We start from the raw sequence: 144,179 nt of genomic DNA, 5'->3' as shown, positions 1-144,179 counted from the left end.
CACTGAGGAGTGACACTGAGGATTGACACACGGGTGACATTGAGGGGTGACACTGAGGGGTGACATTGAGGGGTGACATTGAGGGGTGACACTGAGGGGTGACAATAAGGGTGGACACTGAGGGGTGACACTGAGGGGTGACAACATGGGGTGACACTGAAGGGTGACACCGTGGGGAGACTCTGTGGGGAGACACCTAGTGGTGACTCTGTGGGGTGACACTTATTGGTGACACTGAGGGGTGACTCTGTGGTGTGACTCTTTGGGGTGACACTGAGGGGTGACACTGAGGGGTGACTCTGTGGGGTGACACTGAGAGGTGACTCTGTGGGGGTGATACTGAGGGGTGACACTGAGGGGTTACACTGAGGGGTGACTGTGAGGTGACACTGACGGGTGACACTGAGGGATGACTTTGAGGGGTGACACTGAAGGGTGACTGAGGGCTGACACTGAAAGGTGTCACTGAGGGGTGACTCTGAAGGGGTGACACTGAGGGGTGACTGTGGGGTGACTGTGGGGTGACACTGAGGTGTAACACTGTGGGGTGACACTGAGGGGTGACACTGAACGGTGACTCTTGGGGTTACTTTGAGGGGTGACTGAGGGGTGACATTCAGGGGTGACACTGGGGGTGACACTGCGGGGTGACTGATGGGTGACACTGAAGAGTGACACTGAAGGGTGACACTGTGGGGTGACTGAGAGGTGACACTGACGGGTGACTGAGAGGAGACACTAAGGTGACTGAGGGGTGGCACTGAGGTTTGACACTGAAGGGTGATACTGAGGGGGTGACACAAGGGGTGACACTGTTGGGTGACACTGTGGGGTGACACTGAGGATTGACTCTGACGGGTGACACTGAGGGGTGACACTGAGGGGTGACACTGAGGAGTGACTCTAAGGGGTGACACTGTGGGAGTGACACTGAGGAGTGAATCTGAGGGGTGACACTGAGGGGTAACTCTGTGAGGTAACACTGAGCGGGTGACACTGAGGGGTGACACCGTGGGGTGACTCCGTGGAGTGACACTGAGGGATGATTCTGACGGGTGACACTGAAGGGTGACACTGAGGGGTGACTGAGGGGGTGATGAAACACTGGGGGGGGGGAGTACCGGCTCTACCTCTGTCTTTACCCGCCCGTTTTATATTTACTTCAACCTAATTCCAAGGGACGCCAGAGTTAATCTAGCTGAGCCCCACGCCACATTTTCTTAGCCGTTCGATCGGCTAAGATTCTACTGTCCCTATGATGCCGTACTAGACTTCCAGCAAACTCATGGATCTCCTTCTGCTGCCACCACCAGACCATTAACCCGAAGCGTCAATTAATCAGGGGTGTGGACCGATTAATCAATCATTAAAACCTTGGGGCTTGATCCCCAAATTTCTCGGAAAGGAGGGATGAGTTCAGTGTGGGAATTACAGACAACAAGGGGATATATATTAGCTCTTACTTTGCTAGGCTTGCGACCCAAGTAAACTCTGACTCGTGGACACCACGTGACAAGGACATGCAAAATTATTTATGGAAACAATAAAATACAGAGAACAATCTAATTATTTATTTATGCAAAATCTAAACAGAAACTAAATAAAGTCATATCTAACTGAACACTTCCTCATGAGGCATGAAATGAACTATTCACCTATAACAACTCTTAGCACCAGTACCTTGTCTTATACGACCAGCTGTTGGAGTACTGATCTTTTGGAGAGGTGAAGATGGTTGCCCTCCCCAGTCGCTGGCCTAGTCCACACTGTCTCTACCTAGCTCCCTCACCACTAGCGGGAGCTACGGAGTATCAGTCCGCCACGTTACTAGTTTACTAAGCAGGGTTTAAATTGAACAACTAATCTCTGTTGTACTAAACATCCCAGATGGTTGAACTCTTATAAACTGATGGTAATCGCACAGGCATCTTAGGGAAAGGCTATTTCCAATTACAATATGGCTATTTGAACTTTGTGAATTACTAAATATGGTAGGCTTTGGAGACCCTTTATCCAGGGTCATCAAGATTCATCCGCATCAGAGGCTAGTCCTCTCCTTTTGACGTCACTGACGGTGACTTACTGATTATTCCGACAATTGAGAATACTCTTGATCCTTGAACAGGTATAGTATTGACTACAATTTGAATGAAAACTTAAATTTCTCTAAATTACTGAATTTTGTTAAATAATTCATTATACGTTGCTTTAAGACAAAGGCGACGGCCATCTTGTAACCTTAACCGCTAAACCCTGGAAGGATGACCTTTTCTCTGCGGAGTCAGGTCGACTACCGTCTGACTCCAAACTTTCAAAACTACGCAGTCCTCATTTCTATGAGACTCTATACTGAATAATTCCCCACAACAAACCTAGTTGGTTACAGTGACACTGAGGGGTGACTGTGGGGTGACACTGAGGGGTGACTGAGGGGTGATACTGAGGGGTGACTGAGGGGTGTCACTGAGGGGGTTACACTGTGGGGTGACACTGAAGGGTGACACGCATAATGGGGTGCCGAAAAAGTCTCCCATTCAAACTATCACTAATAGAGTAACCTCATTCATCTTTGCCAACATACAAGGACTGAAAACAAGAACAAACAACAAAGTACAGTTCATAAATGGCCTCCTCACGGAGTCAAATGCAGTATTTGGAGCTTTCACAGAAACCCATGCAGGGGAATTGTTGGACAGTGAGATCTGGATTCCAGGATATAACCTATACAGGTGTGATAGGAAAATTAGGTCACATGGAGGAGTGGGTCTGTATATTAGGGAAGACCTTGTATGCTCGGAGCTCCTAAACGTTACAAATGAGGTGGTAGAGGTACTGGGATTAAAAATAGAGAAAATAAATTTAGTGATTATTCTAATATACAAACCTCCAGATGAAACGGCTGAGGAATTCACAGAACAGATAAGCAAAATAAAGAATAGCCTTGATAATTTGGAGAACCCGATACCTGATATTATCTTCCTAGGTGGCTTCAACTTGCCTAGTCTCAGGTGGAGAACAGCAAACAATAATATTATACCAGGAAATCTATCAGGACCTAACCAACCACAGATTAGAAAACTACTTAGATTCTGTGACAAATTTTCACTCAATCAGCAGATATCGGAGCCAACGAGAAATGAAAATATTCTAGATCTGGTCTTTACGAACAATGAAGACATAATCAGAGACATTACGATATCAGATACCACATACTCAGATCACAAGCTCATTGAAGTGCAAACGACCAACAATACTCAGAATAGACCTAAAACGTTGATAAAGCGAGAGGGGCTATTCAGTAAATTCAATTTTAATAATAAAAGGATAGACTGGGAGATAATAAACAGGGAACTTACAAACATTCCATGGGGAACTGTTCTAAGTAATACAAGTCCTACAGAAGGAATAGAAAAACTGACTTCAGAATCGTATCAAGTCTGTCTGAAACATGTTCCTTTGAGGAAAGCCAGAAAGAGATCCATCGTAGAAAGAGAACGCAGACGACACTATAAACGCAGGAAAAAAATAACGGAACTGCTCATGCAGACACGAATTTCCCGTCAAAGAAGGAATAATTTAAATAGGGAGATTGAAGAAATCGAGCGGAAATTTAAACACTCATATGAAACTGAAGAAAGGCAGTTAGAACAGAAAGCAATTCAGGAAATAAAGAAAAATCCAAAATATTTCTTCTCATATGCGAAATTAAAAGCAAAAACCACTGCCAGTATTGGACCTATTCGTACAAGTGAAGGTTCATACACGGAGGATGACAAAGAAATTAGTGAAATCCTAAAAAAGCAGTATGAGGACATGTTTAGCACTCCAATAAACAACATGAAGGTAGAAGATCCAGACAATTTCTTTATGCGGGATATTCAAACCCCTGTAAATATAACTGATATATACACGAGCGCACTAAATTTTGAAAGACAAATTGAAAACATGCCCCACACATTCGGCCCCAGGTCCAGACTCATGGAATTCAATATTTATAAAGAAATGCAAAGTGCCGGTAGCACAAGCCCTCAGTATAGTGTGGAGGAAGAGCTTGGACACGGGGGAGATACCAGATGCACTTAAAGTAGCAGACATAGCCCCTCTACACAAGGGAGGGAGCAAAGCATTGGCAAAGAATTATAGACCAGTTGCACTAAGATGGCACATCATAAAAGTATTTGAGAGAGTGATTAGGAGTCAGGTAACCAATTTCATGGAGACCAATGAACTTCACAACCCAGGCCAACATGGATTTCGAGCGGGAAGATCGTGCCTCTCACAGCTACTTGAGCACTACGACAAAGTCACTGAGGCATTAGAAGAAAAACAGAATGCTGATGTGATATACACGGACTTCGCAAAGGCTTTCGATAAATGTGACCATGGCGTGATAGCACACAAAATGAAGTAAATGGGAATAACCGGTAAAGTAGGACGCTGGATACTCAGTTTTCTGTCAAACAGGACTCAGCGAGTAACGGTCAACCATATAAAATCTAGTCCAAGTGCAGTTAAAAGCTCTGTACCTCAGGGTACAGTCCTTGCACCGCTGCTTTTCCTTATTCTCATATCAGATATAGACAAAAATACAAGTCACAGCTTCGTATCATCCTTTGCAGATGACACAAAAATCAGTATGAAAATTACCTCGGCTGACGACATTGAAAAACTTCAAGCTGATATTAATAAAGTTTTCGACTGGGCATCAGAAAATAACATGTTGTTTAACTGATAAATTCCAGGCACTCAGGTACGGTAAAAATGAGGACCTTAAACATAATACAGAGTACAAAACAATCAAATGTACCCATAGTAGGAAAACAGCATGTAAAGGATTTGGGAATAATAATGTCTGACGACCTAACGTTTAAGGAGCATAACCAAGCAAATATTGCGACAGCCAGAAAAATGATATGATGGATTACGAGAACTTTCAAATCCAGGGATCCCATCACAATGGTTGTACTCTTCAAGTCACTTATGTTGTCCCGTCTTGAGTACTGCTCAGTACTCACTTCCACCTTCAGAGCAGGAGAGATTGCTGAAATAGAGGGAATACAGAGAACATATACGGCACGCATAGACGCAATAAAGCACCTAAATTATTGGGGATCGTCTCAAAGCCCTCCAAATGTACTCACTAGAAAGAAGACGAGAGAGATATCAAATAATATACACCTGGAAGATACTGGAGGGCCAAGTACCAAATCTACACAGTAAAATATCAACGTACTGGAGTGAACGATATGGAAGAAAATGCAGAATAGAACCAGTGAAGAGCAGAGGTGCCTTAGGCACAATCAGAGAACACTGTATAAACATCAGAGGTCCGCGGTTGTTCAACGTCCTCCTAGCAAGCATAAGAAATATTGCCGGAACAACCGTGGACATTTTCAAGAGGAAACTAGATTTATTCCTCCAAGGAGTGCCGGACCAACCGGGCTGTGGTGGGTATGTGGGCCTGCGGGCTGCTCCAAGCAACAGCCTAGTGGACCAAACTCTCACAAGTCAAGCCTGGCCTCGGGTCGGGCTTGGGGAGTAGAAGAACTCCCAGAACCCCATCAAGCAGGTATCAACCAGGTATGACACTGAGGGGTGACACTGAGAGAGGCAGAGGGGAGGAGTTGATTAGCTGGGGGGTCTCCCCCTTCCTCCCCTCCTGGCAAGTACCCTCTCCCCAAGGTCTCCTTTTCTAGAGAGAATTTGTATATATATATATATATATATATATATATATATATATATATATATATATATATATATATATATATATATATATATATGGCACAACTCTCCTAAACACGAGAGTTAAGTATACAACTTTAGAACACTTTCCCACCAGGAGACTCGAACCCTAGCCAGCACAGAAGCCTTCCAGCAACTGGCATAACAGGTACGCCTTAACCCTCTGCACCACCGCTCAGACCCTTAAAGAGATGGTAATTTCGGAGTATTTAAATCCCCCAAAGATCAACACCTCCCAAGAGCACCAGAGCAAGTGAGGGGTCATTTAGACGTTAATTTCATCAAGTCCCTGTTAATATGGGAAGACACAGTGTCTCTGCTTAAGGCACAACTCTCCTAAACACGAGAGTTAAGTATACAACTTTAGAACACTTTCCCACCAGGAGACTCGAACCCTAGCCAGCACAGAAGCCTTCCAGCAACTGGCATAACAGGTACGCTTTAACCCTCTGCACCACCGCTCAGACCCTTAAAGAGATGGTAATTTCGGAGTATTTAAATCCCCCAAAGATCAACACCTCCCAAGAGCACCAGAGCAAGTGAGGGGTCATTTAGACGTTAATTTCATCAAGTCCCTGTTAATATGGGAAGACACAGTGTCTCTGCTTAAGGCACAACTCTCCTAAACACGAGAGTTAAGTATACAACTTTAGAACACTTTCCCACCAGGAGACTCGAACCCTAGCCAGCACAGAAGCCTTCCAGCAACTGGCATAACAGGTACGCCTTAACCCTCTGCACCACCGCTCAGACCCTTAAAGAGATGGTAATTTCGGAGTATTTAAATCCCCCAAAGATCAACACCTCCCAAGAGCACCAGAGCAAGTGAGGGGTCATTTAGACGTTAATTTCATCAAGTCCCTGTTAATATGGGAAGACACAGTGTCTCTGCTTAAGGCACAACTCTCCTAAACACGAGAGTTAAGTATACAACTTTAGAACACTTTCCCACCAGGAGACTCGAACCCTAGCCAGCACAGAAGCCTTCCAGCAACTGGCATAACAGGTACGCCTTAACCCTCTGCACCACCGCTCAGACCCTTAAAGAGATGGTAATTTCGGAGTATTTAAATCCCCCAAAGATCAACACCTCCCAAGAGCACCAGAGCAAGTGAGGGGTCATTTAGACGTTAATTTCATCAAGTCCCTGTTAATATGGGAAGACACAGTGTCTCTGCTTAAGGCACAACTCTCCTAAACACGAGAGTTAAGTATACAACTTTAGAACACTTTCCCACCAGGAGACTCGAACCCTAGCCAGCACAGAAGCCTTCCAGCAACTGGCATAACAGGTACGCCTTAACCCTCTGCACCACCGCTCAGACCCTTAAAGAGATGGTAATTTCGGAGTATTTAAATCCCCCAAAGATCAACACCTCCCAAGAGCACCAGAGCAAGTGAGGGGTCATTTAGACGTTAATTTCATCAAGTCCCTGTTAATATGGGAAGACACAGTGTCTCTGCTTAAGGCACAACTCTCCTAAACACGAGAGTTAAGTATACAACTTTAGAACACTTTCCCACCAGGAGACTCGAACCCTAGCCAGCACAGAAGCCTTCCAGCAACTGGCATAACAGGTACGCCTTAACCCTCTGCACCACCGCTCAGACCCTTAAAGAGATGGTAATTTCGGAGTATTTAAATCCCCCAAAGATCAACACCTCCCAAGAGCACCAGAGCAAGTGAGGGGTCATTTAGACGTTAATTTCATCAAGTCCCTGTTAATATGGGAAGACACAGTGTCTCTGCTTAAGGCACAACTCTCCTAAACACGAGAGTTAAGTATACAACTTTAGAACACTTTCCCACCAGGAGACTCGAACCCTAGCCAGCACAGAAGCCTTCCAGCAACTGGCATAACAGGTACGCCTTAACCCTCTGCACCACCGCTCAGACCCTTAAAGAGATGGTAATTTCGGAGTATTTAAATCCCCCAAAGATCAACACCTCCCAAGAGCACCAGAGCAAGTGAGGGGTCATTTAGACGTTAATTTCATCAAGTCCCTGTTAATATGGGAAGACACAGTGTCTCTGCTTAAGGCACAACTCTCCTAAACACGAGAGTTAAGTATACAACTTTAGAACACTTTCCCACCAGGAGACTCGAACCCTAGCCAGCACAGAAGCCTTCCAGCAACTGGCATAACAGGTACGCTTTAACCCTCTGCACCACCGCTCAGACCCTTAAAGAGATGGTAATTTCGGAGTATTTAAATCCCCCAAAGATCAACACCTCCCAAGAGCACCAGAGCAAGTGAGGGGTCATTTAGACGTTAATTTCATCAAGTCCCTGTTAATATGGGAAGACACAGTGTCTCTGCTTAAGGCACAACTCTCCTAAACACGAGAGTTAAGTATACAACTTTAGAACACTTTCCCACCAGGAGACTCGAACCCTAGCCAGCACAGAAGCCTTCCAGCAACTGGCATAACAGGTACGCCTTAACCCTCTGCACCACCGCTCAGACCCTTAAAGAGATGGTAATTTCGGAGTATTTAAATCCCCCAAAGATCAACACCTCCCAAGAGCACCAGAGCAAGTGAGGGGTCATTTAGACGTTAATTTCATCAAGTCCCTGTTAATATGGGAAGACACAGTGTCTCTGCTTAAGGCACAACTCTCCTAAACACGAGAGTTAAGTATACAACTTTAGAACACTTTCCCACCAGGAGACTCGAACCCTAGCCAGCACAGAAGCCTTCCAGCAACTGGCATAACAGGTACGCCTTAACCCTCTGCACCACCGCTCAGACCCTTAAAGAGATGGTAATTTCGGAGTATTTAAATCCCCCAAAGATCAACACCTCCCAAGAGCACCAGAGCAAGTGAGGGGTCATTTAGACGTTAATTTCATCAAGTCCCTGTTAATATGGGAAGACACAGTGTCTCTGCTTAAGGCACAACTCTCCTAAACACGAGAGTTAAGTATACAACTTTAGAACACTTTCCCACCAGGAGACTCGAACCCTAGCCAGCACAGAAGCCTTCCAGCAACTGGCATAACAGGTACGCCTTAACCCTCTGCACCACCGCTCAGACCCTTAAAGAGATGGTAATTTCGGAGTATTTAAATCCCCCAAAGATCAACACCTCCCAAGAGCACCAGAGCAAGTGAGGGGTCATTTAGACGTTAATTTCATCAAGTCCCTGTTAATATGGGAAGACACAGTGTCTCTGCTTAAGGCACAACTCTCCTAAACACGAGAGTTAAGTATACAACTTTAGAACACTTTCCCACCAGGAGACTCGAACCCTAGCCAGCACAGAAGCCTTCCAGCAACTGGCATAACAGGTACGCCTTAACCCTCTGCACCACCGCTCAGACCCTTAAAGAGATGGTAATTTCGGAGTATTTAAATCCCCCAAAGATCAACACCTCCCAAGAGCACCAGAGCAAGTGAGGGGTCATTTAGACGTTAATTTCATCAAGTCCCTGTTAATATGGGAAGACACAGTGTCTCTGCTTAAGGCACAACTCTCCTAAACACGAGAGTTAAGTATACAACTTTAGAACACTTTCCCACCAGGAGACTCGAACCCTAGCCAGCACAGAAGCCTTCCAGCAACTGGCATAACAGGTACGCCTTAACCCTCTGCACCACCGCTCAGACCCTTAAAGAGATGGTAATTTCGGAGTATTTAAATCCCCCAAAGATCAACACCTCCCAAGAGCACCAGAGCAAGTGAGGGGTCATTTAGACGTTAATTTCATCAAGTCCCTGTTAATATGGGAAGACACAGTGTCTCTGCTTAAGGCACAACTCTCCTAAACACGAGAGTTAAGTATACAACTTTAGAACACTTTCCCACCAGGAGACTCGAACCCTAGCCAGCACAGAAGCCTTCCAGCAACTGGCATAACAGGTACGCCTTAACCCTCTGCACCACCGCTCAGACCCTTAAAGAGATGGTAATTTCGGAGTATTTAAATCCCCCAAAGATCAACACCTCCCAAGAGCACCAGAGCAAGTGAGGGGTCATTTAGACGTTAATTTCATCAAGTCCCTGTTAATATGGGAAGACACAGTGTCTCTGCTTAAGGCACAACTCTCCTAAACACGAGAGTTAAGTATACAACTTTAGAACACTTTCCCACCAGGAGACTCGAACCCTAGCCAGCACAGAAGCCTTCCAGCAACTGGCATAACAGGTACGCCTTAACCCTCTGCACCACCGCTCAGACCCTTAAAGAGATGGTAATTTCGGAGTATTTAAATCCCCCAAAGATCAACACCTCCCAAGAGCACCAGAGCAAGTGAGGGGTCATTTAGACGTTAATTTCATCAAGTCCCTGTTAATATGGGAAGACACAGTGTCTCTGCTTAAGGCACAACTCTCCTAAACACGAGAGTTAAGTATACAACTTTAGAACACTTTCCCACCAGGAGACTCGAACCCTAGCCAGCACAGAAGCCTTCCAGCAACTGGCATAACAGGTACGCCTTAACCCTCTGCACCACCGCTCAGACCCTTAAAGAGATGGTAATTTCGGAGTATTTAAATCCCCCAAAGATCAACACCTCCCAAGAGCACCAGAGCAAGTGAGGGGTCATTTAGACGTTAATTTCATCAAGTCCCTGTTAATATGGGAAGACACAGTGTCTCTGCTTAAGGCACAACTCTCCTAAACACGAGAGTTAAGTATACAACTTTAGAACACTTTCCCACCAGGAGACTCGAACCCTAGCCAGCACAGAAGCCTTCCAGCAACTGGCATAACAGGTACGCCTTAACCCTCTGCACCACCGCTCAGACCCTTAAAGAGATGGTAATTTCGGAGTATTTAAATCCCCCAAAGATCAACACCTCCCAAGAGCACCAGAGCAAGTGAGGGGTCATTTAGACGTTAATTTCATCAAGTCCCTGTTAATATGGGAAGACACAGTGTCTCTGCTTAAGGCACAACTCTCCTAAACACGAGAGTTAAGTATACAACTTTAGAACACTTTCCCACCAGGAGACTCGAACCCTAGCCAGCACAGAAGCCTTCCAGCAACTGGCATAACAGGTACGCCTTAACCCTCTGCACCACCGCTCAGACCCTTAAAGAGATGGTAATTTCGGAGTATTTAAATCCCCCAAAGATCAACACCTCCCAAGAGCACCAGAGCAAGTGAGGGGTCATTTAGACGTTAATTTCATCAAGTCCCTGTTAATATGGGAAGACACAGTGTCTCTGCTTAAGGCACAACTCTCCTAAACACGAGAGTTAAGTATACAACTTTAGAACACTTTCCCACCAGGAGACTCGAACCCTAGCCAGCACAGAAGCCTTCCAGCAACTGGCATAACAGGTACGCCTTAACCCTCTGCACCACCGCTCAGACCCTTAAAGAGATGGTAATTTCGGAGTATTTAAATCCCCCAAAGATCAACACCTCCCAAGAGCACCAGAGCAAGTGAGGGGTCATTTAGACGTTAATTTCATCAAGTCCCTGTTAATATGGGAAGACACAGTGTCTCTGCTTAAGGCACAACTCTCCTAAACACGAGAGTTAAGTATACAACTTTAGAACACTTTCCCACCAGGAGACTCGAACCCTAGCCAGCACAGAAGCCTTCCAGCAACTGGCATAACAGGTACGCCTTAACCCTCTGCACCACCGCTCAGACCCTTAAAGAGATGGTAATTTCGGAGTATTTAAATCCCCCAAAGATCAACACCTCCCAAGAGCACCAGAGCAAGTGAGGGGTCATTTAGACGTTAATTTCATCAAGTCCCTGTTAATATGGGAAGACACAGTGTCTCTGCTTAAGGCACAACTCTCCTAAACACGAGAGTTAAGTATACAACTTTAGAACGAGTTCGAGTCGAGTTTCCCACCAGGAGGGTTCGAGTCTCCTGGTGGGAAAGTGTTCTAAAGTTGTATACTTAACTCTCGTGTTTAGGAGAGTTGTGCCTTAAGCAGAGACACTGTGTCTTCCCATATTAACAGGGACTTGATGAAATTAACGTCTAAATGACCCCTCACTTGCTCTGGTGCTCTTGGGAGGTGTTGATCTTTGGGGGATTTAAATACTCCGAAATTACCATCTCTTTAAGGGTCTGAGCGGTGGTGCAGAGGGTTAAGGCGTACCTGTTATGCCAGTTGCTGGAAGGCTTCTGTGCTGGCTAGGGTTCGAGTCTCCTGGTGGGAAAGTGTTCTAAAGTTGTATACTTAACTCTCGTGTTTAGGAGAGTTGTGCCTTAAGCAGAGACACTGTGTCTTCCCATATTAACAGGGACTTGATGAAATTAACGTCTAAATGACCCCTCACTTGCTCTGGTGCTCTTGGGAGGTGTTGATCTTTGGGGGATTTAAATACTCCGAAATTACCATCTCTTTAAGGGTCTGAGCGGTGGTGCAGAGGGTTAAGGCGTACCTGTTATGCCAGTTGCTGGAAGGCTTCTGTGCTGGCTAGGGTTCGAGTCTCCTGGTGGGAAAGTGTTCTAAAGTTGTATACTTAACTCTCGTGTTTAGGAGAGTTGTGCCTTAAGCAGAGACACTGTGTCTTCCCATATTAACAGGGACTTGATGAAATTAACGTCTAAATGACCCCTCACTTGCTCTGGTGCTCTTGGGAGGTGTTGATCTTTGGGGGATTTAAATACTCCGAAATTACCATCTCTTTAAGGGTCTGAGTGGTGGTGCAGAGGGTTAAGGCGTACCTGTTATGCCAGTTGCTGGAAGGCTTCTGTGCTGGCTAGGGTTCGAGTCTCCTGGTGGGAAAGTGTTCTAAAGTTGTATACTTAACTCTCGTGTTTAGGAGAGTTGTGCCTTAAGCAGAGACACTGTGTCTTCCCATATTAACAGGGACTTGATGAAATTAACGTCTAAATGACCCCTCACTTGCTCTGGTGCTCTTGGGAGGTGTTGATCTTTGGGGGATTTAAATACTCCGAAATTACCATCTCTTTAAGGGTCTGAGCGGTGGTGCAGAGGGTTAAGGCGTACCTGTTATGCCAGTTGCTGGAAGGCTTCTGTGCTGGCTAGGGTTCGAGTCTCCTGGTGGGAAAGTGTTCTAAAGTTGTATACTTAACTCTCGTGTTTAGGAGAGTTGTGCCTTAAGCAGAGACACTGTGTCTTCCCATATTAACAGGGACTTGATGAAATTAACGTCTAAATGACCCCTCACTTGCTCTGGTGCTCTTGGGAGGTGTTGATCTTTGGGGGATTTAAATACTCCGAAATTACCATCTCTTTAAGGGTCTGAGCGGTGGTGCAGAGGGTTAAGGCGTACCTGTTATGCCAGTTGCTGGAAGGCTTCTGTGCTGGCTAGGGTTCGAGTCTCCTGGTGGGAAAGTGTTCTAAAGTTGTATACTTAACTCTCGTGTTTAGGAGAGTTGTGCCTTAAGCAGAGACACTGTGTCTTCCCATATTAACAGGGACTTGATGAAATTAACGTCTAAATGACCCCTCACTTGCTCTGGTGCTCTTGGGAGGTGTTGATCTTTGGGGGATTTAAATACTCCGAAATTACCATCTCTTTAAGGGTCTGAGCGGTGGTGCAGAGGGTTAAGGCGTACCTGTTATGCCAGTTGCTGGAAGGCTTCTGTGCTGGCTAGGGTTCGAGTCTCCTGGTGGGAAAGTGTTCTAAAGTTGTATACTTAACTCTCGTGTTTAGGAGAGTTGTGCCTTAAGCAGAGACACTGTGTCTTCCCATATTAACAGGGACTTGATGAAATTAACGTCTAAATGACCCCTCACTTGCTCTGGTGCTCTTGGGAGGTGTTGATCTTTGGGGGATTTAAATACTCCGAAATTACCATCTCTTTAAGGGTCTGAGCGGTGGTGCAGAGGGTTAAGGCGTACCTGTTATGCCAGTTGCTGGAAGGCTTCTGTGCTGGCTAGGGTTCGAGTCTCCTGGTGGGAAAGTGTTCTAAAGTTGTATACTTAACTCTCGTGTTTAGGAGAGTTGTGCCTTAAGCAGAGACACTGTGTCTTCCCATATTAACAGGGACTTGATGAAATTAACGTCTAAATGACCCCTCACTTGCTCTGGTGCTCTTGGGAGGTGTTGATCTTTGGGGGATTTAAATACTCCGAAATTACCATCTCTTTAAGGGTCTGAGCGGTGGTGCAGAGGGTTAAGGCGTACCTGTTATGCCAGTTGCTGGAAGGCTTCTGTGCTGGCTAGGGTTCGAGTCTCCTGGTGGGAAAGTGTTCTAAAGTTGTATACTTAACTCTCGTGTTTAGGAGAGTTGTGCCTTAAGCAGAGACACTGTGTCTTCCCATATTAACAGGGACTTGATGAAATTAACGTCTAAATGACCCCTCACTTGCTCTGGTGCTCTTGGGAGGTGTTGATCTTTGGGGGATTTAAATACTCCGAAATTACCATCTCTTTAAGGGTCTGAGCGGTGGTGCAGAGGGTTAAGGCGTACCTGTTATGCCAGTTGCTGGAAGGCTTCTGTGCTGGCTAGGGTTCGAGTCTCCTGGTGGGAAAGTGTTCTAAAGTTGTATACTTAACTCTCGTGTTTAGGAGAGTTGTGCCTTAAGCAGAGACACTGTGTCTTCCCATATTAACAGGGACTTGATGAAATTAACGTCTAAATGACCCCTCACTTGCTCTGGTGCTCTTGGGAGGTGTTGATCTTTGGGGGATTTAAATACTCCGAAATTACCATCTCTTTAAGGGTCTGAGCGGTGGTGCAGAGGGTTAAGGCGTACCTGTTATGCCAGTTGCTGGAAGGCTTCTGTGCTGGCTAGGGTTCGAGTCTCCTGGTGGGAAAGTGTTCTAAAGTTGTATACTTAACTCTCGTGTTTAGGAGAGTTGTGCCTTAAGCAGAGACACTGTGTCTTCCCATATTAACAGGGACTTGATGAAATTAACGTCTAAATGACCCCTCACTTGCTCTGGTGCTCTTGGGAGGTGTTGATCTTTGGGGGATTTAAATACTCCGAAATTACCATCTCTTTAAGGGTCTGAGCGGTGGTGCAGAGGGTTAAGGCGTACCTGTTATGCCAGTTGCTGGAAGGCTTCTGTGCTGGCTAGGGTTCGAGTCTCCTGGTGGGAAAGTGTTCTAAAGTTGTATACTTAACTCTCGTGTTTAGGAGAGTTGTGCCTTAAGCAGAGACACTGTGTCTTCCCATATTAACAGGGACTTGATGAAATTAACGTCTAAATGACCCCTCACTTGCTCTGGTGCTCTTGGGAGGTGTTGATCTTTGGGGGATTTAAATACTCCGAAATTACCATCTCTTTAAGGGTCTGAGCGGTGGTGCAGAGGGTTAAGGCGTACCTGTTATGCCAGTTGCTGGAAGGCTTCTGTGCTGGCTAGGGTTCGAGTCTCCTGGTGGGAAAGTGTTCTAAAGTTGTATACTTAACTCTCGTGTTTAGGAGAGTTGTGCCTTAAGCAGAGACACTGTGTCTTCCCATATTAACAGGGACTTGATGAAATTAACGTCTAAATGACCCCTCACTTGCTCTGGTGCTCTTGGGAGGTGTTGATCTTTGGGGGATTTAAATACTCCGAAATTACCATCTCTTTAAGGGTCTGAGCGGTGGTGCAGAGGGTTAAGGCGTACCTGTTATGCCAGTTGCTGGAAGGCTTCTGTGCTGGCTAGGGTTCGAGTCTCCTGGTGGGAAAGTGTTCTAAAGTTGTATACTTAACTCTCGTGTTTAGGAGAGTTGTGCCTTAAGCAGAGACACTGTGTCTTCCCATATTAACAGGGACTTGATGAAATTAACGTCTAAATGACCCCTCACTTGCTCTGGTGCTCTTGGGAGGTGTTGATCTTTGGGGGATTTAAATACTCCGAAATTACCATCTCTTTAAGGGTCTGAGCGGTGGTGCAGAGGGTTAAGGCGTACCTGTTATGCCAGTTGCTGGAAGGCTTCTGTGCTGGCTAGGGTTCGAGTCTCCTGGTGGGAAAGTGTTCTAAAGTTGTATACTTAACTCTCGTGTTTAGGAGAGTTGTGCCTTAAGCAGAGACACTGTGTCTTCCCATATTAACAGGGACTTGATGAAATTAACGTCTAAATGACCCCTCACTTGCTCTGGTGCTCTTGGGAGGTGTTGATCTTTGGGGGATTTAAATACTCCGAAATTACCATCTCTTTAAGGGTCTGAGCGGTGGTGCAGAGGGTTAAGGCGTACCTGTTATGCCAGTTGCTGGAAGGCTTCTGTGCTGGCTAGGGTTCGAGTCTCCTGGTGGGAAAGTGTTCTAAAGTTGTATACTTAACTCTCGTGTTTAGGAGAGTTGTGCCTTAAGCAGAGACACTGTGTCTTCCCATATTAACAGGGACTTGATGAAATTAACGTCTAAATGACCCCTCACTTGCTCTGGTGCTCTTGGGAGGTGTTGATCTTTGGGGGATTTAAATACTCCGAAATTACCATCTCTTTAAGGGTCTGAGCGGTGGTGCAGAGGGTTAAGGCGTACCTGTTATGCCAGTTGCTGGAAGGCTTCTGTGCTGGCTAGGGTTCGAGTCTCCTGGTGGGAAAGTGTTCTAAAGTTGTATACTTAACTCTCGTGTTTAGGAGAGTTGTGCCTTAAGCAGAGACACTGTGTCTTCCCATATTAACAGGGACTTGATGAAATTAACGTCTAAATGACCCCTCACTTGCTCTGGTGCTCTTGGGAGGTGTTGATCTTTGGGGGATTTAAATACTCCGAAATTACCATCTCTTTAAGGGTCTGAGCGGTGGTGCAGAGGGTTAAGGCGTACCTGTTATGCCAGTTGCTGGAAGGCTTCTGTGCTGGCTAGGGTTCGAGTCTCCTGGTGGGAAAGTGTTCTAAAGTTGTATACTTAACTCTCGTGTTTAGGAGAGTTGTGCCTTAAGCAGAGACACTGTGTCTTCCCATATTAACAGGGACTTGATGAAATTAACGTCTAAATGACCCCTCACTTGCTCTGGTGCTCTTGGGAGGTGTTGATCTTTGGGGGATTTAAATACTCCGAAATTACCATCTCTTTAAGGGTCTGAGCGGTGGTGCAGAGGGTTAAGGCGTACCTGTTATGCCAGTTGCTGGAAGGCTTCTGTGCTGGCTAGGGTTCGAGTCTCCTGGTGGGAAAGTGTTCTAAAGTTGTATACTTAACTCTCGTGTTTAGGAGAGTTGTGCCTTAAGCAGAGACACTGTGTCTTCCCATATTAACAGGGACTTGATGAAATTAACGTCTAAATGACCCCTCACTTGCTCTGGTGCTCTTGGGAGGTGTTGATCTTTGGGGGATTTAAATACTCCGAAATTACCATCTCTTTAAGGGTCTGAGCGGTGGTGCAGAGGGTTAAGGCGTACCTGTTATGCCAGTTGCTGGAAGGCTTCTGTGCTGGCTAGGGTTCGAGTCTCCTGGTGGGAAAGTGTTCTAAAGTTATATATATATATATATATATATATATATATATATATATATATATATATATATATATATATATATATATATGTCGTACCTAGTAGCCAGAACGCACTTATCAGCCTACTATGCAAGGCCCAATTTGCCTAATAAGCCAAGTTTTCCTGAATCAATATATTTTCTCTATTTTTTTTCTTTTGAAATGATAAAGCTACCCATTTCATTATGTATGAGGTCAATTTTATTTTTATTGGAGTTAAAATTAACGTATATGTATGACCGAACCTAACCAACCCTACCTAACCTAACCTACCCAATCTTTATATGTTAGGTTAGGTTAGGTAGCCGAAAAAGTTAGGTTAGGTTAGGTTAGGTAGGTTAGGTAGTCGAAAAACAATTAATTCATGAAAACTTGGCCTATTAGGCAAATCGGGCCTTGCATAGTAGGCTGAGAAGTGCGTTCTGGCTACTAGGTACGACATATATATATATATATATATTATTAAATATGACCGAAAAAGAAGGATTAATAATTCTAACACGAATTTTCTCTTGACAGTATATAGGCAAGACAACAACATCTCTTTCTAGGCGTTTAACGATGCATAAGCAACAGGGCTCCATTAAGGAACATATAATCTCTTCCCACAACCAAACCATCGCCAGAGAAATCCTAGTAAACAACACAGAAATCATCGATAGATACAGCGATAGCAGGCGGCTTGACGTTTGCGAGGCATTACACATCAAGAAGTCAACACCAGCAATCAACAGCCAATTAATGCACAACTATATTCTACCCACCTCAAGACTCCGCTCCAATATAGAAGCATCAAGAAATATGGGCCAATAGGCCCTCTGCAATTACTTCCATTCTTACCTTCAATACCCATTGTTTCGTGTTCTCTCCTGTGTTGAAAGTTTTGTTCACCTCATCCAAAACTGTTGCAACATATCACCTCACCCAAAATATGGGTATAAAATGAAAAATGAACTGTTTAGTGTTTGCAGGTAATAGTTGTGTGTGTGTAAACTAAAAGTCTTTGAAAATGTAATAAGTTATTACGAAACGCGTTCAAGTGTCGCGTCAGACTAGAAATCAAAATGAATTTTGGAGAATTGATTTTTCAATTACCATCAACAGTGAAAAGAAAAATAAGAAAGATCGAGAAAATTTGTGTTAAAATTATTAATCTTACTTTTTCCGTCATATTTAATAATATATATCTACAGGAAAGACTGCTACCAATATATATATATATATATATATATATATATATATATATATATATATATATATTTATTGTTGGGAAGAAAGCTTACTCTCTATTAACTGAGTGATATTTAATTAAAAGATTAATTTAAATTAATCGAAGGACCACCCTATTTCGACTGAAAAGGGAAACAGATAAAGTTAAATGATAAGGACTGAAACACCAGTGAATATGGATAAGAAACTATTGAAGATTATTCTTTAAACTTCAATGGGCTGTATAATATTAATGATCAAGAATAAACTTTCCGTCCTTCACAAAATGGGGGGTTAATACCAGAAGTAATCTACTCCCAATACGCTTCATCGAGGCTGGTTCTTCCTCGAATAAAATTAGTAATTTCTACTAAATACTATATTAAGAAACATTAGATAAATTGATTAATGGTAAAAAGATTATATGTTGAATAACCAAGAAATTATTCTCATTTGACTTTTATGAGGCTATCATATTACGTTAGATATCTCAAATCAAATAAACTAATTGTGTTCGACTGATAATCAGTTTTAGAATTTTCTCAATCAAAGAAATAATAGAAAAGGGTTCAGCTGCTTAGCTGTAATAGTGAACGGAGAGGTAGAGGTGCAATGGCGTCATCTGCTACTTACTGCAACACGTGAGCTCGAGCATGGCGTGGGAACATGAGGACCACGACCGCTTACAACACAAGCTGAAATTTCAACTGAATATACTAATTGTTTACACCTACTATATAATATCCTCACTATGCCATAGGAGGAATGAATTAATTCCTCATGGACTTACTTGTTGTTTGGGGAGGTCGCGTGGCGTAATGATGCACAGTAAAAAGATATACACAGAGATCTCATGATATAACTAATACTAGGGCACTTTACCTGCTGGTCGTCCACCGAAGCAATCATAGATTGCTACTGGAGCAAATGCACGCTCCTAGGCCGATTAACTGCAAGGGCCTAACGTAGAATTTATAGAATTTCGACTCTCCCAGGACGCACGATGTGATTGTTGGCGTCTGCACAAGGCAAATCTCGGCTGAGAATGGCGTGGTAGCCAAAGGCAAACTAATGGCATCTCTCTGCCTTCCTCCCTCAACTCGTCTCACGCATTCACAACAGAGTTTAATAATCACGGATAATTCTTTCCGCGTAATTAATATGCGGAAAAAAACACAAAGAAATGGGGAAGAGAGATGAACGTTTCGGCCTGTTAAAGCCGTTGTCAACACCAGACTGACTTTACAGGCCGACTTTAACAGGCCGAAACGTTCATCTCTCTTCCCCAATTCTTTGTGGTTATTCCGCATACAAATGATCAGTGTTTAGTGATTGTCAATTGCATATATATATATATATATATATATATATATATATATATATATTATATATATATATATATATATATATATTGTGACGGTAAAGTGTTGGAGTGTTGATGTTCGGCAGTCCTCCAATGGCAGGTGTCAATGCCTTGTCACACTTACATTAAAAAAAAGAGACTGCTTGCCTGTTTGTCTGTGGTAAGGTAATGGGAAGACACGCAAAACACAAAATATAAACAATGAAATTTTAATTACTTCAGAAAACAAGATATGAACAAAGACAATCCCTTGGCTAAGGTAAAATTCAAAACAAGTCAACAAACAAAACAACATGAATAATTAATAGATGTGAAAATTTACTCTAATATAAAATAATGTGCAAGACAATAATAATAATCAGGTGCTGAGAATATTGGCTAGAACTGCCACCTCCCTTAGTACTCGACAGCCAGGGCTTAGTCTCCTAGAGAGAGATGTCAACTTCTAAGAGCACAAAGATATTCTGATGAGGACGGCGTGAGCTGGCCCAGACGTCGACTCAGGTACGGGGCGTGAGTGCAGGTGCAGGTGTGCTGTCGGCGATACACCAGCCAATCAGGAGCAGGCAGGCAGAGAATGGGTAGTTTGCTCGTTGACGACGGAGTGTCGGGTGGTGCAAGGTACGCTTTGCTTCCTGGGCAAAACGTTTTGTGATACTGGTGGACGTATCTTTAATATAGCATCTTGTACTTGTAGAATGACGTAAATGATATAGGGAAGAGCAGGCTCAATCTCTCTTGAAAGAGATTATCGTCACAACTCTCCCCCGAAGCCTGCGGTTCCGGAAGAAGTTATGTCTTCATGTGGTAGAGAGATAGGTGGAGTTGCCTCTACTTCATAGACTCTGGAGAGGGCGTCGGCTATGATGTTGTCAGACCCCGTGATGTAGAGATCTCCAGGTTGAAATCTTGCAGATATCAAGCCCATTATAGAAACCGTCGATGGTTGAATTGGGCTTGCTGCAGGAAGTGTAGGGTGTTGTGGTCCGTGTAGATGGTGGTAGACTGAGCACTTTTCAGGTATGGAGCAAAGTGCTGTAGATTCAGGACGATGGAGAGCTCCCTGTCGATTGTGCTGTAGTTCCTTGTAGCTGTGGTCGCTAACAGGTATATTCTCCTCGCCTCGTTGTTGCATTAGGTCACCCCCGATGCCGGTACCACTGGCGTCGACATGGAGGATGAAAGGCTTGGTGATATCTGGCGAGGCGAGAATAGGATTAAAATATGGTAAAGGAGCACTATTATGGTCCTGAAAATAGTTATGAAGGTCAGTTAGGATTTCCGAATTGGAAAGCGCTGACTCAGTGTCAGTGCTTTCGGGAGGAGAAGCAGGGAAGGTCTCACTGTGGATGTATGGACCTTTAAAGGAAGAATATGCTACTAACACAGTGGGAGGAGTACCGGTATATAGCTTCAGGAGGTTGACGTGGCACAACTGGGTTTTCCGCCGCCTATCTGGAGTCTCTAGAACGTAGTTGTGGTTGTTTCTGCACTCCTTGATGCGGTAGGGTCCTGAAAACCTGTTTTGCAAGGGAGAACCTGGGATAGGGAAATAGGCCAACACGAAGTCTCCCGGTTTAAATTTCCTTACTTTGCTGTTCTGGTCGTTATGAGTCTTCATCCTCTCCTGTGCTTTCAATAGATTATCCTTAGCAAAGTTATGCACCCTCTCTAGAACGTGTTGTAGATTTTGAAGAAACTGGGGCACATTCTGATGCTCACTGAAGGTGGCATCACGTAGAGAGTCTTTAAAAGCTTTGAGAGGAGTACGGCACTTACGTCCGTAGAGCATCTCATAAGGAGATACTCCTAGAGACTCATTGGGAAGACTTCTAAATATACAAATAATGAGATCTAGTTGTTTATCCCAATCCTTAGAGGTTTCATTGCAAAACTTCTTCAGGAGTGCTTTAATAGTCTGATGACTACGCTCAAGAGAACCCTGTGAAGCAGGATGATAGGGGCTGGACAATACCTGTGTGATGTTGAACTCTTCCAGTGTCTTCTTGAAAAGATCACTGGTGAAGTTGGTGCCACAGTCGCTCTGAACCTCCCTTGGAAATCCATACTGGGTGAAGATCTTCAATAAGTGTTTCACCACAGTAGCAGCCGTAATGTTCTTTACTGGACCTGCTATGGGGAATCTGGTGGTAGGACACAGGATGGTTAGTATATAGGCGTTGCCAGAACTGGTCCGAGGTAAAGGACCAACACAGTCTGTAATAAGTCTGTGGAAAGGTTCCGCAGGCACCTGGATGGGTGTCAGTGGTGCTCTGGGGATAGAGATGTTCGGTTTACCTGCCATCTGACATGTATGACACTGTTTGACGCTATTTACCATACAGAGGTACACACCTGGGGTTTGTCCGTGATGATCAGGTTGGGAGGTTGCAGATCTTCTGCCAAGTCGTTGCCCAGGAGAAGTTGCACTCCAGACATGGGAAAAGGCTTTTCCCTGATGGCGACTTGGACTTCACCGGTCACGAAGGGACAATCCAGGTGGACTCTGGCGAGAGGATAAGGAGTGGTAGCAGTGAGGTCAGTGATAAGGACGGTTTCCCCGGTGTAGGCGATATTGGGCACAGCTGATTTCAAAAGGATTGATTGAAGAGCCGCTGTGTCCCTCAAGATCTTCTGTTTGAAACGTCCCTCCGAATCTGAACCGTTGGTAGAGACAGTTCCAGGATACTGGTGTTTACTGAAGAGAGAAAGATCAATAACATGAACACCAACATTCATCACAGGCTTACCGGACTTAGGAGGAGTCTGTTTGGGTCTAGTGGATTCAGTATTATCTTTGTATTGAGACTTACCACATTTATCTATGGTATGTCCATAGAGTCTACAATACTTACAGTACAATTGCGAGCCAACTTGATCGGTACTCACTTTCTCGTAACTGTACCACGACTTCTTACTGGAAGATGGTTCTGGTGTCAGCCGATGGATGAGGCTGTAAGTGTCAGCCGACTTAGCACATTTTAGGTAGTTGGTCTCTTCTTTATCTGCTAAATATAAACGGACAGGAGGAGGCACACGCCTCAAGAATTCTTCAACTAGCATGAGGTTGACGAGTTCTGCAAAGGTAGAGACATGTGCTGCTTCCAGCCATTTCATAAAATATCTCCTTTTGGTATTAGCAAATTCTAGAAAGGTGGTGGTACTTGCCTATAGGTGGTCACGGAATTTTCTTCGGTAGGTTTCGGTGGAGAGAAGGTAGGCGTCCAACACAGCTTGCTTCAGGGTCTGGTAGTCATTCTCAGACGCCAAAGTACTGAGTGTAACTGCAGCTCTACCTGTGAGATGTACTATGAGAAGGGTAGCCCATTGGTCGGCAGGCCAGCTAAGGTAATTAGCAAGGGTCTCAAAGGTGGTAAAAAATACGTCAACTTCTGTCTCTACAAATGGTGGCATTAACTTACTTGCATGGGAGATATTGAAACTTACTTGAAGACTGGCGGTAGCTTGCTGGCGTTGAGTGAGGTGTGTAGTTTCCAACGCGAATTCTTGTTGACGACATTCCATAGCCAGAGCTGCTTGTTGTTTGTCATGGTCGCGTTGCATCTCCAGGTGACGATGTTTTGTTTCAAGCTGTACTCGTTCACGCTCGCGGAGTATTGCAATCTCACGTTCTTGTTCCTCTTTCCTCAAGGCGGCTTCCTCTTTCCTCAGTTGTAGAGCTTCTTTTTGTTGTTCGAGGGCTTCCCTTTGCTGCTCTCGCTCGATCTTGGCAAGTTCTAGTTTGAGTTTCATAGCTCCCAAATCAGGTTTATCTGCAATAAAGTAAGTTTCGTGAGTTTCAGAGTCAATCTTACCTTCCTCTAAGAGATGATCCAGTAACAGGTTATGCTGTTCATTTTTGTTGGCTCCATGGGGAACATCTAGTCGATACTCATGTGCAAGAGTTTGTAATTCAGTCCACTTGGCACGACTTAAGTTCCCTATTTCAACTGCTGGATCTGCACGGAAAGCTTGGAGACGAAACATGGTGAAATTAGCAAATAAATGTACATCGAATATACTGTTGTGATATGGTGAATGTCAGAAACAGGACAACGTGGCAACTGGTACCTATCCTGTGGAATCGTTAACAATTAATGTTAATTTCAAGATGGTAAATGATTAATAAATCAAGATCGCAGGAAATCTTGTACCCGGAACTCAATGTAAGAGGATAAGGGCAAAAAAATCCTACAAAGTAAGCGAAACTGAGTTTCTAAAACAAATGAAACATTTAATTGCCTCAAATGTGAATTAGGTAGTCCAAGAATGTAGGCATACCTTGCCGAGTCTCTATAGGACATAAGCAAGTTTTTCCCACTGAAATGAAATATGATACTTACAGAATTAGCGACCTTTGGTGCTCTGAAAAAAGAAAGCTAATTCCCTACCTAAGTATATATCATCACCTCTGACCAACGTGTATGGGTGCAAGGTGTCAACTAGTGATGAGAAAGATATTCTGATGAGGACGGCGTGAGCTGGCCCAGACGTCGACTCAGGTAGAGGGCGTGAGTGCAGGTGCAGGTGTGCTGTCGGCGATACACCAGCCAATCAGGAGCAGGCAGGCAGAGAATGGGTAGTTTGCTCGTTGACGATGGGCGGAGCCGGCGTGTCGGGTGGTGCAAGGTACGCTTTGCTTCCTGGGCAAAACGTTTTGTGATACTGGTGGACATATCTTTAATATAGCATCTTGTAGTTGTAGAATGACGTAAATGATATAGGGAAGAGCAGGCTCAATCTCTCTTGAAAGAGATTATCGTCACAATATATATATATATATATATATATATATATATATATATATATATATATATATATATATATATATATATATATATATTAGTATATTTTGGTAGCAATCTTTCTTGTAAACATTCTCCAAAATTCATTTTTATTTCTAGTCTGATGCGACACTTGAACGCGATTCGTAATAACTTACTACATTTTCAAAGACTTTAGTTTACACACACACAACTATAACCTGCAAACACTAAACAGAGTTCTACTATGCTATAATATAAACGGCTTTCATCTTATATACCTGCATTTGCATGAGGCGATATGTTCCAACAGTTTTGGATGAGGTGAAAACAAACTTTCAACACAAGACAGAACACGAAACAATGGGTATAATATTGGGTAAATTAAAGGGAAGAATGGAAGTAACTGCAAAGGGCCTATTGGCCCATATTTCTTGATGCTTCTATATTAGTGCAGAGTCTTGAAGTGGGTAGAATATAGTTGTGCATTAATTGGCTGTTGATTGCTGGTGTTGACTTCTTGATGTGTAGTGCCTTGCAAATATCAAACCGCCTGCTATCGCTGTATCTATCGATGATTTCTGTGTTTTCTGTTAAGACTTCTCTGGTGATGGTCTGGTTGAGGGAAGAGATTATATGTTCCTTAATGGAGCCCTGTTGCTTATGCATCGTTAATCGCCTGGAAAGAGATGTTGTTGTCTCTCCTATATACTGAGTTCTTTGAGGCTTAAAGTCCTCAAGTGGGCATTTGAAGGCATAGACGACATTGGTCTCTTTTAAAGCGTTCTGCTTTGTGTCTGGAGAGTTTCTCATGAGTAGGTACTCATGGATGGGCACATGTATAAACAAGTAGATGGGGTCGCCATGGGTTCTCCCCCTAGGTGTCCTGTTTGCGAACTTCTACATGGGTAACATCGAACAAAAGGTCTTAGTCGACATGAACTTGAAACCTGCCATATACTGCAGGTATGTTGACGACATTTTTACACAGGTACCTGATGTCAGACATCTGCAGGAGCTGAAGGAGGCATTTGAGAGGAATTCTGTGTTGCGTTTCACTTATGAGTTGGAGAAGGATGGGAAGCTGCCCTTTCTAGATGTAACAGTCATGGAAAGGAGCGGAGGTTTCCACACTGCAGTCTACACTAAGGAAACAAACATAGGAATGTGCCTCAATGCCAACAGTTACTGCCTAGACAGGTACAAGAAGAGTGTTGTTAACCCCTATGTCGACCGTGCTTTCAGCCACAGCTCAGGATGGAAGCAAGTTGATGAAGAACTCTGTTGGGTAAGGCAGGTCCTAGTCAACAACGGCTTCTCCGATGGTTTCGTTGAAGACATCATAATAAGGAAGGTGAAACGCCATGCAACCTCTGAAGAGACAACTAACACAACACCTATACCCCCTATTAGACTATTTTACAGGAACTTCTTTTCCACAGCTCATAAAATGGAGGAAAGGGTCCTGAAAGATATTGTTAATAGGAACGTTATCCCTACAGACAAAAATCAGAAGATACAATTAACGATTTACTATAAAACCAAAAAAACGGCCAACTTGATTTAGGGCTTCTATCCCTCTAACTATTTTCTTAGCATCAGGGCTTAGCTGAAAGAGGAGTTCTCCAAAATTCATTTTCGTAATTTCAAGGTGAAGAAAAAAGTGAATTACTATAGAATGTATTACACTTTTTTATACAATTTGCATAACGTTTCGAACCTCCATGGTTCATTCTCAAGTGAAAAGAAGTTTCAGAACTGGTTGATTTATACCCGCACTGGGTCAGGTGATAAGACAATAGAGGTAAAAAGATGGGGGGATACATAAGGGATAAATGGGGGATGAAGCACATAAGAACATAAGAATAAAGGTAACTGCGGAAGGCCTATTGACCCATACGAGGCATCTCCTATCCAAACACAAAGATTAATCCAGTGTAATTGGCCTGTTATGTTGGACATTGTCTTCTGTGTTGGCATCGTTATGTTCTGGTCTTGTCCTTACTCTCATGGTGGGTAGAGTAAATAGTTTCGTGATTTGGGTGTTCATGGTAGGTTGTTCTATTCTTATGTGAATTGCTTCAAGAATTTGCAATCTTCTTGCATCTTGGGTTTTGTCTATTATACAGGTATTTTTGTTCAACATTTCTCTTGTTAGGGTGATGTCATGGGCTTGTCTCATGTGATTCCTAGGGGCACCGGATTGAACATGACATGTCAAACGCCTCGTCAGCTTGGTCGACGTCATACCTATGTACTTAGATTGAAGGTTACATCCTTCGTGGGGACAAGTGTACACATATACAACGCTTGACTGCTGTAGAGGGTTCTCCGTCGGCTTCGGGCTGTTTTTGATAAGGAGTTCGGAAGTCTTCTTGGTTTTGTAGAATATGATCAGGTCTATGTTTTGGTTAGGAGTAATGCTTTTTACTCCTTTACGGATTATTTCTTTCATTATTCTTTCCTCTTTTATATGTTCACTGTGTATGGATGATTTGTAATTTGATGGGAGGTATTGTGGTTTCTGTTCTAGGTTCAGGATTATACCAACGGTCCAAGTGTCTTCTTACATCAGCGTTTATTTCCGCGTTGCTATATCCGTTGTTCACCAATACCTGAGTTACTCTTTCAAACTTTCTACTCACGTTGCTCCATTCGGAGCAGTGGGTAAGCGCTCGACGATTATAAGCATTGAGAACACTGGCTTTGTATCTTTGGGGGCACTCACTTCTACCGTTCAGGCATAATCCTATGTTGGTAGGCTTAGTATATACGTTGGTGCTTAAAGAGGTTCCTGTTTTTGTTATTAGTAAATCCAGGAATGGCAGACTGTTATTTTCACTATTTTCATGTGTAAATCAGAGTACTGACTCTCACTAGATGGCATTTTAGATCAATTAGTTCATCTGAGTCTTTTACTATGACGAATATGTCATCTAAATAACGGCAATATACAGTTGGTTTTTGTATATATATATATATATATATATATATATATATATATATATATATATATATATATATATATATATATATATAAGGCACAACTCTCCTAAACACGAGAGTGAAGTATACAACTTTAGAACACTTTCCCACCAGGAGACTCGAACCCTAGCCAGCACAGAAGCCTTCCAGCAACTGGCATAACAGGTACGCCTTAACCCTCTCCACCACCTGCTCAGACCCTTAAAAGAGATGGTAATTTCGGAGTATTTAAATACACCAAAGATCACCACCTCCCAAGAGCACTAGAGCAAGTGAGGGGTCATTTAGACGTTAATTTAGTCAAGTCCCTGTTAATATGGGAAGACACAGTGTCTATGCTTAAGGCACAACTCTCCTAAACACGAGAGTGAAGTATACAACTTTAGAACACTTTCCCACCAGGAGACTCGAACCCTAGCCAGCACAGAAGCCTTCCAGCAACTGGCATAACAGGTACGCCTTAACCCTCTCCACCACCTGCTCAGACCCTTAAAAGAGATGGTAATTTCGGAGTATTTAAATACACCAAAGATCACCACCTCCCAAGAGCACTAGAGCAAGTGAGGGGTCATTTAGACGTTAATTTCATCAAGTCCCTGTTAATATGGGAAGACACAGTGTCTATGCTTAAGGCACAACTCTCCTAAACACGAGAGTGAAGTATACAACTTTAGAACACTTTCCCACCAGGAGACTCGAACCCTAGCCAGCACAGAAGCCTTCCAGCAACTGGCATAACAGGTACGCCTTAACCCTCTCCACCACCTGCTCAGACCCTTAAAAGAGATGGTAATTTCGGAGTATTTAAATACACCAAAGATCACCACCTCCCAAGAGCACTAGAGCAAGTGAGGGGTCATTTAGACGTTAATTTCATCAAGTCCCTGTTAATATGGGAAGACACAGTGTCTATGCTTAAGGCACAACTCTCCTAAACACGAGAGTGAAGTATACAACTTTAGAACACTTTCCCACCAGGAGACTCGAACCCTAGCCAGCACAGAAGCCTTCCAGCAACTGGCATAACAGTTACGCCTTAACCCTCTCCACCACCTGCTCAGACCCTTAAAAGAGATGGTAATTTCGGAGTATTTAAATACACCAAAGATCACCACCTCCCAAGAGCACTAGAGCAAGTGAGGGGTCATTTAGACGTTAATTTCATCAAGTCCCTGTTAATATGGGAAGACACAGTGTCTATGCTTAAGGCACAACTCTCCTAAACACGAGAGTGAAGTATACAACTTTAGAACACTTTCCCACCAGGAGACTCGAACCCTAGCCAGCACAGAAGCCTTCCAGCAACTGGCATAACAGGTACGCCTTAACCCTCTCCACCACCTGCTCAGACCCTTAAAAGAGATGGTAATTTCGGAGTATTTAAATACACCAAAGATCACCACCTCCCAAAAGCACTAGAGCAAGTGAGGGGTCATTTAGACGTTAATTTCATCAAGTCCCTGTTAATATGGGAAGACACAGTGTCTATGCTTAAGGCACAACTCTCCTAAACACGAGAGTGAAGTATACAACTTTAGAACACTTTCCCACCAGGAGACTCGAACCCTAGCCAGCACAGAAGCCTTCCAGCAACTGGCATAACAGGTACGCCTTAACCCTCTCCACCACCTGCTCAGACCCTTAAAAGAGATGGTAATTTCGGAGTATTTAAATACACCAAAGATCACCACCTCCCAAGAGCACTAGAGCAAGTGAGGGGTCATTTAGACGTTAATTTCATCAAGTCAAAGTAAGATTAATAATTCTAACACGAATTTTCTCGATCTTTCGAACATTTCTTTTCACTGTTGGTGGTAATTCAAAAATCAATTCTCCAAAATTCATTTTTATTTCTAGTCTGACGCGACACTTGAGCGCGTTTCGTAAAACTTATTACATTTTCAAAGACTTTAGTTTGCACATACACAACTGAATAGAACTTACACATCTCTGATTTGTTTATATCTACATTTGAGTGAGGTGGATGGGGTGAGGTGGTATTAATAGGGTATTAATTTCATCAACACAAGACAGAACACGAAACAATGGGTATTGAATGGAAGTGATTGTCGAAAGCCTATTGGTCCATATTTCTTGATGCTTCTATATTGGAGCGGAGTCTTGAGGTGGGTAGAATATAGTTGTGCATTAATTGGCTGTTGATTGCTGGTGTTGACTTTTTAATGTGTAGTGCCTCGCAAACGTCAAGCCGCCTACTATCGCTGTATCTATCGATGATTTCTGTGTTGTTTACTAGGATTTCTCTGGCGATGGTTTGGTTGTGGGAAGAGATTATATGTTCCTTAATGGAGCCCTGTTGCTTATGCATCGTTAAACGCCTAGAAAGAGATGTTGTTGTCTTGCCTATATACTGGGTTTTTTGGAGCTTACAGTCCCCAAGAGGGCATTTGAAGGCATAGACGACGTTGGTCTCTTTTAAAGCGTTCTGCTTTGTGTCTGGAGAGTTTCTCATGAGTTGGCTGGCCGTTTTTCTGGTTTTATAGTAAATCGTCAGTTGTATCCTCTGATTTTTGTCTGTAGGGATAACGTTTCTATTAATAATATCTTTCAGGACCCTTTCCTCCGTTTTATGAGCTGTGGAAAAGAAGTTCCTGTAAAATAGTCTAATAGGGGGTATAGGTGTTGTGTTAGTTGTCTCTTCAGAGGTTGCATGGCGTTTCACTTTCCTTCTTATGATGTCTTCGACGAAACCATTGGAGAAGCCGTTGTTGACTAGGACTTGCCTTACCCTACAGAGTTCTTCGTCGACTTGCTTCCATTCTGAGCTGTGGCTGAGAGCACGGTCGACATATGCGTTAACAACACTCCTCTTGTACCTGTCTGGGCATTTGCTGTTGCCATTTAGGCACATTCCTACGTTCGTTTCCTTAGTGTAGACTGCAGTGTGGAAACCTCCGCTCTTTTCCATGACTGTTACATCTAGAAAGGGCAGCTTCCCATCCTTTTCCATCTCGTAAGTGAAACGCAGCACGGAACTCTGCTCAAACGCCTCCTTCAGCTCCTGCAGATGTCTGACATCAGGTACCTGTGTAAAAATGTCGCCAACATACCTGCAGCATATGGCCAGTTTCCAGTTCATGTCGACTAAGACTTTTTGCTCAATGGTACCTATGTAGAAGTTTGCAAACAGGACACCTAGGGGAGAACCCATGGCGACCCCATCTACTTGCTTATACATGTGCCCATCCGGGCTCAAGAAGGGTGCCTCTTTAGTACAAGCTTGGAGTAGTTTCCTTAGGATATTTTCTGGTATATCAAGAGGAGTACAGGCTGGATCACAATACACTCTGTCGGCTATCATCCCGATTGTCTCGTCCACAGGTACGTTGGTGAACAGTGATTCTACGTCCAACGAGGCTCTTATCCCTGTGGCCCGTGTGCCCTGCAGTAAGTCAACAAATTCCTTTGGAGACTTCAGGCTGAAGGCGCAAGGGACATAAGGAGTCAGCAGGCCGTTGAGTCGCTTCTCCAGTCTGTACGTGGGTGTGGGTATCTGGCTAATGATTGGCCGAAGTGGGTTTCCAGGCTTGTGTGTCTTGACATTTCCATACGCATATCCAGGTTTATATTCCCCAATAATCTTTGGCAGGTGGAGTTCGGATTTCTTGGCGTTCACAGTTTCGATCAGTTTGTTGACCTTTGCTTTCAATTCGGCTGTAGTGTCCTTCGTTACCCTTTGGAATTTAGTTTGGTCAGAGAGGTTTCCACACTGCAGTCTACACTAAGGAAACGAACATAGGAATGTGCCTAAATGCCAACAGCGACTGCCCAGACAGGTACAAGATGAGTGTTGTTAATGCATATGTCGACCGTGCTCTCAGCCACAGCTCAGAATGGAAGCAAGTCGACAAAGAACTCTGTATGGTAAGGCAGGTCCTAGTCAACAATGGCTTCTCCAATGGTTTCGTCGAAGACATCATAAGAAGGAAAGTGAAACGCCATGCAACCTCTGAAGAGACAACTAACACAACACCTATACCCCCTATTAGACTATTTTACAGGAACTTCTTTTCCACAGCTCATAAAACGAAGGAAAGGGTCCTGAAAGATATTGTTAATAGAAACGTTATCCCTACAGACAAAAATCAGAGGATACAACTGACGATTTACTATAAAACCAGAAAAACGGCCAGCCTACTCATGAGAAACTCTCCAGACACAAAGCAGAACGCTTTAAAAGAGACCAACGTCGTCTATGCCTTCAAATGCCCTCTTGGGGACTGTAAGCTCCAAAAAACCCAGAATATAGGCAAGACAACAACATCTCTTTCTAGGCGTTTAACGATGCATAAGCAACAGGGCTCCATTAAGGAACATATAATCTCTTCCCACAACCAAACCATCGCCAGAGAAATCCTAGTAACAACACAGAAATCATCGATAGATACAGCGATAGCAGGTGGCTTGACGTTTGCGAGGCACTACACATTAAAAAGTCAACACCAGCAATCAACAGCCAATTAATGCACAACTATATTTTACCCACCTCAAGACTCCGCTCCAATATAGAAGCATCAAGAAATATGGACCAATAGGCTTTCTACAATCACTTCCATTCAATACCCATTGTTTCGTGTTCTGTCTTGTGTTGATGAAATTAATACCCTATTAATACCACCTCACCCCATCCACCTCACTCAAATGTAGATATAAACAAATCGGAGATGTGTAAGTTCTATTCAGTTGTGTATGTGTAAACTGAAGTCTTTGAAAATGTAATAAGTTTTACGAAACGCACTCAAGTGTCGCGTCAGACTAGAAATAAAAATGAATTTTGGAGAATTGATTTTTGAATTACCACCAACAGTGAAAAGAAATGTACGAAAGATCGAGAAAATTCGTGTTAGAATTGTTAATCTTACTTTTTCGGTCATATTTAATAATATATATATATCTATATATATATATATATATATATATATATATATATATATATATATATATATATATATATATAAATATATATTATATATATATATATATATATATATATATATATATATATATATATATATTATATATTATATATATATATATAATATATTATATATATATATATATATATATATATATATATATATATATATATATATATATATAGGTATATATATATATATATATATAGGTATATATATATATATATATATATATATATATATATATATATATATATATATATATATATATATATATATATATATATATATATATATAGTATATTTTGGTAGCAGTCTTTCCTGTAGACATATATTATTAAATATGACCGAAAAAGTAAGATTGTAACAAACTAGGCTGTTGTAAGAATTATCCAGAGTGGTTTATCGACAAAAGAGAATGGGAAGCTGAGCCGCATGGTGACCTGACCCCCAGGGGAATTCGCGGTGGAAATAACCAACGCTTTGTTCATAGCTGCGTATAATGAATCATCCTATAGTATTCAGTAATTTAGAGAAAATTAGCCTTTATTCATTTTGCATTAAAATTGTATTGTATAATAGTACTGGATACAATATCAAGAGTATTCTAATTATTGAGTTAAGTCACCATCAGTGACGTCACGAATCAGATCTAACTTTTAAGGCGGAGTGACCGGCGGTCATAGGTCAGCAGGGTTGACATGTCTAATATTTCTCAAAGTTTTAATAACCATTTTTGTGATCGGGAACAGCTTTGCCGTTAGATGTTTGTGTAATCTAATTAAAGTAAAATAATTCAACCAGTCTGGATCAATTCAGTACAAACAGAGGTTAATTGTTATAACTTAAACCTTGCTAGTAACTGGGTAGGACTTTGACTAGGCGGAAGGATACAATACTCTGTCTGGGGTAGTCCAGACAAGGAAAAAAGCAGTGTGATCTGCCGAGCAGCTGGGAGAGGTCAAAACATCTTACCTCTCCCCAAGACCAGCCCCAACACCGAGGGCTGGAAAACATAGAGGTATAGTTGCTATGGTTATGTATAGAAATAGTCTTCTCATTTGCCATTCAGGTCAAGTAGGGAGTGTTAAAGTGATAGGGAGTGAACACATTTAGATTTTGTTTTAGTTTTCTTTTAATAAATTAAATTTGTTATTAATTTGCATTTTATTGTTTCCATTTGGTTATGTGTAAACTTGTCCTGGTCACGTGGTCCACACGAGGCAGAGTTGCATTGGGCGCCGATTCTAACATCGGATCGGAATTCATCATCCCCATCTAATTAATTCCACACTCAAGTTTCCGAGGTTATAAACTACTAGTGGGGATCAAGCCCCAAGGTTGATTAATTAGCGTGATCGATCCAGACCTCGATCATTGCTCTGTAGAGCTGGTCTGGTGGTGGCAGCAGAGGCGACTCTAGGGTTTCGATCAGAGCCTAGGTCACGTCATACTGGGTGTAGAATCCTAAGTCGGTCAATCGTCTTAGGACCACGTGGCGTGGAGTTGGCTTTGGTAAAAGTTTTGGAGTCCCTTGGTAGAGAATAAAAAGTAAGAATACGGGTAGAGGGCCAAGAAGGAAGGAAGTAGAGAGAGAAACCCAAACCCGTGTTACAATGGTGCACAGCGGTGGTTTCAACAATTTTGTTTGAAATTGTTGAAAGGCTCACGCGTCTAGCCGTTCGAACACGTGCGCGGATGCTAAGGAGACAGCCGCGGGCCAGGATTTGCAGTGCGCCCCACAACAGTGCGGTTGAGTGGGGATTGGCGAATCTTGGGTCATGCGGGCTGATATGATTAAGGTTTAGTTAGTAAGATTAGGCTGTTAAACTAGATTTATTGAAAAGGAGACCGCTCCGAGTTGATTGGACTGGGTACCATACTCGACCCATTGCAATTAATTCAGAGGTGTTGGGAGCCACCATACTCTCAACAGCAGTTCCTTGAGGGCTGTCGGGGGCGGATATATCTGTGGGACGCCAATAGATAGTCCGAGGGCGTTATTAGACGACCCAAAACGCTAGGAAAAACGTAATCCGTGAAGGGCGTTGCGGCCTCCGAGGGACGGACTAGTAACCTACCTAGCAGCGATTCAACAACTAAGTGATCGCACACTTAGTGGAGGTTGAGTCGTCCCTAGTCATAATTGTTGCTGAAAGCTGCGTGTCGCGCTGTTGGAACCTAGATGGTGTGGCCTCTAGGCTAGGTGTGGTACGGCGAGCCGGTAGGAGCAATTATAAGATTAAGTCGAGTGCATTTTTGAATTAAGTATACTTAAATTTATAAAGTAATTTCCGTTTATTTGCGTTGTTCTAGATTAATTTTTTTCCCCTAAATTCAATCCCCGGTTAAAATTTTTCCCAAGTGTTTAGCGTTTCTTGCATATTGGGCTAAGTGCGTACGTTAAGTTTTGTTATTCCCTGTTCTATTAGTCTAAGTCAGAGGCGTTGTTAATCCTCTGGACTTAGGGCTATATGTCGGTCACGATAGGTAAGTGAAGGAGTTTAAGGGATAGTAAGTTGCGTGTAAATGCTTAATAGAGTCCGTGGTATATTTCTAAGTATTTTGGGATAAGTTTTCGGCTAAGTCGATGTCGGAAAGTCGTTTACTGTAATTAATTTGTATTCGTGGGTCACGTGTATGATCTGGGCGTCATTAGGATTCTCCAGTCGATGCGAGTGATAGCTTATAGTTTTTACCAGTAAGACGGTAGAATTGTGTTTGTAGACTTAGAACTCTGTTTTCAGTAGAAACGTAGGTGAAAAATTTTCTAAGTCCAGCTTGGGCTAGAATCTGACTTTTTGGCGAAAATTCGAATTTTCATGTTTTGTGTATATTCTGGGGTCAGTATTACTCTCTAGTGCGCGCAAGGGACGTAATTCTGTTCGTAAAGCATTAAACAGTGATAATTACATTTTTGCCGAATTTAGTTATTTTTCGAGAAAATCGTGTCGTAATTTTGTCAGAGTCCATTTGAGGTGAAAATCTCGGATTTTGACGAAAAATCGAATTAGTGAGTGTTGAAACCGCCCGAAGTGCCAGTATTGTTCTGCATACAACGTCAGTAGTAAATAATAACGTATTTATATCCGGGAACGAGAAACCCGAATTTTTGTGAATTAAAGGAGTTTTGTGATATTTGGGGTGATAGAATATTTTTCCCTCGGAGGCAGGAAAATTGGCAGAGTCCAGCAATTGAGTAAAAACGCAGTTTTTGATAAAAATTCAATTTTTAGTAAGCATTTATAGGTCCTGGGTGTCTATATTAATCGCTAGAGCGGTTTATTAACGTAAAACTAGTTATTTTTCCTTCAGAACAAAAATTTTGATTTTTCAGCGTTTAAGCGAAAAAGCGCGGGACTTAGTTTTTTTTCAGCGCAGCTGGTCCCGCTCCATCAGTCATCAGTGGCCACGCTGCTCACTTCAAGTGCGCTTAGTATTCAAGTACAGTAAATATTCTTTATTACTCCATCACGAGTGCTGCGCGTTAGTTGCGTTATCATTTAAATTGTTGTATATAAATTTGATTCTTTAATTTTTTTTAACGTAAAGGACGTAGGCTTCAGCAATAGAACTGCGGGATATTTCACGGTCAGACACGAGTGCGGGGCAGAGACTCATTCATTGGATTCACTTCAGCGATTCTCTCGATAAAACGTTGTATTTCCTATTTTGGGAAGTTAGTAGTTTTCTCTTAGAATAGAGTTGTGATTTTTTTTTTATTTGTGTAAGATCACGGTTGTAGTGAGTCCGGGTCGAGGGTGTACTAAAGGGTAGTTTAGAAGAGACGTGGCACACCAGGAATCACAGAAAATGTTTAACCCAGATAATGGCCAGTCAGTAGGGACCAGTGGGAATGGGAGTGTAGAGGATAGAACCTCTTCCGACACCACTGGGGACCGCTCAGGTAGCTCAACTGGCACCACAGGTGGGGCCAGTGGGACTGAAGCGACGAGTTCACGGGTTCTGCATGGGACTGGGCAGTCGAGGGTATCTTTCCATCCCTGGAGAGATACTATTATTGACATGAGTGGGGAGTCTTGCGAGGAGTCGTCCCATGAGTGGGGAGAGCCGTCTTGGGTTCCCCCACAAATAACATCGACGCCATGCCAGCAGGGTAGACAGGGGGCCTCAGTTAGTATGGCAGGACGTCCCACTTCGCTCGGTAGAGAACAGCAACCCGTTCAACGGGAACATGAACAACCACACCAACAGCAGGAACTACCCAACATAACACCAATACCACAGCACCCACAACACCTAGGTACACCTCATCCGTCACTACAACAACCCCAACCCCACCTCCCATACCTACCCCATCCTCAATTCCCATACCAACCCCATCCTCAGTTCCCATACCAACCCTTCCCCCAACCCCAGGCCACTCCATACCCATTCCAACCCCAGGCCACCCCATACCCATACCCATACCCATTCCAACCCCAGGCCACCCCATACCCATACCCATACCCATTCCAACCCCAGGCCACCCCATACCCATTCCAACCCCAGGCCACCCCATACCCATACCCATTCCAACCTCAATCCACACCCCAACCCGAGGCCACCCACACCATACCTCAGCCTCAACCCCAACCTCAATCCACACCCCAACCCGAGGCCACCCACACCATACCTCAGCCTCAACCCCAACCTCAATCCACACCCCAACCCGAGGCCACCCACACCATACCTCAGCCCAAACCCCAACCTCAACCCAGTTCCCAACCCCAGGACCCACCCACTGCCAGTAGCTCCGCGTCACATACAGAGGGACTTGTGAGTCTGATTCCCAAGTTGACTCTGCCGACACTCAGAGGTAGGGAGTTGTCGCTTATTAAGGTGGAACGCAACCGCCAGGTGGAAGACTGGCTTTGTGAAATTGGTTCGATGCTAGAAGCTGTCCCGGGGGATAGATCGAAAATTGCTCTCGCTATGGGGGCTTGCGTGCACGTAGCCGGTCCACTGGCGGGATTTACAGAGTTTCAGCACCTGACATCTTGGCCTCAGTTTGTCCAAGCGATTAGGGACAGATTCAAAGACAAGGTTTCAGAGGATGAGGCTTACTTTTATCTCGAGTCACTTAAGAGGGATGACCGAAGCACTGTCAAGGATTTCGGGTCAATATTAAAGAGAAGGGTTGACGACCTCACTAAGGAACTGGGGTTCGATTCGAGTCAGGCAGAGCAATTCGCTAAAGAGTTGTTCTGCAAAACGTTACCTTCCGATATGGGGCCATTGTTCCTTGCGGGGAGAGCGGGTGTGAGTTATAATGACCTAGTCCAACAGGCCGCCACAGCCCTAGACAGGCAGACGCGCGCAGGGACATCGGGCACTCAGTTGTCGCCATACGTAGAGGCGGTAAGTAAAGGCGAGGGAGCCAAGCCGAGTCACTGTGGCGCGGGTTCATCAGGCAGGAGGCAGCCCTCAGCGGCAAGTTCGAGCCACCCTGCGCGGGGTAACAACAGGGATCCGCGTAGGTGTTACTCCTGCGGGATGCGTGGGCACATACAGAGGGATTGCGAAGTCACTCCTACGAAAGCATGAAAGCAGGCTCCTAGTGATGGTAGGCCTACTTTTGAGGTGAAAGTGGAAGGTGTGAGATTGACAGCTTTTGTTGATACAGGCAACGGTAATTAAAAAGTCAGCCTTCAGCAATTTTAAGTATGCACGTCTTCAACGTTGCGCAAAGACATTAACAGCAGTCAATGGGGAAAAGATTGAGATCGTAGGTCAAGGTACAGTTAATTTTGAGATTGATGGGGAATTGCAGCCTCACACATGTACGATCGTAGAGAACCTTGATTTTCCTGGTCACATCTTAATGGGAACTGATTTTCTGTCGCGATTTGATTATTCCTTGTCTGCTCAAAAAGGGGCTAGGAACTGCAGGTTGCAGTTGGGACAGACTTCCTACCCAGTGGAGATGATCGACCATCCCCCGGTTGTAGCTTCAATTAAGAGGAAGCTGAAATATAATGCGCACTATCCAAAATTGATTTTTAAGTCTCTTCCAGACACAGTTAAGAGGTCATGCGCATTGCATGCATTGACTAAACAGAGTTGCCCACCACATTCTGTTAAATTTATTAAAGTAGCCGTGGGACGTCACATACAACCAGGTACCACCCTTCAGGTGGCTGGGAGATGTGATAGTTTATTAATTCCTCATCACTTAGTTGTAGTGCTCGATAAAGGTGCACTCATTCCAGTTGTCAATCTTTCACATAAGACTTTTCGCTTCAGGGCAGGTGATAGGGTATCTCAGGGAACCATGGTGGAGGACACAGAAATCTTTCACCATGAGTCAGCTGAGACGCCAGCCGTCACTGCACAATGTAGTGCACTGAATATGTTGAACACTAAAACACCATCCAAAGTACAATACCAGACGAGAAATGTTGCACAGAATGTAGAGGAAGTAGAAAAATTAATTTCAGCACTTGATTTGCAACATGTTGCACAGGCGGATAGGAAGGCACTGAGAGGAGTTTTACGAAAATTCCCGAAATTGTTTGCGACAGAGGATGACCAGATTGGTCTCCTTGATAAGATCGAGCACACCATTCCAACTGGTGATCATTTGCCTGTGTACACGAGACAGTGGAGGTTGCCGGAACAGGCAAAGAACATTATCAGGGAGGAGTGCCAGAAAATGTTGAGACAGGGCGTGATAGAGCCTAGTACGTCACCGTGGCTCTCTCCTGTTGTGCTAGTTCGGAAACCGGACGGTAGTTATCGTTTCTGTGTTGACTACCGGAAGGTGAACGAACTAACTAAGGGTGATGTGTATCCGTTGCCCCGAATACAGGAGATAATAGATCAATTTGGTGCTGCTAAGTATTTCTCAACTCTTGACGCAAAATCGGCGTATTGGGCGATTCCGGTGGCAGAACAGGATAGGGAAAAAACAGCATTCTCGGATGGTAGGCACACTTATCAATTCCGTAGGATGCCGTTTGGTTTGAAGACAGCGCCTTCGTCGTTTCAGAGGGCCATCAACTTTATCCTTAGTCCGGTACTGGGTAGGCATTCTTTAGCGTACCTGGATGATGTTGTGATATATTCCAGGACGTTTGAGGAACACCTACAGGACTTGACTGAGACTTTGAAGTTGTTAGATCAGGCAGGTTTCAGGCTGAATGTTCAGAAGTGCACCCTGGCGGCTCAGAAATTCAAATTTCTGGGGTTCCAGGTGTGCCCAGACGGTATCCGACCTGACCCAGATTCTTGCCGCGCCATTGCTGACATGCCTACTCCAAGGACAGCAAAGGACGTGCGTAGGTTTTTGGGGGCGGCCGGATATTTTCGTCGTCATATTGAAGGTTTCGCTGGCATTTCAGCACCCCTGACTGATCTGACAAAGAAAAATGCGAAGTTTGTGTGGAAATCAGAACATGACGAGGCCTATCGCAAACTGAAAGACCAACTAATCACGACACCGGTATTGGCTATTCCTGATTTTGAGAAAGAGTGGGAAGTGCACACTGACGCCAGCGGTATTGCTATTGGCGGGTGCTTAATTCAGCGAGACGCAGATAATTTACCCCATCCAGTAGCCTATTTCAGTAGGAAGGTCAAAGGACCTGAAGTTCGTTATTCAGCTACGGATCGGGAGGCACTGGCAGTAGTAGAATCAGTTAGGTATTTCGAGCCTTACCTATTTCAGCGGCATTTTGTAATCTACACAGACCATCGAGCGTTAACACACATATTTAAAAAGCGAACGAAATGCCCACGAATGTCACGCTGGTCTCACGAACTTTCGGCCCACTCATTCCAGATCTTGTACAAGCCTGGTCCAGCACATGTTGTGCCAGATACGCTAAGTAGAAATATAGCGGCAATGCAGATTAATGAAAATATTGAAACCATTCCATCAGATAAAATGAGAGAATACCAGATGAACGAGCCTAGATGGAAAGAGATTATTGAGTATTTAGAGGGAGGAAAATACCCCAAAAAGAAAAAGAATTTACCTATACATGATTTTGAAATGAAACAGGGCGTCCTGTATTATGTTAATAGCCAGAATGATAGGGCAGTATTTCAGCTAGTTATTCCGGACGCGTTGCGGTCATCAGCGTTAAAGCTTGCGCATGCTTCAAAACTTGCAGGGCATCCGGGGATCTTTAAAACGCACTTAAAAGCAAAGTCTCTATTTTATTTTCCAGGATTACTTTCTGAGGTAATCAATTTCGTGAAGTCGTGCCCTCGTTGCCAGAGGAGGAAAGGTACCCTTAAGGTACAAGCCCCACTTCAGGAATTTCCTGAAATTCGTGAACCGTTAGATCGTGTGGGGGCCGATCTGATTGATTTACACCACAGTCATGCGGGTAACAGATACGTGTTGGTGCTAGTTGACCATCTGTCTAGATACACTACACTAGTTGCATTACCTCAGAAGGATTCTCGTACGGTTGCAGATGCGTTCTTGCGTAGGTTCGTTACTGTATTCGGACCTCCTAAAGTTTTAGTCTCTGACCGGGGTCAAGAATTCAATGGGAATATATTTAGAGAAGTTTGTAAGATTTTAGAGACAACTTCGGCTTTTACAACGGCCTACCACCCACAAGCAAACGGAATGACGGAACGGACTAATCGTTCAGTCAAGGATATGCTTGCAATCCTTGCTGAACATGATGCAAACACCTGGGATGAACACCTACCCTATGTTCAGTTCGCCTTGAATACTGCCATCCACCAATCAATTAACACCCAACCACTTCATTTGTTTACTGGTAATTCATGCAATTTCCCGTCAGGTCTGCTTAACAGACATAATGTTGCATACGGGGAGGACTATCCTTCAGAGGTCCTGGGTAAAATGAGAAATGCATGGAATATTGCAGCTGAAGCGTCCAAGAAGGCACGGACTCGGTATGCTCATTTTTATGACAAGAAAGTGCGCCCTCTTGAGTTGACGGAAGGAAGCCTCGTATTGAGAGTGAATGAGGCTGCGCCCGCCAATCAGAGCAGGAAACTAGCTCCGAGGTGGCGAGGACCATATAGAGTAATTAAAAGGGCGGGGCCGGTTAATCTTGTTATAAAAGGAGTGTTCGAGGACCAGGTGGAAAGGACAATTCATGTGAATAAATTGAAACATTATCATGCTAGAGAGGAATTAGAACTGCCTTCAGCGGGTCTAGTTCCTGACTCAGCAGTGCTGACTCATGGCTTCACCGACGAGTCAGAAGATGAGGATGACCCTCTGTCATCGCTCATCAGTAGTCAGGTGCAGTCTCGCCACCCTATGGTGACGAGATCTCGCGCTATACAGTAAAGTAACTTCCTTGGTTAGTATAATTTAGTATTCATTAGATTTTCCTGTAAAGGCAATGAGATGTACTATGTCTATACTTGACTCAGGTAGCAACTTTTACCGTGCTCTTGGGTTCCACCTCCACCAAACCCAGAGTATATCTATGCTTCCGCTGTGTTGTGTCTGTCTGTTCCCAGGTCTGATTGGTACACCGACCCAGTTGTTCCAGCCACACGTGAACCCTTGTCTGTAAAGACCGAGGGGGGAGGCACGTTACACAAAGCCCTCCCCCCACCAGACCCAGTAACCCATACATCAGTTACTTTGGGGATGAGTGACTGTCCAAGAGTCACCCGGCCGACGCCTCACGTCACTAACGAGGTTGTCAGGGCCAGCGAGCTGTCCACATTATAGCAGTCACCGGAGGTGCCATACAACGCCGGGGTAGCTGTCTCGAGATCACCATTACCCACCTGCTGCGTCATCAAGACTGCAGCCATTCCAGCAGTGTTGGAGGAGAGGTCAAGAAATGGAAAGCACGTAGCAGTACTCAAGAATTTCGCCGGAAGATTAATGATTACGTCATCTGAAGTAACAAGAAAGCGGAAATAAGGCGGTCACAGGTGGAAGGCACGGTTTCCCTACAGAGTACCGGGACTCGCCAATAGAAGGTCGCAAAATTGTCTCCTTTGGCCTAAAGTCGGCGGTACGAGGGTATACACAGTTGGTGTTTACGGCCTAGTAACCTGGGGACATCAAGAAACGCCTGAGATGACGTGAGCAATGATGGAAGACGAGATTCACCTGTTCTGCAAACAAGCAACCCGCCTCTACGACCTTCTGACACCACTACTGCTAAGAGACACCGTTGGTACATCCAGTCTTGCTCTGCTGTGGTCATCTGCGACGTCAAGTTTAACATCAAGACTGCCGTGTAAACTGTGATTGATATGAAGGCGTGTGGACTGTCGAGAGCAAGATTAATGGCCGAAGTAACAGTATTCTACAGCTGTCACTTGGCACTCAGCTCTACTACACTCTGTCGTCATTCAGGAGTACCGGATGGGAGTACAAGAGGACCAGGTATTGATGTCTACACATGAGAAGAAGCAAGATCGACACCGTCATCGTCAGCGACTACATTCAGCATCCAGCAGCATCGATTTTTTTTTTCTCGTTTACTCAATATGAACAATTGATACAAACAACAAAGTTGGCTCTGAACATCTGTGTAAAGAACATCTGGACACTTTTGTTTAAATGTTGAAAAACAGATTTAAAATAATAATTGGTATAATATGAAAATTTAACTCTATAAATTGGTCAGTAATCAAAATCGAAGCCCCTGTGTAATTGTCTCAGCCCAGAACAAACGGTTATGGAAAATTATGTTGTGCTATTTTTGCAGAATGTTTGAACACAGGAGAGGCGGACCAATATAAACATTGACACTTCTAGTGAGTGAGAACACTTGGCTGTACAGTCAGCTGAAACCTGTGATATAGTATAGGATTTTTTTTTTTTATTTTTTAGATAGATGTAATAAACGTTAGGTGTGTTCCTTAACATGTCAAGGTTGACATTGATGGGGAGTGGTTAGTACACGGATGTGTACCTGATAGTTCCGTAGTACGCTCCCGGATGACTGAAAGTTCAGTCTGATGATATAACTTTAATGTTTGGTTGAGCACGGTGTGGCCGGCTCTAGAGGACACATGGACTTGGCTAGTGAAGAGCCAAGAGAGTTTAGTAGCTAGTCTTTGATGGTAGAGTAGGGACATGTTATTTAGCTGTGTCAGTAAGGATAGGATGTATGTTTCCTGATATTGGAGGATTGCTGTCAGTTGACAGCTGAGAAATTTATGAAATATGAACATGTTCATTATGATGTTGGACTATTATTTGTCAAATTTTATTAGTTAGGTTAGCTTTTGTTTGTGGCATGAGTTGAATTGTGGGTTTGGATACTAAACCTCGTGAATTTTAACAAATTAACAAGGTTTACTAAGTGCTTGTGCGGGGGGGGTTGTAACAAACTAGGCTGTTGTAAGAATTATCCAGAGTGGTTTATCGACAAAAGAGAATGGGAAGCTGAGCCGCATGGTGACCTGACCCCCAGGGGAATTCGCGGTGGAAATAACCAACGCTTTGTTCATAGCTGCGTATAATGAATCATCCTATAGTATTCAGTAATTTAGAGAAAATTAGCCTTTATTCATTTTGCATTAAAATTGTATTGTATAATAGTACTGGATACAATATCAAGAGTATTCTAATTATTGAGTTAAGTCACCATCAGTGACGTCACGAATCAGATCTAACTTTTAAGGCGGAGTGACCGGCGGTCATAGGTCAGCAGGGTTGACATGTCTAATATTTCTCAAAGTTTTAATAACCATTTTTGTGATCGGGAACAGCTTTGCCGTTAGATGTTTGTGTAATCTAATTAAAGTAAAATAATTCAACCAGTCTGGATCAATTCAGTACAAACAGAGGTTAATTGTTATAACTTAAACCTTGCTAGTAACTGGGTAGGACTTTGACTAGGCGGAAGGATACAATACTCTGTCTGGGGTAGTCCAGACAAGGAAAAAAGCAGTGTGATCTGCCGAGCAGCTGGGAGAGGTCAAAACATCTTACCTCTCCCCAAGACCAGCCCCAACACCGAGGGCTGGAAAACATAGAGGTATAGTTGCTATGGTTATGTATAGAAATAGTCTTCTCATTTGCCATTCAGGTCAAGTAGGGAGTGTTAAAGTGATAGGGAGTGAACACATTTAGATTTTGTTTTAGTTTTCTTTTAATAAATTAAATTTGTTATTAATTTGCATTTTATTGTTTCCATTTGGTTATGTGTAAACTTGTCCTGGTCACGTGGTCCACACGAGGCAGAGTTGCATTGGGCGCCGATTCTAACATCGGATCGGAATTCATCATCCCCATCTAATTAATTCCACACTCAAGTTTCCGAGGTTATAAACTACTAGTGGGGATCAAGCCCCAAGGTTGATTAATTAGCGTGATCGATCCAGACCTCGATCATTGCTCTGTAGAGCTGGTCTGGTGGTGGCAGCAGAGGCGACTCTAGGGTTTCGATCAGAGCCTAGGTCACGTCATACTGGGTGTAGAATCCTAAGTCGGTCAATCGTCTTAGGACCACGTGGCGTGGAGTTGGCTTTGGTAAAAGTTTTGGAGTCCCTTGGTAGAGAATAAAAAGTAAGAATACGGGTAGAGGGCCAAGAAGGAAGGAAGTAGAGAGAGAAACCCAAACCCGTGTTACAAGATAAATAATTCTAACACGAATTTTCTCTATCTTTCTTACGTTTTTTTCACTGTTGATGGTAATTCAAAGATCAATCTCCAAAATTCATTTTTATTTCTAGTCTGACGCGACACTTGAGCGCGTTTCGTAAAACTTATTACATTTTCAAAGACTTTAGTTTACAAACACACAACTGAAACTGAATAGAGCTTTACACATCTTCGAGTTTTTATCAACATGTGGGTGAGGTGGATGAGGTGAAAACAAACTTTCAACAAAGGGTATTGAATGGGTATTAAATTCAAACACAAGACAGAACACGAAACAATGGGTATTGAATGGAAGTAATTGTAGAAAGCTTATTGGTCCATATTTCTTGATGCTTCTATATTGTAGCGGAGTCTTGAAGTGGGTAGAATATAGTTGTGCATATGCACAACTATATTCTACCCACTTCAACTGAAAACTCACACCCCAAAAGGGACTCGAACCCATACTGCCAGTAGCAACGCAACTGGTATGTACAGGACGGATTAATCCACTTGACCATCTCGACCAGACATAAGGAGGTGGTAGCCGAAGCTATTTGAACCCCTCTCCCTTTGAGCAGGCGTCACCCTCCCTTGGTGCTACACAACGAGCATTCGTCACCCTCCCAAGGTGCTTCACAGCAGGCGACACCCTCCCTAGGTGCTTCACAGCAGGCGTCACCCTCCCTAAGTGCTTCACAGGAGACGTCACAGTCCCTTGGTACTTCACAGCAGGCGACACCCTCTCTAAGTGCTTCACAGCAGGCGTCACCTCTCCCTAGGTGCTTCACAGCAGGCGTCACCCTCCCTTATCGCTTCACAGCAGGCGTCACCCTCCCTAGGTGCTTCAAAACGAGCATGCGTCACCCTCCCTAGGTGTTTCACAGCAGACGTCACCCGCCCTAGGTGCTTCACAGCAGGCGTCACCCTCTCTAGGTGCTTCACAGCAGGCGTCACCCTACCTTGGTGCTTAACAACGAACAGGCGTCACCCTCAATAGTTGCTTCACCGTAGGCGTCACCCTCCCTAGGTGTTTCACCGTAGGAGTCACCCTCCGTAGGTGCTTCAAAACGAGCAGGTGTCACCCTCCATTGGTGCTTCACAACGAGCAGGCGTCACCCTCTCCAGGTGGTTCACAGAAGGCGTCACTCTCCCTTTGTGCTTCACAGCAGGCGTCACCCTCCCTTGTTGCTCTGCAGCAGGCGTCACCCGCCCTAGGTGCTTCACAGCAGACGTCACCCTCCCTAAGTGCTTCACAGCAGGCGTCACCTTCCCAAGGTGCTTCACAGCAGACATCACCCTCCCTAGGTGCTTCACAGCAGGCCTCACCCTTCCTAGGTGTTTCGCAGCAGGCGTCACCTTCCCTAAGTGCTCCACAGCAGACGTCACCCGCCCTAGGTGCTTCACCGCAGGATTCACCGTCCCTAAGTGCTTCCCAGAATTGTCACTCTTCCTAAGTGCTTTACAGCAGGCGTCACCCTTCCTAGGTGCTTCACAACGAGCAGGCGTCACCCTCTCTAGGTGCTTCACAGCAGGGGTCACCCTCCCTAGGTGTTTCACCGTAAGAGTCACCCTCCCTAGGTGCTTCACAACGAACAGGCGTCACCCTTCCTAGGTGCTTCACAACGAGCAGGCGTCACCCTCTCTAGGTGCTTCACAGCAGGCGTCACCCTCCCTAGGTGCTTCACAGCAGGCGTCACCCTCCCTAGGTGCTTCACAGCAGGGGTCACCCTCCCTAGGTGTTTCACCGTAAGAGTCACCCTCCCTAGGTGCTTCACAATGAGCAGGCGTCACCCTCCCTAGGTGCTTCACAATGAGCAGGCGTCACCCTCCCTAGGTGCTTCACAGCAGGCGTCACCCTCTCCAGGTGGTTCACAGAAGGCGTCACTCTCCCTTGGTGCTTCACAGCAGGCGTCACCCTCCCTTGTTGCTCTGCAGCAGGCGTCACCCGCCCTAGGTGCTTCACAACAGGCGTCACCCTCCCTAGGTGCTTCACAGAAGGCGTCACTCTCCCTTGGTGCTTCACAGCAGGCGTCACCCTCCCTAGGTGCTTCACAACAGGCGTCACCCTCCCTAGGTGCTTCACAGAAGGCGTCACCCTCCCTAGATGCTTTACAGCAGGCGTCACCCTCCCTAGGTGCTTCACAACAGGCGTCACCCTCCCTGGGTGCTTCACAGAAGGCGTCACTCTCCCTTGGTGCTTCACAGCAGGCGTCACCCTCCCTAGGTGCTTCACAGAAGGCGTCACTCTCCCTTGGTGCTTCACAGCAGGCGTCACCCTTTCTAGGTGCTTTAAAGCAGGCGAAACCCTCCCTAGGTGCTTCAAAGCAGGCGTCTCCCTCCATAGGTGCTTCACAGCAGGCGTCACCCTTTCTAGGTGCTTTAAAGCAGGCGAAACCCTCCCTAGGTGCTTCACAGCAGGCGTCTCCCTCCATAGGTGCTTCACAGCAGGCGTCACGCTCCATAGTTGCTTCACAGCAGGCGTCACCCTCCCTAGGTTCTTCACAGCCGGCGTTACCCTATCTTGGTGCTTCACAACGAATAGGCGTCACCCTCCCTAGTTGCTTCACCGTAGGCGTCACCCTCCCTAGGTGTTTCACCATAGGCGTCACCCTCCCTAGATGCTTCACAGCAGGTGTCACCCTCCCTAGGTGCTTCACAGCAGGTGTCACCCTCCCTAGGTGCTTCACAGCAGGCGTCACCCTCCCTTGTTGCTCTGCAGCAGACGTCACCCTCCCTTGTTGCTCCTCCCTAGATGCTTCACAGCAGGTGTCACCCTCCCTTGGTGCTTCACAGCAGGTGTCACCCTCCCTTGGTGCTTAACAGCAGGCGTCACCCTCCCTTGTTGCTCTGCAGCAGACGTCACCCTCCCTAGGTGCTCCTCCCTAGATGCTTCACAGCAGGTGTCACCCTCCCTAGGTGCTTCACAGCACACGTCACCCTCCCTAAGTGCTTCACAGCAGGCCTCACCCTTCCTAGGTGCTTCGCAGCAGGCGTCACCTTCCCTAAGTGCTTCACAGCAGACGTCACCCGCCCTAGGTGCTTCACCGCAGGAGTCACCGTTCCTAAGTGCTTCCCAGAATTGTCACTCTTCCTAAGTGCTTTACAGCAGGCGTCACCCTCCCTAGGTGCTTCACAACGAGCAGGCGCCACCCTCTCTAGGTGCTGCACAGCAGGCGTCATCCTTCCTAGGTGCTTCACTGATGGCGTCACCCTCTCTAGGAGCTTCACAGCAAGCATCACCCTCCCTAGGTGCTTCACAGAAGCCGTCACCCTCCCTAGATGTTTCACAGCAGGCGTCACCCTCCCTAGGTACTTCACAGCAGGCGTCACCCTCCCTAGGTGCTTCACAGCAGGCGTCACCCTCCCCACGTGCTTCACAGCAGGCGTCACCCTCCCTAGGTGCTTCACAGCAGGCGTCACCCTCCCCACGTGCTTCACAGCAGGCGTCACCCTCCCTTGATGCTGCACAGCAGGCGTCACCCTCCCTAGGTGCTTCACAGCAGGCGTCACCCTCCCCACGTGCTTCACAGCAGGCGTCACCCTCCCTTGATGCTGCACAGCAGGCGTCACCATCCCTAGGTGCTTCACAACAGGCGTCACCCTCCCTAGGTGCTTCACAACGATTAGGCGTTCCACCTCCCTTGGTGCTTCTCCGCAGACGTTACCGTCCCTTGGTAATTCACGGGAGGCGTCATCCTCCGTAGGTGCTTCTCAGCAGGCTTCACCCACCCCTGGTGCTTCACAGAAGGCGTCACTCTCCCTTGGTGCTTCACAGCAGGCGCCACCCTCCCTAAGTGCTTCAAAGCAGGCGAAACCCTTCCTAGGTGCTTCACAGCAGGCGTCACCCTCCATTGGTGTTTACAGCAGGCGTCACGCTCCATAGATGCTTCACTGCAGGCGTCACCCTCCCTAGGTGCTTCACAGCAGGCGTCACTCTCCCTTGGTTCTTCACAGCAGGCGTCATCCTTCCTAGGTGCTTCACTGATGGCGTCACCCTCCCTAGGTGCTTCACAGAAGCCGTCACCCTCCCTAGATGTTTCACAACGAACAGGCGTCACCCTCCCTAGGTGCTTCACTGCAGGGGTCACCCTCTCTAGGTGCTTCACAACGAGCATGTGACCCCCATCCTAGGTGCCTCACAGCAGACGTCAGCGTCCCTTGGTACTTTTCAGCAGGTGTCACCCTCCTTAGGTGCTTCACAGCCGGCGTTACCCTCCTATGGTACTTCACAGCAGGATTCACCCTCCCTTGGTGCTTCACAGCAGGCGTCACCCTCCCTAGGTGCTTCACAGCAGGCGTCACCCTACCTTGGTGCTTCACAACGAATAGGCGTCACCCTCCGTAGTTGCTTCACCGTAGTCGTCACCCTCCCTAGATGCTTCACAGCAGGTGTAACCCTCCCTAGGTGCTTCACAGCAGGCGTCACTCTCCCTTGGTGCTTCACAGCAGGCGTCACCCTCCCTTGTTGCTCTGCAGCAGGCGTCACCTTCCCTAAGTGCTTCACAGCAGACGTCACCCGCCCTAGGTGCTTCACCGCAGGAGTCACCGTCCCTAAGTGCTTCCCAGAAGGTGTCACTCTTCCAAAGAGCTTCACAGCAGGCGTCACCTTCCCTTGGTGCTTCAAAAAGAGCAGGCGTCACCCTGCCGAGGTGTTTCACAGCAGGCGTCACCCTCCCCACGTGCTTCACAGCAGGCGTCACCCTCCCTTGATGCTGCACAGTAGGCGTCATCCTCCCTAGGTGCTTCACAGCAGGCGTCACCCTCCATAGGTGTTTCACAACGAGCAGGCGTCACCCTCCCTAGGTGCTTCACAACAGGCGTCACCCTCCCTAGGGGCTTCACAACGATTAGGCGTTCCCCTCCCTAGGTGCTTCTCAGCAGACGTTATCGTCCCTTGGTAATTCGTAGGAGGCGTCATCCTCCCTAGGTGCTTCCCAGCAGGCGTCACCTACCCCTGGTGCTTCACAGAAGGCGTCACTCTCCCTTGGTGCTTCACAGCAGGCGTCACCCTCCCTAAGTGTTTCAAAGCAGGCGAAACCCTTCCTAGGTGCTTCACAGAAGGCGTCACCCTCCATTGGTGTTTACAGCAGGCGTCACGCTCCATAGATGCTTCACTGCAGGCGTCACCCTCCCTAGGTGCTTCACAGAATGTGTCACTCTCCCTTGGTGCTTCACAGCAGGCGTCACCCTTTCCTGGTGCTTCAAAGCAGGGCAGGCGAAACCCTCCCTAGGTGCTTCACAGCAGGCGTCACCCTCCATAGGTGCTTCACAGCAGGCGTCGAACTCCCTAGGTGCTTCACAACGAACAGGCGTCACCTTCCCTAGGTGCTTCACAGCAGGGGTCACCCTCTCTAGGTGCTTCACAACGAGCATGTGTCCCCCATCCTAGGTGCCTCACAGCAGACGTCACCGTCCCTTGGTACTTTTCAGCAGGTGTCACCCTCCCTAGGTGCTTCACAACGAACAGGCGTCACCCTCCATAGGTGCTTCACAGCAGGCGTCACCCTCCCTAGGTGCTTCACAACGAACAGGCGTCACCTTCCCTAGGTGCTTCACTGCAGGGGTCACCCTCTCTAGGTGCTTCACAACGAGCATGTGTCCCCCATCCTAGGTGCCTCACAGCAGACGTCAGCGTCCCTTGGTACTTTTCAGCAGGTGTCACCCTCCTTAGGTGCTTCACATCCGGCGTTACCCTCCTATGGTACTTCACAGCAGGATTCACCCTCCCTTGGTGCTTCACAGCAGGCGTCACCCTTCCTAGGTGCTTCACAGCAGGCGTCACCCTACCTTCGTGCTTCACAACGAATAGGCGTCACCCTCCGTAGGTGTTTCACCGTAGGCGTCACCCTCCCTAGGTGCTTTACAATGAGCAGGCGTCACCCTCCCTAGATGCTTCACAGCAGGTGTCACCCTCCCTAGGTGCTTCACAGCAGGCGTCACCTTCCCTAGGTGCTTTACAATGAGCAGGCGTCACCCTCCCTAGATGCTTCACAGCAGGTGTCACCCTCCCTAGGTGCTTCACAGCAGGCGTCACTCCCCCTTGGTGCTTCACAGCAGGCGTCACCCTCCCTTGTTGCTCTGCAGCAGGCGTCACCCTCCCTAGGTGCTTTATATTATACGTCACCCTCCCTAGGTGCTTCACAGCAGGCGTCACCTTCCCAAGGTGCTTCACAGCAGACGTCACCCTCCCTAGGTGCTTCACAGCAGGCGTCACCCTCCATAGGTGCTTCACAGCAGGCGTCACCCTCCCTAGGTGCTTCACAACGAACAGGCGTTACCCTCCCTAGGTGCTTCACAGCAGGGGTCACCCTACCTTGGTGCTTCACAACGAATAGGCGTCACCCTCCCTAGTTGCTTCACCGTAGGCGTCACCCTCCCTAGATGCTTCACAGCAAGTGTCACCCTCCCTAGGTGCTTCACAGCAGGCGTCACTCTCCCTTGGTGCTTCACAGCAGGCGTCACCCTCCCTAGGTGCTTCACAGCAGGCGTCACCTTCCCAAGGTGCTTCACAGCAGACGTCACCCTCTCTAGGTGCTTCACAGCAGGCGTCACCTTCCCAAAGTGCTTCACAGCAGATGTCACCCTCCCTAGGTGCTTCATAGCAGGCCTCACCCTCCCTAGGTGCTTCACAACAGGCGTCACCCTACCTTGGTGCTTCACAACGAATAGGCGTCACCCTCCCTAGTTGCTTCACCGTAGGCGTCACCCTCCCTAGGTGTTTCACCGTAGGCGTCACCGTCCCTAGATGCTTCACAGAAGGTGTCACCCTCCCTAGGTGCTTCACAGCTGGCGTGACCCCCCCCCCATGTGCTTTACAGCTGGCGTCACCCTCCCTTGGTGCTTCACAGCAGGCGTCACCCTCCCTTGGCGCTTTACAACGAGCAGGCGTCACCCTCCCTTGGTGCTTCACAACGAGCAGGCGTCACACTCCCTTGGTGCTTCACAGCAGGCCTCACCTACACTAGTGCTTCACAGCAATCATCACCCTCACTTTGGGCTTCAAAACGAGCATGCGTTACCCTCCCTTGGTGCTTCACAGCAGGCGTCACTCTCACTTGGTGCTTCACAACGAACAGGCGTCATTCACTAGATGCTTCACAGCAGGCGTTACACTCCCTAGGTGCTTCCCAGAAGGCGGCACCTTCCCTTGGTGTTTTTCAGCAGGCGTCACTTTCCATAGGGGCTTCAAAGTCGCCGTCACCCTCCCTAGGTGCTTCACAGCAGCCGTCACCCTCATTAAGTGCTTCAAAGCAGGCGTCACTCTCCCTATATGCTTCACAGCAGGCGTCACTCTCCCTAGGTGCTTCCCAGCAGGCGTCACCCTCCCTAGGTGCTTCACAGCAGGCGTCACCCTACCTTGGTGCTTCACAACGAATAGGCGTCACCCTCCGTAGTTGCTTCACCGTAGTCGTCACCCTCCCTAGATGCTTCACAGCAGGTGTAACCCTCCCTAGGTGCTTCACAGCAGGCGTCACTCTCCCTTGGTGCTTCACAGCAGGCGTCACCCTCCCTTGTTGCTCTGCAGCAGGCGTCACCTTCCCTAAGTGCTTCACAGCAGACGTCACCCGCCCTAGGTGCTTCACCACAGGAGTCACCGTCCCTAAGTGCTTCCCAGAAGGTGTCACTCTTCCAAAGAGCTTCACAGCAGGCGTCACCTTCCCTTGGTGCTTCAAAAAGAGCAGGCGTCACCCTGCCGAGGTGTTTCACAGCAGGCGTCACCCTCCCCACGTGCTTCACAGCAGGCGTCACCCTCCCTTGATGCTGCACAGTAGGCGTCATCCTCCCTAGGTGCTTCACAGCAGGCGTCACCCTCCATAGGTGTTTCACAACGAGCAGGCGTCACCCTCCCTAGGTGCTTCACAACAGGCGTCACCCTCCCTAGGGGCTTCACAACGATTAGGCGTTCCCCTCCCTAGGTGCTTCTCAGCAGACGTTATCGTCCCTTGGTAATTCGTAGGAGGCGTCATCCTCCCTAGGTGCTTCCCAGCAGGCGTCACCTACCCCTGGTGCTTCACAGAAGGCGTCACTCTCCCTTGGTGCTTCACAGCAGGCGTCACCCTCCCTAAGTGTTTCAAAGCAGGCGAAACCCTTCCTAGGTGCTTCACAGAAGGCGTCACCCTCCATTGGTGTTTACAGCAGGCGTCACGCTCCATAGATGCTTCACTGCAGGCGTCACCCTCCCTAGGTGCTTCACAGAATGTGTCACTCTCCCTTGGTGCTTCACAGCAGGCGTCACCCTTTCCTGGTGCTTCAAAGCAGGGCAGGCGAAACCCTCCCTAGGTGCTTCACAGCAGGCGTCACCCTCCATAGGTGCTTCACAGCAGGCGTCGAACTCCCTAGGTGCTTCACAACGAACAGGCGTCACCTTCCCTAGGTGCTTCACAGCAGGGGTCACCCTCTCTAGGTGCTTCACAACGAGCATGTGTCCCCCATCCTAGGTGCCTCACAGCAGACGTCACCGTCCCTTGGTACTTTTCAGCAGGTGTCACCCTCCCTAGGTGCTTCACAACGAACAGGCGTCACCCTCCATAGGTGCTTCACAGCAGGCGTCACCCTCCCTAGGTGCTTCACAACGAACAGGCGTCACCTTCCCTAGGTGCTTCACTGCAGGGGTCACCCTCTCTAGGTGCTTCACAACGAGCATGTGTCCCCCATCCTAGGTGCCTCACAGCAGACGTCAGCGTCCCTTGGTACTTTTCAGCAGGTGTCACCCTCCTTAGGTGCTTCACATCCGGCGTTACCCTCCTATGGTACTTCACAGCAGGATTCACCTTCCCTTGGTGCTTCACAGCAGGCGTCACCCTTCCTAGGTGCTTCACAGCAGGCGTCACCCTACCTTCGTGCTTCACAACGAATAGGCGTCACCCTCCGTAGGTGTTTCACCGTAGGCGTCACCCTCCCTAGGTGCTTTACAATGAGCAGGCGTCACCCTCCCTAGATGCTTCACAGCAGGTGTCACCCTCCCTAGGTGCTTCACAGCAGGCGTCACCTTCCCTAGGTGCTTTACAATGAGCAGGCGTCACCCTCCCTAGATGCTTCACAGCAGGTGTCACCCTCCCTAGGTGCTTCACAGCAGGCGTCACTCCCCCTTGGTGCTTCACAGCAGGCGTCACCCTCCCTTGTTGCTCTGCAGCAGGCGTCACCCTCCCTAGGTGCTTCACAGCAGGCGTCACCTTCCCAAGGTGCTTCACAGCAGACGTCACCCTCCCTAGGTGCTTCACAGCAGGCGTCACCCTCCATAGGTGCTTCACAGCAGGCGTCACCCTCCCTAGGTGCTTCACAACGAACAGGCGTTACCCTCCCTAGGTGCTTCACAGCAGGGGTCACCCTACCTTGGTGCTTCACAACGAATAGGCGTCACGCTCCCTAGTTGCTTCACCGTAGGCGTCACCCTCCCTAGATGCTTCACAGCAAGTGTCACCCTCCCTAGGTGCTTCACAGCAGGCGTCACTCTCCCTTGGTGCTTCACAGCAGGCGTCACCCTCCCTAGGTGCTTCACAGCAGGCGTCACCTTCCCAAGGTGCTTCACAGCAGACGTCACCCTCTCTAGGTGCTTCACAGCAGGCGTCACCTTCCCAAAGTGCTTCACAGCAGATGTCACCCTCCCTAGGTGCTTCATAGCAGGCCTCACCCTCCCTAGGTGCTTCACAACAGGCGTCACCCTACCTTGGTGCTTCACAACGAATAGGCGTCACCCTCCCTAGTTGCTTCACCGTAGGCGTCACCCTCCCTAGGTGTTTCACCGTAGGCGTCACCGTCCCTAGATGCTTCACAGAAGGTGTCACCCTCCCTAGGTGCTTCACAGCTGGCGTGACCCCCCCCCCCATGTGCTTTACAGCTGGCGTCACCCTCCCTTGGTGCTTCACAGCAGGCGTCACCCTCCCTTGGCGCTTTACAACGAGCAGGCGTCACCCTCCCTTGGTGCTTCACAACGAGCAGGCGTCACACTCCCTTGGTGCTTCACAGCAGGCCTCACCTACACTAGTGCTTCACAGCAATCATCACCCTCACTTTGGGCTTCAAAACGAGCATGCGTTACCCTCCCTTGGTGCTTCACAGCAGGCGTCACTCTCACTTGGTGCTTCACAACGAACAGGCGTCATTCACTAGATGCTTCACAGCAGGCGTTACACTCCCTAGGTGCTTCCCAGAAGGCGGCACCTTCCCTTGGTGTTTTTCAGCAGGCGTCACTTTCCATAGGGGCTTCAAAGTCGCCGTCACCCTCCCTAGGTGCTTCACAGCAGCCGTCACCCTCATTAAGTGCTTCAAAGCAGGCGTCACTCTCCCTATATGCTTCACAGCAGGCGTCACTCTCCCTAGGTGCTTCCCAGCAGGCGTCACCCTCCTTAGGTGCTTCACAACGATCAGGCGTCACTCTCTCTAGGTGCTTCAAAACAGGCGACACCCTCCCTAGGTGCTTCACAGCAGGTGTCACCCTCCCTAGGTGCTTCACAGAAGGCGTCACTCTCCCTTGGTGCTTCACAGCAGGCGTCACCCTCCCTAGGTGCTTCAAAGCAGGCGACACCCTCCCTAGGTGCTTCACAGCAGGCGTCACGCTCCCTAGATGCTTCACAGCATGCATCACCCTCCATAGGTGCTTCACAGCAGGCGTCACCTTCCCTAGGTGCTTCACAAGGAGCAGGCGTCACCCTCCCTAAGTGCTTCACAGCAGGCGTTACCCTCTCTAGGTGCTTCACAACGAGCAGGCGTCCCCCACCCTAGGTGCTTCACAGCAGACGTCACCGTCCCTTGGTACTTCACTGCGGGCGTCACCCTCCTTAGGTGCTTCACAGCAGGCGTCACATGCCCATCGTACTTCACAGCAGGCTTCACCCTCCCTAGGTGCTTCACAGCATGCGTCACTCTCCCTTGGTGCTACACAGCAGGCGTCACCCTACCTTGGTGCTTCACAGCAGACGTCACCCTCCCAAGGTGCTTCACAGCAGGCGTCACCCTCCCAAAGTGCTTCACAGCAAATGTCGCCCTCCCTAGTTGCTTCACAGCTGCGTCACTTTCCATTGGTGCTTCACAGCAGGAGTCACGCACCCTAGATGCTTCACAGCAGGCTTCACCCTCCATAGCTGCTTAACAGCAGGCGTCACCCTCCCTAGGTGCTTCACAATGATCAGGCGTCACCCTCCCTAGGTGCTTCACAGCAGGCGTCACCCTCTCTAGGTGCTTCACAACGAGCAGGCGTCCCCCACCCTAGGTGCTTCACAGCAGACGTCACCGTCCCCTTGGTACTTCACAGCAGGCGTCACTCTCCTTAAATGCTTCACAGCAGGTGTCACCCTCATTAAATGCTTCACAGCAGGCGTCACCTTCCCATGGTACTTCACAGAAGGATTCACCCTCCCTTGGTGCTTCACAGCAGGCGTCACCCTCCCTAGGTGCTTCATAGCAGGCGTCACCTTCCCTTGGTGCTTCACAACGAACAGGCGTCACCCTCCCTAGGTGCTTCACAACGAACCGGCGTCACCCTCTTTAGGTGCTTCAATGTATGCGTCACCCTCCCTAGATGCTTCACAGTAGGTGTCACCCTCCCTAGGTGCTTCACATCAGGCGTCACTATCCCTTGGTGCTTCATAGCAGGCGTCACCCTCCCTTGGTTCTCCGCAGCAGGCGTCACCCTCCCTTGGTGCTTCACAGCAGACGTCACCCTCCCTAGGTGCTTCACAGCAGGCGTCACCCTCCCAAAGTGCTTCACAGCAGACGTAACCCTCCCTAGGTGCTTCACAGCAGGCGTCACCGTCCCTAGGTGCTTCACAGCCCCTAAGGAACTTATTGGATCCCGTAGCCTCTCAGAGGCACAAACCAGGCTTTTACGGGATCCAGTAAGTTCAGTACAACTTCGGTTTCAACCCTTTTACCCTGTTGTAGCTCAGTCGATTAAGGCAGTGTCTGGGATGCTCCCGGACGCAGGTTCAAATCCTCGTCACGGCCCTTGTGGATTTGTTCATTTGCAGAGTCAACCATAACAAATTTCAACCCGCGACGCTGGTAACGCTGCTCCAACTTCATCATTATGGGTAGATGTTACGGCCCTACTGGGACGCAACCGGGTTCTTTTCTGATGGTAACAGTTTTTTATGTATCCGGCCCCAAGTTAGTAGAGGCTTTCAAGGGGTGAGTTCCATAACGCAAGTTAAAACAATGAGGAAGGTACATTAAATACACAAGTATACTAATTTATATATATATATAGTTCCGTAACGCAAGACTAAGCCAAGGCTTAGTCTACCAGCGAGAGATGTCAACTGCTTGGAGCACTGAGATATTCTGACGATACTGCTGCACTGCAGCCCAGATGTCGACTTGTGGTGGCGATGGAGGGCAGGTGCGATGGGACACCAGCCAATCAGCGACAGGCAGGCAGAGGATGAGCAGTTCGCTGGTTACGGCGGTGGTAGCAGGTGTCACGGTGTGCTGGGTATGATTTGCTCTCTGGGCAAAACGTTTGGCGATACTTGGTGGACGTATTTTGTATATAGTCTTGTATATTGACGTACTTTTGTAGGGAAGAGCAGGCTCAATCTCTCTTGAAAGAGATTATAGTCACAACTCTCCCCCGAAGCCTGCGGTTCTGGAAGAAGTACGTAGTCATGTGGTGGAGTGATAGTGGGAGTTGCTTCTACTTCATAGTCTCTGTAGAGGGCGTCGGCTATGATGTTGCCAGACCCCTGGTATAGCGGATCTCCAGGTTGAATTTCTGCAGTTATCAAGCCCATCGTAGAAGACGTTGAGTGTAGAAGTGGGCTTGCTGCAGGAAGTGTAGGGTGTTGTGGTCCGTGTTGATGGTAGACCGAGCACTGTTCAGGTATGGAGCAAAGTGCTGTAGATTCAGGACGATGAAGAGTAGCTCCTTGCCGATTGTTCCGTAGTTCCTTGTAGCTGTGGTCGCTGACAGGTGTATTTTCGTCGCCTCGTTGCTGTACTTGGTCACCCCCGATGCCGGTACCACAGGCGGCGACATGGAGGATGAAGGGCTTGGTGATATCTGACGAGGTGAGAGTAGAATTTGAATATGTCAAAGGAGCACTATTATGGTCCTGAAAATGGTTATGAAGATCAGTTAGGATTTCCGAATTTGAAAGCGCTGTCTCCTTGTCAGTGCTTTCGGGAGGAGAAGCAGGGAAGGTCTCACTGTGGATGTATGGACCTTTTAAGGAAGAGTATAATGTCAAGACAGTGGGAGGAGTACCGTTATATAGTTTCAGGAGGTTGACGTGGCACAACTGGGTCTTCCGCCGCCTATCTGGAGTCTCTAGAACGTAGTTATGGTTGTTTCTGCACTCCTTGATGCGGTAGGGTCCTGAAAACCTGTTTTGTAAAGGAGAACCTGGGATAGGGAAGGAAGGTGTCATCACGTAGAGAGTCTTTGAAAGCCTTGAGGGGAGTACGGCACTTACGTCCGTAGAGCATCTCATAAGGAGATACTCCTAGGGACTCATTGGGAAGACTTCTATAGATACATAATATTAGGTCGATTTGCTTATCCCAATCCTTAGAGGTTTCATTACAAAACTTCTTCAGGAGTGCTTTAATAGTCTGATGACTACGCTCAAGAGAACCCTGTGAAGCAGGATGATAGGGACTGGACAATATCTGTTTGATGTTGAATTCCTCCAGTGTCCTCTTGAAGAGATCACTGGTGAAGTTGGTGCCACAGTCGCTCTGAACCTCCCTTGGAAATCCATACTAGGTGAAGATCTTCAATAAGTGTTTCACAACCGTAGCAGCCGTAATGTTCTTTACTGGAACTGCTATGGGGAATCTGGTGGTAGGACACAGGATGGTTAAGATATAGGCGTTACCTGAACTGGTCCGAGGTAAAGGACCAACACAGTCTATAATAAGTCTGTGGAAAGGTTCTGCAGGCAACTGTATGGGAATCAGTGGCGCTCTGGGAATAGAGATGTTCGGTTTACCTGCCATCTGACATGTATGACACTGTTTGACGCTATTTACCATACCTGGCCAGTAGTAGTCTTGACGGATTCCATGGTAAGTCTTGTTAAATCCGTAGTGGGAGAGTGCTCCATGGGCCAGGTGTAGAATAGTGGGCCGCAGGCTGGCAGGAATCACTAGTTGTTCGACGTTGGCCCAATCGTCCTCCTCCTTCAGTTTACTGGGTCTATATCTGCGGTAGAGCAACTCGTTCTCTAGGAAGAACCCAGGAATACTGTCAGGTTGAGTCTCAGCCTGGAAAAATAATGGTGTTAAAGTAAGATCTTCCCTCTGTAACTTACGGAACTCCAACTTGGTCAGATTCGGGGGTAGTTTCTGAGGGTCTTGAGGGACAGCGGTAGCAGTAGAGTCAGCTGGCTGTGGTCGTGCAGCTTGTGCACGGGTGGTCACTAAAACCGGAGGAGAAACTTCATCACTCTCTTGAACCTTTGCTGGAACATACTCAAAAATAGGATTATCCATCACAGAGGTACACACCTGGGGTTTGTCCATGACGATCAGGTTGGTCGGTTGCAGGTCTTCTGCCAAGTCGTTGCCCAGGAGAAGTTGCACTCCAGGCATGGGAAAAGGCTTTTCCCTGATGGCGACTTGGACTTCTCCGCTCACGAAGGGACAATCCAGGTGGACTCTGGCGAGAGGATAAGGAGTGGTAGCAGTGAGGTCAGTGATGAAGACAGATTCTCCGGTGTAGGCGATGTTGGGCACAGCCGACTTCAAAATAATCGATTGAAGAGCCGCTGTGTCCTTCAAGATCTTCAGTTTGAAACGTCCCTCCGGATTTGAACCGTTGGCAGAGACAGTTCCAGTATACAGGTGTTTACTGAAAAGAGAAAGATCATTAACATGAACACCAACATTCATCACAGGCTTACCGGACTTAGGAGGAGTCTGTTTGGGTTTTGGCGTTTCGGTGTTTCCTTTGTATTGAGACTTACCACATTTATCTATGGTATGTCCATAGAGTCTACAATACTTACAGTACAATTGCGAGCCAGCTTGATCGGTACTCACTTTCTCGTAACTGTACCACGACTTCTTACTGGAAGATGGTTCTGGTGTCAGCCGGTGGATGAGGCTGTAAGTGTCAGCTGACTTAGCACACTTTAGGTAGTCGGTTTCTTCTTTATCTGCTAAATATAGACGGACAGGAGGCGGCACACGCCTCAAGAATTCTTCAACTAGCATAAGGTTGACGAGTTCTGCAAAGGTAGAGACATGTGCTGCTTCCAGCCATTTCATAAAATATCTCCTTTTGGTATTAGCAAACTCGAGAAAGGTAGTGGTACTTGCCTTCAGGTGGTCACGGAATTTCCTTCGATAACTTTCGGCGGAGAGAAGGTAGGCGTCCAACACTGCTTGTTTCAGAGTCTGGTAGTCATTCTCAGACGCCAAAGTACTGAGTGTAACTGCAGCTCTACCTGTAAGATGTACTCTGAGAAGGATTGCCCATTGGTCGGCAGGCCAACTAAGTTGATTAGCAAGGGTTTCAAAGGTGGTGAAAAACACATCAACTTCTGTCTCTACGAATGATGGCATTAACTTACTTGCATGTGATATATTGAAACTGATGGGAAGATTGGCGGTAGCTTGCTGGCGTTGAGCGAAGTGTGAAGTTTCCAACGCGAATTCTCGTTGACGACACTCCATAGTCAGTGTTGCTTGTTGTTTGTCATATTCGTGTTGCATCTCCAATTGGCGTTGTTTTGTTTCAAGCTGTACTCGTTCCCGCTCACGGAGTATTGCAATCTCACGTTCTTGTTCTTCCTTTCTTATGGCAGCTGCTTCTCTTTGCTGCTCGCGTTCAATCTTGGCCAGCTCTATTTTGAGTTTCATCGTTGCCAAATCAGTTTTATCTGCAATAAAGTAAGTTTCGTGAGTTTCAGAGTCTATCTTACCTTCCTCTAAGAGATGATCCAGTAACAGGTTGTGTATATCATTTTTGTTGGCTTGGTAGGGAACTGCTAGTTGATACTCATGTGCAAGAGTGTGTAATTCAGTCCTCTTGGCACGACTTAAAGTCCCTATTTCACCTGCTGGATCTGCACGGAAAGCTTGTAGACGAAACATGGTGAAATTTGCAAATAAATGCACAACGAATATACTGTTGTGATATGGTGAATGTCAGAAACAGGACAACGTGGCAACTGGTACCTATCCTGTGGAATCTTTAACAATTAATGTTAATTACAAGATGATAAATGATTAATTAAATCAAGGTCGCAGGAAATCTTGTACCTGGTACTCATGTAAGAGGATAAGGGCAAGAAAATCCTACTAAACAAGTGAAACTGAGTTTCTAAAACAAATGAAACAGTTAATTGCCTCAAAAGTAAAATTGGTAGTCCAAGAATGTAGGCATACCTTGCCGAGTCTCTATAGGATATAAGCATGTTTTCCCACTGAAATTAATATGATACTTACAGAATTAGCGAACTTTTGTGCTCTGAAAAAGAAGGCTATTTCCCTACCAATGTAAATATCATCATCTCTGACCGACGTGTACGGGTGCGAGGTGTCAACTGGTGACGAGAACTGCTGCTGAGGTCCCAATTCAGCAACTAAAGTTCGTGCTAGAGGAACTATGGCCCTCTTTATCCTCCTACTGTCAGATTGCAGAAGATCAAGTGCACTTGACCCGGGGACAGACCACAGTACCAGGGTACCAATATGATGATCTGCCGAAAATATGAAAAATATCCTAGGGACAAAAGATGGTAAACACGAGTAATAACATGGAGAGAGAGATGACCAATTAAGAGAATGACTGAGGCCTACAGTCACCACGTAATCCAAAGTTGTCTCACCTTCGCCATATGCTACTCTCGGAATGCACAATACACACAGCAAAATATGAAAATAAAATTGAAAATTGAAAATAGTGAAAAGCTACGTTACCAAAGCCAAATACGCTTACCATAAATTTACTACTTGGTACCAGTACCTGAGTGAAGCTCCTAGGGCAGGCCCCCACGTTATGTGACGGTAAAGCGTTGGTGTTCGTCTGTTTCAAAGCTAGGGGCAGGGCCTCGTCACATAATCGAAAAAAAAGAGAAATTGGTCCTTTCGTCTGTGGAAAGGTAATGGGAAGACACACAAAACACAAGTATATAAAAGAATGAAATTTTAATTACTCTAGGAAAATGGTTCACTCCGCTCCAATATAGAAGAATCAAGAAATATGGACCAATAGGCTTTCTACAATCACTTCCATTCAATACCCATTGTTTCGTGTTCTGTCTTGTGTTTAGGAATTTAATACTCTATTAATACCACCTCACCCCATCCACCTCACTCAAATGTAGATATAAACAAATCGGAGATGTGTAAGTTCTATTCAGTTGTGTATGTGTAAACTAAAGTCTTTGAAAATGTAATAAGTTTTACGAAACGTGCTCAAGTGTCGCGTCAGACTAGAAATAAAAATGAATTTTGGAGAATTGATTTTTGAATTACCACCAACAGTGAAAAGAAACGTACGAAAGATCGAGAAAATTCGTGTTAGAATTATTAATCTTACTTTTTCGGTCATGTTTAATAATATATGTGTACAGGAAAGACTGCTACCAAAATATACTAATATATATATAAATATATATATATATATATATATATATATATATATATATATATATATATATATATATATATATATATATATATATATATATATATATATTATTATTATTATTTGTTTTTAATAATTGTAGTTGCTGTAGAATGGAGCGGAGAAAACTCGGGAATTCTACCATTCTCTATACCCGTATACCCAGAGATGGCGGGGGTATAAGACTCGTTTGGCATCATTTGGAATCATCTGGCCTGATATGACTGAACAGTCTCCATCAGAATTGTCTCGTGCTGGCTTTTTCTCTTGTGGTGAGTAGTGGAAGATATTACTATTATTATTATTATTATTATTATTATTATTATTATTATTATTATTATTATTATTATTATTATGATCTTAATGTATTCACATGAGTCAAGTCTGTTTGAGACGTCCTAGTATTTACTTTCTCATTTATTATTTATTTATATATTTATTTACTTATTTATATATTTATTTATTTATTTATATTTTATATAAAAATATTTATATATTTTCTTCTTTTCTTAGGAGATGGAGCTATACGATGCTTTTATTGTGGTGGAGGACTTGTTAGCTTCGAACCTTCGGACAACCCCTGGACGCTCCACGCTCGATATTATCCACAGTGCATCTACTTAAACTTGATGAAGGATCGAGCTTTCATTAAAAATGCACTTCCTTTCTCACCTCCTCGACTGACAAAACCTGTAGATGAAACACTGATTATCGCTCTCCTGCAAGGACTTGATTATTTCAATGGACTTGCTATTACGATGAGATTCCCATACAACACCTGCGAGCCGCCCTAATAGAATACCTCAAGATTACAAAGGATATATTACCACTCCTTGGCGAAACTAACTGTGAAGAGGTGCTGTTATGGTTTTTAAATCAAGAAGATGAAAGTGAGGACACACTCACAGATGAGGTATCTGAATCTCCCTTAGAACTATTAATGTCCCAAGGTGTTATCTCCCCCCGCCCAGTTCCCGCAGTAGTGGAGGTGGATGAGCGTGTGGATGTTGTTGTTGCGGAAGAGAATACAATGCCTGGTGTAGGTAGGTTTTATTGCAAGGTGTGTTACACCCAACAAATAAACACTGTTCTCATTCCCTGTAGGCATATTGTAATATGTTCCGATAGCGTAACAACATGTGACAAATGTCCTGTATGTCGAGGAGATGTAGTACATCTACTTCCTCCTATTATCTATTAATAAACAAATCTAAAGTTGATTCTTTTATATTATCCTTATTAATTATTTTATTATTATTATTATTATTAACGCTGAGGGTGATGGAGGCGTGTGGTAAGGAGGCACCCTCCACCCTCTTAAAAGGGCATATATAGCTCGCCTTGACCTGGTAGGGTAAACACTCCATCCACCCACCCACCAATCCAACATGTCTGCACAAGCCTCAGCTGCCGGTGTAGCCTCTCCTCCTCACTCAGTTGGTGATTAGGTCAAGCCCTGGCAATAATACGTGGGATGTTTCCCTTAAGTCGAGTTATATCGTGCTAAGATGCTTCTTGTTGTTTGCTGATGTTGTTGTAGTAGTAACAAATAATATCAATAATGCGAAGAGTGTGTGTGTATGTGTGTGTGTGTGTGTGTGTGTGTGTGTGTGTGTGTGTGTGTTATGCTAGTAATTTAAACTTTTTTTTAGATTACCTGGAGAATGCTAGCAGCCGCGGCAGCAGCAACAGCAGCAGAAGCACCACCACCAGCAGATCCACCTCCGGGGGGGAATATTTTCATCTTCTTGGGGAATACTCACATACACACAAACACCGGGGAGGTGGTCGTGACCTTCCCCCATACTCCAGACGACCACGGTGTTAGCTCCCCCTCCCACGGTGTTGATGGTGGTCGTAGTGACCAGGGCGCAACTGGTGTCACCCCTGCTGGTGCCACACTTGCCGCAAGTACTTGTCTCCCTACACACACCACTACCACACTCGCTACAGCTCCTGCTGATGCAGATCGTGGTGATAGAAGTAGTAGTAGTAGTAATAACACTATCCCTTATTGTGTACTCGCTAGCAAGACTGCTGATGAGAGAGGGAATAACACATTATATTTTATGAATACCGTTGAAGAGGCGCTGTCCCCAAGCCTTTTAACTGGGAGGTGTAGAGTAGGTAATGACACTACTACTACTACTACTACTACTACTACTGGCAATATTAGGACTGAAGAAGTTGTAAGAACGAGTGGGGATATTTCACAGTGGGGTGAGTATCCAGATATTTTGACTATGAGTGAAGGCATCGATGATGCGGTGTTTGCCGCTATTTCTCTCTCAGAGGATAACCCCGCTACTCAGGCCAAAAATGATTTGAATGTAGTAGCCTTACTGGATGAGCGTATAATGCTTACAGATAGTCAACATCGGGGTTTGCTAACAGACATTGATATGAATCTATTCCTTAACCACCAACTTAGTTCACTCCATGTCACGTCTATGAACCATAGCCCTAAACCTAGCTCACACCCCTCCTCGTCCACAACCCACAACTCTAAACTTAGTTCACACAAACCCTCATCTCGGGCTAGAGGTCGTGATGAATGGAACACCATGACTCAGTCGGTGATAATAAGCAGTGATGACGAAGACGAAAACTTCACCCCTCTGCGAATGATTCGAGTTGGGGACGATCTTAATAGATCCGGCTATATTGATAACACCAGTGACAGTATCAGTGATAACGAGGTTGAGCGTGAAATAATCGCACCTTCCCCACCCAAACGACAGATTAAACGAAGTGATAATCGTCTGGCTATAGAAAAACTAAAAAAAAGCAACTAAAAAAAACTAAAAAAAGACTGGCAAAGCGACTAAACGGCCTGCTGACTCCTTATGTCCCTTGCGCCTTCAGCCTGAAGTCTCCAAAGGAGTTTGTTGACTTACTGCGGGGCACACGGGCCACAGGGATAAGAGCCTCGTTGGACGTAGAATCCCTGTTTACCAACGTACCTGTGGACGAGACAATCGGGATGATAGCCGACAGAGTGTATCGTGATCTGGCCTGCACTCCTCTTGACATACCAGAGAACATTCTGAGGAAACTACTCCAAGCTAGTACTAAAGAGGCACCCTTCTTGAGCCCGGATGGGCACATGTATAAGCAAGTAGATGGGGGTCGCCATGGGTTCCCCCCTAGGTGTCCTGTTTGCAAACTTCTACATGGGTACCATCGAGCAAAAAGTCTTAGTCGAAATGAACTTGAAACTGGCCGTATACTGCAGGTATGTTGACGACATTTTTACACAGGTACCTGATGTCAAACATCTGCAGGAGCTGAAGGAGGCATTTGAGCAGAGTTCCGTGCTGCGTTTCACTTACGAGATGGAAAAGGATGGGAAGCTGCCCTTTCTAGATGTAACAGTCATGGAAAAGAGCGGAGGTTTCCACACTGCAGTCTACACTAAGGAAACGAACATAGGAATGTGCCTAAATGCCAACAGCGACTGCCCAGACAGGTACAAGAGGAGTGTTGTTAACGCTTATGTCGACCGTGCTCTCAGCCACAGCTCAGAATGGAAGCAAGTCGACGAAGAACTCTGTAGGGTAAGGCAGGTCCTAGTCAACAACGGCTTCTCCAATGGTTTCGTCGAAGACATCATAAGAAGGAAAGTGAAACCCCATGCAACCTCTGAAGAGACAACCAACACAACACCTATACCCCATATTAGACTATTTTACAGGAACTTTTCCACAGCTCATAAAACGGAGGAAAGGGTCATGAAAGATATTGTTGATAGAAACGTTATCCCTACAGACAAAAATCAGAGGATACAACTGACGATTTACTATAAAACCAGAAAAACGGCCAGCCTACTCATGAGAAACTCTCCAGACACAAAGCAGAACGCTTTAAAAGAGACCAACGTCGTCTGTGCCTTCAAATGCCCTCTTGGGGACTGTAAGCTCCAAAAAAAACAGTATATAGGCAAGACAACAACATCTCTTTCTAGGCGTTTAACGATGCATAAACAACAGGGTTCCATTAAGGAACATATAATCTCTTCCCACAACCAAACCATCGCCAGAGAAATCCTAGTAAACAACACAGAAATCATCGATAGATACAGCGATAGCAGGCGGCTTGACGTCTGCGAGGCTCTACACATCAAGAAGTCAACACCAGCAATCAACAGCCAATTAATGCACAACTATATTCTATCCACCTCAAGACTCCGCTCCAATATAGAAGCATCAAGAAATATGGACCAATAGGCTTTCTACAAATCACTTCCATTCAATACCCATTGTTTCGTGTTCTGTCTTGTGTTTAGGAATTTAATACCCTATTTATACCACCTCACCCCATCCACCTCACTCAAATGTAGATATAAACAAATCGAAGATGTGTAAGTTCTATTCAGTTGTGTATGTGTAAACTAAAGTCTTTGAAAATGTAATAAGTTTTACGAAACGCACTCAAGTGTCGCGTCAGACTAGAAATATAAATGAATTTTGGAGAATTGATTTTTGAATTACCACCAACAGTGAAAAGAAACGTACGAAAGATCGAGATCCAAGATCCTTAAGAAACCTTCTTGCACTCTCACCCCATGGGCCTAGGGTCTCAGACCCTATTGGAACGAAGTTGTACCTTTGATCTAATTCCCTGAACTTGACTGACTTTTGTTTTTCTCTGTGTGTCGCTGCGGCTCCTGCTGTGCCGGCAGAGAGGGTGATGTATGTCGTTGCCAGGGTGGATACGCAAGTATAGTCCCATGCTAACTGCCTGCCACCCTTCCACGGACGCAGTGTGATTCCGTCTGGTCGGCCGGCAAAGCTAACAGAGTCACGGTTCAGTAGGTTGCGGGGCTCTCTCCGCTGGACACTGAGCAGAGGCAAGGCTTCTTTTAATGATGTCGTTGACTTCGTCGTGTCTAGTGTGCCAACCACCCGATTTTCCACAGTGCAGGCCATGCAATCCATATTCGTCAGCATCTGCCTCGCCGCAAATACACCTGTGAACAGTGTGGATAGGGGCAGCAAGGCGGAGAGCGACTGCAATACGGAGCTCCTGCGGATCAAGACGTGTGCCTGTCGCAGACATAGGGACTGCCAGAAGGAAGTCCCCTGCATGGGGAGCCTGCACAGCTGTGAGGCGTGCACGATCACTGGGGGTTGTTGCTGCCTCCAGCAAAGCTGTGGCTTCTTTGTCTACAGTGGGACTGTCCCAACTGGATTGTTTCTTGGCTTTCGGCATGGCTGGTCTGAGTGCTGGGTCTGTCATGGCACCCCATTTCGTGTCGCATTGCGTGTAGTGGGGGTCCTGTATCCCCACTACATCACTCAGGGTGTCAGGTAGAATTTCCTTAACCAGGTCATCTGATGCTGAGGAGGAAGACAGGAAGGCTGGGACAGCAATTTGGGTGGCGGTGCGGACACCCAAGCCACCGAGCCTGACAGGAAGAGTGGCTTGTTTCCACTGGCATTCGTTGAGGGAGAGGTTAACAACTTTTTCCAGCATGGTCTTCAGTAGGTCATACTCGTCAAGCTTTGGGTTGTCGTAAGATGGGGCGCACCTCAGAAAGTAGGTTAGCCTCGGAAGGGATAGGCATTTGGTGAGGAGATAAAAAGCATCGTGGGCATCGATGTCACCTATTCTGTCTTCCATCCTCCTAAGGTCTGCGATTTTCTTGTCGAGGATCTCCTCAATGGCGTTAGACCCGAGGGGAGCTCCAAGGATATATATATATATATATATATATATATATATATATATATATATATATATATATATATATATATATATATATAACTGAAAACTCACACCCCAGAAGTGACTCGAACCCATACTCCCAGATGCCACGCAACTGGTATGTACAAGACGCCTTAATCCACTTGACCATCACGACCGGACATAATGAGGTGATAGCCGAGGCTATTTGAACCACCCCACCGCCGGCACTCGGATAGTAATCTTGGGCATAGCATTTTACCAAATCACCTCATTCTTTGGGGCACACGTGAGGAACACAAATGCGAACAAGCCTGAATGGTCCCCAGGACAATATGCAACTGAAAACTCACACCCCAGAAGTGACTCGAACCCATACTCCCAGATGCCACGCAACTGGTATGTACAAGACGCCTTAATCCACTTGACCATCACGACCGGACATAATGAGGTGATAGCCGAGGCTATCACCTCAGGCTGATTAAGGCGTCTTGTACATACCAGTTGCGTGGCATCTGGGAGTATGGGTTCGAGTCACTTCTGGGGTGTGAGTTTTCAGTTGCATATTGTCCTGGGGACCATTCAGGCTTGTTCGCATTTGTGTTCCTCACGTGTGCCCCAAAGAATGAGGTGATTTGGTAAAATGCTATGCCCAAGATTACTATCCGAGTGCCGGCGGTGGGGTGGTTCAAATAGCCTCGGCTATCACCTCATTATGTCCGGTCGTGATGGTCAAGTGGATTAAGGCGTCTTGTACATACCAGTTGCGTGGCATCTGGGAGTATGGGTTCGAGTCACTTCTGGGGTGTGAGTTTTCAGTTGCATATTGTCCTGGGGACCATTCAGGCTTGTTCGCATATATATATATATATATATATATATATATATATATATATATATATATATATATATATATATATATATATATATAATAAAAGGGAAGGGAGTACCACCTCTGGCTGGAAGAAGGGGGACCCATAGCCTCGAAGGAAACCACACATAACGCATTGGAGGGAATATAGGTCCCCTCCAATACAGTTTCTGTGTGCTTTTCTCCTACCACCCCCTTCCCTTTTTTTTTTCCTTTATTGTGTATTTAAAGGTTACAAAACATACAAGACAAATGCCTAAAGGTTATGGATCCCTTGAAGCTCTTCCGCTTCTGGACAGGAACCGAGGACGCAGCAAGCATTTCCCCTCTGGATCGCCACACTGAGACGCTGAAACAAAAAACTGGAAGCCCTTGGGTCTCTGGTGACGTCAATGAGCTTGGAACCCAATTCCTTGAGAAATCCCAAGGCACTCTTGCCCCAGGGGCCATGCGTCTCAGACGCTATGGGAACAAAGAGGTATTGACCTTCCAGTCGCCTGTACTTGAGTGATTTTGCTGTTTCCCTGTGGTTGGCCGCCCCACCTGCTTGATCAGCTCCGAAGTGTACATAGGTGTCAGCCAGGGTGGATACACATGTGTAGTCCCACACCAACTGTCTACCCTCCTTCCATGAGTATATGGTGATGCCATCAGGGCGAAGTGCGGGGAAATTCGGGTTTTGGACCCCTAGGATGCGAGGTTCTCTTTCCACTGGGCACCTAGCTGAGACGAGGCTTCTCTTGATGATGTCATTGACCTCGTTGTGTCTTGCATGCCAGCCCTTTGTGCTTCCGCAATGCAACCCATGCAGTCCGTATTGGTCTGCTTCCACCCTGTTTGAAATACACTTGTATTCAGTGTGAATTGGGGCACCAAGGCGGAGGGCCACTGCTACACGAAGGGATTCTGGATCAAGGCGCGTGCCCATTGCTGACACGGGTACTGCCAGGAGGAAGTCTCCTGCATGGGGGGCACGCACTGCTCTGAGGCGGGCTTTCTCCTTGTCTGATATTGCGACGCTGAGCATGGCATCAGCTACTTTTTCCACTAGAGGGTGGTCCCAGCCGGACTGTTTGTGTTGTTTTGTTGGCTCTATAATGGTTGCTGGGGCTGCAAGAACATCCCACTGATTTGAACATTCAGTGAAAGCGGGATCGTGTATTCCTGCTGAATCTCTCAGGGTTGCAGGTAAAATATCTCTGACGAGGTCGTGCGATGAATGGGAGGAGGAAAGGAAGGCTGGTAGAGCAATTTGGGAGGCTGTGCGGACACCAAGGCCGCCGAGTCTTACAGGAAGGGTTGCTTGCTCTCACTGAGAGTCGTCCAATGGCAGGTTCAGGACTTTCACCAGCATGGACCTCAGAAGGGTGTCATACACATTTAACTTAGGGCTGCTGTAGGATGGAAAACATCTCAGAAAGTAGGTCAACTTAGGGAGAGACAGGCATCTTGTGAGGAGAAAGAGCATCATGGGCATCAATCTTGTCAATCCTGTCCAGTATTCTCTTTAGGTCAGTGATTTTTACAGCCAGGACCTCCTCGATTGCTCGTGGGCCAATGGGGGCACACAAGAGAGTGCAGTCCGGTGGTTCGACAACGAGAATGTCTGGAAGAACATTTTGTATTTGCCCAGTGATGTCTGGGTTACCGGAGATTATTTCACATTTGGATGCATTGAGAATAAGGCCTAAGGCTGCTCCCTGCTCATGGATTTTCCTTATATCCTCCAAAAGGGTTTCCGGAGTTCCAGCGAGAGTGCCATCATCCAGGTACCAGATGTTTAGCTCGCTTGTCAGACTATCAGTGACCTCTTTGATAGCTAGGCAGAAAAGGAGGGGGGCTAAGGGGTCACCTTGTTGGACACCTTCACAGGAGTTTATTTCATGCTCCCCAAAAAGAAGCTTAGAGTCCCCACTGTAGCACGATCGGATGAATGGGTAAAGGGGACGGAAATGGTTGTGTACAGCCCTGAGGACAGCGTCTCATCTGACTTGATTGAAGGCATTTTTGAAGTCCAGCTTTACTAGTGCCTTCTGGTCCGGGAGATCAGCAATGTAAGCCCGCGCTGCATGTGCTGCAGCTTCATAACCTAGGGAAATCCCAAACCCGAGCTGATGAGGTTTCAGCAAGGTGGCTGCTTCCTGGCTGATAGATCTGACTGCAGCCTTAGCTACAAGGCGTCGGAGGGTGTTGCCAATGGCAATGGGCCTGATACCCCTATCCTTCTTCTTTAGAGCACAGAGTGCTGCTCCATAAAAGACAGGCCTGATGTCCTCAGGGATGCCACCAGCCAAACACATGTTGGAGAATCTGGTAAGTTCCACTAGAAGGTCCTTTGCAGCATCTCCAAGCACCGGGTTCAGCATTTGTTTGATGTGCTGGGGTCTTAGGCCTGTAAAGCCCCCTGCTGAACCTGTTGGGAAAGACATGGCTGCTTTGTACACCTCAGATTCTCGAACAGTCAAGGGTTCTATGCCAGCATTGTTTTCCTGGGGATCCCTGCTGCTGTCTGGGGCTCTGGGTGGGTGTTTGTCTTGAAGAGCCTCTGCTGTCGTGGCGTTCCTGGGGGCAGTAGTGTCATCGCTGGTCATGATTCTGATGGCACCTGTGGTATTGCCCTCTTCTATTTTCCTGGTGATCTGTGCTCTCATTTTGTGGTTCTCAGATGAGTTATTGTTGGTCGTCCTGCGGCTGGTGTTCTTGGCACGAGGGGGGAGGCCAAGGGGGGGCCTATATATATATATATATATATATATATATATATATATATATATATATATATATATATATATATATATATATATATATATATTGTGACGGTAACGCGTTGGTGTTCGGCTGTTTAAGGCTAGGGGTATGGCCTCGTCACATAGTTATAAAAAAAAATAGAAAAAACTGGAACTTCGTCTGTGGTAAGGAGAAGACACACAAAACACAAGTAAACTTTAACAATGAAATTTTAATTACGTTAAATAAATCAAAACATAAATAAAAGGGACAAACAAATTCTTATAATAAAATCAATCAATCAAAAGAATAAGAATAATTAAATGACACAATGAAAAGTTACGTTAAGACAAAATAACAAGAAGTGCAATACAAAAATAAAGGTAAGGTGCTGGAATATTGGCTTTAAGCTACCACCTCTCTCAGTACACGCTAACGTCTAGCCGGGAGGAGTGGTAACTGCGAAAGCACTGAATATTCTGAGGTCTGAGGTCGTGGCGACCCCAGACTTCAAGTAGTATGGGGGGGGGGGCGAGTGCAGTTGCAGCCAGACCGGCGACCAATCAGCGGAGCCGGTAATAAGACAGGTAGTTTGGCGGTTTGAGTCTGATCAGGTGTCTCTAGCTGCATACGTTTTGCTCGCTGGCAAACCTTGCTGGTGTTGTTGTCGTTGTTGGACATTTCTTCCATAGTAGTTATATATATTTGTTGCGACGTATTTGTGGAGGGAAGAGCAGGCTCAATCTCTTGAAGGAGATTATCGTCACAACTCTCCCCCGAAGCCTGCAGTTCTGGAAGAAGTACGTCGTTATGTGGTGGAGTATTAGATGGAGTTGCTTCTACTTCATAAACTCTGGAGAGATCATGGGCTAAGATGTTGTCAGACTCTTGGTATAGCGTGTCTCCAGGTTGAATTTCTGCAGGTAGCGAGCCCATAGTAGAAGACGTTGAGATGAGAAGTGGGCGTGCTGCAGGAGGTGTAGGGTGGTGTGGTCCGTGTTGATGGTGGACCGAGCACTTTTCAGGTGTGGAGTGAAGTGCTGAAGCTTCAGGATGAGGAAGAGTAGCTCCTTGCCAATTGTTCCGTAGTTCCTCGTAGCAGTAGTCGCTGACAGGTGTATTCTTCTCGCCTCGTTGCTGCATCACGACACCACCAACGTTGGTACCATTGGCGTCGACATGGAGGATGAAGGGCTTATCTGACGAGGTGAGAGTGGAATTAGAATATGGCAAAGGAGCACGATTATTATCCTGAAAGCATTTGGGAAGATCATTAAGGATTTCGGAATTAGAAAGCGCTGACTCCTTGTCAGTGCTTTCGGGAGGAGAAGCTGGGAAGGTCTCACTGTGGATGTAGGGTTCTGTGAAGGTAGAACAATTAGTCAGGACAGTGGGAGGAGTACCATTATATTGCTTCAAGAGGTTGACGTGGCACAGCTGGGTCTTCCGCCGCCTATCTGGAGTCTCTATTACGTAGTTGTTATTATTCCTGCACTCTTTGACGCAGTAGGGTCCTGAAAACCTGTTTTGTAAAGGTGAACCTGGGATAGGAAAATAGGCAAGGACGAAGTCTCCCGGCTTGAATTTTCTTACTTTGCTGGTCTGGTCGTAATGAGTCTTCATTCTCACCTGGGCTTTCAATAGATTATCATGGGCAAAGCTGTGGACTCTCTCTAGAATGTGTTGAAGGTTTTGAAGAAACTGGGGCACATTCTGATGCTCACTGAAGGTGGCATCTCGGAGAGAGTCTTTGAAAGCCTTAAGGGGAGTACGGCACTTACGGCCGTAGAGCATCTCATAAGGAGATACTCCTAGGGACTCATTGGGGAGACTTCTGAAAATACACATTATAAGGTCAATCTGTTTATCCCAATCCTTCGAGGTTTCACTACAAAACTTTTTCAAGAGTGCTTTGATGGTCTGATGACTACGTTCAAGAGAACCCTGTGAAGCAGGATGATAGGGGCTGGACAATACCTGTTTGATGTTGAACTCCTCCAGTGTCCTTTTGAAGAGATCACTGGTGAAGTTGGTACCACAGTCACTTTGAATCTCCCTGGGAAATCCATATTGAGTGAAGATCTTCAATAGATGTTTGATAACCGTAGCAGCCGTGATGTTCTTCACTGGAACTGCTATGGGAAATCTGGTGGTAGGACACAGGATGGTTAGGATGTAGGCGTTACCTGAACTGGTCCGAGGTAAAGGACCAACACAGTCTATTATGAGTCTGTGGAAAGGTTCTGCAGGCACCTGTATGGGAATCAGTGGCGCTCTGGGAATGGAGATGTTCGGTTTGCCTGCCATCTGACATGTATGACACTGTTTTACGTACTGTTTGACGTTATTTACCATACCTGGCCAGTAGTGGTCTTGACGAATTCCATGGTAAGTCTTGTTGAAGCCGTAGTGGGAGAATGCTCCGTGGGCCAGGTGTAGAATAGTGGGCCGCAGGCTGGTGGGAATCACAAGTTGTTCGATGTTGGCCCAATCGTCCTCCTTCAGTTTACTGGGTCTATATCTGCGGTAGAGCAAGTCGTTCTCTAGGAAGAACCCAGGAATACTGTCGGGTTGAGTCTCAGCCTGGAAAAACAATGGTGTTAAAGTAAGATCTTCCCTCTGCAACTTACGGAACTCCAACTTGGTCAAATGCGGGGGGTCTGAGGGTCTTGAGGGACAGCGGTAGCATTAGAGTCAGCTGGCTGTGGACGTGCGGCTTGTGCACGGGTGGTCACGAGAACCGGAGGAGAAACTTCATCACTCTCTTGAACCTCTGCTGGAACATACTCTAGAATAGGGTTACTTGGCACAGAGTTACACACCTGGGGTTTGTCCATGACGATCAGGTTGGTCGGTTGCAGGTCTTCTGTCAAGTCGTTGCCTAGGAGAAGTTGCACTCCAGGCATGGGAAAAGGCTTTTCCCTGACGGCGACTTGGACTTCCCCGTTCACGTAGGGACAATCCAGGTGGACTCTGGCGAGAGGGTATGGAGTGGTAGCAGTGAGGTCAGTGATGAAGACAGTTTCTCCGGTGTAGGTGATGTTGGGCACAGCCGACTTCAAGATGATCGATTGTAGAGCCGCTGTGTCCCTCAAGATCTTCAATTTGAAACGTCCCTCCGGATTTGAACCGTTGGCAGAGACAGTTCCAGTATACAGGTGGTTACTGAAAAGAGAAAGATCATTAACATCAACACCAACATTCATCACAGGCTTACCGGACTTAGGAGGAGTTGGTTTGGGTTTTTGTTGGTCAGTGGTTCCCTTGTATTGAGACTTACCACACTTGTCTATGGTATGTCCATAGAGTCTACAATACTTGCAGTACAGTTGTGAACCAGCTTGATCGGGGCTCACCTTCTCGTAACTGTACCACGACTTCTTACTGGAGGATGGTTCGGGTGTCAGCCGGTGGATGAGGCTGTAAGTGTCAGCCGACTTAGCACACTTCAGGTAGTCGGTTTCTTCTTTATCTGCTAAGTAGAGGCGGACAGGAGGCGGCACACGCCTCAAGAATTCTTCAACAAGCATCAGGTTGACGAGTTCTGTAAAAGTAGAGACATGTGCTGCTTCCAGCCATTTCATGAAATACCTCCGTTTCGTGTTAGCAAACTCGAGGAAGGTAGTGGTACTTGCCTTCAGGTGGTCACGAAATTTCCTTCTATAACTTTCGGTGGAAAGTAGGTAGGCGTCCAACACTGCTTGTTTCAGAGTGTGGTAGTCATTCTCAGACGCCAGAGTACTGAGTGTGACTGCCGCTCTACCTGTAAGATGGACTCTGAGAAGTGTGGCCCATTGGTCGACAGGCCAACTGAGTTGATTAGCAAGGGTTTCAAAGGTGGTGAAAAACACATCAACTTCTGCTTCTACAAAGGATGGCATTAACTTACTTGCATGTGATATATTAAAACTGACGGGAAGATTGGCAGTAGCTTGCTGGCGTTGAGCGAGGTGTGAAGTTTCCAACGTGTATTCTCGTTGACGACACTCAAGAGCCAGAGTCGCTTGTTGCTTGTCATGTTCACGTTGTATCTCCAACTCGCGTTGTTTGGTTTCAAGCTGTACTCGTTCCCGCTCACGGAGCATTGCAAACTCACGTTCCTTGAGGGCGATTTCTTCCCTTCTTAAGGCAGCCTCACGTTCTTGTTCTTCTCTCCTCAAAGTAGTTTCACGTTCTCTGAGGGTGATTTCTTCCCTTCTTAAGGCAGCCTCATGTTCTTGTTCTTCTCTTCGTATGGCAGCTGCTCGTTCTTGTTGTTCGAGGGCTTCCCTTTGTTGTTCGCGGGCTTCCCTTTGCTGCTCACGTTCAATCTTGGCCAGCTCTAGTTTGAGTTTCATCGTTGCCAAATCAGTTTTATCTGCAATATAGTAAGTTTCATGAGTTTCAGAGTCTATCTTACCTTGCTCTAGGAAATGATCCAGCAACAGGTTGTGTATTTCACTCTTGTTGGCTTGGTAGGGAACTGTTAGTTGATACTCATGTGCAAGAGTTTGTAATTCAGTCTTCTTGGCATGACTTAAAGACCCTATTGCACCTGCTGGATCTGCACGGAAAGCTTGGAGACGAAACATGGTGAAATTAGCAAATAAAGGTACACGAATATTCAATAGTGAATGTCAGAAACAGGACAACGTGGCAACTGGTACCTATCCTGTGAGATCTTTAACAATTAAAGTTAAGTAAAAGATGTTAAATGATTAAATTAAATCAAGGGCGCAGGAAATCTTGTACCCGGTACTCATGTAAGAGGATAAGGGCAAGAAAATCCTACTAACAAATGAAACAGAGTTTCGAAAACAAATGAAACAGTAAATTGCCTCAAAAGTAAAATTGGTAGTCCAAGGATGTAGGCATACCTTGCCAAGTCTCTATAGGACATAAAGCAAGTTTTTCCTACTGAATTTAATATGATACTTACAGAATTAGCGAACTTTTGTGCTCTGAAAAAGTAAGCTAATTCCCTACCGTTGTATGTATCATCATCTCTGACTGACGTGTAGGGGTGCGAGGTGTCAACTGGTGACGAGAACTGCTGCTGAGGTCCCAATTCAGCAACTAAAGTTCGAGCTAGAGAAACTATGGCCCTCTTTGTCCTCCTACAGTCAGATTGCAGAAGATTGGGTACTCTTGACCCGGGGCAGACCACAGTACCAGGGTACCAATATGATGATCTGTCAAAATGAGAAATATTCAAGGGACAAAGATGGTAAACACGAGTAATAACACGGAGGGAGAGATGACCAATTAAGAGTATGACTGAGGCCTACAGTCACCACGTAATCCAAAGTTGTCTCACCTTCACCATATGTTACTCCCGTAATGCACAATACACCGCACCTTATAAAAAATGAAATTGAATATGAAAAATAGTAAAGCTACGTTAACAAAGTTAAATACGCTTACCATAAATTACCACTTGGCACCAGTACCTGAGTGAAGCTCCTAGGACAGGCCCCCATATAACTTGTGACGGTAACGCGTTGGTGTTCGGCTGTTTAAGGCTAGGGGTATGGCCTCGTCACATAGTTATAAAAAAAAATAGAAAAAACTGGAACTTCGTCTGTGGTAAGGAGAAGACACACAAAACACAAGTAAACTTTAACAATGAAATTTTAATTACGTTAAATAAATCAAAACATAAATAAAAGGGACAAACAAATTCTTATAATAAAATCAATTAATCAAAAGAATAAGAATAATTAAATGACACAATGAAAAGTTACGTTAAGACAAAATAACAAGAAGTGCAATACAAAAATAAAGGTAAGGTGCTGGAATATTGGCTTTAAGCTACCACCTCTCTCAGTACACGCTAACGTCTAGCCGGGAGGAGTGGTAACTGCGAAAGCACTGAATATTCTGAGGTCTGAGGTCGTGGCGACCCCAGACATCAAGTAGTATGGGGGGGGGGCGAGTGCAGTTGCAGCCAGACCGGCGACCAATCAGCGGAGCCGGTAATAAGACAGGTAGTTTGGCGGTTTGAGTCTGATCAGGTGTCTCTGGCTGCATACGTTTTGCTCGCTGGCAAACCTTGCTGGTGTTGTTGTCGTTGTTGGACATTTCTTCCATTGTAGTTATATATATTTGTTGCGACGTATTTGTGGAGGGAAGAGCAGGCTCAATCTCTTGAAGGAGATTATCGTCACAATATATATATATATATATATATATATATATATATATATATATGTGTATATTCTCAAAATAAATGAAGGTGAAAAGAAATAACCCATATGCTTTATAAATTATATTAACAAAGTACATAAGGGGTTAAACATACTCGTAATCCAAATCCCCCCACCCCCCTTAATAGTGTCTAATAAGATCTCTCCTCCGTGCCCATAGGTCCGTTGTGGGGTCTACCTCCTCCCCCCTGGGATGAAGATGATGACTCATCATCACCCTGAGAGTGAAGGGAGTGTTGTGGTTCTTCTTCCTCAGGTATGGGGCTACTGACGTCATAGGGTTCACTCTCACTGGTAGGGTGTCGTCCTTCCTCACCTTGTGGCTCAATGACGTCATCTCTTTCACTCTCGGTGGACATCCCTTGGGCTGAGGCTTTTGGGTGGAATTCTGGTGGCATGTCTGGGTGTCCATAGGCTAAGCTCTTGTATTTATAAATAAATAGACGTCTTCGGCTGCAGGCATAATGTTAAGTGCCTCTTTAGTAAATACAGAGATAAAATGTTTATTAAAAATACTACTCATCTCTTCGTCATTATTCGTTATCTGACCTGTCTCAGTTTTTATTGGACCTATCCTTTCCCTAATTTTTGTTCGATATAACTGAAAAAACTTTTTAGGATATGTCTTTGCTTGGCCTGCTATGTGAACTTCAAAGTGTCATTTTGCCCTAGTTATCTCTTTTTTACATTTCTAAACAGTTGGACGTATTCTTGTTCTAAACTAACTTCCCCATACTTAATCCTTTTGTACCACGCTCTCTTTCTACCTATAAGGTTCTTCAGATCTTTTGTTATCTATTTCGGGTCATTAGTATTCGATCTATTCAATTTGTGTGGTATACTACGTTCCTGTGCCTTGCTTAGAATATTTTTAAATAAGTTATATTTTGAATCTACATGGAAAAATCTTCTCCATTCTCCCACTGGCAGGTTCACGTCTGGCTCCAAGACCGGCCCACCCCTCACCACCACCACTTTCCAATCAATTACACCCAAAAAAAATTCTTAGGCCATTAAAATCAGCTTTTCGGAAATCTGACACTTTAACAGAATTTTCTCCTATAAATCTATTCCATTCTGGAGTCCTGAGGTGGAGTCCAGCCGACTGTAGGTGGAGTCCAGCGGACTGTAGGTGGAGTCTAGCGGACTGTAGGTGGAGTCCAGCGGACTGTAGGTGGAGTCTAGCGCACTGTAGGTGGAGTCCAGCGGACTGTAGGTGGAGTCTAGCGGACTGTAGGTGGAGTCCAGCGGACTGTAGGTGGAGTCCAGCGGACTGTAGGTGGAGTCCAGCGGACTGTAGGTGGAGTCCAGCGGACTGTAGGTGGAGTCCAGAGGGGTCCAGATAATGGCCATTATCCTATGGGCAGTACCCTGGGGCAGGTTATTACCTATGGGTAACTAGTTATATCTATCATTAAGTTACGACCTAAAGTATACGCCATCACTGCCTAATGCATTCCATCTGTTAACAATTCTGACACTGAAAAAGTTCTTTCTAACGTCCCTGTGGCTCATGTGGGTACTCAGATTCCACCTGGGTCCCCTTGTTCCCGTACCACTTATTTTAAATAGTTTATCTTAATTTACCCTGTCAATTCCTCTGAGAATTTTGTAGGTAGTGATCATGTCTCCCCTTACTCTTCTGTCTTCTGTTGTCGTGAGGTGCATTTCTAGCCTTTCTTCGTAACTCATGCCTCTTAGTTCTGGGCATATCCTAGTGACATATTTCTGAAATTTTTCAAGCTTCGCCTTGTGCTTGAACAGGTACGGGCTCCATGTTGGGGCCGCATACTCCAGGATTGGTCTTAAATATGTGGTATACAAGGTTCTGAATGATTCCTTACACAGGTTCCTGAAGGCCGTTCTGATGTTAGCCAGCCTCGCATACGCCGCAGATGTTATTCTTTTTATGTGGGCTTCAGGAGACAGGTTTGGTGTGATATCAACTCCTAGATCCTTCTCTCTGTCCGTTTCATGAAGGACTTCATCTCCCATTCTGTATCCTGTGTCTGGCCTTCTGTTTCCACTACCTAGTTTCATTACCTTACATATACTGGGGTTGAACTTTAGTAGCCATTTGTTGGACCATTCATGCAGTCTGTCTGGGTCATCTTGTAGTCTCCTAATGTCTTCCTCTGTCTTAATCCTTCTCCTAATTTTTGCATCATCAGCAAACAATGAAAGGAATGATTCTATACCATCTGGAAGATCATTTACATATATAAGAACAGTATGGGTCCAAGGACTGAACCCTGCGGGACCCCACTGGTGACGCCTCGCCAATCTGAGACCTCACCCCTCACAGTGATTCGCTGCCTTCTGTTACTTAGGTACTACCTAAGCAACAAAGTACCTGGAGTACCTTCCCTTTCACTCCTGCCTGCGCCTCAAGCTTTCGCACTAGTCTCTGGTGTGGCACTGTATCAAAGGCTTTCTGGCAATCCAAAAATAAGCAGTCTGCCCACCCCCTCTCTTTCTTGCCTGATTCTTGTTGCCTGATCGTATAATTCAGTTAATCCTGTGAGGCATGACTTGCCATCCCTAAAACCATGTTGTATTGTGACACAAAGTTCCTTCGCTCCAGATTTTCCACTAGCTTTTTTCGCACAATTTTCACCATTAGCTTGCATGGTATGCAAGTTAGAGACACTGGCTTGTAATTCAGTGCCTCCTGTCTATCTCCCTTCTTGTATATCGGGACTACGTTTGCTGCCTTCCAAATTTCTGGCAGTTCACCTGTTAATAGTGACTTGTTATACACCATGGAGAGTGGCAGGAACAGTGCTTCTACTCCTTCCTTTAGTATCCATGGTGATATTCCATCAGGGTCTATAGCCTTTGTCACATCCAACTCTAGCAAAAGCTTCCTTACATTCCACTGGTAATCTCAAATTCCTCTAGTGGTGCCTGGTTAATTATTCCTTCTCTTATCTCTGGAACTTCTCCTTGCTCTAATGTGAAGACTTCCTGGAATTACATATTGAGTTCCTCGCACACTTCTTTGTCATTTGTAGTGAATCTGTCTGCCCCTATCCTCAGTTTCATTACCTGTTCCTTCACTGTTGTCTTTCTCCTGATATGGCTGTGCAGCAATTTGGGTTGAATCTTAGCCTTGCTTGCTATGTCGTTTTCATATTGCCCTTCTGCCTCTCTTCTCACCCTGATGTATTAATTCCTGACTCTCTGGTAACCTTCTCTGCTCTCAAGTGTCCTGTTATTTCTATAGTTTCTCCATGCTCTTTTACTTTGTTGCTTAGGTAGCTTACATCTCTGATTAAACCATGGGTTTCTCATCTGCATTTCAGTTTTTACCTTTTGGGCCGAGATAAACTTTTCTGCTGCCTCCTTGCACTTCTGCGTGATGTATTCCATCATGTCTTGGGCCGTCTTTCCCCTTAGCTCTGATTCCCATGTTACATCCGTTAGGAATTTTCTTATCTCCTCGTAATTTCTCTTACGGAATGCTAGCCTTTTGCTTTTAGTTCCCTTTCATGAGTACTTTAGCCCTTCTTCGACCAGATACTCAAACGTCAGTACACTGTGGTCGCTCATTCCTACTGGGGCCTTGAAGTCAATTTCCCTTATGTCGGAGTCATTCAGAGTGAAGACTAGGTCGAGTCTCACTGGTTCATCGTTTCCCCTCATCCTAGTGGGTTCCCTGACATGTTGGCTCAGATAGTTTCTTGTCGCCACCTCCACTAGTTTGGCTCTCCATGTATCCTCTCCTACATGCGGTTCTTTGTTCTCCCAGTCTATCCTTCCGTGATTGAAGTCCCCCATGATGAGCAGATGGGATCTATTTTTACAGGCAGCAGAGGCTGCCTTCTCAGTTATGTTATTAACTGCCATGTTGTCTCTGTCATACTCTTGCCTGTGTCTTCTGTCATTTGGTGGAGGATTATATATCACCGCTACTACTACTCTAGGTTCTCCCGTCGTCATGGTGTTTGCTATGTAGTCTCTAAACCTCTCACAGCCTGGGATAACCATCTTGAAACTCCATTTCTTTCTCATGAGTAGGTCCACTCTGCCTCCTCCACTACCTCCCTTTCTTTCCGTCTATCTGTCTGTCTGTCTGTCTGTATGTCTGACTGTCTGCCTGTCTGTCTGTCTGTCTGTCTGTCTGTCTGTCTGTCTGTCTGTCTGTCTGTCTGTCTGTCTGTCTGTCTGTCACATACCCATACGTGCTAGCACATGTAATATTACAATTATCACCAACCACATCACTGACAATTCAAGCGGGAAAAAGCATAAATTCCTCCAAAAAAATCGGAGTAACAAAATAATTTTGCGACATTTTCGAAGCGAGATTTCCCCCATGGATATAGATACACACGCGCATGTATATTGCAAGAGCAATCTGCAGCGGGCCTTTTATTTCCACAGGATAATAAAGTATGAGTTTTTCAATAGTCACTCAACGGCCGCTGGTGGCTGGGAAGCTTTAGTGAGTGGTTTGTTGAACGCATTTTTGTAAAGGTTTTTGCCAAAACAATGCTCGACCCTAAATATATCTATAACAACAGACGAAATACAAACTTCAGTTCTTTTACAGGAAAAAACTAGTGATGGGCCTTGAATGACGAGACCAGAGACTGAACGGTGTGTCGTTGTACCATTCCATAACCATCATAGAATGGACGTCTGCTCTATTTAGCGGCATTGGATTCAGTTTTGTCGTCATTTATACTAGGTACTTAAAACCCGAAGTCGGAGTTGTTATGACATTTTAGGACGTGAGACTCAATCCTTGGTAAGGGTCTGGCGGCCTCGGACGACCCTAAGGAACTGACTCCGCTTCAGACTTTTGACCAACCGTGTTTTGTGTTTCTCCACCAGGCAGTTCTCGGGCCTCAGGCTGGACACACTCACTGGCTGGGGAACACAGCCTTCACAAGTGTATAGTGGGCGCCGCGGGGGCCTGGTGGGCCTGGTGGGGGGGTCGCTACGAGGGTCGGGAAGATGCCCCCTTGCCACCCCTTACGTGAGGGCGTGGGGAGATGGGCCAGGAGAGGGTCGGCAGGGGCCAGGGGGACGGAGGAGACGCTGGTGCACTTGCCCGGGATGATTGGATTCGTCACTTATATTTGGGGGCTGAGCAATTCCCACACCAATCATAATCTGGAGGAGGAAGCCAACGGTGCGAGACCTGGGAATACTCACCCTCCCACCCACACCCTCCCTCTGGCTCCCTCCCACCCACACCCTCCCTCTGGCTCCCTCCCACCCACACCCTCCCTCTGGCTCCCTCCCACCCGCACTCTACCTCTGGCTCCCTCCCACCCACACCCTCCCTCTGGCTCCCTCCCACCCGCACTCTACCTCTGGCTCCCTCCCACCCACACCCTCCCTCTGGCTCCCTCCCACACACACCCTCCCTCTGGCTCCCTCCCACCCGCACTCTACCTCTGGCTCCCTCCCACCCACACCCTCCCTCTGGCTCCCTACCACCCACACCCTCCCTCTGGCTCCCTCCCACCCGCACCCTCCCACACACACACCCTCCCTCTGGCTCCCTACCACCTGCACCCTCCTTCTGGCTCCCTCCCACCCACACCCTCCCTCTGGCTCCCTCCCACCCACACCCTCCCTCTGGCTCCCTCCCACACACACACCCTCCCTCTGGCTCCCTACCACCCGCACCCTCCTTCTGGCTCCCTCCCACACACACACACCCTCCCTCTGGCTCCCTCCCACACACACACCCTTCCTCCCACCCACACCCTTCCACTGGCTCCCTCCCACCCACAATCTCCCTTTGACTCCCTCCCACCCACACACCCTCTCTCTGGCTTCCTCCCACCCATACACCCTCCCTCTGGCTCCCTCCCACCCACACACCCACTCTCTGGCTACCTCCCACCCACACACCCTCCTTCTGGTTCCCTCCTACTCACACACCCTTCCTCTGGCACCCTCCCACCCACACACCCTCCCTCTGGCTCCCTCCCACACACACACCCTCCCTCTGGCTCCCTCCCACCCAAACCCTTCCTCTGGCACCCTCCCACCCACACACCCTCCTTATGGCACCCTCCCACCCACATACCCTCCCTCTGGCTCCCTCCTACTCACACACCCTCCCTCTGGCTCCCTCCCACCCACACACCCTCCTTCTGGCTCCCTCCCACCCACACCCTTCCTCTGGCACCCTCCCACCCATACACCCTCCTTTTGGCTCCCTCCCACTCACACACCCTCCCTCTGGCTCCCTCCCACCCACAATCTCCTTCTGGCTCCCTCCTACTCACACACCCTCCTTCTGGCTCCCTCCCACCCACACCCTAAAAACAGGCTCCCTCCCACCCACTCACCCTCCCTCTGTCTCCCTCCCACCCACACACCCTCCCTCTGGCTCCCTCCCACCCACACCCTTCTTCAGGCTCCCTCCCACCCACTCACCCTCCCTCTGTCTCCCTCCCACCCACATACCCTCCCTCTGGCTCCCTCCTACTCCCACACCCTCCCTCTAGCTCCCTCCCACCCAAACACCCTCCCTTTGGCTCCCACCGACACAAACACCCTCCCTCTGGCTCCCTCCCACCCACACCCTCCCTCTGGCTCTCTCCCACACACACACCCTTCCTCTTGCTCCATCCCACCCACACACCCTCTCTCTGGCTCCCTCCCACCCACACCCTCCCTCTGGCTCCCTCCCCCCCACAACCACCTTCAGGCTCCCTCCCACCCACTCGCCATCCCTCGGTCTCCCTCCCACCCACACACCCTACCTCACACCCTACCTCGATCTCCCTCCCACCCACACCCTCCCTCATGCTCCCTCCCACCCACACACCCTCCTTCTGGCTCCCTCCCTCCCACACCCTCCCTCTGGCTCCCTCCCACACAAATACCCTCCCTCTGGCTCCTTCCCACCCACACCCTCCCTCTGGCTCCCTCCTACTCCCACACCCTCCCTCTGGCTCCCTCCCACCCACACACCCTCCCTCTGGCTCCCTCCCACCCACACACCCTCCCTCTGCCTCCCTCCCACCCACTCACCCTCCCTCTGGCTCCCTCCTACTCACACACCCTCCCTCTGGCTCCCTCCCACCCACACACCCTCCTTCTGGCTCACTTCCCCCTCCACCCTTCCTTTGGCACCCTCCCACCCACACCCTCCCCCTGGCTCCTTCCCACCCACACACCCTCCTTCTGGCTCCCTCCCACTCACACACCCTCCCTCTGGCTCCCTCCCACCCACAATCTCCCTCTGGCTCTCTCCCACTCACACACCCTCCCTTTGGCTCCCTCCCACCCACACCCTCCTTCTGGCTCATTTCCACCCACACCCTTCCTCTGGCACCCTCCTACCCACACACCCTCCCTCTGGCTTCCTCCCACCCACACCCTCCTTCTGGATCCCTCCCACTAACACACCCTTCCTCTGGCTCCCTCCCACCCACACACCCTCCCTCTGGTTCCCTCTCACCCACACCCTCCCTCTGGCTCCCTCCCACCAACACACCCTCCTTCTGGTTCCCTCCCTCCTACACCCTCCCTCTGGCTCCCTCCCACACAAACACCCTCCCTCTGGCTCCCTCCCACCCACACCCTCCCTCTGGCTCCCTCCCACACACACACCCTTCCTCTTGCTCCATCCCACCCACACACCCTCTCTCCGGCTCCCTCCCACCCACACACTCTCCCTCTGGCTCCCTCTTACCCTCACCCTCCCTCTGGCTCCCTCCCACACACACACACCCTTCCTCTTGCTCCATCCCACCCACACACCCTCTCTCTGGCTCCCTCCCACCCACACACCCTCCCTCTGGCTCCCTCCCACCCACACCCTCCCTCTGGTTTCCTCCCACCCACACCCTCCCTCTGGCTCCCTCCCACCCACACCCTCCCTCTGGCTCCCTCCCACACACACACCCTTCCTCTTGCTCCATCCCACCCACACACCCTCTCTCTGGCTCCCTCCCACCCACACACTCTCCCTCTGGCTCCCTCTTACCCTCACCCTCCCTCTGGCTCCCTCCCACACACACACCCTTCCTCTTGCTCCATCCCACCCACACACCCTCTCTCTGGCTCCCTCCCACCCACACACTCTCCCTACCTGGTGCTGGTGATCGTCAGGGAGGAGCTGGGAGGGCTGGTGATCATCGTGGAGGGGCTGGGAGGGCTGGTGATCGTCTTGGAGGGGCTGGGAGGGCTGGTGATCGTCGTGGATGGGCTGGGAGGGCTGGTGATCGTCGTGGAGGGGCTGGAAGGGCTGGTGATCGTCGTGGAGGGGCTGGTGATCGTCAGGGAGGAGCTGGGAGGGCTGGTGATACTCGTGGAGGGGCTGATGATCGTCGTGGAGGGGCTGGGAGGGCTGGTGATCGTCGTGGAGGGGCTGGGAGGGCTGGTGATCGTCTTGGAGGGGCTGGGAGGGCTGGTGATCGTCGTGAGGCAGCAGGGTCATGGAGGGGCTGGGAGGGCTGGTGATCGTCTTGGAGGGGCTGGGAGGGCAGGTGATCGTCGTGGAGGGGCTGGGAGGGCTGGTGATCGTCGTGGAGGGGCTGGGAGGGCTGGTGATCGTCGTGAGGCAGCAGGGTCATGGAGGAGCTGGGAGGGCTGGTGATCGTCTTGGAGGGGCTGTTGATCGTCGTGGAGGGGCTGGGAGGGCTGGTGATCGTCGTGGAGGGGCTGGGAGGGCTGATGATCGTCGTGGAGGGGCTGGGAGGGCTGGTGACCGTCGTGGAGGGGCTGGGAGGGCTGGTGACCGTCGTGGAGGGGCTGGGAGGGCTGGTGATCGTCGTGGAGGGGCTGGAGTGTAGGTGACGGTCGGGGAGGGTAAGGGAAGGTCATGGAGAGAAGGACATGGGAGGGCGTATACCAGGAAGACATTGCCTGTGGTTCATTTTGTGTGGCCGCACAGCGCTGGTGAGCCATATTAACCCAGAGCTCTGTGGGGCGTCCAGCCTGCGCCCTCATGTAGTCTCCCTCCCCACCACCTACTCCTCCCCCTTCTCTCTCTCTCTCTCTCTCTCTCTCTCTCTCTCTCTCTCTCTCTCTCTCTCTCTCTCTCTCTCTCTTTCTCTCTCTCTCATTCTCTCTCTCTCATTCTCTCTCTCTCATTCTCTCTCTCTCATTCTCTCTCTCTCATCCTCTCTCTCTCTCTTTCTCTCTCTCTCTCTCTCTCTCTCTCTCTCTCTTTCTCTCTCTCTCTCTCTCTCTCTCTCTCTCTCTCTCTCTCTCTCTCTATAGAGGAGTACAGTTCTTGCTTGCGTGAAACTGCAAGCAAGAGCTGTACTCCTTCCTTAGCTAACTTGAAACCTACTCCTACTGGCCGATTTATTTCATGAGCCTGTTACATCAGTAGGAATAGCCGTTATTCATTATCAACATTATGTAATAATCATTATGCAATAATCATGTAACAGGATGAGAGCGTAGCCAACTGTGACGTGCCAGAGTCTTCATGTGATCAGTTGACCTCATCTCCCGTGTATCAACCTGTTGATCGAACCAATTCCAGATGCGAGTCAGCCTCGAGGTGAATGATCGCTGATGGAGTAATGTTCTTGAAAAAGACACTTCCATCATGAGATTGTTGAAGGTTGAGAGCCTATACTTCAGGAGGCAACTACTTATAGTCCACGGAGTTGGGCCTGGTGCATAACTTTGAGGATGTTGGCCTTGAGAATTTCCTCCTTTCTATATGTGAAGGTGAGAGTGCATTCATCAGCAAAGGCTTAAGCTGTAGGAAGGAAATGAAATAGATCGTTGAAATAAACATTCCACAGCAGAGGGCCAAGCACACTACCCTGTTGGAAAATTTCCAACACTAATACATCATTATTGTATTATAATACATCATTGTATTAATCGTAGTGATTACTAACACTACTATTATATAGAATTAATTCAATTAATGTTTCTATTACGAAGCAATATATTTACCAAATTCTTCCTAGTCAGAGTGACGACGTGAAGAACGACAGACTAAAATATGAATCTCTCCACTTTTACTTGCATCTAAACAGAGTTTAGTTAACTACATTCCTTTACTAAGGATAATCGTTTATTTCATTGTTACATAGCATATTATTGCTTACTGAATTCGTTCATTTAGGTGTATTAATAACTACAGTGGAAATTATTATAGTATAAAACGATTTATATAAAATTTCTTAATCCAGTCTTAATAAGGCGAATTTCATTGTGCAAAAATATATTGAACCTTAATACATTTGTTAGTGACATAAACACTTATACATATAAGAGGATACAACTGACGATTTACTATAAAACCAGAAAAACGGCCAGCCTACTCATGAGAAACTCTCCAGACACAAAGCAGAACGCTTTAAAAGAGACCAACGTCGTCTATGCCTTCAAATGCCCTCTTGGGGACTGTAAGCTCCAAAAAACCCAGTATATAGGCAAGACAACAACATCTCTTTCCAGGCGTTTAACGATGCATAAGCAACAGGGCTCCATTAAGGAACATATAATCTCTTCCCATAACCAAACCATCGCCAGAGAAATCCTAGTAAACAACACAGAAATCATCGATAGATACAGCGATAGCAGGCGGCTTGACGTTTGCGAGGCACTACACATTAAGAAGTCAACACCAGCAATCAACAGCCAATTAATGCACAACTACATTCTACCCACCTCAAGACTCCGCTCCAATATAGAAGCATCAAGAAATATGGACCAATAGGCTTTCTACAATCACTTCCATTTCAATACCCATTGTTTCGTGTTCTGTCTTGTGTTGATGAAATTAATACCCTATTAATGCCACCTCTTGTTCTGTCTTGTGTTGATGAAATTAATACCCTATTAATACCACCTCACCCCATCCACCTCACTCTAATGTAGATATAAACGAAACCAGGAGATGTGTAAGTTCTATTCAGTTGTGTATTTGTAAACTAAAAGTCTTTGAAAATGCAATAAGTTTTACGAAACGCGCTCGTGTCGCGTCAGACTAGAAATAAAAATGAATTTTGGAGAATTGATTTTTGATTTACCTCCAACAGTGAAAAGAAATGTACGAAAGATTGAGAAAATTCGTGTTAGAATTATTAATCTTATTTTTCGGTCATATTTAATAATATATATATATATATATATATATATGTCGTACCTAGTAGCCAGAACTCACTTCTCAGCCTACTATGCAAGGCCCGATTTGCCTAATAAGCCAAGTTTTCCTGAATCAATATATTTTCTCTATTTTTTTTCTTATGAAATGATAAAGCTACCCATTTCATTATGTATGAGGTCAATTTTTTTTTATTTGAGTTAAAATTAACGTAGATATATGACCGAACCTAACCAACCCTACCTAACCTAACCTATCTTTATAGGTTAGGTTAGGTTAGGTAACCGAAAAAGTTAGGTTAGGTTAGGTTAGGTAGGTTAGGTTGTCGAAAAACAATTAATTCATGAAAACTTGGCTTATTAGGCAAATCGGGCCTTGCATGGTAGGCTGAGAAGTGAGTTCTGGCTACTAGGTACGACATATATATATATATATATATATATATATATATATATATATATATATATATATATATATATATATATATATATATGTCGTACCTAATAGCCAGAACGCACTTCTCAGCCTACTATTCAAGGCCCGATTTGCCTAATAAGCCAAGTTTTCATGAATTAATGTTTTTTCGTCTACCTAACCTACCTAACCTAACCTAACCTAGCTTTTTTTGGCTACCTAACCTAACCTTACCTATAAATATAGGTTAGGTTAGGTTAGGTAGGGTTGGTTAGGTTCGGTCATATATCTACGTTAATTTTAACTCCAATAAAAAAAAATTGACCTCATACATAGAGAAAAGGGTTGCTTTATCATTTCATAAGAAAAAAATTATAGTAAATATATTAATTCAGGAAAACTTGGCTTATTAGGCAAATCGGGCCTTGAATAGTAGGCTGAGAAGTGAGTTCTGGCTACTAGGTACGACATATATATATATATATATATATATATATATGTGTGTGTGTATATCACGAAAATAAACACGTGATTAAGAATGTGACAATGTCAGACCACGGAGGAAAAATGAAACAGGAATTTCCTTAAGTACTTTCGTATATTAAATACATCTTCAGAAGGTCGTTTTACAGATCGAGTGATGGGTATAAATAGGCAGGAGAGAGTGGTGAATCTCACCAAAACAGATCACCAAAGAAAGTAATTTGAATATTAGCAGTGGTCTATATAACTTAGATCCATTTCTAATAGATCAGCTAAAGGGCGATTTAAGTAGGATCATTGAAAAACATTTGTCTCACTTATTTATTGTATATATTTACCTCTTTATGTTATAATTACCTATGTATTATGCTTGTATGTCTGCTGTATCAGATGGGCCATTGGGCTACATCGGATGGGCCAATTGGGTGCATCTGATGGGCCAATGGGCCGTCTGCGTTGTCCAAGTATTGTACCTCACCTTACTTCACCACTCTCTCCTGCCTATTTATACCCATCACTCGATCTGTAAAATGACCTTCTGAAGATGTATTTAATATACGAAAGTACTTAAGGAAATTCCTGTTTCATTTTTCCTCCGTGGTCTGACATTGTCATATATATATATATATATATATATATATATATATATATATATATATATATATATATATATATATATATATATATATATATATATCAGCCTTCGAAAATGGAAATGTTCTTTTGTTCATAACCGCTAATCTCCGAAAGTTCTTCACCGATTGGTTTGAAATTTTCACACATCGTTCCATTCTCATCCGAGCGGGAAAAAAACATGATTTTTGAAAAACTGTGTTTTTTCATTTGTTTTTCACGTGACGGAAATCTTGGAAACCTCTTCACCGATTGCTTAGAAATTTTGACATAACGTTGCATTCGAATAGGCGCGTATATTTATATGCCTATTATATACATGCCTCACCTATGACAGGAAAAAAACAGTTTTTTTTATAAACAGCGCCGTCTGTTGGACGTAAGAGCAACACACACTGTAATTTCCAAAAGTTCTGCACCAATTGCTTGGAAATTTTGACACAACGTTTCATTAAAAAAATGCGCATGTTTTTCTATACCTACTACATAGATGCCACACCTGTGACAGGTAAAAACATGCAATTTTTTGAAAAACAGCGCCATCTGTTGCACGTAATAGCAACACACACACGCTATGCTAAATATGTTACGATTCTATTTCAATGTTTCCGATTGCAATGACAAATTTTATTTTCATAGATTTTTATTTTGTTTTTTTTTATTATTTTGTGTGACATTGCATTGGAATTGAGCTGTGTTGTTTACCGTAAATTCATTTTGTGAGTATAGTTTATTTTTTTTATTTTTGAACTGTTTTTATTTCGTTTTTTTAACTGTTTTTCCTTCTATTTCAGTGATGGGAACATCAGATCTTTTGATGTTTTCAATACTCCGATGGGAACAATAGATAATTTGGAAATGCATCAGACGAGGGAGTGGGGAATTGTGGGGAGGACGAGGGGACGGGAGTGGGGGATGTTGGGGAGGACGACGAGACAAGGGACGGGGTAATTGTGGGGAGGACTAGGGGATGGGGAAGGGGGAATAGTAGGGTGGATGAGGGGATGGGTGTGTGGGAGATGGTGGGGAGGACGAGGGACGGTGGTGTGCAGAATGATTAAGAGGACAAGGGGACGGAGGAGTGAGGATATGGTAGGGTAGGACAAAGGAACGGGATACGGGAGAATGGTGGGTAGAACGAGGGGACGGGTAAGGGGGGAATGGTGAGGAGAACTGGAAGACCGGGGAAGGATGCTGAGTCACATCAACGCATTGCCGGGTACAGCTAGTATATAAATAAAATGGAAATGTTTGTTTGTGCATAACCGCTAATCTCCGAAATTTCTTCACCGAATGATTTGAAATTTTCACACAACGTTGCATTCGAATAGGCGCGTCTTTTTATATGCCTACTATATAGATGCCACCCCTGTGACAGGTAAAAACAGTGCCATCTGTTGCACATAATATCAACCTGCACGCTATACTATATATGTCATGAATTCCATTGCAATGTATCCGATTGCATTGATAAATTTTATTTTCATAGATTTCGATTTATTTTATTTTTTATTTAAATATTTTGTGTGACATTGTGTTGGAATTGAGCTGTGTTGTTTACCATATCGTTCATTTCGTAAGTTTAAGTATAGATGCCACATCTGTGACAGGTAAAACTATGCTTTTATTGAAAACAGTGCCATCTGTTGCATGTAAGAGCAACACACATGCTTTACTAAATATGTTACAATTCCATTTCAATGTTTATGATAGCATTGATAAATTGAATTTTCATAGATTTTGATTTATTTTCATTTTGATTTAATTATTTTGTGTGAATTGCATTGGAATTGAGCTGTGTTGTTTACCATACTGTTCATTTCGTGAGTATAGATTATTTTATATTTTTTTAATATTTTCATTTCATGTTTTAACTGTTTTTCCTATATTTCAGTGGTGGGAACATCAGGTAACTTGATGTTCTCAATTTTCTGAAGGGATCATCAGACCATTTGGGAAGGCATCGGAGGAGGGAGTGGGGATAACGAGGGGACGAAAGTGAGAGGTGGTGGCGAGGACGAGGGGACAAGGGAGGGGGTAATGGTGAGGAAGGACGAGGGGACGGGGGAGTTTGGGATGGTCGGGACGAGGGGATGGGGGAATGGAGAATGGTGTGGGAGGACAAAGGGACAGAGTAGTGGGACATGGTGGGAAGGAAGAGGGAATGGTGGAGTGGGGAATAGTGGGGAGGCCAAGGAGACGGGTGAGGGGGAAATGGTGGGGAGGACTGGGGGACAGGGAAGATTGCTGTGGCTCAGCAACGCACATGCGTTGCTGAGCCACAGCTCAGCTATATTTTGATAGCAGTCTTTCTTGTAAACATATGTTGTTGAATATGACCGAAAGGGTTAGATTAATATTTCTATTTTATATATATATATATATATATATATATATATATATATATATATATATATATATATATATATAAATTTATATATATATATATATATATAAATTTTTATATATATATAAGATATATATAGAGAGATTTTTTTTCAACAAGTCGTAAAGATGTTTTTTTCTACTGCAGATGAGGATTACTACTACTACACATGCAGTGTGATAGACCACTGTTCAACATACGAGAATGGACTACTCAAGAAAGACAGACAGACAGAACGGTATGTAAGGACTATCCCAAAAAGGCAGTCCAAGTTCAACATGAGTCTGAGAGAGTGAGATAAATGTTTCAATTCATTTGTAGGAAAAAGTGAACTCAGTGTGTATTATCTGTTTAATAAAGAATTAAATTATTAAAATTTATATACTGTCCCCTATTCAGTAAGTGTTTAGAGTGATGTGTGTTCGACGGGTTGAGATGGTATCTCGCGACTACCTCCGACTGACCGACCCATAGAGATTAGAGAGGAGGGGTTGAGGGGGGGTTAAGCTAGACCACACAAACTCTATCTAGTCAGTTTTATCAACACTACAGTGAGGGGCAGTCGCATGTACTACTTCTGAGTACCTGTCACAGCAGGAGGGCTGCCCACTGTGACAGAGTGTGGGCGGCGCAGGCGTGGTGTGAGGGTAGACGCGGGGATCCCATAAGAACTTACCTTCCATTCATAATGACATGTGTCTGTTTGGCTGGCAGTCCGTATGATTGACAGACTGATAAAGGACAGCAAACAATTAACTCTGCAGGAAGTTCACGAGAAACCCCATTAAGTATATACATTTTTTTCCTTTAATCACCAAGATCATGACATCCTGTAACCAAGTATCATGCATGCGTGTGAGCCTCATTACATAATGCCATCTTCATTACCTTCACTGTCATTGTCAAGAATGCCACCATTCAGCGTGGATGTGCGTTATATCAAGCTCCTCTTATCACCTTCGTGACGTTCCTGGCAGGAGGCTATTTACCTCTTAACGAGTCAATGATGGTATTCTGTCTCAGTGTGGGGCTGCTTCCCGTTCAGGGTGGTGCCGCTACTCTCATCTCCTGAAGTCACCTACTTAAGTTGGTGGTAGTAATCACCTACTACTATATATAAGTTTTACGAAACGCGCTCAAGTGTCGCGTCAGACTAGAAATAAAAATGAATTTTGGAGAATTGATCTTTGAATTACCATCAACAGTGAAAAGAAACATAAGAAAGATAGAGAAAATTCGTGTTAGAATTATTAATCTTACTTTTTCGGTCATATTTAATAATGTCTACAGGAAAGACTGCTACCAAAATATACTAATATATATATATATATATATATATATATATATATATATATATACATATATATATATATATATGTCGTACCTAGTAGCCAGAACTCACTTTTTGGCCTACTATTCAAGGCCCGATTTGCCTAATAAGCCAAGTTTTCCTGAAATTATATATTTTTTCTAATTTTTTTCTTATGAAATGATAAAGCTACCCATTTTATTATGTATGAGGTCAATTTTTTTTTATTGGAGTTAAAATTAACGTAGATATATGACCGAACCTAACCAACCCTACCTAACCTAACCTAACCTATCTTTATAGGTTAGGTTTGGGTAGGTAGCCGAAAAAGTTAGGTTAGGTTAGGTTAGGTAGGTTAGGTAGTCGAAAAACAATTAATTCATGAAAACTTGGCTTATTAGGCAAATCGGGCCTTGAATAGTAGGCCAAAAAGTGAGTTCTGGCTACTAGGTACGACATATATATATATATATATATATATATATATATATATATATATATATATATATATATATGCAAACAAGCCTGAATGGTCCCCAGGACAATATGCAACTGAAAACTCACACCCCAGAAGTGACTCGAACCCATACTCCCAGAAGCAACGCAACTGGTATGTACAAGACGCCTTAATCCACTTGACCATCACGACCGGACAAAATGAGGTGATAGCCGAGGCTATTTGAACCACCCCACCGCCGGCACTCAGATAGTAATCTTGGGCATAGCATTTTACCAAATCACCTCATTCTTTGGGGCACACATGAGGAACACAAATGCGAACAAGCCTGAATGGTCCCCAGGACAATATGCAACTGAAAACTCACACCCCAGAAGTGACTCGAACCCATACTCCCAGAAGCAACGCAACTGGTATGTACAAGACGCCTTAATCCACTTGACCATCACGACCGGACAAAATGAGGTGATAGCCGAGGCCATTTGAACCACCCCACCGCCGGCACTCGGATAGTAATCTTGGGCATAGCATTTTACCAAATCACCTCATTCTTTGGGGCACACATGAGGAACACAAATGCGAACAAGCCTGAATGGTCCCCAGGACAATATGCAACTGAAAGCTCACACCCCAGAAGTGACTCGAACCCATACTCCCAGAAGCAACGCAACTGGTATGTACAAGACGCCTTAATCCACTTGACCATCACCCCAAAGAATGAGGTGATTTGGTAAAATGCTATGCCCAAGATTACTATCCGAGTGCCGGCGGTGGGGTGGTTCAAATAGCCTCGGCTATCACCTCATTTTGTCCGGTCGTGATGGTCAAGTGGATTAAGGCGTCTTGTACATACCAGTTGCGTTGCTTCTGGGAGTATGGGTTCGAGTCACTTCTGGGGTGTGAGTTTTCAGTTATATATATATATATATATATATATATATATATATGTATATAATATATATATATATATAATATATATATATATATATATATATATATATATATATATATATATAATATATCATATATATATATATATATATATATATATATATATATATATATATATATATATATATATATATATATATATATATATACACAACTTTAGAACACTTTCCCACCAGGAGACTCGAACCCTAGCCAGCACAGAAGCCTTCCAGCAACTGGCATAACAGGTACAGTTAAGGCGTACCTGTTATGCCAGTTGCTGGAAGGCTTCTGTGCTGGCTAGGGTTCGAGTCTCCTGGTGGGAAAGTGTTCTAAAGTTGTATACTTCACTCTCGTGTTTAGGAGAGTTGTGCCTTAAGCATATATATATATATATATATATATATATATATATATATATATATATATATATATATATATATATATATATATATATATATATATATATGTCGTACCTAGTAGCCAGAACGCACTTATCGGCCTACTATGCAAGGCCCGATTTGCCTAATAAGCCAAGTTTTCTTGAATTAATATATTTTCTCAAATTTTTTTCTTATGAAATGATAAATATACCCATTTCATTATGTATGAGGTCAATTTTTTTTTATTGGAGTTTAAATTAACGTAGATATATGACCAAAGCTAACCAACCCTACCTAACCTAACCTAACCTATCTTTATAGGTTAGGTTAGGTTAAGTAGCCGAAAGAGTTAGGTTAGGTTAGGTTAGGTAGGTTAGGTAGTCGAAAAACAATTCATGAAAACTTGGCTTATTAGGCAAATTGGGCCTTGCATAGTAGGCTGAGAAGTGAGTTCTGGCTACTAGGTACGACATATATATATATATATATATATATATATATATATATATATATATATATATATATATATATATTAGTATATTTTGGTAGCAGTCTTTCCTGTAGACATATATTATTAAATATGACCAAAAAAGTAAGATTAATAATTCTAACACGAATTTTCTCGATCTTTCGTACATTTCTTTTCACTGTTGGTGGTAATTCAAAAATCAATTCTCCAAAATTCATTTTTATTTCTAGTCTGACGCGACACTTGAGCGCGTTTCCTAAAACTTATTACATTTTCAAAGACTTTAGCTTACACATACACAACTGAATAGAACTTACACATCTTCGATTTGTTTATATCTACATTTGAGTGAGGTGGATGGGGTGAGGTGGTATTAATAGGGTATTAAATTCCTAAACACAAGACAGAACACGAAACAATGGGTATTGAATGGAAGTGATTTGTAGAAAGCCTATTGGTCCATATTTCTTGATACTTCTATATTGGAGCGGAGTCTTGAGGTGGGTAGAATATAGTTGTGCATTAATTGGCTGTTGATTGCTGGTGTTGACTTCTTGATGTGTAGAGCCTAGCAGACGTCAAGCCGCCTGCTATCGCTGTATCTATCGATGATTTCTGTGTTGTTTACTAGGATTTCTCTGGCGATGGTTTGGTTGTGGGAAGAGATTATATGTTCCTTAATGGAGCCCTGTTGCTTATGCATCGTTAAACGCCTAGAAAGAGATGTTGTTGCCTTGCCTATATACTGTTTTTTTCGAGCTTACAGTCCCCAAGAGGGCATTTGAAGGCATAGACGACGTTGGTCTCTTTTAAAGCATTCTGCTTTGTGTCTGGAGAGTTTCTCATGAGTAGGCTGGCCGTTTTTCTGGTTTTTTAGTAAATCGTCAGTTGTATCCTCTGATTTTTGTCTGTAGGGATAACGTTTCAATTAACAATATCTTTCAGGACCCTTTCCTCCGTTTTATGAGCTGTAGAAAAGAAGTTCCTGTAAAATAGTCTAATAGGGGGTATAGGTGTTGTGTTAGTTGTCTCATCAGAGGTTGCATGGCGTTTCACTTTCCTTCTTATGATGTCTTCGACGAAACCATTGGAGAAGCCGTTGTTGACTAGGACCTGCCTTACCCTACAGAGTTCTTCGTCGACTTGCTTCCATTCTGAGCTGTGGCTGAGAGCACGGTCGACATAAGCATTAACAACACTCCTCTTGTACCTGTCTGGGCAGTCACTGTTGGCATTTAGGCACATTCCTATGTTCGTTTCCTTAGTGTAGACTGCAGTGTGGAAACTTCCGCTCTTTTCCATGACTGTTACATCTAGAATGGGCAGTTTCCCATCTTTTTCCATCTCGTAAGTGAAACGCAGCACGGAACTCTGCTCAAATGCCTCCTTCAGCTCCTGCAGATGTCTGACATCAGGTACCTGTGTAAAAATGTCGTCAACATACCTGCAGTATATGGCCGGTTTCAAGTTCATTTCGACTAAGACTTTTTGCTCGATGGTACCCTTGTAGAAGTTTGCAAACAGGACACCTAAGGGAGAACCCATGGCGACCCCATCTACTTGCTTATACATGTGCCCATCCGGGCTCAAGAAGGGTGCCTCTTTATTACAAGCTTGGAGTAGTTTCCTTAGAATGTTTTCTGGTATGTTAAGAGGAGTGCAGGCCGGATCACGATACACTCTGTCGGCTATCATCCCGATTGTCTCGTCCACAGGTACGTTGGTAAACAGTGATTCTACGTCTAACGAGGCTCTTATCCCTGTGGCCCGTGTGCCCCGCAGTAAGTCAACAAATTCCTTTGGAGACTTCAGGCTGAAGGCGCAAGGGACATAAGGAGTCAGCAGGCCGTTGAGTCGCTTCGCCAGTCTGTACGTGGGTGTGGGTATCTGGCTGATGATTGGCCGAAGTGGGTTTCCAGGCTTGTGTGTGTCTTGACATTTCCATACGCATATCCAGGTTTATATTCCCCAATAATCTTTGGCAGGTGGAGTCCGGATTTCTTGGCATTCACAGTTTCAATCAGTTTGTTGACCTTTGCTTTCAATTCGGCTGTAGTGTCCTTCGTTACCCTTTGGAATTTAGTTTGGTCAGAGAGTATGAGGTTCATTTTCGCCAGATATTCGTCTTTTTTAAGAATGACGTATATTGGCGACTTGTCACCTCTCCTGACAACTATCTCCTTGTTCTCACGAAGGCTCTTAGCTGCCGCGGTTTGGGGAGTTTATGTACTAGCCTATCTATAATTAAATTAATGAATATTAATAGGTTACTAAAGGTTAATTTACTGCTAAATGGGTTAGTAAAATGGTAAGCATGTCTTGGCTAATAAGTCTATATAGCCTGATAATAGTCACTGGGCATCTTTCAGTCATGCATGTGGGACCTCGCCGATTGTGTGATAATTGCGACCGGGAATGTCTCGTGTTGCCACAGGAGACTCGATATAAATTTCTTCCTCCCTTGAACTGTACCTGCCGAGTAATTAATAAAAAGTAACCTGTCACTATTATACACAGCATATATCAGGAAAGAAATCTATATTATGGAACGAAAGCTTACCCATTCTGTGGGTTGTGCTTGTATCATTACCAGACTAAAAGATATACAATAATAATGGCCTTGCAAATTATATTTTACTAGTAGACTGTGTACAATACTTCCCAAAGTAACGAAATCGTAAGTTCAGCGGAGTTCTGTGGTTCCTATGTCATGAAATTCGTGAAAAGTATGGATGATACATGCACGTGTTGACTGGTGATGCAGAATCTATGTGTTGACATCTGCCTGGTCATGCGCACAGTGTGTTGCGTCTCCTCCAACTCTGCTATATGACACTCGACGACAAGCACCGGATTGCTGCTATGGCCACCGACTTGGGGGGGGGGGGGTTGCACTGTCGATGCTTAGTCTCGTCCAAGCCCTGCTAGTGGAAGGTTGTGCTCTCTGTTGGGGGCCCATGGGCCATGGAAGACGGTGGTATGGCATTGTCTTCAGCGCCTGTGGGGCGCCCCCTCATGACTGAATTAGACATTCTTGGGAACGTGACCTACTCCTTGGTGGAAGTGGCCTTGCTGGACGTCATGTGTGTGGTGGTGACGGAGATTACGGGAGTGCAGCTGGCTGGTGGCACCATGCTTTGGTGCAGTTCCGTGACCATGTGGTCTTCCAGAGGATTGTGCGAAAATTTGATGAAGTGACTCCTCAGTTGCCTGATGGTGCGGGTTCAGCGCGTGTGTCAGATCGCAGCGGGTCCGCAAAATAGGTTGTTGTGCATTTCGGGTTCCAGGAAGGTTTGGTATGTCGGTTCTTCCAGCGATATGGCCGAGTCATGCACTATCATGAGAATGTCTTCAAGCCGGGGCGCCTGAAAGGCCTCCTCAACGGGACATGCACGCCTACAATGAAAGTGCACTCGGATATCCCCTCGTCCATGGTGTTAATGGGGGTCCCTGTCCAGTGTTTTTACGCTGGGCAGCAACGCACTTGCTTCCGGTGCGGGTTGCCAGATCATGTGGTGGCGGAATGTTATTCTGAGGGTGGCTGGTGGGTCACGAAGAACATCTTCTAAGAGGAGGATTTTCCACCCCTGGAGGCCTCTGAGATTCCTCTGGTTGAGATGGTAGATGTGGTGGTGGATGAGCATTCTGAGAACCCATGCGCTGGTGGTTCCTCGGTGTTGGAGGACCCTGTTGCGGTTGCTATGCTGTCTGTGCCGCCTGCTTCTGAGCTCCCTCGTTCCAGTGTTTGGGTGTGTTGATGGGGTCCCTGCGCTGGCCCTGTGTGACGTGGGTGTGATTTCGGCTGAGCGAGTTGGTCCGATGCCGGCGCTGGTGTGTGTGATGCTTCTGCTGCCCCTAGTGCGCCAATCCCTACTGAGGTTGCGGGTACCCCAGGCTCGTACGTGGGGACTGATTGGGCCCCGGAAGAAGTCTGTCCCTCTCGCCGTTTGCAGGGGTCTTGGACGTCGGATCGTCGTGCTAAGATGTCAAAGCGTCAGAGGCTTGATGGGAATGCTCGGTCCATGAAACGTGGGCTCTCTGGCAGGCGTCGGTTATCTCCGAACCGTGTGGGTGATGGGAGCGCCGTGGAGGGGTCTGTTGAGCTCTCTGCAGACCAGGTGGATGGTGATCGTGTTGCGCCTCCATCTGAGGAGCTGCAAAGCGGCCCTACGTCTGTCCCGGAGGAGGTGTGGGGTGTGGTTGTCCAGGCGCTTTGCATTGAGGGTCCGGCTAGCCTGCTTGTGAAGTTACGGAGGGAGTCGGGAACTATGCCTCCGTTGTGGCTGCCTCACGGGTGGGTGTGAGTGGTGTGTGTACTATTACTGCTCCTGGGAAGGGGGTGTCGATTACTCCTGACTAGCGGAGGAGTGTTTTGAGGATTCTGTGGACCTCTTTCTCCATGGCTCTATCTCTGATTTGTGCATCACTCAATGTCAATGGGCTGCGGGCGGTGGCTGTGCAACTGGGGCTGGTATCGATGCTGCATGATTGTCATATTGATGTCGCTTTCGTGCATGAACATAATGTGAAGGATGTGGGTCTGTTGCCGGTGTTGGATGAATGTTTTCAGGTACTTTTGAACCCATCGCAGTCAGGGGTAGGGAGTACGCTTGTCCTCCTTTCTCGGAGGGCGTCTATTTCTGTGCTTCACACGGAAATGGGTGAGGATGATCGGGTTTTGTTAGTTCCGGTTTTGTATCTTGGAGTGGAGGTCTTGTTGAACGTTTACGCCCCGTCTGGGCTGATGCGCCTGCATGAGTGGGAGGTTTTCTTTTCTCGTGGTTTGTTGCCTTTTTTTTTGCAGCATGATTCTTGCTTCCAGAGAGTTTTTCCCATCATTGTTTGATTGTTGTGCGGGTTTGGAAGCTCAATTGTGGGCTGCTTGGGTGTCCAGGGGTTGGTGATTTGTTTCGGGAGAGGTGGGCTTTGCTGGCTGCTCGGAAGTGTAGGTTTCCTTCCGTTCTGGAGTGGTGGGAATGGTGCATAGGGGAGTGTCGTGCTTTTTTTGTTGCGTTGGTGAAGTGGATGGCGGCGGGGTGTTTGGGGTTGGTGTGCATTTTACAGGCGCAGTTGAATCGTCTGTATGAGTTAGTTAGCAGGGGTTTTCATCGGTCTGAGGATATCTTCTTGTGTAAGGAGCAGCTTAGCAGGCTGCAGGAGGAAGTTGCGGAGGGTGTTCGTGTTCGGGCTGGGATTGAGGAATGCTTGCTAGGGAAGGTGCTGCCTTCATATTTGTTGTGAAGGGTTTGTTGCCTCTGAGGTGGGTCATGCCTCTGTTTTGTTGTCTAGCGTTCATCAGCCGGATGGGTCGGTGGTTTCGAACACGGATGCAGTCTTACTTTATGTGCGCAGTGAACTTGAGGATTTGTATGGGTGAGGCGAGGGGGATGAGGTGTTGCGTGGGTTCTTTCTTCAACACTGTGTTCCCGGGCTGTCAGTTGTAGACTCTCTTGCTCTTGAGGGGGAGGTTGGTCTGTTAGAGCTTTGGGGTGTCATCAGTTCTTTTCGTTAGGGGAAGGTCACAGGATCGGATTGACTTCCTGTGGAATTTTATGTCGCATTCTGGGACGTGATTGGGTCGGATTTTTTAGAGGTTGCTCATTTCTGTTTGGACCGTGGAACGCTGTCTGGTTCGCAAAATAAGGGTCTTGTGCAGCTTCTCCCGATGACGGTGGATTTGCATTTTTTTGTGAATTGGCGGCCGATCACGCTGCTCAACGTTGACTATAAACTTATTTCTAAACTGTTGGCGGGACGCCTTCGGGCTGTGGGGGCGTTGGTAGTTTCGTTTGGGCAGTTTTGTGGGGAGACCCCTGGTAGAGAGTAGGGAGACCTACCAAAGACCCCTGGTAGGTCTTTGGTACAGTGCAATTCCCTCTTTAGGACTGTGCTGCTGTATCTGTCGGGGTCGAGCTCGTTGGCCGCTATGGTCTGCCTCGATTGGTCGAAGGCTTTTGATAGCGTGCCAATCGGGTTTATTTTACAGGTATTGGTTGTGGTTGGGTTTCCTTCCCCGGTTTGTAGGGTGGGTTCGGGTGTTGTATGTGGGTTGTTGTAGTAGGGTGTATGCAGTGGGATCTTTAGTGCCCCGTTTGTGATACAGTGATCAGTTCGGCAGGGTTACCATCTTTCTATGCTCCTGTATGTGGTTTTCCAGGAGCCATTATTTCATGCGGTTCGGGCGAGTTGTTTGGTGGTCGCGTCTCGTTTGCTAAATGGTTTGGTTATGAAGGTTTGTGGGTATGCGGATGACACTGTCCTGTTTGTTGCCTCTGAGGGTTCTGTTCCTGCAGTGCAGGATCTCATGTGTGGTTTTGAGTTGGCCACTGGAGCTGTTGTTAATAGGGACAAATCGTGCCTAATGGGGTTGGGGGGTGGGGGCGGGAAGTGGGCTTCGCGTTTAATATGACATGGGTCCTGGTTTCCTGTTGTGTCGGCTTTGTGCGTTTTGGGGATTACTTGGTTTCGTACGAATGAGCAGACTTTGTCTTTTAATTGGGATACAGTCTTGTGGACTGTGGGCGAGTCGGTGGGTTTTCTTTCTAAGCGGGCTCTTTCGATTTATCCATGTACGATTATTGTAACTTGTAAGGTTTTGTCACGGGTCTGGTTTATTGCACAGTGTGTGGTTTGTGTATTGAGTGTGTGGTTTATAGGTATGTCTGGGGTGGGCGGTATCACCCAATTCATCAATCTTCCTGATGTTTGTGGGTGGGGGAGGGTGGGGTTGGGATTCCGGATGTGTTTGTTAAGTCTTTAGCCTTGCTCTGGGTGTCGCTTCACAAGGGGCTAGGAGTTGGGAGATGGTTTAAACTCCCTCGTACTTTATGTTTGTTCGGTGTGTTTCAGTTTTTTGGTGGACCTTGAGGTATGTCGGGATGTTGCTTTGGTTACCCCCTTCCTTATACTCTTGGGCGGTCACGATTGTGCGGGCGCTTTGCTGGATCCCGGGGGTTTATGTCTTTTGGTTGTAGGGAGGTGTATGGGGCTCTTTTCTTCTCGGGTGGTTCCCAGGGTGGAGGAGCTGTACCCCTGTTTCGATTGGGGGCTATTTGGTCTACAATGTGTGGGCCGTGTATTGCTTCCAGGTCTTGTGAGATTGTTTTTCATTTGTTGCTCTAGTCGTTGCCCACAAGAGCATGTTTGTTTATGTTGGGGTTGGTGGGCTAGGATGGGTGTGCGCATTTTTTTGGGGGGGGGGGGGTGCGAAACGCAATTACACGTGTTTTATTTTTGCCTGCAGATTCTGGGTTTGGTTGACTGGTAGAGGGACGCTGTGGAGGATTTCTGTGATCCTGGCGTTGGGGTTGCAGTTTTTGTTTTTTTCGTTTCCACAGGGTTCGTGTCGGGTTCAGAATACGCTCAGTGTCTTGGTGGCCGATTATATCTTTCGTTTGTGGGTCGGTAGGATGGAGAGGTAAAAGGTGGGTCGAACCTTCGGGTTTTTGCGGGGGCGTTTGTGTTTCACGATGTGGTGGTTGAGGCGGGCTTTTCTGCAGGTGTTTGCGGAGTGGTTTACACTTGCGTTTGCCAGGGGGGTGCTACTGTGATGTAGGGGTTAGGTTGGGGTGGGTACGGTAGTGTGTCTGCGTTCGTGGTATATGTGAGTGCGTGTATCTTGGGTGTTCTAGTGTTTGGGTGAGCTGTTACAGGTGTTGGTTATCTTGAGATGATTTCGGGGCTTTAGTGTCCCCGCGGCCCGGTCCTCGACCAGGCCTCCACCCCCAGGAAGCAGCCCATGACAGCTGACTAACTCCCAGGTACCTATTTACTGCTAGGTAACAGGGGCATTTAGGGTGAAAGAAACTTTGCCCATTTGTTTCTGCCTCGTGCGGGAATCGAACCCGCGCCACAGAATTACGAGTCCTGCGCGCTATCCACCAGGCTACGAGGCCCCATCCTTGGTTGTGTATATGTATTCTTTTTCCTTTTGTTGGTGTGTTTTGTCGGTTTTGCTTGGGTGTGTTTCTGTTGCAACCTTCTGGCTGCGTTATATATGCCCTGGGCTGATTCCTGTGTGGTGTGGTGGGCACGTCCTCCGTTTGTGGGAGTTGGGTCCGTGTGCGTGTTGCTGTGTGAGTGTTTTTTCTTCTGCCTGTGTGGGGTTGGGGACCTGTTTGCCCTGTTGGAAGGGGTGCTAGTGTTATGCTATATGTATTGTTTGTCTTATATATTATATGTATACTTTATATGCTTCCATTTGATACATTATGCTGCAATGTCCTTATTTTCTATGTTCTGTGACCTGTGATGTATCCTGTGGTGTTTCGGGGCTTTCCAGTATGTGTTGCCGTTGTAGGCGGCTACCGTGTGTGTGTTCATGTGAAACTTTTTATGTATGTGTTTCTGTATTGGGTTTCTGTCAAGTTCCCGTCCTCTAGTGGTGGGTTTGTGGGTTTTACTGTGTATTTTTGTGGATTTTCCTGTTGTTACGTATTGTTGTTTCATGTCTTATTGTTTCCATGTAAATGTTAATGTGTGTATGTGTAACGATTTGCTTATTTTTTCTCTGGTTTGTAATGTTTTCTTATTAATAAAAAAAAATCAGCACGGTTCTGATGGTCGACTTAGTAAGTAGATCTTGTATTTGTTTGGCATTTAAATAAATCCAGTTCTAACGAATATTTTTTTGTCATATTTAACCTTTAGACTGGAAGTTTAATGTTTTCATAAGAGAAATATTGTACATAAATTTGATTTGCTGACGTGGCAACATCCCATTTTTTCTAAGAAGCCACTAAACTTAGTTTCTTTATTGATTCACTTATGATGATTACTTGGTTAGTAATATTAGTATGTTTCTAAAATAGTTGTTTTGCTTAGTATGTTAGGTATACACCTAGCTATGCTTGCGGGGGGTTGAGCTCTGGCTCTTTCGGCCTACCGTCAACTGTCAATCAATCAAATATTATTTGTTTTGTATTTCACACACACAACTCCAGGAAGCAGCTGTCTAACTCCAAGGTACCTATTTACTGCTAGATAACAGGGGTATCAGGGTGAAAGAAACTCTGCCCATTTGTTTCCACCATGGCCTGGGATCGATCCCCTGTCCCTACATCTATTCGTCCAGAGCGCTATCCACTCAGCCACCAGGCGCCCAGATGTTAATGATTTCGTGTGGGAAATTTCCGACAACCTCCATGCTTCCATTTCGTTGCATATACAGGTTTTCTTTTAGATGTGGGTTCTTCGGTTGCTTGCTTCCTACTCCTATATTTCAAAACAATTCTTAGGATGTAGATGCTAATGTGGGAAAGTAATTTTGTCAGTGGTAATTTATCCAGTGAAAAATAAATATTTCTGAATGGTCATTCGGTAGATAATATCGTCAGTTATATGTAATCCGCTAACAGGGGAGGGGGAGGGGGAGGTTCTCAGTAAATTGTCGTTTAAATTCCATTGAACAAGCCTACTTTCGTTGAAATGATTTAGTAGTGACCTATCACTACATATTCGTGTTTTTTTATTTTCAATTACAAATTAATAATATGCTTTATGGTAAGATTAGATGTGGGTGGAGGTGGTGGGGCAACACTGAAGCCGTGGCTGGCCGGGCAGGAGGTGGTGGTCTCTGTAAAAGAGATACTCTCACAGCTCATATTGGACCTGCATTACCTCGTACATCGTCATCAATCATTTTATGTGGCACAAGAAGAACTTTAATTTTTACTTTAAAAATATACATGATATTAAATCAGATGTGATAGGGCTGAGAATTGATAAAATATTCCCTCCTCTTTTTACGGTTTATTTTAAGGGGGGCTGCCACAGATGTTTTTTTGCAAGCTATTGAACGTATCAGCAACATATATTATCAATGATTTTAAATGTTTGATAGCAACGGGTAATCTATTTATTAAGAAGATATTCAATATTTCGGATGAATAATTTATATGCTTTTCTTGAATTTTTCAATAATTTTTTTAGGCGGACGAATATTGAAGTTTGGATCAGATTTTTTATTATCAAATCTGATAATCTTATCAGATTTTTGTATTTCTATAATGAAGCCATTTAGGCTTCTAAATCTGAAGCCTAAACAGGATTTAGAAGCCTCTGTGAATCCTGCCTCCTATACATTTGCCGAATTAACATCTGAATTTGTAAATGTCGCTAGGTTGAACTAATATGAATTGTGTGGCATTAAACTTATATCCATAGAATATTTTCCAGGGGAAAAAATTTGAATAACTAACTTTTTGTTCCTATCGCCTTCTTGACAGATACGCTGCGTATTCAATAAAACATTTATGATCTCTGGTCATCCTAAGAACACCTCTTGATGTCAATACACATTCAGAGCACTCGTACCTTTACGTAAGCTGTACACGTTTTTCGACAACAAACGTTTTTAGCTTTCATTAAATATTTATTTAGTGAATAGACAAATAAAAATTATCAGAGCAAGTTATTATATATAAATAATAAGTTTATGTGCCTTTTCCATACCAAATGATATTCTTACCAAGTATTATGGTTATTAGAAGCTTACATGTTAAACTATTCATGACATATTAAATACTGGAGTCTGTAAATACTGAGGAGTACAACCAAAGACCCTATGAATTATAAAAGGAAAAGAGCCTAACCTAACTTATGGAATATTTGCTGTATTCAAATACTTTTAAAGCTCTAAAATCGTGTATTCGCATATGTGTGGAAAATATAAAATACTAAATTCTACCTACCCTCACCTAGGCTGGTCTATATATATATTAAAGAACAGATTTAAATGTAGCCAACACTTATCAGAAATAACTCGGTTTGATTATTCTTATTCTTTAAACGGTGATGTCCTATGCTGCAAGTTTCATCTAAAGCTATAATGGTCTAATAGTAAGTATGCCCTTTCCTGGGGACTTGACAAGTGTTATATTTTGTATATTGAAATCTCATCTTTCTCATTTTATATATCTCAATAATGTTCTTTATTTGCCAATACATGTCTTCTATTTCAAGCATTGTTAGTTTATTTAGACCTTTCTTAAAAAAAAAAAACTCAGAAGAAGCTGTACATCACTAGGAGAGGCGGCTTACTATGAATTGTCTCCCGTATTTTGTAATATATAAATATATATATATATATATATATATATATATATATATATATATATATATATATATATATATATATATATATATATATATATATATATTAGTATATTTTGGTAGCAGTCTTTCCTGTAGACATATATTATTAAATATGACCGAAAAAGTAAGATTAATAATTCTAACACGAATTTTCTCGATCTTTCGTACATTTCTTTTCACTGTTGGTGGTAATTCAAAAATCAATTCTCCAAAATTCATTTTTATTTCTAGTCTGTCACGTTTATTTCTAAACTGTCACGTTATGTCCAGACCGAGTGAGATGGCCCGGAAAGTGGAGTTGGAAATTCTGTTGGACGACATATTCGACCTCGAGACAGAAAAGAAGGTCACTACCAAAGATACCTTACAAGCAGAACTTATTGCGGAAGGAGGAAAGAATCGAGGCAATTACAGAAGCACCATACTGTCCCCCGAGCTCAAAGCGGCAGCTAAAAGCCTTCGTGAGAACAAGGAGATAGTTGTCAGGAGAGGTGACAAGTCGCCAATATACGTCATTCTTAAAAAAGATGAATCTCTGGCGAAAATGAACCTCATACTCTCTGACCAAACTAAATTCCAAAGGGTAACGAAGGACACTACAGCCGAATTGAAAGCAAAGGTCAACAAACTGATCGAAACTGTGAACGCCAAGAAATCCGGACTCCACCTGCCAAAGATTATTGGGGAATATAAACCTGGATATGCATATGGAAATGTCAAGACACACAAGCCTGGAAACCCACTTCGGCCAATCATTAGCCAGATACCCACACCCACGTACAGACTGGCGAAGTGACTCAACGGCCGCTGACTCCTTATGTCCCTTGCGCCTTCAGCCTGAAGTCTCCAAAGGAATTTGTTGACTTACTGTGGGGCACACGGGCCACAGGGATAAAAGCCTCGTTGGACGTAGAATCACTGTTCACCAACGTACCTGTGGACGAGACAATCGGGATGATAGCCGACAGAGTGTATCGTTATCCAGCCTGTACTCCTCTTGACATACCAGAAAATATCCTAAGGAAACTACTCCAAGCTTGTACTAAAGAGGCACTTTTCTTGAGCCCGGATGGGCACATGTATAAGCAAGTAGATGGGGTCGCCATGGGTTCTCCCCTAGGTGTCCTGTTTGCAAACTTCTACATGGGTACCATCGAGCAAAAAGTTTTAGTCGACAAAGACTTGAAACCGGCCATATACTGCAGGTATGTTGACATTTTTACACAGGTACCTGATGTCAGACATCTGCAGGAGCTGAAGGAGGCATTTGAGCAGAGTTCCGTGCTGCGTTTCACTTACGAGATGGAAAAGGATGGGAAGCTGCCCTTTCTAGATGTAACAGTCATGGAAAAGAGCGGAGGTTTCCACACTGCAGTCTACACTAAGGAAACGAACATAGGAATGTGCCTAAATGCCAACAGCGACTGCCCAGATAGGTACAAGAGGAGTGTTGTTAATGCATATGTCGACCATGCTCTCAGCCACAGCTCAGAATGGAAGCAAGTCGACGAAGAACTCTGTAGTTCTTCGTAGGACCTGCCTCTGTAAGGCAGGTCCTAGTCAACAACGGCTTCTCCAATGGTTTCATCGAAGACATCATAAGAAGGAAAGTGAAACGCCATGCAACCTCTGAAGAGACAACTAACACAACACCTATACCCCCTATTAGACTATTTTACAGGAACTTCTTTTCCACAGCTCATAAAACGGAGGAATGGGTCCTGAAAGATATTGTTAATAGAAACGTTATCCCTACAGACAAAAATCAGAGGATATAACTGACGATTTACTATAAAACCAGAAAAACGGCTAGCCTACTCATGAGAAACTCTCCAGACACAAAGCAGAACGCTTTAAAAGAGACCAACGTCGTCTATGCCTTCAAATGCCCTCTTGGGGACTGTAAGCTCCAAAAAACCCAGTATATAGGCAAGACAACAACATCTCTTTCTAGGCGTTTAACGATGCATAAGCAACAGGGCTCCATTAAGGAACATATAATCTCTTCCCACAACCAAACCATCGCCAGAGAAATCCTTGTGAAAACACAGAAATCATCGATAGATACAGCGATAGCAGGCGGCTTGACGTTTGCGAGGCACTACACATTAAAAAGTCAACACCAGCAATCAACAGCCAATTAATGCAAAACTATATTCTACCCACCTCAAGACTCCGCTCCAATATAGAAGCATCAAGAAATATGGACCAATAGGCTTTCTACAATCACTTCCATTCAATACCCATTGTTTTGTGTACTTTCTTGTGTTGATGAATTTAATACCCTATTAAATAGCACATCACCCCATCCACCTCACTCAAAATGTAGATATAAACAAATCGGAGATGTGTAAGTTCTATTCAGTTGCGTATGTGTAAACTAAAGTGTTTGAAAATGTAATAAGTTTTACGAAACGCGCTCAAGTGTCGCGTCAGACTAGAAAGACTAGAAATAAAAATGAATTTTGGCGAATTGATTTTTGAATTACCACCAACAGAGAAAAGAAATGTACGAAAGATCGAGAAAATTCGTGTTAGAATTATTAATCTTACTTTTTCGGTCATATTTTCGGTCATAAGGCAGTGAGTCACATTTTGCACAATCTCCCCTGCAATTTTCGAAACATCCCAAACATCCCAATTTCGAGGCCTGAGCCATATTTTGGAGCCAAACTCTGGCTCTCTGCACGTATTTGCAGTTTGAAATTACGACTTTTTTATACCCAATATATGCGAAGTACTGAAAGCGGAGATTGGTCACATTTGTCCCAAACCTCCCCTGCAGTTTTCAAAATATCCCAAACATCCCAATTTCGAGGCATGAGCCATATTTTGGTGAAAAATTTTGGCTCTCTGCACGTATTCGCAGTTTGATATTACGATTTTTATACCAAACATATGCCAAGTACTGAAAGCGGCAGTGAGTCACATTTTGCACAAACTCCCCTGCAGTTGTCGAAATATCCCAACCATCCCAATTTTGAGGCCGGAGCCATATTTTGGAGCCAAACTCTGGCTCTCTGCACGTATTCGCAGTTTGAAATTACCACTTTTTTATACCCAACATATGCCAAGTACTGAAAACGGCGTTTGGTTACATTTGTCCCAAACCTCCCTGCAGTTTTCAAAATATCCCAAACATCCCAATTTCAAGGCCTGAGCCATATTTCGGAGCCAAATTCTGGCTCTCTGCACGTATTCGCAGTTTGAAAATGCGACTTTTTTATACCCAACATATGCCAAGTACTGAACGCGGCGTTTGGTCACATTTGTCCTAAACCCCCCAAGCAGTTTTCAAAATATCCCAAACATCCCAATTTTGAGGCCTGAGCCATATTTTGGAGCCAAATTCTGGCTCTATGCACGTATTCGCCGTTTGAAATTACGACATTTTATACCCAACATATGCCAAGTCCTGAAAGCGGCAGTGAGTCAAATTTCGTACAAACTCCCGTGCAGTTTTCGAAATATCCCAAATATCCCAATTTTGAGGCCTGAGCCATATTTTGGAGCTAAACTCTGGCTCTCTGCACGTATTTGCAGTTTGAAATTACGACTTTTTTATACCCAATATATGCCAAGTACTGAAAGCGGAGATTGGTCACATTTGTCCCAAACCCCCCCTGCAGTTTTCAAAATATCCCAAATATCCCAATTTCGAGGCATGAGCCATATTTTGGAGCCAAATTTTGGCTCTCTGCACGTATTCGCAGATTGAAATTACGAATTTATATACCCAACATATGCCAAGTACTGAAAGCGGCGTTTGCTCACATTTGTCTCAATCCTCCCTTCAGTTTTTGAAATATCCCAATTTCGAGGCCAAAACCATATTTTGGAGCTAAATTCTGGCTCTCTGCACATATTCGCAGTTTGAAATTACGACTTTTTTATACCCAACATATGCCAAGTACTGAAAACGGCGTTTGGTTACATTTGTCCCAAACCTCCCAGCAGTTTTCAAAATATCCCAAACATCACAATATGGAGGCCTGAGCCATATTTTGGAGCCAAATTCTGGCTCTCTGCACGTATTGGCAGTTTGATATTACGATTTTTATACCCAACATATGCCAAGTCCTGAAAGCGGCAGTGAGTCACATTTCGCACAAACTCCCCTGCAGTTTTCAAAATATCCCAAACATCCCAATTTCGTGGCCTGAGCCATATTTTGGAGCCAAATTCAGGCTCTCTGCCCGTATTCGCAGTTTGAAATTACGACTTTTTTTATACCCAACATATGCAAAGTACTGAAAGCGGCGTTTGGTCACATTTTGCACAAACTCCCCTGCAGTTTTCAAAATATCCCAATATCGAGGCCTGAGCGATATTTTGGAGCCAAATTCTGGCTCTCTGCAAGTATTCGCAGATTGATATTACGACTTTTTATACCAAACATATGCCAAGTACTGAAAGCGGCGTTTGGTCACATTTGTCCCAATCCCCCCTGCAGTTTTCAAAATATCCAAAACATCCCAATTTTGAGGCCTGAGCCATATTTTGGAGCCAAATTCTGGCTCTCTGCACGTATTCGCAGCTTGATATTAAGACTTTTTATACCCAACATATGCAAAGTACTGAAAGCGGCGTTTGGTCACCTTTTGCACAAACTCCCTTGCAGTTTTCAAAATATCCCAAACATCCCAGTATTGAGGCCTGAGCCATATTTTGGAGACAAATTCTGGCTCTCTATACGTATTCGCAGCTTGATATTAAGACTTTTTATACCCAACATATGCAAAGTACTGAAAGCGGCAATGAGTCACATTTTGCACAAACTCCCCTGCAGTTTTCAAAATATCCCAAACACCCCAATTTCAAGGCCGGAGCCATATTTTGAAGCAAAATTCAGGCTCTCTGCACGTATTCGCAGTTTGATATTACCACTTTTTATTCCCAACATATGCCAAGTACTGGACGCGGCAGTGAGTCACATTTTGCACAAACTCCCCTGCAGTTTTCAAAATATCAAAAACTTACCAATTTCGAGGCCTGAGCCATATTTTGGAACCAAATTCTGGCTCTCTGCACGTATTCTCCGTTTGAAATTACGACTTTTTATACCCAACATATGCCATGTCCTGAAAGCGGCGTTTGGTCACATTTGTCCCAATCCCCCCTGCAGTTTTCAAAATATCCCAACCATCCCAATTTCGAGGCCTGAGCCATATTTTGCAGCCAAATTCTGGCTCTCTGCACGTATTTGCAGTTTGAAATTACGACTTATTATACCCAACATATGCCAAGTACTGGAAGCGGCAGTGAGGCACATTTTGCCCAAACTCCCCTGCAGTTTTCAAAATATCCCAAATATCCCAATTTCGAGGCGTGAGCCATATTTTGGAGCCTATTTCTGGCTCTCTGCACGTATTCGCAGTTTGAAATTACGACTTTTTTATACCCAACATATGCCAAGTACTGAAAGCGGCGTTTGGTCACATTTGTCCCACACCTCCCTGCAGTTTTCAAAATATCCCAAACATCCCAATTTCGAGGCCTGAGTCATAATTTGGAGCCAAAATCTGGCTCTCTGCACATGTTCGCAGTTTGAAATTACGACTTTTTTATACCCAACATATGCGAAGTACTGAAAGCGGCGTTTCGTCACATTTTGCACAAACTTCCCTGCAGTTTTCAAAATATCCCAAACATCCCAATATCGAGGCCTGAGCCATATTTTGGAGCCAAATTCTGGCTCTCTGCACGTATTCGCAGAATAATATTACGACTTTTTATACTCAACATATGCGAAGTAATGAAAGCGGCGTTTGGTCACAATTTGCACAAACTCACTTGCAGTTTTCAAAATATCCCAAACATCCCAGTATTGAGGCCTGAGCCATATTTTGGAGCCACATTCTGGCTCTCTACGCGTATTCGCAGTTTGATATTAAGACTTTTTATACCCAACATATGCCAAGTCCTGAAAGCGGCAGTGAGTCACATTTTGCACAAACTCCCCTGCAGTTTTCGAAATATCCCAATTTCGAGGCCTGAGCCATATTTTGGAGACAAATTCTGGCTCTCTGCACTTATTCGCAGTTTGAAATTGCGACTTTTTTATACCCAACATATGCCAAGTACTGAATGCGGCGTTTGGTCACATTTGTCCTAAACCTTCCTGCAGTTTTCAAAATAACCCAAATATCCCAATTTCGAGGCCTGAGCCATATTTTGGAGCCAAATTCGGGCTCTCTGCACGTATTCGCAGTTCGATATTACGTCTTTTTATACCCAACATATGCCAAGTACTGAAAACGGCATTTGGTCACATTTGTCCCAAATCTCCCTCCAGTTTTCAAAATATCCCAAACATCCCAATTTCGAGGCCTGAGCCATATTTTGGTGCCAAATTCTGGCTCTATGCACGTATTCGCAGTTTGATATTTCGACTTTTTATACACAACATATGCCAAGTCCTGAAAGCGGCAGTGAGTCACATTTTGCACAAACTCCCCTGCAGTTTTCGAAATATCCCAAATATCCCAATTTCGAGGCCTGAGCCATATTTTGGAGCCAAATTCTGGCTCTCTGCACTTATTCGCAGTTTGATATTACGACTTTTTATACCCAACATATGCCAAGTCCTGAAAACGGCAATGAGTCACATTTTGCACAAACTCTCCTGCAGTTTTTGAAATATCCCAAGTATCCCAATTACGAGGCCTGAGCCATATTATGGAGCCAAATTCTGGCTCTCTGCACGTATTCGCAGTTTAATATTACGACTTTTTATACACAACATATGCCAAGTCCTGAAAGCGGCAGTGAGTCACATTTTGCACAAATTCCCCTGCAGTTTTCGAAATATCCCAAATATCCCAATTTCGAGGCCTGAGCCATATTTTGGAGCCAAATTCTGGCTCTCTGCACGTATTCGCAGTTTGAAATTACGAATTTTTATACCCATCATATGCCAAGTACTGAAAGCGACTTTTGGTCTCATATATCCCAAACCTCCCTGCAGTTTTCAAAATATCCGAAATATCCCAATTTCGAGGCCTGAGCCATATTTTGGAGCCAAATTCTCTCTCTCTGCATGTATTCGCAGTTTGATATTACGACTTTTTATACCCAACATATGCCAAGTCCTGAAAACGGCAGTGAGTCACATATTGCACAAAGTCCCCTGCAGTTTTCGAAATATCCCAAATATCCCAATTTCGAGGCCTGACCCATATTTTGAAGCCAAATTCAGGCTCTCTGCACGTATTCGCAGTTTGATATTACGAAATTTTATACCCAACATATGCCTAGTCCTGAAAGCGGCTTTTGGTCACATTTGTCCCAAACCTCCCTCCAGTTTTCAAAATATCCCAAACATCCCAATTTCGAGGCCTGAGCCATATTTTGGAGCCAAATTCTTGCTCTATGCACGTATTCGCAGTTTGATATTACGACTTTTCATACCCAACATACGCCAAGTCCTGAAAGCGGCAGAGAGTCACATTTTGCACGAACTCCCCTGCAGTTTTCGAAATATCCCAATTTCAAGGTTTGAGCCATATTTTGGAGCCAAATTCTGGCTCTCTGCACGTATTCGCAGTTTGAAATTACGACTTTTTATACCCAACATATGCCAAGTACTGAAAGCGGCATTTGGTCACATTTGTCCCAAACCTCCCTCCAGTTTTCAAAATATCCCAACCATCCCAATTTCGAGGCCTGAGCCATATTTTGCAGCCAAATTCTGGCTCTCTGCACGTATTTGCAGTTTGAAATTACGACTTATTATACCCAACATATGCCAAGTACTGGAAGCGGCAGTGAGGCACATTTTGCCCAAACTCCCCTGCAGTTTTCAAAATATCCCAAATATCTCAATTTCGAGGCGTGAGCCATATTTTGGAGCCTATTTCTGGCTCTCTGCACGTATTCGCAGTTTGAAATTACGACTTTTTTATACCCAACATATGGCAAGTACTGAAAGCGGCGTTTGGTCACATTTGTCCCACACCTCCCTGCAGTTTTCAAAATATCCCAAACATCCCAATTTCGAGGCCTGAGTCATATTTTGGAGCCAAAATCTGGCTCTCTGCACATGTTCGCAGTTTGAAATTACGACTTTTTTATACCCAACATATGCGAAGTACTGAAAGCGGCGTTTCGTCACATTTTGCACAAACTTCCCTGCAGTTTTCAAAATATCCCAAACATCCCAATATCGAGGCCTGAGCCATATTTTGGAGCCAAATTCTGGCTCTCTGCACGTATTCGCAGAATAATATTACGACTTTTTATACTCAACATATGGGAAGTAATGAAAGCGGCGTTTGGTCACAATTTGCACAAACTCACTTGCAGTTTTCAAAATATCCCAAACATCCCAGTATTGAGGCCTGAGCCATATTTTGGAGCCACATTCTGGCTCTCTACACGTATTCGCAGTTTGATATTAAGACTTTTTATACCCAACATATGCCAAGTCCTGAAAGCGGCAGTGAGTCACATTTTGCACAAACTCCCCTGCAGTTTTCGAAATATCGCAATTTCGAGGCCTGAGCCATATTTTGGAGACAAATTCTGGCTCTCTGCACTTATTCGCAGTTTGAAATTGTGACTTTTTTATACCCAACATATGCCAAGTACTGAATGCGGCGTTTGGTCACATTTGTCCTAAACCTTCCTGCAGTTTTCAAAATAACCCAAATATCCCAATTTCGAGTCCTGAGCCATATTTTGGAGCCAAATTCGGGCTCTCTGCACGTATTCGCAGTTCGATATTACGTCTTTTTATACCCAACATATGCCAAGTACTGAAAGCGGCATTTGGTCACATTTGTCCCAAATCTCCCTCCAGTTTTCAAAATATCCCAAACATCCCAATTTCGAGGCCTGAGCCATATTTTGGTGCCAAATTCTGGCTCAATGCACGTATTCGCAGTTTGATATTTCGACTTTTTATACACAACATATGCCAAGTCCTGAAAGCGGCAGTGAGTCACATTTTGCACAAACTCCCCTGCAGTTTTCGAAATATCCCAAATATCCCAATTTCGAGGCCTGAGCCATATTTTGGAGCCAAATTCTGGCTCTCTGCACTTATTCGCAGTTTGATATTACGACTTTTTATACCCAACATATGCCAAGTCCTGAAAACGGCTGTGAGTCACATTTTGCACAAACTCTCCTGCAGTTTTTGAAATATCCCAAGTATCCCAATTACGAGGCCTGAGCCATATTATGGAGCCAAATTCTGGCTCTCTGCACGTATTCGCAGTTTAATATTACGACTTTTTATACACAACATATGCCAAGTCCTGAAAGCGGCAGTGAGTCACATTTTGCACAAATTCCCCTGCAGTTTTCGAAATATCCCAAATATCCCAATTTCGAGGCCTGAGCCATATTTTGGAGCCAAATTCTGGCTCTCTGCACGTATTCGCAGTTTGAAATTACGAATTTTTATACCCATCATATGCCAAGTACTGAAAGCGACTTTTGGTCTCATATATCCCAAACCTCCCTGCAGTTTTCAAAATATCCGAAATATCCCAATTTCGAGGCCTGAGCCATATTTTGGAGCCAAATTCTCTCTCTCTGCATGTATTCGCAGTTTGATATTACGACTTTTTATACCCAACATATGCCAAGTCCTGAAAACGGCAGTGAGTCACATATTGCACAAAGTCCCCTGCAGTTTTCGAAATATCCCAAATATCCCAATTTCGAGGCCTGACCCATATTTTGAAGCCAAATTCAGGCTCTCTGCACGTATTCGCAGTTTGATATTACGAAATTTTATACCCAACATATGCCTAGTCCTGAAAGCGGCTTTTGGTCACATTTGTCCCAAACCTCCCTCCAGTTTTCAAAATATCCCAAACATCCCAATTTCGAGGCCTGAGCCATATTTTGGAGCCAAATTCTTGCTCTATGCACGTATTCGAAGTTTGATATTACGACTTTTCATACCCAACATACGCCAAGTCCTGAGAGCGGCAGAGAGTCACATTTTGCACGAACTCCCCTGCAGTTTTCGAAATATCCCAATTTCAAGGTTTGAGCCATATTTTGGAGCCAAATTCTGGCTCTCTGCACGTATTCGCAGTTTGAAATTACGACTTTTTATACCCAACATATGCCAAGTACTGAAAGCGGCATTTGGTCACATTTGTCCCAAACCTCCCTCCAGTTTTCAAAATATCCCAACCATCCCAATTTCGAGGCCTGAGCCATATTTTGCAGCCAAATTCTGGCTCTCTGCACGTATTTGCAGTTTGAAATTACGACTTATTATACCCAACATATGCCAAGTACTGGAAGCGGCAGTGAGGCACATTTTGCCCAAACTCCCCTGCAGTTTTCAAAATATCCCAAATATCTCAATTTCGAGGCGTGAGACATATTTTGGAGCCTATTTCTGGCTCTGCACGTATTCGCAGTTTGAAATTACGACTTTTTTATACCCAACATATGGCAAGTACTGAAAGCGGCGTTTGGTCACATTTGTCCCACACCTCCCTGCAGTTTTCAAAATATCCCATACATCCCAATTTCGAGGCCTGAGTCATATTTTGGAGCCAAAATCTGGCTCTCTGCACATGTTCGCAGTTTGAAATTACGACTTTTTTATACCCAACATATGCGAAGTACTGAAAGCGGCGTTTCGTCACATTTTGCACAAACTTCCCTGCAGTTTTCAAAATATCCCAAACATCCCAATATCGAGGCCTGAGCCATATTTTGGAGCCAAATTCTGGCTCTCTGCACGTATTCGCAGAATAATATTACGACTTTTTATACTCAACATATGGGAAGTAATGAAAGCGGCGTTTGGTCACAATTTGCACAAACTCACTTGCAGTTTTCAAAATATCCCAAACATCCCAGTATTGAGGCCTGAGCCATATTTTGGAGCCACATTCTGGCTCTCTACACGTATTCGCAGTTTGATATTAAGACTTTTTATACCCAACATATGCCAAGTCCTGAAAGCGGCAGTGAGTCACATTTTGCACAAACTCCCCTGCAGTTTTCGAAATATCGCAATTTCGAGGCCTGAGCCATATTTTGGAGACAAATTCTGGCTCTCTGCACTTATTCGCAGTTTGAAATTGCGACTTTTTTATACCCAACATATGCCAAGTACTGAATGCGGCGTTTGGTCACATTTGTCCTAAACCTTCCTGCAGTTTTCAAAATAACCCAAATATCCCAATTTCGAGGCCTGAGCCATATTTTGGAGCCAAATTCGGGCTCTCTGCACGTATTCGCAGTTCGATATTACGTCTTTTTATACCCAACATATGCCAAGTACTGAAAGCGGCATTTGGTCACATTTGTCCCAAATCTCCCTCCAGTTTTCAAAATATCCCAAACATCCCAATTTCGAGGCCTGAGCCATATTTTGGTGCCAAATTCTGGCTCTATGCACGTATTCGCAGTTTGATATTTCGACTTTTTATACACAACATATGCCAAGTCCTGAAAGCGGCAGTGAGTCACATTTTGCACAAACTCCCCTGCAGTTTTCGAAATATCCCAAATATCCCAATTTCGAGGCCTGAGCCATATTTTGGAGCCAAATTCTGGCTCTCTGCACGTATTCGCAGTTTGATATTACGACTTTTTATACCCAACATATGCCAAGTCCTGAAAACGGCAGTGAGTCACATTTTGCACAAACTCTCCTGCAGTTTTTGAAATATCCCAAATATCCCAATTACGAGGCCTGAGCCATATTATGGAGCCAAATTCTGGCTCTCTGCACGTATTCGCAGTTTGAAATTACGACTTTTTATACCCAACATATGCCAAGTACTGAAAGCGGCTTTTGGTCTCATATATCCCAAACCTCCCTGCAGTTTTCAAAATATCCGAAATATCCCAATTTCGAGGCCTGAGCCATATTTTGGAGCCAAATTCTTGCTCTATGCACGTATTCGCAGTTTGATATTACGACTTTTCATACCCAACATACGCCAAGTCCTGAAAGCGGCAGAGAGTCACATTTTGCACAAACTCCCCTGCAGTTTTCGAAATATCCCAATTTCAAGGCCTGAGCCATATTTTGGAGCCAAATTCTGGCTCTCTGCACGTATTCGCAGTTTGATATTACGACTTTTTATACCCAACATATGCCAAGTACTGGACGCGGCAGTGAGTCACATTTTGCACAAACTCCCCTGCAGTTTTCAAAATATCCCAAACATCCCAATTTCGAGGCCTGAGCCATATTTTGGAGCCAAATTCTGGCTCTCTGCACGTATTCGCAGTTCGAAATTACATCTTTTTATACCCAACATATGCCTAGTACTGAAAGCGGCATTTGGTCACATTTGTCCCAAACCTCCCTCCAGTTTTCAAAATATCCTAAATATCCCAATTTCGAGGCCTGAGCCATATTTTGGAGCCAAATTATCTCTCTCTGCATGTATTCGCAGTTTGATATTCCGACTTTTTATACCCAACATATGCAAAGTCCTGAAAGCAGCAGTGAGTCACATTTTGCACAAACTCCCCTGCAGTTTTCGAAATATCCCAAATATCCCAATTTCGAGGCCTGAGCCATATTTTGGAGCCAAATTCTGGCTCTCTGCACGTATTCGCAGTTTGAAATTACGACTTTTTTTACCCATCATATGCGAAGTACTGAAAGCGGCGTTTGGTCATATTTGTCCCAAACCTCCCTCCAGTTTTCAAAATATCCCAAACATCCCAATTTCGAGGCCTGAGCCATATTTTGGAGCCAAATTCTGGCTCTATGCACGTATTCGCAGTTTGATATTCCGACTTTTTATACCCAACATATACAAAGTCCTGAAAGCAGCAGTGAGTCACATTTTGCACAAACTCCCCTGCAGTTTTCGAAATATCCCAAATATCCCAATTTCGAGGCCTGAGCCATATTTTGGAGCCAAATTCTGGCTCTCTGCACGTATTCGCAGTTTGAAATTACAACTTTTTTTACCCATCATATGCAAAGTACTGAAAGCGGCGTTTGGTCACATTTGTCCCAAACCTCCCTCCAGTTTTCAAAATAACCCAAACATCCCAATTTCGAGGCCTGAGCTATATTTTGGAATCTATGCACGTATTCGCAGTTTGATATTACGACTTTTCATAACCAACATATGCCAAGTCCTGAAAGCGGCAGTGAGACACATTTTGCACAAACTCCCCTGCAGTTTTCGAAATATCCCAATTTCGAGGTTTGAGCCTTATTTTGGAGCAAAATTCTGGCTCTCTGCGCGTATTCGCAGTTTGAAATTACGACTTTTTATACCCAACATATGCCAAGTACTGAAAGTGGCGTTTGGTCACATTTGACCCAAACCTCCCTGCAGTTTTCAAAATATGCCAAATATGCCAATTTCGAGGCCTGAGCCATATTTTGGAGCCAAATTCTGGCTCTCTGCACGTATTCGCAGTTTGATATTACGACTTTTTATACCCAACATATGCCAAGTACTGAAAGCGGCTTTTGGTCTCATATATCCCAAACCTCCCTGCAGTTTTCAAAATATCCGAAATATCCCAATTTCGAGGCCTGAGCCATATTTTGGAGCCAAATTCTTGCTCTATGCACGTATTCGCAGTTTGATATTACGACTTTTCATACCCAACATACGCCAAGTCCTGAAAGCGGCAGAGAGTCACATTTTGCACAAACTCCCCTGCAGTTTTCGAAATATCCCAATTTCAAGGCCTGAGCCATATTTTGGAGCCAAATTCTGGCTCTCTGCACGTATTCGCAGTTTGATATTACGACTTTTTATACCCAACATATGCCAAGTACTGGACGCGGCAGTGAGTCACATTTTGCACAAACTCTCCTGCAGTTTTCAAAATATCCCAAACATCCCAATTTCGAGGCCTGAGCCATATTTTGGAGCCAAATTCTGGCTCTCTGCACGTATTCGCAGTTCGAAATTACATCTTTTTATACCCAACATATGCCTAGTACTGAAAGCGGCATTTGGTCACATTTGTCCCAAACCTCCCTCCAGTTTTCAAAATATCCTAAATATCCCAATTTCGAGGCCTGAGCCATATTTTGGAGCCAAATTATCTCTCTCTGCATGTATTCGCAGTTTGATATTCCGACTTTTTATACCCAACATATGCAAAGTCCTGAAAGCAGCAGTGAGTCACATTTTGCACAAACTCCCCTGCAGTTTTCGAAATATCCCAAATATCCCAATTTCGAGGCCTGAGCCATATTTTGGAGCCAAATTCTGGCTCTCTGCACGTATTCGCAGTTTGAAATTACGACTTTTTTTACCCATCATATGCGAAGTACTGAAAGCGGCGTTTGGTCATATTTGTCCCAAACCTCCCTCCAGTTTTCAAAATATCCCAAACATCCCAATTTCGAGGCCTGAGCCATATTTTGGAGCCAAATTCTGGCTCTATGCACGTATTCGCAGTTTGATATTCCGACTTTTTATACCCAACATATACAAAGTCCTGAAAGCAGCAGTGAGTCACATTTTGCACAAACTCCCCTGCAGTTTTCGAAATATCCCAAATATCCCAATTTCGAGGCCTGAGCCATATTTTGGAGCCAAATTCTGGCTCTCTGCACGTATTCGCAGTTTGAAATTACAACTTTTTTTACCCATCATATGCAAAGTACTGAAAGCGGCGTTTGGTCACATTTGTCCCAAACCTCCCTCCAGTTTTCAAAATAACCCAAACATCCCAATTTCGAGGCCTGAGCTATATTTTGGAATCAATGCACGTATTCGCAGTTTGATATTACGACTTTTCATAACCAACATATGCCAAGTCCTGAAAGCGGCAGTGAGACACATTTTGCACAAACTCCCCTGCAGTTTTCGAAATATCCCAATTTCGAGGTTTGAGCCTTATTTTGGAGCAAAATTCTGGCTCTCTGCGCGTATTCGCAGTTTGAAATTACGACTTTTTATACCCAACATATGCCAAGTACTGAAAGTGGCGTTTGGTCACATTTGACCCAAACCTCCCTGCAGTTTTCAAAATATGCCAAATATGCCAATTTCGAGGCCTGAGCCATATTTTGGAGCCAAATTCTGGCTCTCTGCACGTATTCGCAGTTTGATATTACGACTTTTTATACCCAACATATGCCAAGTACTGGACGCGGCAGTAAGTCACATTTTGCACAAACTCCCCTGCAGTTTTCGAAATATCCGAAATATCCCAATTTCGAGGCCTGAGCCATATTTTGGAGCCAAATTCAGGCTCTCTGCCCGTATTCGCAGTTTGAAATTACGACTTTTTATACCTATCATATGCGAAGTACTGAAAGCGGCGTTTGGTCACATTTGTCCCAAACCTCCCTCCAGTTTTCAAAATATCCCAAACATCCCAATTTCGAGGCCTGAGCCATATTTTGGAGCCAAATTCTGGCTCTATGCACGTATTTGCAGTTTGAAATTACAACTTATTATACCCAACATATGCAAAGTACTGAAAGCGGCAATGAGTCACATTTTGCACAAACTCCCCTGCAGTTTTCAAAATATCCCAAACATCCCAATTTCGAGACCTGAGCCATATTTTGGAGCCAAATTCAGCCTCTCTGCACGTATTCGCAGTTTGAAATTACGACTTCTTATACCCAACATATGCTAAGTACTGAAAGCGGCAGAGAGTCACATTTTGCACAAACTCCCCTGCAGTTTTAGAAATATCTTAAATATTCCAATTTCGAGGCCTGAGCCATATTTTGATGCCAAATTCTGGCTCTCTGCACGTATTCGCAGTTTGAAATTACAACTTTTTTTACCCATCATATGCAAAGTACTGAAAGCGGCGTTTGGTCACATTTGTCCCAAACCTCCCTCCAGTTTTCAAAATATCCCAAACATCCCAATTTCGAGGCCTGAGCCATATTTTGGAGCCAAATTCTGGCTCTATGCACGTATTCGCAGTTTAATATTACGACTTTTTATACACAACATATGCCAAGTCCTGAAAGCGGCAGTGAGTCACATTTTGCACAAATTCCCCTTCAGTTTTCGAAATATCCCAAATATCCCAATTTCGAGGACTGAGCTATATTTTGGAGCCAAAATCTGTCTCTATGCACGTATTCGCAGTTTGATATTACGACTTTTTATTCCCAACATATGCCACGTCCTGAAAGCGGCGTTTGGTCACATATGTCCCAAACCTCCCTCCAGTTTTCAAAATATCCCAAACATCCCAATTTCGAGGCCTGAGCCATATTTTGGAGCCAAATTCTGGCTCTATGCACGTATTCGCAGTTTGATATTCAGACTTTTTATACCCAACATATGCAAAGTCCTGAAAGCAGCAGAGAGTCACATTTTGCACAAACTCCCCTGCAGTTTTCGAAATATTCCAAATATCCCAATTTCGAGGCCTGAGCCATATTTTGGAGCCAAATTCTGGCTCTATGCACGTATTTACAGTTTGAAATTACAACTTATTATACCCAACATATGCAAAGTACTGAAAGCCGCAATGAGTCACATTTTGCACAAACTCCCCTGCAGTTTTCAAAATATCCCAAACATCCCAATTTCGAGGCCTGAGCCATATTTTGGAGCCAAATTCTGGCTCTATGCACGTATTCGCAGTTTAATATTACGACTTTTTTTACACAACATATGCCAAGTCCTGAAAGCGGCAGTGAGTCACATTTTGCACAATTCCCCTGCAGTTTTCAAAATATCCCAAATATCCCAATTTCGAGGCCTAAGCCATATTTTAGAGACAAATTCTCTCTCTCTGCATGTATTCGCAGTTTGATATTACGACTTCTTATACCCAATATATGCCAAGTCCTGAAAACGGCAGTGAGTCACAATTTGCACAAACTCCCCTGCAGTTTTCGAAATATCCCAAATATCCCAATTTCGAGGCCTGAGCCATATTTTGGAGCCAAATTCTGGCTCTCTGCACGTATTCGCAGTTTGAAATTACGACTTTTTATACCCAACATATGCCAAGTACTGAAAGCGGCGTTTGGTCACATTTGTCCCAAACCTCCCTCCAGTTTTCAAAATATCCCAAACATCCCAATTTCGAGGCCTGAGCTATATTTTGGAGCCAAATTCTGGCTCTATGCACGTATTCGCAGTTTGATATTACGACTTTTCATACCCAACATATGCCAAGTCCTGAAAGTGGCAGTGAGACACATTTTGCACAAACTCCCCTGCAGTTTTCGAAATATCCCAATTTCGAGGTTTGAGCCTTATTTTGGAGCAAAATTCTGGCTCTCTGCACGTATTCGCAGTTTGAAATTACGACTTTTTATACCCAACATATGCCAAGTACAGAAAGCGGCGTTTGGTCACATTTGACCCAAACCTCCCTGCAGTTTTCAAAATATCCCAAATATCCCAATTTCGAGGCCTGAGCCATATTTTGGAGCCAAATTCTGGCTCTATGCACGTATTTGCAGTTTGAAATTACAACTTATTATACCCAACATATGCAAAGTATTGAAAGCGGCAATGAGTCACATTTTGCACAAACTCCCCTGCAGTTTTCAAAATATCCCAAACATCCTATTTCGAGGCCTGAGCAATATTTTGGAGCCAAATTCTCTCTCTCTGCATGTATTCGCAGTTTGATATTACGAATTTTTATACCCAACATATGCCAAGTAATGAAAGCAGCAGTGAGTCACATTTTGCACAATCCCCCCTGCAGTTTTCAAAATATCCCAAACATCCCAATTTCGTGGCCTGAGCCATATTTTGGAGCCAAATTCAGCCTCTCTGCACGTATTCGCAGTTTGAAATTACGACTTCTTATACCCAACATATGCTAAGTACTGAAAGCGGAAGAGAGTCACATTTTGCACAAACTCCCCTGCAGTTTTCAAAATATCCGAAATATCCCAATTTCGAGGCCTGAGCTATATTTTGGACCCAAATTCTGGCTCTCTGCACGTATTCGCAGTTTGATATAACGACTTTTTACACCCAACATATGCCAAGTACTGAGAGCGGCAGTGAGTCACATTTTGCATAAACTCCCATGCAGTTTTCAAAATATCCCAAACATCCCAATTTCGAGGCCTGAGCTATCTTTTGGAGCCAAAATCTGGCTCTCTGCACATATTCGCAGTTTGAAATTACGACTTTTTATACCCAACATATGCCAAGTACTGAAAGCGGCGTTTGGTCACATTTGTCGCAAACCTCCCTGCAGTTTTCAAAATATCCTAAACATCCCAATTTCGAGGCCTGAGCAATATTTTGAAGCCAAATTCTGGCTCTATGCACGTATTCGCAGTTTAATATTACGACTTTTTATACCCAACATATGCCAAGTCCTGAAAGCGGCAATGAGTCACATTTTGCACAAACTCCCCTGCAGTTTTCAAAATATCCCAAAAATCCCAATTTCGAGGCCTGAGCCATATTTTGGAGCCAAATTCTGGCTCTCTGCACGTATTCGCAGTTCGAAATTACGTCTTTTTATACCTAACATTTGTCAAGTACTGAAAGCGGCATTTGGTCACATTTGTCCCAAACTCCCTGCAGTTTTCAAAATATCCCAAATATCCCAATTTCGAGGCCTGAGCCATATTTTGGAGGAAAATTGTCTCTCTCTGCATGTATTTGCAGTTTGATATTACGACTTTTTATACCCAACATATGCCAAGTACTGAAAGCGGCGATTGGTCACATTTGTCCCAAACCTCCCTGCAGTTTTCAAAATATCCCAAACATCCCAATTTCGAGGCCTGAGCAATATTTTGAAGCCAAATTCTGGCTCTATGCACGTATTCGCAGTTTGATATTACGACTTTTTATACCCAACATATGCCAAGTACTGGACGCGGCAGTGAGTCACATTTTGCACAAATTCACCTGCAATTTTCCAAATATCCTAAACATCCCAATTTCGAGGCCTGAGCCATATTTTGATGCCAAATTCAGGCTCTCTGCACATATTCGCAGTTTGATATTACAAATTTTTATACCCAACATATGCCAAGTACTGAAAGCGGCAGTGAGTCACATTTTGCACAAACTCCCCTGCAGTTTTCAAAATATCCCAAATATCCCAATATGGAGGCCTGAGCTATATTTTGGAGCCAAATTCTGGCTCTCTGCACGTATTCGCAGTTTGAAATTACAACTTATTATACCCAACATATGCAAAGTACAGAAAGCGGCAATGAGTCACATTTTGCACAAACTCCCCTGCAGTTTTCAAAATATCCCAAACACCCCAATTTCGAGGCCGGAGCCATATTTTGAAGCCAAATTCAGGCTCTCTGCACATATTCGCAGTTTGATATTACGGCTTTTTATACCCAACATATGCCAAGTACTGAAAGCGGCGTTTGGTCACATTTGTCCCAAACCTTCCTGCAGTTTTCAAAATATCCCAAACATCCCAATTTCGTGGCCTGAGCCATATTTTGGAACCAAATTCAGGCTCTCTGCACGTACTCGCAGTTTGAAATTACGAATTTTTATACCCAACATATGCTAAGTACTGAAAGTGGCAGAGAGTCACATTTTGCACAAACTCCCCTCCAGTTTTCAAAATATCCCAATTTCGAGGCCTGAGCCATATTTTGGAGCCAAATTCTGGCTCTCTGCACGTATTCGCAGTTTGAAATTACGTCTTTTTATACCCAACATATGCCAAGTACTGAAAGCGGCGTTTGGTCACATTTGTCCCAAACCTCCCTGCAGTTTTCAAAATATCCCAAATATCCCAATTTCGTGGCCTGAGCCATATTTTGGAACCAAATTCTGGCTCTCTGCACGTATTCGCAGTTTGAAATTATGACTTTTTTTATACCCAACATATGCGAAGTACTGAAAGCGGTGTTTGGTCACATTTTGCACAAACTCCTCTGCAGTTTTCAAAATATCCCAAACATCCCAATATCAAGGCCTGAGCTATATTTTGGAGCCAAATTCCGACTCTCTCTGCAAGTATTCGCAGATTGATATTACGAATTTTTATACCCAACATATGCCAAGTACTGAAAGCGGCGTTTGGTCACGTTTGTCCCAATCCCCAGTGCAGTTTTAAAAATATCCCAAACATCCCAATTTTGAGGCCTTAGCCATATTTTGGAGCCAAATTCTTGCTCTCTGCACGTATTCGCAGTTTAAAATTACGACTTTTTTTTACCCAACATATGCGAAGTACTGAAAACGGCGTTTGGTCACATTTTGCACAAACTCCCTTGCAGTTTTCAAAATATCCCAAACATCCCAGTATTGAGGCCTGAGCCATATTTTGGAGCCAAATTCTGGCTCCCTACACGTATTCGCAGCTTGATATTAAGACTTTTTATACCCAACATATGCAAAGCACTGAAAGCGGCATTTGGTCACATTTGTCCCAAACCTCCCTGCAGTTTTCAAAATATCCCAAATATCCCAATTTCGAGGCCTGAGCCATATTTTGGAGCCAAATTCTGGCTCTATGCACGTATTCGCAGTTTGATATTACGACTTTTTATACATAACATATGCAAAGTCCTGAAAGCGGCAGTGAGTCATATTTTGAACAAACTCTCCCTGCAGTTCTCGAAATATCCCAAATATCCCAATTTCGAGGCCTGAGCCATATTTTGGAGCCAAATTCTGGCTCTCTGCACGTATTCGAAGTTTGAAATTGCGACTTTTTTATACCCAACATATGCAAAGTACTGAAAGCGGCGTTTGGTCACATTTGTCCCAAACTTCCCTGCAGTTTTCAAAATATCCCAATTTCGAGGCCTGAGCCATAATTTGGAGCCAAATTCTGGCTCTCTGCAAGTATTCAAAGTTTGATATTACGACTTTTTATACCCAAAATATGCCAAGTACTGGACGCGGCAGTGAGTCACATTTTGCACAAACTCCCCTGCCGTTTTCAAAATATCCCAAACATCTCAATTTCGAGGCCCGAGCCATATTTTTGAGACAAATTCTCTCTCTCTGCATGTATTCGCAGTTTGATATTACGACTTTTTATACCCAATATATGCCAAGTACTGAAAGCGGCGATTGGTCACATTTGTCCAAAACCTCCTTGCAGTTTTCAAAATATCCCAAATATCCGAATTTCGAGGCTTGAGCCATATTTTGGTGCCAAATTCTCTCTCTCTGCATGTATTCGCAGTTTGATATTACGACTTTTTATACCCAACATATGCCAAGTACTGAAAGCGGCAGTGAGTCACATTTTGCACAAACTCCCCTGCAGTTTTCAAAATATCACAAATATCCCAATATCGAGGCCTGAGCCATATTTTGGTGCCAAATTCTGGCTCTCTGCACGTATTCACAGTTTGAAATTACAACTTATTATACCCAACATATGCAAAGTACTGAAAGCGGCAATGAGTCACATTTTGCACAAACTCCCCTGCAGTTTTCAAAATATCCCAAACACCCCAATTTCGTGGCCGAAGCCATATTTTGAAGCCAAATTAAGGCTCTCTGCACGTATTCGCAATTTGATGTTACGGCTTTTTATACCCAACATTTGCCAAGTACTGAAAGCGGCGATTGGTCACATTTGTCCCAAACCTTCCTGCAATTTTCAAAATATCCCAAACATCCCAATATCGAAGCCTGAGCCATATTTTGGAGCCAAATTCTCTCTCTCTGCATGTATTCGCAGTTTAATATTACGAATTTTTATACCCAACATATGCCAAGTACTGAAAGCGGCAATGAGTCACATTTTGCACAAACTCCCCTGCAGTTTTCAAAATATCCCTAACACCCCAATTTCGAGGCCGGAGCCATATTTTGAAGCCAAATTCAGGCTCTCTGCACGTATTCGCAGTTTGATATTACGGCTTTTTTTACCCAACATATGCCAAGTACTGAAAGCGGCAATGAGTCACATTTTGCACAAACTCTCCTGCAGTTTTCAAAATATCCCAATTTCGAGGCCTGTGCCATATTTTGGAGCCAAATTCTGGCTCTCTGCACGTATTCGCAGGTCGAAATTACGTCTTTTTATACCCAACATATGCCAAGTACTGGAAGCGGCATTTGGTCACATTTGTCCCAAACTCCCTGCAGTTTTCAAAATATCCCAAACATCCCAATTTCGAGGCCAGAGCAATATTTTGAAGCCAAATTCAGGCTCTCTGCACGTATTCGCAGTTTGATATTACGGCTTTTTATACCCAACATATGCCAAGTACTGAAAGCGGCGTTTGGTCACATTTGTCCCAAACCTTCCTGCAGTTTTCAAAATATCCCTAACATCCCAATATCGAAGCTGAGCCATATTTTGGAGCCAAATTCTGGCTCTCTGCACGTATTCGCAGCTTGATATTACGACTTTTTATACCCAACATATGCCAAGTCCTGAAAGCGGCAATGAGTCACATGTTGCACAAAATCCCCTGCAGTTTTCAAAATATCCCAAACATCCCAATTTTGAGGCCTGAGCCATATTTTGGAGCCAAATTCTGGCTCTCTGCACGTATTCGCAGTTTGAAATTGCGACTTTTTTATACCCAACATATGCCAAGTAGTGAAAGCGGCGTATGGTCATATTTGTCCCAAACCTCCCTGCAGTTTTCAAAATTTCCCTATATCCCAATTTTGAGGCCTGAGCCATATTTTGGAGCCAAATTCTGGCTCTCTGCACGTATTCGCAGTTTGATATTACGACTTTTTATACCCAACATATGCCAAGTACTGAGAGCGGCTGTGAGTCACATTTTGCATAAACTCCCCTTCAGTTTTCAAAATATGCCAAACATCCCAATTTCAAGGCCTGAGCCATCTTTTGGAGCCAAATTCTGGCTCTCTGCACATATTCGCAGTTTGAAATTACGACTTTTTTTATACCCAACATATGCGAAGTACTGAAAGCGGCGTTTGGTCACATTTTGCACAAAGTCCCCTGCAGTTTTCAAAATATCCCAAACATCCCAATATCGAGGCCTGAGCCATATTTTGGAGCCAAATTCTGGCTCTCTGCAAGTATTCGCAGATTGATATTACGACTTTTTATACCCAACATTTGCCAAGTACTGAAAGCGGCGTTTGGTCACATTTGTCCCAATCCCCCCTGCAGTTTTCAAAATATCCCAAACATCCCAATTTTGAGGCCTGAGCCATATTTTGGAGCCAAATTCTGGCTTTCTGCACGTATTTGCAGTTTAAAATTACGAATTTTTTACCCAACATATGCGAAGTACTGAAAGCGGCGTTTGGTCACATTTTGCACAAACTCCCTTGCAGTTTTCAAAATATCCCAAACATCCCAGTATTGAGGCCTGAGCCATATTTTGGAGCCAAATTCCGGCTCTCTACACGTATTCGCAGCTTGATATTAAGACTTTTTATACCCAACATATGCAAAGTACTGAAAGCAGCAATGAGTCACATTTTGCACAAACTCCCCTGCAGTTTTCAAAATATCCCAAACACCCCAATTTCGAGGCCGGAGCCATATTTTGAAGCCAAATTCAGGCTCTTTGCACGTAAACGCAGTTTGATATTACCACTTTTTATACCCAACATATGCCATGTACTGGACGCGGCAGTGAGTCACATTTTGCACAAACTTCCCTGCAGTTTTCAAAATATCCCAAACATCCCAATTTCGACGCCTGAGCCATATTTTGGAGCCAAATTCTGGCTCTATGCATGTATTTGCAGTTTGATATTACGACTTTTTATACCATACATATGCTAAGTACAGAAAGCGGCGTTTGGTCACATTTGTCCCAAACTTCCCTGCAGTTTTCAAAATATCCCAAATATCCCAATTTCGAGGCCTAAGCCATAATTTGGAGAAAAATTCTGGCTCTCTGCAAGTATTCGAAGTTTGATATTACGACTTTTTATACCCAAAATATGCCAAGTACTGGACGCGCAATGAGTCACATTTTGCAAAAACTCCCCTGCAGTTTTCAAAATATCCCAAACATCACTATTTCGAGGCCTGAGCCATATTTTAGAGCCAAATTCTGGCTCTCTGCACGTATTCACAGTTCGAAATTACGTCTTTTTATACCCAACATATGCCAAGTACTGAAAGCGGCATTTGGTCACATTTGTCCCAAACCTCCCTGCAGTTTTCAAAATATCCCAAATATCCGAATTTCGAGGCTTGAGCCATATTTTTTAGCTAAATTTTCTCTCTCTGCATGTATTCGCAGTTTGATATTACGACTTTTTATACCCAACATATGCCAAGTACTGAAAGCTGCAGTGAGTCACATTTTGCACAAACTCCCCTGCAGTTTTCAAAATATCCCAATATCGAGGCCTGAGCCATATTTTGGAGCCAAATTCTGGCTCTGTGCACGTATTCGCAGTTTGAAATTACAACTTATTATACCCAACAAATGCAAAGTACTGAAAGCGGCAATGAGTCACATTTTGCACAAACTCCCCTGCAGTTTTCAAAATATCCCAAACACCCCAATTTCGAGGCCGGAGCCATATTTTGAAGCTAAATTCAGGCTCTCTGCACGTATTCGCAATTTGATATTACGGCTTTTTATACCCAACATATGCCAAGTACTGAAAGCGGCGTTTGGTCACATTTGTCCCAAACCTCCCTGCAGTTTTCAAAATATCCCATATATCCCAATTTCGAGGCCTGAGCCATATTATGGAGCCAAATTCTGGCTCTCTGAACGTATTCGCAGTTTGATATTACGAATTTTTATACCCAACATATGCCAAGTACTGGACGCGGCAGTGAGTCACATTTGTCCCAAACTCCCTGCAGTTTTCAAAATATCCCAAATATCCCAATTTCGAGGCCTGAGCCATATTTTGGAGCCAAGTTCTCTCTCTCTGCATGTATTCGCAGTTTGATATTACAACTTTTTATACCCAACATATGCCAAGTACTGAAAGCGGCAGTGAGTCACATTTTCCAAAAACTCCCCTGCAGTTTTCAAAATATCCCAAACATCCCAATTTCGAGGCCTGAGCCATATTTTGGAGCCAAATTCTGGCTCTCTGCACGTATTCGCAGTTTGATATTACGACTTTTTATACCCAACATATGCCAAGTACTGAGAGCGGCTGTGAGTCACATTTTGCATAAACTCCCCTGCAGTTTTCAACATATCCCAAACATCCCAAATTCAAGGCCTGAGCCATCTATTGGAGCCAAATTCTGGCTCTCTGCACGTATTCGCAGTTTAAAATTACGGCTTTTTTTTACCCAACATATGCGAGGTACTGAAAGCGGCGTTTGGTCACATTTTGCACAAACTCCCTTGCAGTTTTCAAAATATCCCAAACATCCCAGTATTGAGGCCTGAGCCATATTTTGGAGCCAAATTCCGTCTCTCTACACGTATTCGCAGCTTGATATTAAGACTTTTTATACCCAACATATGCAAAGTACTGAAAGCAGCAATGAGTCACATTTTGCACAAACTCCCCTGCAGTTTTCAAAATATCCCAAACACCCCAATTTCGAGGCCGGAGCCATATTTTGAAGCCAAATTCAGGCTCTCTGCACGTAAACGCAGTTTGATATTACCACTTTTTATACCCAACATATGCCAAGTACTGGACGCTGCAGTGAGTCACATTTTGCACAAACTCCCCTGCAGTTTTCAAAATATCCCAAACATCCCAATTTCGAGGCCTGAGCCATATTTTGGAGCCAAAGTCTGGCTCTCTGCACGTATTCGCAGTGTGAAATTGCGAATTTTTTATACCCAACATATGCCAAGTAGTGAAAGCGGCGTTTGGTCACATTTGTCCCAAACCTCCCTGCAGTTTTCAAAATATCCCAAATCTCCCAATTTCGAGGCCTGAGCCATATTTTGGAGACAAATTCTGGCTCTATGCACGTATTCGCAGTTTGATATTACGAATTTTTATACCCAACATATGCCAAGTCCTGAAAGCAGCAATTAGTCACATTTTGCACAAACTTCCCTGCAGTTTTCAAAATATCCCAAACATCCCAATTTCGAGGCCTGAGCCATATTTTGGAGCCAAATTCTGGCTCTCTGCACGTATTCGCAGTTTGAAATTGCGACTTTTTTATACCCAACATATGCTAAGTACAGAAAGCGGCGTTTGGTCACATTTGTCCCAAACTTCCCTGCAGTTTTCAAAATATCCCAAATATCCCAATTTCGAGGCCTAAGCCATAATTTGGAGCCAAATTCTGGCTCTCTGCAAGTATTCGAAGTTTTATATTACGACTTTTTATACCCAAAATATGCCAAGTACTGGACGCGCAGTGAGTCGCATTTTGCACAAACTCCCCTGCAGTTTTCAAAATATCCCAAACATCCCTATTTCGAGGCCTGAGCCATATTTTAGAGCCAAATTCTGGCTCTCTGCACGTATTCACAGTTCGAAATTACGTCTTTTTATACCCAACATATGCCAAATACTGAAAGCGGCATTTGGTCACATTTGTCCCAAACCTCCCTGCAGTTTTCAAAATATCCCAAATATCCGAATTTCGAGGCCTGAGCCATATTTTGGAGCCAAATTCTGGCTCTCTGCACGTATTCGCAGTTTGAAATTACAACTTATTATACCCAACATATGCAAAGTACTGAAAGCGGCAATGAGTCACATTTTGCACAAACTCCCCTGCAGTTTTCAAAATATCCCAAACACCCCAAATTCGAGGCCGGAGCCATATTTTGAAGCCAAATTCAGGCTCTCTGCACGTATTTGCAATTTGATATTACGGCTTTTTATACCCAACATATGCCAGGTACTGAAAGCGGCGATTGGTCACATTTGTCCCAAACCTTCCTGCAGTTTTCAAAATATCCCAAATATCCCAATTTCGAGGCCTGAGCCATATTTTAGAGCCAAATTCTCTCTGCATGTATTCGCAGTTTGATATTACGACTTTTTATTCCCAACATATGCCAAGTACTGAAAGCGGCGTTTGGTCACATTTGTCCCAAACCTCCCTGCAGTTTTCAAAATATCCCAAATATCCCAATTTCGAGGCCTGAGCAATATTTTGAAGCCAAATGCAGGCTCTCTGCACGTATTCGCAGTTTGATATTACGGCTTTTTATACCCAACATATGCCAAGTACTGAAAGCAGCGTTTGGTCACATTTGTCCCAAACCTTCCTGCAGTTTTCAGAAAATCCCTAACATCCCAATATCGAAGCCTGAGCCATATTTTGAAGCCAAATTCTGGCTCTCTGCACGTATTCGTAGTTTGATATTACGACTTTTTATATCCAACATATGCCACGTCCTGAAAGCGGCAATGAGTCACATTTTGCAAAAAATCCCATGCAGTTTTCAAAATATCCCAAACATCCCAATTTCGAGGCCTGAGCCATATTTTGGAGATAAATTCTGACTCTCTGCACGTATTCGCAGTTTGAAATTGCGACTTTTTTATACCCAACATATGCCAAGTACTGAAAGCGGCGTTTGGTCACATTTGTCCCAAACCTCCCTGCAGTTTTCAAAATATCCCATATATCCCAATTTCGAGGCCTGAGCCATATTTTGGAGCCAAATTCTGGCTCTCTGCACGTATTCGCAGTTTGATATTACGACTTTTTATACCCAACATATGCCAAGTACTGAAAGCAGCAGTGAGTCACATTTTGCACAAACTCCCCTGCAGTTTTCAAAATATCCCAAACATCCCAATTTCGAGGCCTGAGCCATTTTTTGTAGCCAAATTCTGGCTCTCTGCTTGTATTCGCAGTTCGAAATTACGTCTTTTTATACCCAACATATGCCAAGTACTGAAAGCGGCATTTGGTCACATTTGTCCCAAACTCCCTGCAGTTTTCAAAATATCCCAAATATCCCAATTTCGAGGCCTGAGCCATATTTTGGAGCCAAATTCTCTCTCTCTGCATGTATTTGCAGTTTGATATTACGACTTTTTATACCCAACATATGCCAAGTAATGAAAGCAGCAGTGAGTCACATTTTACACAATCCCCCCTGCAGTTTTCAAAATATCCCAAACAATCCAATTTCGAGGCCTGAGTCATATTTTGGAGCCAAATTCTGGCTCTCTGCACGTATTCACAGTTCGAAATTACGTCTTTTTATACCCAACATATGCCAAGTACTGAAAGCGGCATTTGGTCACATTTGTCCCAAACCTCCCTGCAGTTTTCAAAATATTCCAAATATCCGAATTTCGAGGCCTGAGCCATATTTTGGAGCCAAATTCTCTCTCTCTGTATGTATTATAAGTTTGATATTACGACTTTTTATACCCAACATATGCCAAGTACTGAAAGCGGCAGTGAGTCACATTTTGCACAAACTCCCCTGCAGTTTTCAAAATATCCCAAATATCCCAATATCGAGGCCTGAGCCATATTTTGGAGCCAAATTCTGGCTCTGTGCACGTATTCACAGTTCGAAATTACGTCTTTTTATACCCAACATATGCCAAGTACTGAAAGCGGCATTTGGTCACATTTGTCCCAAACCTCCCTGCAGTTTTCAAAATATCCCAAATATCCGAATTTCGAGGCCTGAGCCATATTTTGGAGCCAAATTCTCTCTCTCTGCATGTATTCGCAGTTTGATATTACGACTTTTTATACCCAACATATGCCAAGTACTGAAAGCGGCAGTGAGTCACGTTTTGCACAAACTCCCCTGCAGTTCTCGAAATATCCCAAATATCCCAATTTCGAGGCCTGAGCCATATTTTGGAGCCAAATTCTGGCTCTCTGCAGGTATTCGCAGTTTGAAATTGCAACTTTTTTATACCCAACATATGCTAAGTACTGAAAGCGGCGTTTGGTCACATTTGTCCCAAACCTCCCTGCAGTTTTCAAAATATCCCAAATATCCCAATTTCGAGGCCTGAGCCATAATTTGGATACAAATTCTAGCTCTATGCAAGTATTCAAAGTTTGATATTACGAATTTTTATACCCAAAATATGCCAAGTATTGAAAGCAGCAGTGAATCAAATTTTGCACAAACTCCCCTGCAGTTTTCAAAATTATCCAAACATCCCAATTTCGAGGCCTGAGCCATATTTTGGAGCCAAATTCTGGCTCTCTGCACGTATTCGCAGTTTGAAATTGCGACTTTTTTATACTAAACATATGCTAAGTACTGAAAGCGGCATTTGGTCACATTTGTCCCAAACCTCCCTGCAGTTTTCAAAATATCCCAAATATCCCAATTTCGAGGCCTGAGCCATAATTTGGAGCCAAATTCTGGCTCTCTGCATGTATTCAAAGTTTGATATTACGGCTTTTTATACCCAAAATATACCAAGTACTGGACGCGGCAGTGAGTCACATTTTGCACAAACTACCCTGCAGTTTTCAAAATATCCCAAACATCCCAATTTCGAGGCCTGAGCCATATTTTAGAGCCAAATTCTGGCTCTCTGCACGTATTCACAGTTCGAAATTACGTCTTTTTATACCCAACATATGCGAAGTACTGAAAGCGGCATTTGGTCACATTTGTCCCAAACCTCCCTGCAGTTTTCAAAATATCCCAAATATCCGAATTTCGAGGCCTGAGCCATATTTTGGAGCCAAATTCTCTCTCTCTCTGCATGTATTCGCAGTTTGATATTACGACTTTTTATACCCAACATATGCCAAGTACTGAAAGCGGCAGTGAGTCACATTTTGCACAAACTTCCCTGCAGTTTTCAAAATATCCCAAATATCCCAATATCGAGGCCTGAGCCATATTTTGGAGCCAAATTCTGGCTCTCTGCACGTATTCGCAGTTTGAAATTACAACTTATTATACCCAACATATGCAAAGTACTGAAAGCGGCAATGAGTCACATTTTGCACAAACACCCCTGCAGTTTTCAAAATATCTCAAACACCCCAATTTTGAGGCCGGAGCCATATTTTGAAGCCAAATTCAGGCTCTCTGCACGTATTCGCAATTTGATATTACGGATTTTTATACCCAACATATGCCAAGTACTGAAAGCGGCGATTGGTAACATTTGTCCCAAACCTTCCTGCAGTTTTCAAAATATCCCAAACATCCCAGTATCGAAGCCTGAGCCATATTTTGGAGCCAAATTCTCTCTCTCTGCATGTATTCGCAGTTTGATATTACGACTTTTTATACCCAACATATGCCAAGTACTGAAAGCGGCAGTGAGTCACATTTTGCACAAACTCCCCTGCAGTGTTCAAAATATCCTAAACACCCCAATTTCGAGGCCGGAGCCATATTTTGAAGCCAAATTCAGGCTCTCTGCACGTATTCGCAGTTTGATATTACGGCTTTTTATACCCAACATATGCCAAGTACTGAAAGTGGCAATGAGTCACATTTTGCACAAACTCCCCTGCAGTTTTCAAAATATCCCAAACATCCCAATTTCGAGGCCTGAGCCATATTTTGGAGCCAAATTCTGGCTCTCTGCACGTATTCGCAGTTTGAAATTACAACTTATTATACCCAACATATGCCAAGTACTGAAAGCGGCAATGAGTCACATTTTGCACAAACTCCCCTGCAGTTTTCAAAATATCCCAAACATCCCAATTTTGAGGCTTGAGCCATATTTTGGAGCCAAATTCTGGCTCTCTGCACGTATTCGCAGTTCGAAATTACGTCTTTTTATACCCAACATATGCCATGTACTGAAAGCGGCATTTGGTCACATTTGTCCCAAACTCCCTGCAGTTTTCAAAATATCCCAAATATCCCAATTTCGAGGCCTGAGCCATATTTCGGAGCAAAATTCTCTCTCTCTGCATGTATTTGCAGTTTGATATTACGACTTTTTATATCCAACATATGCCAAGTACTGAAAGCGGCGTTTGGTCATATTTGTCCCAAACCTCCCTGCAGTTTTCAAAATATCCCAAACATCCCAATTTCGAGGCCTGAGCAATATTTTGAAGCCAAATTCAGGCTCACTGCACGTATTCGCAGTTTGATGTTACGACTTTTTATACCCAACATATGCCGAGTCCAGAAAGCGGCAATGAGTCACATTTTGCACAAAATCCCCTGCAGTTTTCAAAATATCCCAAACATCCCAATTTCGAGGCCTGAGCCATATTTTCGAGCCAAATTCTGGCTCTCTGCACGTATTCGCAGTTTGATATTACGACTTTTAATACCCAACATATGCCAAGTCCTGAAAATGGCAATGAGTCACATTTTGCACATACTCCCCTGCAGTTTTCAAAATATCCCAAACATCCCAATTTCGAGGCCTGAGCCATATTTTGAAGCCAAATTCTGGCTCTCTGCTTGTATTCGCAGTTCAAAATTACGTCTTTTTATACCCAACATATGCCAAGTACTGAAAACGGCATTTGGTCACATTTGTCCCAAACTACCTGCAGTTTTCAAAATATCCCAAATATCCCAATTTTGAGGCCTGAGCCATATTTTTGAGCCAAATTCTCTCTCTCTGCAAGTATTCAAAGTTTGATATTACGAATTTTTATACCTAAAATATGCCAAGTACTGGACGCGGCAGTGAGTCACATTTTGCACAAACTCCCCTGCAGTTTTCAAAATATCCCAAACATCGCAATTTCGAGGCCTGAGCCATATTTTGGAGCAAAATTCTGGCTCTCTGCACGTATTCACAGTTCGAAATTACGTCTTTTTATACCCAACATATGCCAAGTACTGAAAGCGGCATTTGGTCACATTTGTCCCAAACCTCCCTGCAGTTTTCAAAATATCCCAAATATCCGAATTTCGAGGCCTGAGCCATATTTTGGAGCCAAATTCTCTCTCTCTGCATGTATTCGCAGTTTGATATTACGAATTTTTATACCCAACATATGCGAAGTACTGAAAGCGGCAGTGAGCCACATTTTGAACAAACTCCTCTGCAGTTTTCATAATATCCCAAATATCCCAATATCGAGGCCAGAGCCATATTTTGGAGCCAAATTCTGGCTCTCTGCACGTATTCGCAGTTTGAAATTACAACCTATTATACCCAACATATGCCAAGTACTGAAAGCGGCATTTGGTCACATTTGTCCCAAACTCCCTGCAGTTTTCAAAAAATCCCAAATATCCCAATTTCGAGGCCTGAACCATATTTTGGAGCCAAATTCTCTCTCTCTGCATGTATTCGCAGTTTGATATTACGACTTTTTATACCCAACATATGCCAAGTACTGAAAGCGGCGTTTGGTCAAATTTGTCCCAAAACTCCCTGCAGTTTTCAAAATATCCCTAACATCCCAATATCGAAGCCTGAGCCATATTTTGGAGCCAAATTCTGGCTCTCTGCACGTATTCGCAGTTTGATATTACGACTTTTTATACCGAACATATGCCAAGTCCTGAAAGCGGCAGTGAGTCACATTTTGCAAAAACTCCCCTGCAGTTTTCGAAATATCCCAATTTCGAGGCCTGAGCCATATTTTGGAGCCAAATTCTGGATCTCTGCACGTATTCGCAGTTTGATCTTACGACTTTTTATACCCAACATATGCCAAGTCCTGAAAGCAGCAGTGAGTCACATTTTGCACAAACTCCCCTGCAGTTTTCGAAATATCCCAAATATCCCAATTTCGAGGCCTGAGCCATATTTTGGAGCCAAATTCTGGCGCTCTGCACTTATTCGCAGTTTGCAATTGCGACTTTTTTATACCCAACATATGCCAAGTACTGAAAGCGGCGTTTGGTCACATTTGTCCCAAACCTCCCTGCAGTTTTCAAAATATCCCATATATCCCAATTTCGAGGCCTGAGCCATATTTTGGAGCCAAATTCTGGCTCTCTGCACGTATTCGCAGTTTGATATTACGAATTTTTATACCCAACATATGCCAAGTACTGGACGCGGCAGTGAGTCATATTTTGCACAAACTCACCTGCAGTTTTTAAAATATCCCAAACATCCCAATTTCGAGGCCTGAGCCATATTTTGGAGCTAAATTCTGGCTCTCTGCTTGTATTCGCAGTTCGAAATAACGTCTTTTTATACCCAACATATGCCTAGTACAGAAAGCGGCATTTGGCCACATTTGTCCCAAACTCCCGGCAGTTTTCAAAATATCCCAAATATTCCAATTTCGAGGCCTGAGCCATATTTTGGAGCCAAATTCTCTCTGCATGTATTCGCAGTTTGATATTACGACTTTTTATACCCCAACATATGCCAAGTACTGAAAGCGGCAGTGAGTCACATTTTGCAAAAAACTCCCCTGCAGTTTTCAAAATATCCCAAACATCCCAATTTCAAGGCCTGAGCAATATTTTGCAGCCAAATTCTGGCTCTCTGCACGTATTCGCAGTTTTAAATTACGAATTTTTATACCCAACATATGCCAAGTACTGAAAGCTGCGTTTGGTCACATTTGTCCTAAACCTCCCTGCAGTTTTCAAAATATCCCAAATATCCCAATTAAGAGGCCTGAGCCATATTTTGGAGCCAAATTCTCTCTCTCTGCATGTATTTGCAGTTTGATATTACGACTTTTTATATCCAACATATGCCAAGTAATGTAAGCAGCAGTGAGTCACATTTTGCACAATCCCCCCTGCAGTTTTCAAAATATCCCTAACATCCCAATTTCGAGGCCTGAGCCATATTTTGGAGCCAAATTTAGGCTCTCTGCACGTATTCACAGTTCGAAATTACGTCTTTTTATACCCAACATATGCCAAGTACTGAAATCGGCATTTGGTCACATTTGTCCCAAACCTCCCTGCAGTTTTCAAAATATCCCAAATATCCGAATTACGAGGCCTGAGCCATATTTTGGAGCCAAATTCTCTCTCTCTGCATGTATTCGCAGTTTGATATTACGACTTTTTATACCCAACATATGCCAAGTACTGAAAGCGGCAGTGAGTCACATTTTGCACAAACTCCCCTGCAGTTTTCAAAATATCCCAAATATCCCAATATCGAGGCCTGAGCCATATTTTGGAGCCAAATTCTGGGTCTATGCACGTATTCGCAGTTTGATATTACGAATTTTTATACCCAACATATGCCAAGTCCTGTAAGCGGCAGTGAGTCATATTTTGCACAAAATCCCCTGCAGTTCTCGAAATATCCCAAATATCCCAATTTCGAGGACTGAGCCATATTTTGGAGCCAAATTCTGGCTCTCTGCACGTATTCGCAGTTTGAAATTGCGACTTTTTTATACCCAACATATGCTAAGTACTGAAAGCGGCGTTTGGTCACATTTGTCCCAAACCTCCCTGCAGTTTATAAAATATCCCAAATATCCCAATTTCGAGGCGTGAGTTATAATTTGGAGCCAAATTCTGGCTCTCTGCAAGTATTCAAAGTTTGATATTACGACTTTTTATACCCAAAATATGCCAAGTACTCGACGCGGCGGTGAGTCACATTTTGCACAAAATCCCAATTTCGAAGCCTGAGCCATATTTTGGAGCCAAATTCTGGCTCTCTGCACGTATTCACAGTTCGAAATTACGTCTTTTTATACCCAACATATGCCAAGTACTGAAAGCGGCATTTGGTCACATTTGTCCCAAACCTTCCTGCAGTTTTCAAAATATCCAAATATCCGAATTTCGAGGCCTGAGCCATATTTTGGAGCCAAATTCTCTCTCTCTGCCTGTATTCGCAGTTTGATATTACGACTTTTTATACCCAACATATGCCAAGTACTGAAAGCAGCAGTGAGTCACATTTTGCACAAACTCCCCTGCAGTTTTCAAAATATCCCAAATATCCCAATATCGAGGCCTGAGCCATATTTTGGAGCCAAATTCTGGCTCTCTGCACGTATTCGCAGTTTTATATTAAACTTATTATACCCAACATATGCAAAGTACTGAAAGCGGCAATGAGTCACATTTTGCACAAACTCCCCTGCAGTTTTCAAAATATCCCAAACACCCCAATTTCGAGGCCGGAGCCATATTTTGTAGCCAAATTCAGGCTCTCTGCACGTATTCGCAATTTGATATTACGGCTTTTTATACCCAACATATGCCAAGTACTAAAAGCGGCGTTTGGTCACATTTGTCCCCAACCTTCCTGCAGTTTTCAAAATATCCCTAACATCCCAATATCGAAGCCTAAGCCATATTTTGGAGCCAAATTCTGGCTCTCTGCACGTATTCGCAGTTTGATGTTACGACTTTTTATACCCAACATATGCCAAGTCCAGAAAGCGGCAATGAGTCACATTTTGCACAAAATCCCCTGCAGTTTTCAAAATATCCCAAACATCCCAATTTCGAGGCCTGAGCCATATTTTCGAGCCAAATTCTGGCTCTCTGCACGTATTCGCAGTTTGATATTACGACTTTTAATACCCAACATATGCCAAGTCCTGAAAATGGCAATGAGTCACATTTTGCACATACTCCCCTGCAGTTTTCAAAATATCCCAAACATCCCAATTTCGAGGCCTGAGCCATATTTTGGAGCCAAATTCTGGCTCTCTGCTTGTATTCGCAGTTCGAAATTACGTCTTTTTATACCCAACATATGCCAAGTACTGAAAACGGCATTTGGTCACATTTGTCCCAAACTACCTGCATTTTCAAAATATCCCAAATATCCCAATTTCGAGGCCGGAGCCATATTTTTGAGCCAAATTCTCTCTCTCTGCAAGTATTCAAAGTTTGATATTACGACTTTTTATACCCAAAATATGCCAAGTACTGGACGCGGCAGTGAGTCACATTTTGCACAAACTCCCCTGCAGTTTTCAAAATATCCCAAACATCGCAATTTCGAGGCCTGAGCCATATTTTGGAGCAAAATTCTGGCTCTCTGCACGTATTCACAGTTCGAAATTACGTCTTTTTATACCCAACATATGCCAAGTACTGAAAGCGGCATTTGGTCACATTTGTCCCAAACCTCCCTGCAGTTTTCAAAATATCCCAAATATCCGAATTTCGAGGCCTGAGCCATATTTTGGAGCCAAATTCTCTCTCTCTGCATGTATTCGCAGTTTGATATTACGAATTTTTATACCCAACATATGCGAAGTACTGAAAGCGGCAGTGAGCCACATTTTGAACAAACTCCTCTGCAGTTTTCATAATATCCCAAATATCCCAATATCGAGGCCAGAGCCATATTTTGGAGCCAAATTCTCTCTCTCTGCATGTATTCGCAGTTTGATGTTACGACTTTTTATACCCAACATATGCCAAGTACTGAAAGCGGCAATGAGTCACATTTTGCACAAACTCCCCTGCAGTTTTCAAAATATCCCAAACACCCCAATTTCGAGGCCGGAGCCAAATTCTGAAGCCAAATTCAGGCTCTCTGCACGTATTCGCAGTTTGATATTACGGCTTTTTATACCCAACATATGCCAAGTACTGAAAGCGGCGATTTGTCACATGTGTCCCAAACCTTCCTGCAGTTTTTAAAATATCCCAAACATCCCAATATCGAAGCCTGAGCCATATTTTGGAGCCAAATTCTCTCTCTCTGCACGTATTCGCAGTTTGATATTACGAATTTTTATACCCAATATATGCCTAGTACTGAAAGCGGCAATGAGTCACATTTTGCACAAACTCCCCTGCACTTTTCAAAATATCCCAAACACCCCAATTTCGAGGCCGGAGCCATATTTTGAAGCCAAATTCAGGCTCTCTGCACGTATTCGCAGTTTGATATTACGGCTTTTTATACCCAACATATGCCAAGTACTGAAACCGGCAATGAGTCACATTTTGCACAAACTCCCCTGCAGTTTTCAAAATATCCCAAACATCCTAATTTCGAGGCCTGTGCCATATTTTGGAGCCAAATTCTGGCTCTCTGCACGTATTCGCAGTTCGAAATTACATCTTTTTATACCCAACATATGCCTAGTACTGAA

Source organism: Procambarus clarkii, chromosome 91 (assembly GCF_040958095.1).
Source record: "Procambarus clarkii isolate CNS0578487 chromosome 91, FALCON_Pclarkii_2.0, whole genome shotgun sequence".
Classification (NCBI taxonomy): domain Eukaryota; kingdom Metazoa; phylum Arthropoda; class Malacostraca; order Decapoda; family Cambaridae; genus Procambarus; species Procambarus clarkii.
The sequence above is the reverse complement of the archived record's forward strand: the minus strand, read 5'-3'. Positions refer to the sequence as shown.